Raw genomic sequence first — 144,179 nt, forward strand, 5'->3', positions numbered from 1 at the left:
CGAGCAGAGCCCGGGTTGGTGCCGGCCCGGCGCGCCGCTCCCCCGGCAGGGCGCTCCCGGCCCGAGGCGGTGGGCGGCGGGGGCCGGCCTGCCCGGCAGCCCAGCCCGTGCGCGGCGCCCGGCGAAGGCAGCGCGGCCCCAGCGCCCCGCGCCTGGCGGAGCCGCGGCCGGAGGGAATCCAGTCCGGGTTTTGGCGCCGGGGACCGGCGGCGGCGAGGAAGGGCGAGCGGGAGGGGACCGCGCGCAGCGCCCGACAGCCGGGCCGGGCCGGGCCGGGCCGGGCGGAGAGCCGGCGGAGAAGGAGGGCGCCGGGAGCAGGTGGGCGAGCGGCGGGGCGGCCACGCCGGCTGCGGGCCCGCCTGGCCGCGGTCGCGGGCCCCCATGGCCGCGGCGCGCCCGCCGCACACACCCACCGCCGCCCCCCGGTGAGCGCCGCCGCCGCCCCTTGGGCACCTCGGCGGGGCCGCTGCCCGCGGCCGGGGCTGAGCGCGCCGGGAGGCGGCCGGGCCGGGCCGGCCGGGCGGAGGCACCATGCAGGCGCGGCGCTTGGCCAAGCGCTCCAGCATGGGCAGCCGGCGGCTGAGCGCGGCGGCGCCGCAGGTGGACGCGGTCCGGCCCCCCAAGCCCGAGAGCGCCTGGAGGCCGCCCCGGCGGGAGGGCTCCGCTGCGGCGCTGGAGGAGGAGGACGAAGACGAGGACGTGGTGGTTGAGGTGGAGGAGGAAGAGGAGGAGGAGGAGGGCGGCCTGGGGAGCGCCCCCCCGGCACTGGCCGGCCACGGCAAGGGCCCCCTCCGGGGGAGCCTTAAGGTGCGTCCCGGGAGGGAGCGGGGGCGGGGGCGGTCGAGGGGCCCGGGCCGGGGAGCGGGGCCGGTGAGGCGGGCCGGGCCGTGCCGGGCCGGCGAGCGCCGGGGGCGGCCTGGGGCCGGCGGCGGGGCTGGGAGCGGGCTGGCACCGGGAGGCTGCGGGGGACTCCGGCGCCGGGCGGGCCGGCCGGCCCTCCGCATGTCCCAGGCGAAGCGGGCGGCGGGGGCGGCCGGCTAAAAGCGGGCGGGGGGCGTGGGGAGCCAGCGGGGTCTGAAGGAGTTTGAGCGCTGGGAGTGCAGACTTGGCCGGGTGAGGCGTGCGGCTGCCCGGGGTTGCTGAAGGATGTTCAGCCCGGCCGTGTGCGCAGAGGTGTTCGCAGAACTGTGCCTGCGGGGCGGGCGAGCTGCGGGGCCCGACAGGGATCCTGCGAGCGCGGGTGGCCGTGGCCAGGAGGCCTGGGTGGGAGACCTGTGGAAAGTTTGGGAATGCAGCCCTTCTGTGCAGAGGCCCGATTCAAATCCCATCGAAGCGTGCGCGGGCAGTGCGCTGAAATCGGTGCGGTTTGGAACAACCTGATGAACACACCCACTGGCTGAGATCCCGCAGATTTAGGCTTAATGATTTTATTATGAGGCATTTTCTGTAATTATTTTTTCCTTGGGATAACCAGGGTAGTAGGATTAAGTCTATGTATAGTAGTAGTACAGAGGATTCGTGTGATAGATGTGCGCTGGTTATGGAAAATAATGTATATGAAAGTTTAAAGGGTACCCCTTTTAATTGATTTTTATTTTTTCCAATCTAGGTAATAATTCTTACTTAATAAGAGTTCAGGGTTGGATAGTTAGGAGTGCTGTATTACCACCGGGGTCTTTCCTGTATCCACAGATGAGAAGAAGAAGGAAACAAATCCAAAACAAACAGTACAGAAAGGAAAATAGCAGCAGAAATGCACGTTATTCCCATATTACTTCAGAGCAGTTTTGTTACAGCACTGAGAGAATCAGAGAGACTGTAGCTCTTCACTGAGTCTGTCAAATACCATGAGTTGTGGTTATGGTGTCTGGGTCAGACCATCCATGGTACTGAGGCCTGACAGGCTGAAACAGCTTTTCTGCTACAGAACCAGCCCTTGACACTTGAGTGGCCTTAGGATGAAGAGCACCATGATGGCCTGCTGGTCCCATCATTCTCCCCTTAGTAATGAAGGTCTTAAGTGGTAGAGGAGGCTTAGAGGAGCTTCCTCAGTGTACCTAATAGGAAAAAAGAGTGAAATTCTCAAGTGGAGCACAATGAACTGAAATATAACAGGATTACGTAGGTATGATCTGCATATAACATGGGAGGGTACTGTCCTCTTTGTCAACCCTCAACGTGCTTTCCAGTAGCAGGACTGTTAGAGGTTGCTGGTATTTCTGCCTTACACCTAGGAGTATGTGTACACACCGAAATATTGTGCTTGCATGTATTTACTTCCTTGAATAGTAAACCTACTTCAGAGATTAGTGTAGTAATGCCTGTTGGGCTACACTTACTGTACATAATAAACTGTCAAGTCACCGTTGATAACCAGGTGCACATATTTACCCTCTGGAGGAATGTTTCTAACTGTCATTGCCTCGGTTTCTGCTTTCTCTGTTTGTACTTTTGAGTGTTATAAACTGGGAGGGCTTAAAATTTAACATTGTAAATAAATTACCTTTGATTTTTGTGTATTTCTTTAGAGACTGTGAGTGTGGGAGTTCTCGAAGCTTAATGGGAGGGTTCTTCCAAGTAATTTTAAAGCAACAGATTAAACTTCTCTGCCCTTGGCATTGTATTTGTGAGTGTTTTAAGCCTGAAGTGACTGAATGTAAAAGTGCTTCCCAAAAGTAGCTCTGGCTGTGTGGCCCTGAGTGTGTCAGAAGGTGGGTTTTCCAAGCAGGTTGTGTTTCTGTTAATGAGAGAATCAGGCATAAATTGATTACTGAGGTCCAATTGCAAGGCACTGGGAGGGTAATAGAACTGGTGCAGTCTGGTTGTGGTTTGTCAGCTGGAATTCCTTCCAAATGGAGAGGTGACATGGAGCCAGCAGCATCTGACTCCCAGACACAGACTTCTGTATTGGGGACTGGGAGCAAAGTTACTGAAGGGGTGTCCCCTCCTGAGAGATGGCATAGATTGTTGCATTGACCAATACCTTCATAACAAGAGACATCCTAAAGAGCTTCAGAATTTATTTGGACTTGAAAGCAAAGTGATCTGGGTTTTGCAGTGTGTGCTGTCTGGATAGTGCAGTTAAGAAGCATCACACGGTGTTCTGGTGTGTATTCACATGCACACTTGATGTCTGTGCCCTTGGGTGGAATGGCACTTCAAAGCTACAGATTTCAGGGGCTTGTGACAGTCACTTCTGTGGACTGCCTGTGATACATAGATGAAAGCATCATAGGGTCAGCAGTGGAATTAATATCATTAACAGGTGCCTGAGAATTTGGTCCACTAGTCAAAATCAGCAAAGTACTGGCACTATCAGGTCTTAGAGACATATTCTCTGCTCCAGAAAGGAGTCCACTCTGTGGCTGTGCCTTTGGTAGTCTAGTTTTGACCCTCACTCTTAAGCAAGGGAATAGAGAGGATGAAGTACTTTATAAAGATAAATATTATTTCTCCATTTTCTGAAGTTGTGGGAAGACAGAACATATATGACAAAAAAGAGAAGACTGGTGGCCATGGGTAAGATACAAAAATTGTGTCTGCATGTTGCTGTAGCTGTGTAGCAGTCCAGGAGGAGAACACATTTTTGTTTTCTCTTCTCCCCTGCTGTGCTACCGTGCTGGAAGAGGCACCAGTATGCTGCGTGTTGCTGGTGGGTCATGGCAGAATAGCCAGAGAGTCTTGGAGAGCCTGTAAAGCCTTGTTGGGAAGTGCTGTGTCTTCTTACTTAGTCAGAACTAGTTCATTAATCTCTGTATGGAAACGAATTACACCAAGGTGCTGATTATGCAGACTCATTTTGCACATGAAACCCTTTTTGTGCAGCCCGTATTTGCTTTGGCTGCATTTGGGTTTTCAGCCATTTAAAATGAGATGAAAAAGTATAAATAGTGTAATTGCTAGTACTTTGTCTTGAAGCATGGGTTATTTTGCAGTCCTGTTTAATTCATCTTTAGTATGCAGCCTAGTTCAGATAGCACAGCCACGGTTGTACCAGGCTGGGGTTGATGTAGTCTGTGGAAACTGTTGAGTTTGATGATGGGGAAGGGAGTTTTGAAGTAGGGTCCATCAGCAGTCTCCAATGCTGACTTTATCAATACTTGGAAGAAAACCCCACTGCAAGTAGCAGAATTATGCTAATTTGTCTGTAAACCATCAGGGTGCTATGATTGAGAATGTGGGCTAGTAGTGAACATGGGCTTGTGATAACATGCCAGCATGTTGCAATGTTTTCTCTGCTGTTATGAATAGTACAGGGGTTGGTGCTTTCTTCTGTTCAGCTCAGTGGAGTTGTCAGTTTATTTCCAGCCCAGTTTCTGTTCCCAGGCTGAGAGTATGGACACAGGACATTCCTAACCCTCCTTACCCATGGAACTACCTGTTCCACATAGTGGCTTGTTTGTGAGCACCTCTTTGTTGTTCAGAAGGATGAATTTCCCACAAGTGGATTTGGTCCTGCAAATACATAGGTCCCCAAATGATGGAAAATGGTCTTATGAAGAGTCTGAAAACTAAAGGCCCAGAGAGCTGTGCAGTGATGGTAGGGGAATACAAAAGCCCAAGCAGTGTAAGCAAGACTTTAACTTCATGCTTACACTTTAACAGTGGGTAAAGTTTCACCCACCTTGTGAAGTGAAATTTGTGACAGGTACAAAGTAAGGGACATGTACAAGTCTAATCCAGAGGTTTCAGAGTGGAGATGGCACACATTGGTAGGAGTTAGTGAAAAATTATACTTTTGGACACAGTTTTTTTGGTTTGTTGTGTTTTGGGTTGATTTTTTCACCTTTTTTTTTGTTTGTTTGTTTTTTAAAGATAAAGACATCTGTGTGATATATGGGATGCAGAAGATATATGGGATGCACATCTTTAGAGCTTGTGTGGAAGAAATCAGTTGCCTTTTAGTTATGTGTTGTTCAACTGTGTTGAATTCACCCTCTTCTCTTTTCCTCCTTCTTTCTAAAGCCAGTGTGAATTCATTGCTGTCCTTTAAATCAGACTTTCAGCTTTGCTATTTGAATGGGCTATATACTCATTGTGGACAAAAAAGTGGGGTTTTCTGCTTGATTAGGAGGTGTTATTTAATTTAGCTTTCATGTGTGTGTGTAAATGTATTTTCAGAGGCAATTTGCAAAATACAAGCTTCAAATACCAGATTTGCTTAGTGGAGGATAGACCTTGCAAGATACATTAGGAACTTTAAAAAAAAATAAAATGTTCCCTTTCAGACTAATAATGATAGTGTTATTTTTATAAGTACTGCTAGTTATTAGAACACCAGAACTCATGTCCTGAACTTGGAGCCTGTTAGGCTAGGCTATGTACAAACAAGCATGATCCTGATCTGTCCAATTCTACAAAGAGTAACACAAGATATGAATGGACACTGATGGACTGTGAGGAACAACTAAAGGGTGAGATGAGAGAGGCAGATAAACACCAGCAGCTTAGCTATATTTTTGTAAGTAGAGAAAGTTAATTAATTTTTAAATTTCAAACTTCATTTGGCTGCTTCTTGTTCTTGAGTGAAAACCTGTCTAGTGAAGTTGGTGTGGAAAATTCATGGCTAGACTTGGGATTTTTTTTCTTTTCTTCCTTTTAAAAAAGTTTAAAAAGTTTATACCTAATATGAATTACTGGAGGCAGAGATGGGGGAGGTGAGAAAATAAGATAGTATTTTTTGTCCACTCTCCCCTAATAAAGAATGAATGGGACTAATTTGCTGGGGTTTTTTAATGTAATTTTGTTGTTGTTGTTTGGACACAAACCAAACAAAACCACTTTGCCTTTAAAAGGAGTAGGATTAGAAAACTGTAACTACATAAAAGTGAAGCCACTAACAGTTCTGGTCTTTATCTGCTATATACTTTTTGGTCTAAATGAGGTCAGTTGGGAGTGATCAGTTGACAGCCTTCAGGTATTCAGTATGTACCAGTGGACAGAGATGTGCTGCTCAGTCTCTGTCACAGAATGTTTGAGTTGGGAAGGGACCCTTGGAGATCACCTGGCTGAACCCCCCAGCTCCAGTGGGGTCATGTAGAGCTGATTCCCAGGACCATGTCCAGATGGTTTTGAATATCTTCAAGGAGGGAGACTCCACAGCCTGTTTTGACAACCTGTGCCATTGCTGGGTCACCCTCACAATGAAGAAGTGTTTCCTGATTTCAGAGGGAACCTCCAGTACTTCAGTGTGTGACCATCACCTCTGGTCCTGGCACTGGGCACCACTGAGAAGAGCCTGGCTCTCTGTTCCCTCCATTCAGGTGTTTCTAGACATTTTTAAGATTCCCCTAAGCCCTCTCTTCTCCTGGCTGGAGAGTCCCACCTCTCCTCACAGGAGATAATCCAGTCTGTTAATCACAGACCAGTTTGGAATGGAAAGCACCTTAAAGATCCTTTAGTTCCAAGCCTCTTGCCATGGGCAGGGATGTCACTCACTGACTAGACCAGGCTGCTCAGAGCTCCATCCAACCTGGCCTTGAACACTTCAGGGCTGGGGCATTCCTCACTTCTCTGGGCACCTGTTCCAGTGCTTCACCGCCCCCTGAGTAAAGAATTTCTTCCTAACAGCTACTCTAAACATGCCCTCTTTTCATTTTAAAACCATTGCTTTTTGTCCTGTCACTATCTGCCCATATAAAAAGTCCCTCTCTTTCCTTTGTACCTGGAAGTACTGGAAGGCTGCAATGAGGTTTCTCCAAAGCCTTTTCTTCTCCATGATGAAATCATTCTGGTGGCCTTTTGCTGCACATTCTTTGGTGTGTCCATGTCCTTCCTGTATTTGGGATCCCAGAACTGAACCTGTGATTCCAGGCGTGGCCTCTCTGGTGCCTTAGTGGAGGGGGCAGGATCACCTCCCTCCATCTGCTGTCAGTACTTTGTCTAATGCAGTGCAGGGCATCGTTCAGCTTTGTGCCACAAGGACTCACTGCCGGCTGATGTTCAACTTCGTGCCCACTGGGAGCCCAGGACCTTTTCTACAAAGTTGTTTTCCAACTGGGTGGCCTCCAGCACAAACTAGTGCCTGGGATTGTGCCTCCCCAGGATTGTCCCTCCCCGGGTCCAGGACTTCACAGTTCCCCTGGTTGGGTTCTTGAGGTTCCTGTTGGCTCATTTCTCTAACCTGTCAGGGTTTCTCTGGGTGGCAGCATGACTGTCAGGTGTATCAGCCACTCCTCCCTGTCTTGTGATCCCTTCCCAGGGATCAAGCTGAGGATGACCAGCCAGCCTGTAGTTCCCTGGTTCTTCCTTGGAGATGGAAGTGACATTTTTTTTCATCTTAAAACTAAGTATTGAGAAAGTGCTTTTCGTTGGCTGGTAATTAACATTTGTAATGTGTCTTGTGACAAGTGCAGATGCACAGACCATCTGTGCCTTTGTTGATCCTGTGCTCTTCCAAGCTTTCTTCAGACCCAAGGTTACAGAGAAGTCTAAAAATCCTGTAAATCAGCTTTGAACCCTCAAGTCCTACTCTGTTTTTCCAGCTGCTAGATTAGAAATTCCAGTGTTACAAGAGCACTGGAGAGCTCTTACTAGACTGTGGGATAAATTGGTGCCTCGAAGATGAGGGTTTGGCTGCTTGGCCAGCCAGGAGCATGCTGGTCCTTGCTGATGTCTGTTGTGTAAGTACTGTGTGGATTGAGCAATGATGCTTCTTTTTTTTTTTTTTTTAATTCCCTCAGAATGAGTCCACATTGGCTTTATAATACTTTCAAGTGATTTATTGAATTGCTTATTTCTAAAAATAGTGAGCAGCTTGACTAATACTGCAGCTTAAGGCCTGCCCAAAGACTAAAGAAGGACAATAGGTCAAAAGAGAAACTCAAGTGTTTTTATTTCTTTACAAAAATTGAACAGGAAATAAAAGGTAAATGAAAAGAACGTTCATTAGCTCCTCTGGGAATCAGCTTTAATTTAATGAATTTGTGTTCATGTTTTTCACTGTAGCATGTTGCTGAGCAGAGCCACAGGAATTTAATGTTACCGCTGCTGCTGCTGAACAATCTGTGATAGGATCACTTTCACTGCTCTGGCACCTTGCCAAACTTTCCAATCTCAAATGATTATTGCAGTGACATTTGTCGTATTGTATTAAAAAGTACATGTGTGGGTGGTATTTGTTGTTTGACAACAAAACTAATGAAGACAGGAAACTGAACAACTTCTGTTGCTTGGACTTCGAGTAAAAATACAGATCTTTTTATCTGTGTTTTCCAAAACATACAGAATTTAATTTCCATAAAATCCTGACCCAGCTGAAGTTGATGGAAAAGTCCTGCTAGTTTAAGCAGATTTAGGATTTCAGCCCAATTAATTGAACACGAGTGTAAATCTACTAGTAGACTAAAACCATTTCATAGTGGTCCTAATAATTGTAAAAGACTGTTGTGATCACTACACACAGACTCGGAGGGAAGGTAAAATGCCTCAGTGATCAGACACTGATGTATGAAATTATATAGCTCAGTGTTTTACCATCTTTCATGCATTTTTTTACATGGTGGATAAAAGATTATTTGAACTTTAGATATGTAGTGCTGTTAAAACAAGCAGTCAGGATTGGATGGTTACTTAAATTTTATTTTGTGCTTCAGCAGATAAGGTGACTGATGCCTACATCATACTGACATAGAGTGCAAATTGTACAATCACCTTCTATAAACTGGACTTAGTAAAGCTGGCAAGATAAGCATTTGAGCCAGCCTGATCTATTATGTATGTATGCATATCTCTTTAAAATGGTATAAAAAAACTCTTATTGGATCCAAAATGCTTTTTACCTCATATTTCTCAACAAGTTTTCTTTCTATAATGCAGTGATGAGGCATGTGAGTACCTCCAGAGGAAAATATCAGATTTTTCTACTTTAACATACTTTAAAAAGAACACTGTAATGCAGCCCTTGCTGCCTTTAGGTCCAGGTCAGTGGTGATCCATCAGGCCATGGACAGCCTTTCACATCTGGTTTACAGAGCTGTACAGAAGAAGCAGTGAAATGAATAAGGGTGACTTGGTGGTTGCTAAGGATTTACAGTGATATTTTGCTTCAATTTGTGCGACCAACACTGTTTGAGACAGTTGTCCCTACTTTTTCAGAGCAGGAGAGAAGTGCTTGGTCTTGCAGGTGTTTCTTTCTCCATGCTGGTAGGTCCATCTGCTGGAGCAGCAACATGGGTAACATAGTGCACTTTGTGCCACAAACTGGAGTTTGTGGAGTTTGTTTCATCGGTTCCAAAAAGGGTAAAGTATTCCTTTCCTCCAGCTGCCAGTTACTCAGGCAGCCTTGTGGTTGTGCCAGAATTCATTGTGTGCTTTTGTTGGTTACTGAAACAGTGGAAAACACGTGCAGCAGTGTCTGCAGGCTCTGTGGTGTCCTTCAGTTATAGTGGATCAAGGAAGAGCTTGCCAAGCATCTTGGTAGTGCAGGGGAAAAGATGGGATATCACAGCTAGGACAGGCATAGGGAGGAAAGGGAAGGTTACAAATGGAGCAAGCCTTCATCCTTTAGAAGACAGAAGCCATGTGGCATTTGGACTGTGCTTTACTTTGGGCCTGATGGTCCTTCAGGTTCTTAGTGAAGGCTTTTCTCCCATGAGACATTATTGTATCTCTGTAGTGGTTTGGTGGAGGGCTGCTTTCTGGAGCAGCTGGAGAAGGTGGCCTTTCGCCTCTGCATGTTTTTACTGATGTTATTCTGTTGCTTCCAGGGATAATGAGTTGTAACTCTGTGATACTGTATATTGTGTAGTCAGACACAAATATAAACTCATTTTTTTGGCACCTCTCCTAATCTGAACAGAAAAACTGCTACATGATTTTGTCTTGAGCTGAACCCGGACTTGGGAGAATCTTCTACTGGAGCAGTGCTTCTTGCTTGTTCTACTCTGCTGAGGGATGGTGCTTTCTACTTCCAGGCTCAAGATCTGTTAGAGGAGATCAGGACTTCTGCTTTTGTCTTGTAATATCTCCTCGAGGCTTTCAGCATCGGGATCAGCGTTGGCCCTTTCATTCACAGCACTTACTTCATTCAGAAGTTAAAACAGTTGCATACATCTGTGAACTCCCTTGGTTTTATTTCACTGACATGCTATAATTTAAACAAACAAATAAAAAAGAGCAAAGTTCCAGGATGTAAAGGCAAATGGATTGCACTTCCATACCCTTTTAAGTGATCTAAGATCTGCAGTATCTCATCTCAGCTGGCTGCTTTCAAAGCCAGACAGTAACTTTTGACCTCAGAAATCTCACACCTCTGTATCTTAATTGCAAGAGATCTTGAAAATAAAGCAAACCTAGTTTTCACTAAAAATATCCTACTGTCCAGTCAAGAGGAGGAGGGCTTTCAAAGGCAGATGCACTAATCAAGGGTTTTTTTGCTGAGGAGCAGTGAGGCAGGCAGCATTTCCAAAACCTTCTGCTAAGGGTGGGGAGTTCCCCACTGCCAGTTCAGTTTGATTTTTGTGAGCTCTTACTTAATTGATCATGAATGAGATTATAGAAGTATGTAGTACTTCTTTGAGCTGCTGCCATCCTTATTGATCCCACCAGCAGAGGAAGAGAGAAACAAGTGGAGTGTCTTGTACATCTTCAGCAATGGTCTTGAAATTGTTAAAAGATATTTTATTTGCACATGAAATTCAGCTAGTAAAGGCCATATTGATATATGAGTAGGACAGTCCATACACATGGTTGTATTAAACTACATAGGCTGTTGTGTACAACTTTTTAATCTAGACAGAAAAACCAGGAGCAGGAAAGACAGTAGGTACTTTACCACTGAGTTCTAAGACCCTTTTTGCATCTCTTATAAGTAAAATCACCATTTCATAGATACTCGTTGGCATACTATAAAAAATACCCTGACATGAGGCTTCAGAACTTCAGCTGGTGCAGTGGGAACACCTGCTTTGATGTTGCTCACTACTTGCAGCTTGTAAGTACATCTAGTAATGCAACAGAAATAAGAACAGAAAGGGTTTATCTGAACTTCCCTGCTACCCCACATTAGCATGCTTGGTTTTTTTTCTCCTATTACAGGGTTTTATAAGCTTCCCCAGAGGTGACCAGCAAGACCCAAGTGTATCCTCCTCTTTTTTCCTGTTTTTCTTGACCAGCCCAGGGCACACATTTCCAGGCCCTCATCTGTTCTCTGTGTGGCCACAGGTTGCTCTGGTGGCATTGAGCATTGCTTACTCTGCTTTCACAGCAGGAGAGGTGAGGGAAACCTGGTTCCTGGCAGGAACCCTTCCTTCCCACTTGCAGGGCCAGGCACGTAGGTCCTTGTGAGAAAAAAAAATGTGATAATTGGTTTAGTTAATTTTAAATTCACTTTCTGTGCAACCAGTAATTGGGAAGGCAATTATGACTGCCCATTCGTGGCCTGCAAGTCCTGCTGAAAGTGTGGTAGAGTACCAAGCACTCAGTGGTGAGCCTGCTTGGCAAAGATTGAAGCAACAGAATTCCTAAATAAAAAATTAACTTGTTTTTTGCAACTATGACCCTCCACTTTCCTCCTGCTTAAAGTTTTCCAAGGTACTGTGTATATTTTTAGATGTTTAGAGGTAGTGTGTTTCTCAGGCCCTTGTTTTATTTAGGAAAAGGAAAACAGGGCTGAAATAGCTCTGCTGAGATCCTGCCACTGACGCCAAGCCTGGGGCCAATGTCCAGTTGGAAGCCAGGTACTTGGGTTTGCAGGGTGGTCACTGCAGGTCACACTCCTGTGTGCACAGCACAGCCAGGACACAGAACACAGTTATTTCTTTGAGACTTAAACATTGCAAGCAAATTTTGAAGATGCATACTTTCAGTAATTAGTAGTAAATTTTAGTAACAGTTACTGATTGGTGCCTGATAATGTTGGAAGTTATGTCCTGTACTTTTCTGTGAGGAACTTATTATGCCTGCATATGGGATGGAGAAGAAAGCTTCCACACTTCCACATCTTCAGTCATTTGTTGATGAGGTGGAGAGGAAAAGGCACAAATATCTCTGAATTGTTTTTGTTCAGACCTGAAAATGGTGTATGGGAAGGACCATGAATTCCCTATGTTCCTTGCTGTCTCCCCTTGTAATCTTAGTGAGACCTTTCTGTCCAGTTTTAATAACATTTGTGCTTCCTGTGCCAGTTAGTGCAGTATTTCAGACGTCTGAAATTGTTGGTGGTTTTATTTGGGGTACAACAAGCGCCTGGCTGGGTACTGGATTTCAAGTGTGGGAGTGAAAGTTTCTGTCGTTCATCTGGGTAGATTCTCTATAACTCAGAAACACCTGAAACTGGTGCTGGGATTTGTGGGTTTTGCAGATGAGTTATGTTTAGCCGGGTAAGTGCTGACATACACGTGAGGATACGGGAGGGTAGAAACTTCTTGCTGACTCCAGTTCCTGCTGCATAACTCTCTGTTGTGAATCCATGCAACTTAACATGCTTCAAGAAAATACATTTCTATGGATGATTTTCTGTGTTTGGTCAAATGAAGATAGGGATTTTGTCCTAGCCTGATTGAAGATGAATAGTACATTATTATATATTAATGTGTACTATATATTGTAAAGAACACTAACAGTGACCTTAAGATGCATTAAGTTCTATATTGTTAGAGACCAACAGTTTATAAATGCTTAGAGTGATTAGATCTACATGATTTATATGTAATGAGCAACTGCTGGTGAAGCGAGTAATTAAATGCAAAGTATACTCGAAAATGTAATAATACATTGAAATTCAGGGCAGATTATTTCCAAGCATCATTACGTGAATCTGTCTTATCTCTTTGTGTTCCAGTATGAATAGAGATTTCTGGCAAAATGGAAATTTGATGCATTCTTTCCTGTTTTTGAATGTCAAAAATTAGAGCTTTTTAACGTAAAAACCCCCCTCTGTTACAGGAACCTGAACTGGAAATATTGTATGAAGCAATATGAGTGAACCAAAATCTTTGTCCTTCTAGGGATTTAATTTAAATATTTTTACTTGCATTTAATTTTGGTAGCAAGTTTGGTGTTTCTCATTTTTGCTTGTTTTGTTGTGATCTTTATTCCTGATTTCTTTCTTGTTGAGAAAAGTGGCTTATCCCTGTCCCTAGAGCATTGCCTGGCTGTTCAGGCTGGCCTGAAAAGGGCCTTGCAGTTATTGAGCTCTTGTTTTGGCTGAACGTTTTAAATGTATGTCATGTTACATACACACATCTCATTCTTGTTTCCCATTAACATGCTAGGCTGAAATATATTGATTCCTTCTTTCACTTCCCCATTGAGCTGCCTATTTGTTCTGTAATGGATCAAAAATGTTGCTAAAGCCTTGTTTAATTAAAAAAAAACCTGGAACTTTTGTTTTCTTATCAGCTGGGAGGTTTATGAGCAGTCCTAAATACTTAGGATGATTACATCTATTTCAGAAAATGGAAAGAGGTGGTCACAAAGCCAGAATCAAAAAACTGTTTATGAAAAGCAGCAGAGTTATACAGCAGGTTGGCTGATGCTAAGCCATCTCATAGCTAATCTGTCTAATCTGGTGTTTTTTTAATTGGTGTTTAATCTAAAGAGTTTTTTGATGGAATTAGATCAGCTGATTACATCATAAATCCGATGGAAATCAAAAATCTACATTCAAAACTGTGTCTTCTTTATCAGCTATGTAGTGTCAGTATTGTGCATAGGCCTAGGACTCACTGTTAAAATTATTTATCTGTTGACAATGCAAATAGCCAGAATTGGATCAGTGACTTGGGTGATTGCTGGTGGGGTGGGGTTTTTTGATATGTGTTTATTAATTAGCATGTTACACCCCCACACACATACCACCACCCCTCCACCCTGCCTCCCCCACTCTGGAAAACAGCCCAGTGTGGCTTGTGAGGGATCTTGTTCTTTTTGGAATGAAGTGATACTGGAGTTGAATTCAGTTAGGGTGGTGGTAGGTGAGGCAAAGGAAATAAAGCTTTATGGGTTGAGGGAGAAAAAGAAGTTTGTACAAAAATGGACACATGACAACGGTTCAGGATTATTAAGAAATGGTGAGATTATTCTGAGCTACATCCCCAAAATGTATTTCTGCTAGTGTATTTGTTTATAGGGAGCTTTGGATGCAGTCAGCTTTTCTACAGATACTTGCCTTGTAAAATAGTTTTATTGTATTTTAGAAGTACTTCTTTGCTTTTGTTGTAAAATTAGCTTTGTTATCTGTATGAACAAAACATAGTGGCACAAAATAGGCCACAGTTGGAAGATTATTTACTTTACACAGTCCTCTAGGATTCAAAGTGTGTGTGGAAGGGACATGCTAAGCTTTCTCATGTGTCTTAGTCCTTCCAGATCCCAGCAGACATTATGAGGAGAAACAGAAGTTAGCCAGTGCCCCCCAGAAGGTTAAGGGAGCCTGCTGGGCTCTCACTGCTGTGCTGCCTGGCAGGGAGCTGCAAGCCTCTCTCTGCCAGGTTGTGGTTGCAGGCCTGTTCTTGGCAGGCAGATGCAGTGATAGGATCTTCTTCATCTCATGTAAATTGGTGTAGCTTCATGGAAGGTGCTTCATCGAGTCACAGGGGTGGGAGGCAGTGCTCTCTTGGGCTGGGCAGCTGCCATGTGGAAATCAGCCCTTGAGATGTTTATAAAACTGTCAGCAGAGTAGGCATGGTATGTGGTGTGGCAATTCTTTCAATGGTTTGTTGTATTTCCATCTGTCTGTGTAGTCTGTTACAAAGCCTGTTAAAAATTATGTTTCTGTTCCTGCTGTGCCCACCTGAATCCACAGGTTCTGCACCAAAAAAATAGGAAATTTGAAAGAATATGGGTAGGAGTCAGTTTTCACATTTGAAGATATATTTCCATACAGTTGGGTCACAATGCTAATATTCTTGGGAATTCAGTACCTTCCATTGTATAGGAAACACAGACATCTTAATGCCTGTTAAATGCTAGTGAGCTATTTGTAAATAAATAACCCCAGTTTTGAAGCAGCAGTGTACCATAAGCAAGGGAAGATGATAAAGTCCAGTCAGGTTATACTCAAGGAGTGACATAATAATCTGTCAAGTCTGAGTCTCTGTGTTTTCATATAAATGTGATAGGTCTACTTATTCTAGTGTTTGCTGATCCTTTAAATAGGCAATTCAGTGCCTGAGTTGTCTTTTTGATCAATAATTTTTTGCTGTTCAAGGTAAAATGCAAGCTGAAATTTTACTGAAATTGGAGGAGACTGAGGTTTAACTGCAATGTCAGCGTCTTACAAGGATGTGCTCTTGGGGAGGGCAAAAATTGACTGCACATAAGTTAAGGCCTAAACTACTGAAAAATTGCTGCCTGCTCAACATTTGTAAGGAATAGTGAAATACTTCTCTAAATCCCTCACTTTGTGTCAGTGTTAAGCATGCTCATTTTGGACAGGACTTACATTGCAACACACGGCCTTGATGTGGAGTTCAGGACCAGCAGTTTGGTTATGACAAAATACCACCACATAAAACTTTCTATAGGCAGGTTAAAATAGGTTTTGCAATGAAAAATTATTAATATACTGCTGAAAATAGTAACTGTGCTAATAATTTAGCTGTCACATGGATTATTAAACTTTGTCGTTTAATAATAATGAATCAAGCTTTAAAGTAAAACTCTTAACTTAAAAGTAAAACCCTCAATCTAAATATATATGATTGTCTTGACAACTTGAAACAGAAATTGAAAGGCTTTCTTAATAAAGTTTTTACTTAGAAACCAAAGCACGAAATGGTTTTCAGTTTTTGCAGGATGATTACCGAAGGAGTGATGCCACATCATACCTCAGCTCTGCCCCTGCCCCATGCTTGAACTCCAGTGGGGAAGGCTTGGCTAATATGGTTGTTTCCAAGGATCACAGTAACAAAAGTTTCCCTTGCCCAGCAGTGATGGTGGGGGGCAAATTGACAAAGGCAGGTGGAGGTAACTGCAGAGAGAAACAAAACTAGTTTGTTTAATTTACAGGGGGGTTATAGCTCCTGTTTCTGTGACTGAACTTCCAAGTGATGTGGTTGCCTGAGGCCAGGTTGTAAAGAACTCTGTTGAAAGTAAGCTGAAGGTTGCTAATGGCTTAAGGGTGAAAATACACAGTGAATTGCATAGAAAAACAGCCTATTATCAAGTGGCTTGTATGAGTGATAATTCATCAAGTGCATGAAAAGGACAGAAATTTTACCAGTAGTTGATACTGGAGGCAATAAGATGGCAAATTTGGAGGACAAGAAAAGTTGAACCATTTGGGAATAATGGGATTTGAGACAGCAAAGGATGGAGAAATGTGAAGTATTGGAAGTTAGCCGAAATAAAATGGTGTCAAAGTCTTAGGTTCTCACTTTCTGTGAGACGGGCCTAGATAGGTTTGACTAGATCTTCCACAGAATTTTTGCTGAAACATTCTAGACTTGAGGGATCATCCTCAGATGGGTAAAGAGACTCAAGTGGGTAAAAGAATATTAAGGATCTATGAAAAAAAATAAAGTTATTGATAAAATATGACAGAACAGTTAACTATCTGGAAAGATATATTGGAAATTATCTGTGTTATCTCTGAACTATGAGTGCTGGTGAAGCAGAGCTTGAGGTCAGAGGTGTCCTGTCATTAATCAGTGTTTGCCAGGAAGTGAGGAGTCTCATCATTCGGATGACCGTGGTCCTCAGCACTCCTCACATCAATGGCTGCTTGTGTAGGTGGTTGGATTTCCAGCAAAAGACACCATACACCTCCAGACAGGGCAGGTGTCTCAAGTGGAAATGGCTTTCAGAGACATGGATGAAATAAAATAGAAAAACTGCATGTGGAGTAGGAGAAAGCTACTGGAGAAAGCCCACTCAGGAAAACTCTTGGCTTTCTTTCATGATCACCTACTTCTAAAGCAGAAAAGGTTCTTTACATGCAGTCACTCTCAAGGGAAAGTTTAGAAAGAAGTTAGTATTTCCAAGCATCTGTTGAAAACTGAAGGTGAGGAAGAGAATCAGTCTAAGCATTGGATTTGGTCTTCTGCTTTTCCTGGCCATTGGCTGAAGAACCTGAGCTGCTTCTGTAACCTGAACATTTGCTCTGTGATTTTTGTCTTTCCTCAGTTCCATATGCATGCATGGGACTGACTGTTAATTGTGGCATATTGACGTATGAAATGTGTTTGAACTGGATGTGGATAAATTTGATATATAAGAATAGATTATCTGGTATCACAGTTAAAGTATTCTGCTATTTTTGGTTTTGGCTTTATATTACAGCTGTAGTCTGAGCCTGCAACCTTCTGTTGTCACTACTTAGGTCTGTAAAGAAAACTCAGCAATGTATGGCACATTATATTTGCTGAAACTGAGTAAAATCCTAAAATTTAATAAATAGAAGACAAAAATACTTTTTTTCCTTTGGTACAGTCATGCACTTAGTCCATCAAAAGATTAATTAAAACCATCCTGATGAAAACTGAGTTCAGTCAGGCATTGGAGAGTAGGAAATGAGGGAGGCTGTCCCTCCCCATGCTCTCAGCCCACACTAGGGGTTGTGGAGGGTGAGGAGGCAGCTGCTGGTGCTGCCCAGTACCTGTGGCACCTCTGCCATGCCCAGCAGGGGAGCTGCTCCTGCCCCGCGCAGAACCCTCCTCTGCCGCAGGTGGGGTGGAAATCCTGGCCAGGGAGGAAGGGAGCTGTGGTCAGGCAAGAGAAAACCATGCAGCAGTGGAGGGGATGGAAATCAAATCTTATGTAAACCCTTGTTTGGTGTTACATAATTTCTAGGGGCAGGATATTGGAACTTGGGTGTTTTCAGGCTTTTTTGTTACTTCAGTGCATTACTTATAAGTCAGTTTTATTGAAAATTGAATGCAACTCAGCATTTCAGTGATTCTCAGGCACTCAGAAAAAGGCTAATTGTAAATCTAAGGTTTTTTTTAAAAATCATTAAATCAGAATTCAATTTGTGTTGTTTTTATGTCTTCTCCTAATTCTGTGTGATCACATGCTGACTGTTTTGTCTTCCAGGCAGATTTTCTTGGTAATGTGTCATCTGTTTGTGTATGAAGAAGTGTAAAGTGTCTAATTCTTTCTACTGTTTACATTCATAGAATAATAACTCTTGTTTTGTTCTTGAAGCCTCTCAGTGGAAGCACTAGAAACAATTAAATCATCAGTCCTAAATAGTTATGCATTAATGATGTGATACACTTTACAGAATACAGCAAAATTACTGTGGCAAGTATCTTTCCTGTGAACTTAAAATTGTTTGCACCATTCTTGTAACTGCCAAGGTTTGAAATCTACAGAGATCTCTGGAGAAAGGAATATATTTTACTACATTAATATATACACAAATACATTGATTAATTTTTTGGACGATGAAAAGGAGGAATTAGTTGGAAGAGTTGACATAGAAATTTCAGTTTATTAGTGCTGTTACTATCTGAGGACAATACAGCTTGGATATCTCCAATGTGAAGATCAGCAATAATATACAAATCTTTTAAAATCCAATTTGGCAGCTCTAGAAGGCACCTGGATTTCTCTGAGCAAGTGCATGTGGTGTGGAAGTACCTCTGCTGGAGGCAGGAGAAGCTTCCATTTTGTTGGGCCATATTTTGCTTGGTTGCTTGGGTTGGTTGGAGGGGTCACCTCACAGATAGGTGTGCCTCTGTGAAACTATGGAAGTGTAGCTGTGCAAGGAATGGATTTCACAGGAAAATCTAGGTCCTGTGCTTTGTTTTACTTGCTGGGAGGGTGGAGTGGCTTGGTTCTGATGAGTTTTCAGGGTCTTCCCTGCAACCCTGGAATAGTTTGCTTTATAAACACCAGCATATTGTATTCCAGAGTGGGAGTGTATTTGCTAAGGCACCTGTTTGCTTGGGAAGTCTTTGGTTGTGGAAAGTGGCAGACCAGAAGATCTGGGAAGTGCTGGCAGAGAGACAACCTGGCATTGCTCCTGGGTGTGTGTCCCTGCCCTGTGATGGCTCCTCACAGAGATCCTGCTGCCATCACTTGCTCCCCTTTGCCTTCTGGCAGATGAGTTGGATCACACCAAATTATTTTCTGTTCCTGGAAAAACCTTCATTTACAAATACAGCTTTTAAAAAATCCAGTATGTGGCTGTAGGAAGCGCTTTAATTTTTTGGTTATGTTTAATCTGGAAAAATTGTGATTTCTTTTCCCTGCCATTTTAGGAAGAAGACAGCTAGGATTTCTTTTGCATAGCTATGCTGCACAGATGTATGTGCATTAAAGATATGTTGTTTATAATCTGGTTTCTGACATTCTTATTCAAACACCTTTTTGATTTAACATAAAGAGGTTGATAGCTTTATCAAATGGACAAAAATTGCTTATTTTCCTGGCTATAGTCATTTTGGAGAAATTAATGGCAGTTTCAAATTTTATGAAGGACAAAGAAATGGTATTCACTAATTCAAATAATTAATTAGAAGCAAATGCCTGTGGGTAGTGGGTTGTTTCCCATTTTAGGTGAATTAAAGGAAAATTTAATAATTGCTTTCAATTTTTCAGGCAGCCAACATCAAGCGTGAAATGACCTTCCATGCATTTCAACAGGAGGATGTAAAAAGTGACATCAGTCGAAAACTGCCAGACCAACAGTTTCTCCTGTTCACCACAAAGGAGGAAGATTTAAAAACAGCAGAGACCAAAAAATTTAACAGAGCTCATGAGCATGAAAAGGAAAACACTCGTTCTGTTTGTCTTCTGGAACAGAAGCGCAAGGTTGTTTCTTCAAATATTGATGTGCCTCCAGCAAGGTGAGTTTGATCTTTTGTTGTGTTTTGTTTTAAGCTTTATTCCATTTTCTTCCCTGCCATTTTTTAATGGGACATTAGATACAAGTTTGGTAAACAGCACTATGAGCTGCTAAGGCTAGTGTTTGTGCCCAGGCAGTCCAAAGTCCATCACAACCTTCCTATTTGAGAGATCTGCCAGGAAATGAAAAACACCAGTAGCTAAAAATGAGAGCATCTGTAGAGTAGGACTTGTTATTGCTTTTGCATTGTTTTTGCTTTTAGAATGTGCTGCAGCTGAGGTACTTGGAGAAGAGAATGAGTCTTAAGAAGAGATTGTTGACTCAGCTTCACCCTGAGAAGTAATCTTCTAAATTAGATACAAAATCATCTTACCTGCTAGCAATTTATTTTTCAAATTTTTTACTGTCATACTTGCAGACACTTTATACTCATTGGGTATTCTGTGTTGCAAGATGACAAGTACTTTTTCTTGTTCATGTTAGCATCAGTCTGTCTGTAAAGATTTCTGCTTAATCTACCTGGTAAATTTACTTGCATGTAATTCAGTAAAAAGCCTTTCAAGTTTATGATGCTACTTAAAAAATTTGTAGTCAAAACAGATGTTTAGTTTTTCAGTTTGTTGGCTTTCTGAAAACCAACATAACTAGCAGGTTCTACCACGTAATCCAGAACAGGATCACTTGATGTATTTCTCTGGCTGTCATAGATGTCACTTGCACTGAGTCCATGAGCATTTTTACAGGATTCCCCCCATATATATGTAGTAAAAAGCTATGTATTACAATCTTGAAAATGTTAGGGTACTTATTTGAGATTTTCACTTATAATCAACCTTGTAATGTCTGAGTGCCCTTCTCATTCATCCTGTGTGTCTCAAAGCAAATAGGATCACAAGAACATGTAGGTCAGGAGGGACCTCAGGAAGTCACCTAGGCTAGCCTTCTGCTCAAACCATATGTTAGCATTTCCATTTAACAACTTGGGCTGCTAAGGTACAGGGTTTAAGTGCATTTTTGTGTGACTTCATGGAGATAATCTACTTGAAGTAGTAGTCAAGCCCTCATTTTCTGTAGCTACAAGATCATCCTTCCTTGGAGGGATGGATATTTTTTCCCCAATGAGCTGGTAAAGAGGATGAATAAACATCTTTAATGCCTTCTTAAGGCTAATTGTGACACCAGTCTTGAGCACAGGATACTTAAGATGATAGGAAATAAGTTCACTTTACAAAGGTGTCTTCTAAAGTTGTTCTTTCCATCTGCATGTATTTTGTTAGGGGCATAAAAATTACTGTGTTATGTTGTGTGTTTTCAGACATGCAGGTTGAGCTCCAGCATTAGCAGAATTAAAGACTGAAGTAGGAAAGAAACCTGGAATTTATGTTCAATAGCATAATAAACATTTTGGTCATTCTTAATACATATTTCCAGTCAAGCTCAAGTTTTGCTTTGAGGCTGAGGTGAATTATTGGGCCATTTGTCCACAACTAACAGGAAGAACACTTAAACCCTTGCTTGGAGATCTTCCTAAATATTTGCAGTTGTAATGAAGGGGAGCACCCAGTCTCTCCTCCTTGGCAGCACAGTTTCATCTCTAAGTCACGTTCTCCAAGAAAACTCCATGCATTTTTTGCCTCTTTCTAGGCTCCTTCCAGTCTTCTGTCTAGGACTGTGCTGAGAGAGTTGCATGTTCCTCAGAGGTGAATTCCTTGTTCCTTTGCCTCCTGGCAGGGCTCATTGGGTCAACTGTCCTCTCTTCTGATGAGAAAATCCACCTGCCTTTGCAGATTTGTTATACGCAGTTGTGAAAGGTCATCTTGAATAAATCAGATAATGTTTGCAATTATGTGAGACAAATAAGGGGTTTAATATGGTCTTAATTTCTAATTGCTACATATACCCTCTTTACAAAAAAACCCCCAGTATTTAGTTTGTAAAGAGGGCATATGTAGTAATAACTCAAAGTGAAGCTTGTTATTTATTTTGTTTTAAAACCTTAGTGGAACTGAGTGGAACCCATTTCACTTCAAAGATGCCAAAGTGAGAGGTGACATTACATTTTGCAGTATCCAACTAAATCCATTACAATATTTAAGTGATTTTGAGACAGAAGTTTATAAAAGTTTTGGATTCGTTATTAGCAGGGGCATATGAATATGTCCAAAAGAGCTCTGAATGGCTGTTTGAAAAAGAGCTTTTAGGAGATGGATAAATTTACTTCACTTTTTCCACAAAATGAAACAAAAGCCATCCCTTCTTAGCTGTTTTAAGGATCTCAATGAATAAGAATGGAAATCCTTGTGAGGGGCTGTATCTAAAATAACTAACAGTTCAGCAGAACACCAGCATAATGTTTCTTGGAGGCATTCAGCTTCAGGGCTTTCATTATTGCTTTTGGACTCTGACATTTTAGAAATGTTAAAATATCTTAACTGAGTCCTAGTGTTTTGTGTGGCTGGTAGTCAGGTGCATGGAAATTACAGTAAAATAAATATTTCATTGGATGCAGAATTTTTAAGTTCATTGTTTACATTTTTATTTCATCTTGTGAAGATACTACAGATGTTTCTCTCTATGTTATGTCCTGTACTGGAAGTGTCTTTTGGATTAAGGCAGGAGGAGAGCATGAGGTTTTCATAATGATTTTTACTGTTGGAATGCAATAAATTAAATGGCAGTTAACAGCATTAATTCTTTCCTTTTTCAGATTTCTTCAGTTGGTCATTTTGAATAAAATTTATCTGAGCTAAATTGTGTTCCTTCTTCTGAAATGCAGATAAGCATAAATGAAACTGTTCAGATTGAGCAAATGGATTGATTATTTGATATAATGAGGAAACTTGAATCCTTTCTTTTTCCTTTAAATATTGAGTTTATTGTCAGTTTTTTATGCATAAAGAACTGCAGTCTTGGAAAAAGTGGTCTGGCTTTGAACTGCAGTTATCTCTGACAACTAAGATGTTATCTGTAGAACAGAGAAAATACACTTTTGGTTGATCTCCAGTTCAAACAGCAGCAGTCAAACACAGCCAGATCCATGGATCTGAGTAGTGAAAGGCCATTTTGTGAAAAGAGAGTGGTGTCACTGTGAGACTAATCACCTTCTCTGGTGGGCAGAAGCAGGCCCAGGTTTGCCAATATTTCAGACAGCTGTGTCTGTAGAGGCCAAATGCAATCAGAGAGGATGTTCCCAGTAGGCAGAGGTGCAGAAGTTAACAGGACCTTCTTGCTCATTTGTATTTTCTTCAGTTACTTACCATCATGGACACATAGTTCCAAAGTATGTCTAAGAAAGACAGGAAAGAGCCTGGACTGCTGATACAGTGGGTGTGAGGATGTGAGGAGGGACGCAGTGCAGGCCAGCTCCACAGGGAATGGCTTCTGCCTCTTGGAAGAAGGAGGATAGAAGGGTGGGTGGTGGAGAGCAGGAGATGAAGTTTCCTTTTTTTGAGTAAGATGTTAAGTATGGAGAATGGTGGTAGTGTTAAGGGCCTTTTAAGACTGAAGTGTTTTGGCCAGTGGTAGCGGGAAACCCTTCAGAACATAAGTGCAGTAGTGTTGGAGGAGATCCTTTCAGGTGTTCCAGAAGGCACCAGGCACACATCACTTCTACCCCTCTGATGGGTAAGTGCATTTGAATAAATCATGAGATTTTCTTTTATTAGTCTTCTGCTAGATGACCTCAAAATATTGTGAAATTTGTATTATCTTCTTGATACATCATCCTCATTTTCCCCAGCCCTCCTCTACTCTTGTCTCTGAAGAAAAGAACAGAAGATAAATTTTCTAACTGCCTAACTTTTTCTACATAGTTTGTCCTGCTAAAGGACAAGCCACAGCTAAACATCAGTTGTTTAAACACTTCCTCAGAGTGTTAAAATAGTTATTGTGCAATAAACCCTGTGCTCTTCGGTTTCACTGCTGTTAAGCAGTGACATTTGCCATGACAATAATAGATTGGATTTTGCTATCTTCTGATGATTTTATATTAAAAAAGCTGCTCTATTACTGTGAAATTAATTTTTATTCCTGTACCTATATTTTATCTACTAATTAGTTTATAATTTAATGGAAAAATATATTAAATCATTGAAATAAAGTAAATTACATACCTCTAAGAATTCTCTCCAACATTGTCTCTCTAGGTCTTTGTAGAATAGCTACAGAAAGATGGGGGAAAATGAATTTCAGCCATGTTTCCTGACCATCATTATAAAGAAATAGTACAGATGGTGATATATTTTCATTCCTAAATTATTTTCTTGCCTGGTATCTCCAGGAACATAGCTCTGGGCAGCCTTCTGATTAGAGTGTGTTGTTGATCTGTAAGGCCTGCTGGGCATGATTGATTATGCACCATGCATTCCAATGGAAACATTTGCATATTTTCATAGCCAAAACTCTCCAGGAGCCTGACTTCAAGATCAAAAGCAGTATCTGCTTAACTATGATAACCTCACTGGAAGAACTTCCCAATCTGCTTGTAGAGGGAAGATCAAGTTGTGCTTTTCTGTTTATCCAGAGGTGGTGTTTATTCAGAGATTGTCTTCTGTTATTTTTCTCCGTCTGTTTTAGACTAGTCCTCAGTTTTCTTGGGGGAACTTCTCTCATGTATCTCTCACAATTTTTGCTGAGGGGATTGATGGGGCAGCTTCAGAGGATGTCAACTGTTTGTTGGCTGCTGAGGATTTTCAGCTTAATTGAGTGAAAACAAAAGGCCAAGAAATCAGGCTGTACTTCAGAGTTACTGACTGTAGCTCTGTGAGTTTCTGAGCCCTCTAAATTTCCCTGCTAGCCCAATAGCTTTTCATGGAGGTGTGATATTTTCTCCTATTTTTTCACAATACTGTAGTTTGAGTGATCCTGTTTCTTAAATTTCATTTTCTATACTCATGCTACTTAGAAACTTTGATTGCAGTTGTTTTTATATAACAAAAACTATTCCCAGCGTCATTCCTGAATTTCAGAGCTTCTGTAAAAAATCTGATAGTTGGCAATACCATGCATTTAAAAGTAACTTCTCCAAACATACACACCAGTGAATTACTGAAGTAGTAAATTGTTGCTTTGTTTACTACATTTGTTTAGTTAAATATGTGTGCAGCTTGATTGAATTTTACCCAATCAGTCAGTAAACCTTGATTACATTTAATATTGATGGTAGTAGACTGCTTGTCATGGTCTGCTACAAAATGGTATGGTGCCTTCTAGGATGTTGGAAGGGCATCATCAGGTTATTTGCCTAGGTCTGCATAGTGTTTGTTGCCATGATAGCTGAACCAGCTGCTCATGGTGTTGAGACCAATGACAGCATTCCTGACAGCTTGCAAACTGCTGGAAACTCACCTTCCAAGTGGTGAGATGCATCAAGTCCCAAACATGCTGGGGAGCAGAGCAGGGCTGTCCCATTTGGGGCATGGCTGACCACTGGGAGGGTTCATCTTGCTATAAATAAGCTTGTATTTCCTAGCTGGTGGTACGGACTCAGGCACTACTGTTCAGAAGTCCCCGCTGCCAGAGCACCACAGTAATATGTGGATAGGATTGTCTCTTAAAAGAGGTGTAGCCTTCCCAGATGAAGAAAAATTTGCTCTGAAATTGTGCATAATGTATCTTTATTCTTCAGTGGACCTTTTGTCAGTTCCCCCATTTCTCTCCTTTGTGCTGTGTGCAGATTTGGCACTTGCGAGATGTTTCACACTTGTCTGTGTTACTGATGTCCCCATGACCATCATGTTCAATCAGCTGCAGCTTCTAGAGGAATCAGTTATCTGACCAGTACAATTTATTTTCATCATTTGTCTTGGATATGCTGGATTGCCTACCCAGGAGGATTTTGGCAGTGTAATTTTCTTTTTAAAGCACTAATTTTGGGTTAGTTACATTTCTCTTGAGGTATTTTTTTCCCAGTAATGTTTAAAGCAGAAGGAATATTAATCTCCTGAATAAAGGAACATACTCTTGTAATGTTTCATATTTGATGATGATTTTCACGCAATGGGGCATAATGGCAACTATGTGTGATTGTGGGCCTGGTTTACCATAATTGATTCTGTGAGAGCAGGATGTGATTTAACAGGAATAGACCTAACAAAGATACAACTGAAGCTTACTTTTCATGAAAAAGTGACTCTCTCTTTGGTGAGACCTTTTGTAGGACCTGGTCATCATTTCTGAGTTCACTGTTCCCAGGTTTCCATAGAATTAATGTTAGAAGAGGGAACTTTAACACCAGCTGGTGACTTTGGCCATCTGGATTTTTGGCCAGTGTTAGTTTCCCTTTCTTTTTAAACTGTGGACTTGCTAGCCAGTGAAAAACACAATGTATGAAAATCTGATGGTTCAATTAAGTGTGGTAAAGCTAAGTTGTTCTACAGCCTGACATTGGAGTCCGTATTATTTTAGGCAATTATTATCTTCAGATGGAGGCTTTGCTTGAGCATGTGTATATGTATATATACTTATATAAATAAGTTTCTCATTTCTCTAGGAAATCCTGTATTCAAAGCACTGCTTTGAAGATCTGTCTTCATCTGTTGAAGTACACCTACTTCTCCTAAAAATCTTCTTCCACTGGTAGCCAGTACAAAAGGCTGCATAATTTTATCTGTGTGGTGGAAGTTGCCAACAGACAGTGATCTCATTACGAAGCAAATTTCAATGAATTCCTCAGAAGTGGCACAGAGGAAAAATGTGTCCCTAATCTGGAGCGGCCGTCAGGAGCTGGTTGGTGAAGAGCTGCATTCAGTCAGCCCTGCTGCTCTTGTGTTAGCCATTGATGTGAATGCACGGCTTGTTCTCAGCTCTTCAGTTCCCTTAAAAAATGGAGTGTAATTTCAAAACACTCCTCAACAGCAGGCAATATTCAATAAGAGTAATTTCTTTGTGGGTTGTGTTAGCTGTGGCACAAAAAAATTCCTCTTGAAATGCCATCTGTGCTGAGAAAAAGAAAAAAGTCAATGAGTAAATGGTTTGTAACTTGTGTATCTGTGAAAACCGTGCAAGAATGGGCTACTTTATATATGGTTACACAGATTACACACATCATAGCTATGTTCATAGCTATAATTTTATTTACATGCTGTAAAATTAAAATATTCTAGTTTCTTCAATGGTATTTGATGTTGTAACACTGAGGTCATCAAAAACACAATGCCTCTTTCTGAGAGAAGTCATATCACTGACAGTTGTTTGTAAAATATATTTAGAAGCTTTTGTCTTAACTCAATTAGCATCATATGCATGAAAACGTTCATTTTACACATTTTGAAAAAAGGAGATAGAAAGTGTTGCTTTTCTCCATTTATAGTAATATGCTTGCATTGTGTGTATGAGGAGTTATAAATATTTTGTTTATACCCCTAAGACAACTACACTACAATGAAACTCCTATGACTCATTAACCTGGTGTGTTACTGTATAAGTGGTTTGTGTAGAAGAAAGGATATTTTAAGATGTCTTTTATGAATAACAAATACTCATATTATTATTTATATGCATTTATATGATTATTTATATGCATCAGATACCTGTTTTGCCTATTACTACTTCAGGTTTTGTGACAATAAGTGTGTTGTCAAAGAGAGCACTTAATCACTTAAAAATATCAGTATCTAGATTATGTGTATCAGTATCAGTATCTAGATGTGTGTAAATTAGTTTTTTCTAAAGGGCTGTTTTTATTTGAAGCAGAACCCCATCTTCTTGTGGTTTTACTAATCTGCATAGTTTAATATAGTCTATAACTCTGTCCTCTCAAATCCCTGATCATTTTGAGAACATGGTGAAACAGAAGTGATGCTAGATACACAAGGTCTGCATAAAGCCTCTACAAATTTTTATCAGCTGTTAGTCTTTCAAAAAAGATGCCATCTGATCTTGTAACTGAAGCAGCACTGGGTAACATGGTGTGGTATTGCACCACACCTGTGCTGTGTGTGGAAAGCCTAGGTCCATACCTGGATACACAGCTGCTCTTTGGAAACTTGCAAAAGTTTAACCTGATCACAGTTTTCTCAAGCCAACAATAAAAAATAGTTTCTGTTCTTCAAGTATGATAGTCAAGCTCAATACAGAAACAGCTTGGCAATTTTGCATGGGTCTCTATTTTAAATTCTGCCATAAGAATTCCTACAGGTGATCTGATACTGTGACCTCAGCCCATCTGTGCTTGGTACCCAGTGACCAGAGCAGAGGTAGTAGCATCATCAGAGGACTGAGGGAAACAGGGCTTAGAATATGAATTTCTGCTACTAGTTGTCCCAGCAGAGAAGGTTCATCCCAAAGTACTTTGCTTCTTTGCTCTTTCATAAAATGAGTAAAATGAAATTAGATTAGAAATTTTGCTAAAAATATTTAGCATTCCCAAGCAAATGTATTTTTACACTCTGCATAAAACCAATGTTTAGAAACATTTGTTTGTTCCCATTTTGGTGTAAAACATTCTCTCTTAGTGGCTGCATATGTGATAGCCTCCTTGGGGAACTGAGGGGAAAAGTAAAGAATAAAATTGCCAAAATACAGTAGCAGAATTTCCTTAATTATACATTCTACTAAACTCTGGATATCTGAGTGTTGTCCTTCCTTCTCTCCAGGGGCCTACCAGAAGCCCACAAATGGCTGGACAACTGAGCTGTGTTATCCTATGGAAACAGTTGTCCTCTGCAGCATCAACACCAGCATACTGCACTGAGGCTGCTGCTCTGTTGACATATGTGTTTTTTTATAGTAATGGCAATATTCCAGATGGTAAATGGAGTCAACAGCCAATTGATGCTTTTAGTAAATTATTCTTATATTGTAAGTTGTTGTAACTGCTGCTCCTAATTTGATTTGGTTTGTTACCCAAAACTTAATGTCATGGCTGTTTGTTTGAGGAAGAGCAGAGGGTGATATTTCCACGAGTAGCAGATGTACTGTCATTATCATCAGCTTTATAATGCAGTGGAGAGCATGTGTTTAGGTAATGCTTTCCCCAGGAAAACCTCTGTTAAATACTTTGTAGTCTTAATCTTGTACGTGAGGGACATTTTTCATCCCATCCTGTGTTCCCAAGCTTATGCTCCCTGCTGGGTATGTTAATTTGGATCATGTCTTTTGTTTTCATTGTGTATGTCCAATTGGTTCCTCCCTTGAAGGGAGGCAGTGACATAAGGTGTTAAAAAAGGCACTTAGTGCTTTCCTATACACACACAGTGCCACATACTGTGCTGTCACCTGATGGCTTGGTGTGAGGAGATTTCTCGCTTGGCTGGATGAGGAGGGAGAAGATGATGAAGAGGGTGTGCTGGGCTTGTTTTGAAATTTCTTTGTAATGAAAAGTGTCTGTGAAAGAAAGGTTTGATGTCACTTCCTTATAAGCCTGTGCTGACATTTTAGAAAGAATGCTTTGGCTGCTCTTTCCTTGCTTAACTCCCCACAACTGCATCCTGAAGTCATGGACTGTTCTCAGTGCCCTCTTGGACTAAATGATTTGTTCTTTTCTCTCTAATAGAAAGGCTATAAAGTATGGGGAATGTTTATGTTATCTCTTGCTTCTCAGTGTAGCATAATTTTATATAATGGTGGTTGCTTTTATGGGGTTCACTGGGCCCTTGGCTCCAAGATTACAGATGAGTAGTTCTCACAGTAAGTGAAGAGTAGCTATTAAATAATATGTTTATGGATGTGTATACACATACACACTTTTTTTTTTTTTTAATTTGGGGTAAGCATTTGTTTGGTGACATACTTGTGTGCTTGTCTCTAGTATCTAGAGGATTGTCTTCCTGATAGTTAATTTTTCAAAATTAATGTTTCTGCTTCAAGTACCTGTCTAGAGTACTTTTTGATCACAAGAATAATAACATCTGTAGTAAAGATCTAATCAATGTTGAAAGTCCTTTAAAATATGTCATATAAAAAGGCTTGTGGTTACACTTATTGTATTTTGTGGTATATATTTGATGATGATGTTGACAGAAATCCAGGGTATTATAAAGGAAGATACATTACTCTCTTGCTAATCTCTGAATAAATTATTAGCAGGGGAATGCACAATTTTATTATGTTCTGATCTCAGTAAGAAGCTTGAAGAGAAAATCTGCATTGAATGTATAGGATGGGTCTTACCAAACTAGATACGTATTGCATGTATAATAAATCATTAACATTAAAGCAGTTCAAAACCAAGCTTTTACATCTTGATTTAAGACATAATAAACATGTATTTTATTGGTCCTACAGATAGGAGCTTTGAATTACATTATGCAACAAATGTTCTTAGTTATCTTTGGTTGGGTTTTTTCCCCCTTGGGATTATTTTTTGGCAACCTGTTGTGCAGACATCCAAACTGCTCACAGTGTTAATTGAGTTTTCCTGTCATTATTATGGCAGAGGAATATGAGAGACAGCATTTCTGCAGTGAGGAGTTGGATTTGAGAGACATACAGTTGCTGTGAAAGAAACCATGACAACCCAGTAGATGTCCCACCTACCAGTGCTACCCATCCATCTGTGGCTTCCTTCTGTGGGACAAGGGTGGAGGTCTCAGCAGCTGCTGCCCCTCAGTCATGGTTGCAGCTAAGCCTCCAGAGCAGTTGGAGATGTTGGCCTCATTTCACCCCCCAAGATGGAGGGGTTGCCTGGGTACAGCTGAGGAGATTCTGGCTCCTAGGTAGTTTTTATTCTATATGCCTGGTAAAATACAGCCCTTATAACAGGGCTGCAATTCATCACAGTACTTCAGTGTCATTAGAACCTTTGAAAGTACTGTTGACCCTTGTTACTTGCCTCTCAGTGGGCTTAGAAGGATGGCTTGCTTACTTGCTGCAAATGTATCAGAAACAGGAAATATGGAAGATAAAATCTTCGGTTGGACTTCAAAACTGAGAACAAGCTGTCCTTCAGTTCATTCCTATATTGGGGGCAAATACTTAGCCATTCTCTGTGTTTCTGCCTTTCTTACCTACTTTTTAAAATTAAAGCTTGTCTGAGCTGAATGTATCCCTTGATATCGTGGGAGTTCAGAGAGCGTCTGGCCTAGAGTGCCCTCCTGCTTTGTGAGATCTGTTCACTGTGCTCTGTAGCCTGCTACCTTTCACTGTGTATTCTCCTCCTCCCGTTTGCTCTGCCCAGGTTCCATCCATGGGTATGCTTCTTCTCTAGCAATCCTTTAAGACCACCACTGATTCTCCAAACCTCACCTTCTTTGAAATACTTGACATTTTTCTTGGTCACTCTTCTAAAGCATTCCTTTCAGTTCCAGTGAAGAAAAAATTTTTCTTCCACTACCAAAGATACACCTCAAATCATCTTATGCTTCTGTGATGTATTCTATAAACCATGTATGGAATATGTTGTATTGTGCTTATTAAGGAATTACATAGTTCCCACATTTTGCACTAACTGTATTTGTGTGCCTGGAGAAATATCCAAGCAACCTTTCCCTGCCCCACTACATTGTGAAGGAAGGCTTCTGAGAGCTGTGCAAGCTCATGGAGAGAAGGAAGTAGCTGGGAAAAAGCAAATCTGGTTAACTACATACCTGAACCCAGTTGTAATTTTTTTGCTACTGTTTTCATGAAATAATTAACATTTGGTATATGATTATACCCAGTTTTTATTTGGGAGAGAGCAGTGAACAACAGACAAAAGTTGAAAATCTGCTTTGGTTGGTGGGAAGTATCTTCACGTCTGTGAGCTAGCCAAAACTAACAGATTTTAATAAGCAAGGGCAGATGTGTATACATGCTAGGATATGTTTTTACACAACATTAAATCACCAACATGATAATTAAAATTTGCTGCGTAACGCCTGTGGTGAGGCCACAAACAACATGCACATTACTTTCTTTATGTAAGCAGTGAGGGACAAATTGTTTCCTATTTCTGTAAACAGTACAACCTAAAGAAAACACTTGACTTTGAAGAAGCTTATCTTTCTAACTACAAACAAGCACAGCAAATATAAAAAAAACAACAAACTAAAAAATGCCAAACACAAAATCCCAAACCAAGCCCCACAAGCCAAGTGAAGGATAGGCAGCCAAAAGCCTGGAGAACAACCATTATGAACACATGGCTAATTTCCTCTGTTCCTAAACCAGTTTTGTCAGTATATATTGCTAAGTCTAATGAGTTGGGTTTGTTCACACTATACTTGAGATAAAACACACACAGTTATCTCTAGACAATGACAGGAGCCTGCCAGTCTGCCAGTTCTGCACAAATGTGAGTGGGTATCTGTTACGGAAATTATGTTTCATGGGCTTAAGGGTACCTTGCTTCCTCCCAGCACACAAAACTAGGCCCTTTGTGGACTATTGGGAAGTGTTATTCATTGTAACTCAGGGAGGGCAGCTACCTGTGGAATGTGGGCAGGAGATGGGAGTGAGCAGTGCCACGATGTGCATGAAGTGGGCTGCTCTTGCTCTGCTGAAGCAAAGGGACTCTGCTGCTGTGCAGCCTCCCTAGTTGATTTCAGTGAAAGCAAGGTGTGACCATCATCTGCAGTACCCAGCTTGCAGAGAAAGGTTACAGATAAAAGACTTTACAGAAATCTAGGTGGTAATTGATAAAGATTTCCCTTGAAACATATCCATGTGTATGTGCATAGAGTAAACTCTTTATACTAGAGTTTATCTTGATGGCAAAATGGATATTCTGTCATTGCTGCAGAGCCTTGCCTTGTTGATACAGAGAATTGATGTTGTTTTAATGGAAAATATTTGAACAGATTTTAACAGCCTTAAACTCATACCAAGTTCTGTTTAAAAAATATGCCCAAACTCTATTGCTTAGGATATGCATGGCTGCATATTTTATTTCTGGTATATTGCCATATTTCCTGTATCATCAGCTATGCCAAATAATTGCTCACTTACTACACTGGTAGCTTAAATACTGTTGCCTCAGAGATGTGTTTAGAAGATATGATAGATACTGGCATAATATGATTTATAGCATTGGAATAGAATAACCATAGGTTAAAAATCCTCCATGAGGCATATAGATCATGCAAGATAAGTAGTATTTACCCCTTTTGATAACTGTCTAATCTCTTCTTCAAAGTCTGTACCTGTTGGCAGGTCATCATTTGGAAGGGCAGTCAGTTCCAGGATTTAAGTATTTTTTTCTGCTGTAATTTTTTCCAATTACAGCTAAAACCTTCCTTGCTTTTGCATACATTGCCTCTTCCCCATGCCCCAGTGGGCATGGAAACAAAATAACCTTCTTTATTTATTTATTTTCTCTGCCATTGTTTCACATATTGGAAGTGACACCATATATCCAATTACTGTTTAATATAGATTGCATGAATAAAGGTGAAAATAAGCATCCCATGAGTGATCATCCCATTTCATTGTGTCATAGATGTTCAGGCTCTGGCCTTCTGCCAAGGGCAAGGGATTGAAGCACCCTCTGGGAAGCTGGGGTTCAGATTTGGAATGGGTTGGGATGAGGATGACACTGACACCAATCAGCACAGACACACAGTGGCAGAAACCCTTGAGCACAAGCAGGAACCAAAGATGCCAGTGGTTTCTGTGTTGCTCATGAGGAATTTTGTTGGTCATGCCTTTTAAGCATCTCTACTTTCTGTGGTTTTATTATTTTTGCCCCTCTGCCTCTTTTCTCCAGTTTTAACCGAGTAGGTAAAATAGTGGTGGAGAGGATTAGAGGAGCTCCAGCGCTGTTTCAGTACCTGTGTGAGGTTAGTGAGTAGAATGACCAGGTGAGATTGATGGCATTTTAGTGTGCTGATACAAGTAACATGTTCTGAAAACTGAATGCAGCCCTTGTATTTCCACATTGATGCCTTGTATGGGCACAGCTTGGACCTGACCCAATCTGCTGTAGTTCATGTATGGTTGGAAGCCAAGAAAAGCACTTCTGTCCACCAAAGAATGGCACAAGAACTAGTTTAGAGAAGACATATTTGTTGTTCACTTGCAAAGCAGTAGTCTTATCACCACTGCTAGCTCTGCAATTTAAACTGAGTAGTCTCTTTTTTATAATGCCTAGTATGCTTCAGCTGTGCTTTCTGCCCCCACCTCTTGCTTCTGTGCCCCCCAAAATGTATGTAGGCTCCCAACAGCAGAGTGCTGCTGGAGCAAAGGAGGCTTGCTTTGAGGATTCAGTGCTTTGAGCAGTTTGTTTACAGCAGGTATAAAGCAGAAGCATTATTTTACACTCTGGAGGAACAGGGAAGTTGGCAACCATCCATCTGTGCAGCTTTGAAACGTGATTACTATTTGTGTGAATAGTGATGCACTAGATAGATTTTGACAAACTCCAGATTGCAAACAGCGTTGATGAAGCACACGTTTCTGTAAGTGTGTACATGTGTGTATAGAATAAATCAATATCTATGCATACCCGTAAAGCCTTGTGAATATCAATTTAAAAAGTCCCTATTTTAGATGAGTCTCAAAGGTCACTTCTATTCTCCCTTCCCCCCATCCAAAAATATTTGATTGTCTTCTGTGGGAATTGCGTTGAAGTTAGACCTGGGAATGGTTGAGCAGAAGACCCAGTGTTAAAAGTGAAGGACCATTACCCAGCTATTTTCAAGTGCATCATGCAGTTGAAACTCATGTCCTCCAGGAACTGACTGCTCTGAGAATGGCTGCTTTACTAACTCCATTTGCTGCAAATCGCTGCCCATTTATTTTCCCTTGTCCATGTCTGCACACAGTTATGTACTGCAGCACAGCTAATTAATGTGTGTGTAATTGAGGAGAGATGGTTTTTTGCTTTTTAAGTGAACTTCAGGCATGTACACAGAAATTACTGTTTTAGGGGAGAAGGTCTGCTTCAGTGTGTATAGGGTAGCAACTGTGCTGACAGTAAAAGTAATAGCTCTTTGTATAGCATTTTTATGATTCAGTGCTGTACTGACACTAACAAGCTCTAAACTGGGAACACTAAGCAAAACCACTTTAAAGATATCCAAGAAGCAATACAGCAGGAGAAGGTGGCTGCCCAGCAAGGCAGGGGCTGTACTAGGATTAGAAGTGGAGACTTCCTGATGGCCAGCCCTGCTCTCCTCCTTCTTTTAATTTCCAACAGCCAGCTTCTCTTTCCGACTTTTATGCCCCATTCACACTTCCCATCTAAAGTCCATTGTTCAAAATTCTGCCTCAAATTTGACTTGAAAAATAGGGAAAAACCTCTGACCCAAACACAAAGCAAAATACCTTCTACTCCCTATGAGGACTTACATACTTAAAATCTGTGCCATTCCTGCCTTTATGCCAAATGACCTTGGAAAAGTGCTTGATTTCTCTTATGTGTGAAATTTCTTATTTCTCTTATGTGTGAAATTACCTTTTCTTTTCTTGTATTTGGATTCAAATGGTCAAAAGCATATATTCTGAAAATGTTTATTTATTTAAAACCTTTTATCTTTGAGTGTTTACAGAAATTATGTGAAGTGTGGTTTTAAAGCAACCGAGCATCCAGACTTGCAGTTATCCCAGGCATTTTGTGGTGAGACTTGTAAATGAGTTTATCAAACTGAATCTCCACTTTCTGAAAATGATGGGCTAAGTGAACTGTCTAGGTGACACAAGGGAGTTGCTAGCCTTGGTAGTACATTCTGACTCTCTGTCCTGCTGCACCATTGCAATTTTAGGTTATTGCCAGTCTTTCTGATCAGTCCAGACAAGGTGTTAAGCAGCAAATTTTAACAGTGGTCTGGCAATGAAGAACTGAGATGTTTATGTTTTTATCTGGTTTAAAGCCCATTTTGCAGTCGTATTGGTCTTCAAACAGAAGAGTCTGATTCATAGCAGTTGAGATTTAAAAGCAGAATAAAAGCATCATTCACTCTTTCATTGTAGCTTACTTTATGAAGAGCTTAGCATGTGTGACACCAACCCTTGCACCTCACCCAAATATAAAAGTAAATAGAGTGTACATTTTTGGGAAGGAAATGCATGTTCATGTGTTGGATATTCTCCACAGCTCAAGCCACAGGAATGAGCTGGATGATTCCTCTGCCTCTATGAGATGGAGGGGTTCCAAGCCTGTGTACTGTTCTCAGCAATTATGCACTTATCAACCTAAGCTACATGAAGAATTAGTAGAAGTGGGAAAGTTAAAAAGGAGTGCAGAGCATGTGTGCATATTTTAAAAGTATATATTTATATATACTTCCTATATAAGTAGACATGCAGAAGAATACATGTCAGTCACAGTGGTAGAAGTGGCTCTGTTACAGCATCAGTGCTTGCTACACTGTATGTTGCTGGTCTCTTGCAGTGCTTTGCTTTTGTTCAGCAAGACTCTCCAAATTAAGCATGCCATCATAAGGATTGACTAGCATGAAAATGCTTAAAAGCCTCAAATCTCATTAGATAAACTCATCATTTTTAGTCCACATAATGGAAGCTTCTGAGACAAAGAAAACAAAATTGTGTTTGAAATATAACTGTCTGCTGTTAAACAAAAAAAACCACCAGGGATAAATCAGCTGAAGAGAATGTGGTAAATGACTGATGTGATGCTCTGAAGTAGTGTATTAGTGCCCTGCAGTTGTTTATCTAGCAGCAGATATTATATTAAGTTTGGAGTAATGGTGATCCCCCAAACAGAGTATTGCCTTATCTTATTGAAACTGGAAAAGCTGCATGTAACCAATATGAACGTTCTCTTACAGCTGTTTGGGACATGCAGGGCTTAGAAGAGCAGAGAAAGCTTTCTCCTGATGATGGTGGTGCTATTTAACTGGAGAGTAAGCATATTTAGAACCAACAGTAACTTGATTGTGTTTTACATTGAGTAGAGCTGTGCTTTGGTCAACTGGTGATTTTCCTGTTTAACCAGGCCAGCACAAGAATTGAGCTGATTTTCTCTTTGCTCTTTTATTAGTAATATTTAATAGTGCTTCACTAGCACATCGAAGAGAAACTGTATAGGCAGAAAAATGAAATGTCTAGTGAGAAGGTGCAATTTTGTCTTTTCTGATGTTCTCTGAAATCCTGCACTAGCCAGGGAGCCCTTCTGAACTGCCCATTGGCATTTCAGCACCTCTGCTGGAGCTTCCATGTCTCTTAGAGCTTTGTCCTACAGATTGCATGTTTTGTTTCCTGGGGATCTGTTCATTCCCATTTTCACATCCCTAATTCACTGGAACCTACACTGGGGTGAAAATTCTGTTCTCAGCCATGATTTTACTTCCACTTACACATAGCCCTTTCTCTGCTCATTATCCTTCTTTGTTGTCCACTTCTGTTTACATCTAACCATCATAGCTCTTGAAGTCTTTCTGGTTATTTCATCCAAAAATGCTTTTCTTGCATATTCTGTATATATTTCCCTTGTACCCAGCTTTGTGTTTTCCATGGCTTGCACAACCAGATCTTTCCAGAGATCTTTAGATATCCCTTGAAGTGCCACTTCTGCCTGACGTTACACCACAGCTTTCCCTCTTCTGGTTTTGGGCATGCCTCTTTTTTGCAGCTGGCATTGATGCTCCTGCCCATCTTGCATCTTATGGATTAGATTCCTGCCTGTGAGAAACTGGCAGCAGTCTGAGCTTGTGTTATGCAGATCAAAGAAATGTAAATTAACACATCCCATTATTAAAAAAGCCACATAAGCAAGTTTTGCATGCAATTATGGTACTTCTGTAAGGTTTTTTTAAACCATCCTTTAAACCACTGCAAGTTGCATTTGCCTGTACACAGTCCTCAGAAAAGATGTCTTATATTCCACAGATTTTCAGAATAACTTTTACAGAATTAGATTATTTTTAAAAGATTAATAACGAGTAATGAAAGTGCATCTATCATTTTGACTGTCCAAGTCAGTGTCATTCTGTATCTCCTTTGAAAACCACAGAAATAAAAAGTCTTCTATGTCAACAGAATTTTTCCATATTGTAGTTCTTCATGTATATATTTTCTGCTTGAAGAGACTTATCAAGCACTAAGGGCTAAAACTTTTTGCCATTAGTCACTAGATTGCATTAAACACTTGCTTTGTGCAGATGGAAACAAAATGTGGAAGAGCTTAGGTTAAATGTTTTTTTCTGAATTACAAATCTAAAATTTCTTTTTTTAAGAAGAGGCATTACTAGCACATTTTGTTACCATCTTCTGGGGCAGAGTGATAGCACAGAGAGATCAAACAATCTGTTGTTTCATCTAAACTTTCTAAAGTTTCTCGTTAGGCTTTGTCCGGGTTCCAAATATCCACATGGGAGCTGGAGGCAGGGGGGAAGCTTGGAGAAGGGAGAGGTACAGGCTGTTTGCCATTATGAGTAAATATGGAAGGATAAGTATGTTTCCTCAAACTGAGGTAGAATGAAGCTACAGAATTTGCATCTGGGGGCTAATTGCCAAAGACTTTGATGCTAACGTGGGAGATTTCCAATTCTTCATAATACAGAGTCTGTTTACAAGATTCAAAATCTGCACTTGAATCAGACGAGATGTTTTGGCTTTTTTTCCTCTGCTGAAATCTCATTTTCTGAAATCTTGAGCATATCAATGTGCAGCTGTTTACATAGAAATGCTAGGCAGGATTCTCTGGAATAGAGATGGCAGGAGGATCCTAAGCATTTGTGCAGGCACTGGTTTATGGCATCCTGTGTTTGTACATGTCCCAAAGTCTATAGCTAAAGTATGGGTTCATTAATGCATTTATTATTTTCTGGGTGTATGCATTTTGGGTTTCTTAATCTCATATCTGAAAATATAATTGGGATTTGTATTTGTTTGGAATTAGAAGGTATCCTGCTTGTTAATGGAAGAATTAGTTCACAGTTTATTGAACCTCTTTGGTTTTGTTTTTCTGTTGGTATCTGAAAAAGGTTCTAGTCCAGAATGACACCATTGTATTCAACACTGAAAATGCTATGCAAAGTTGTAGTGCTGAAGTTCTCTATGCTAAAAAAGTCCTCTAACCTTAGAGTTGGACCATTTTACTCCTCTGCTTTGACACCAGGCAGGTTGTGTCAAGCTGTAATGGTCCTTTGCTCCTCTGCAACTCCTCTCCAACCCTCCTCTAACCAATTCCCTCTGTTTTTTCAAGTGCTTCTCAAGCATTTCTATCACTTTGGAAATATCCCAGTTGTGTTCCCCAGGGAGCAGCCATGATTCCTGCATGGCTGGGAGACCTCTTATGTTGTGGCCCATCTTTTATCTTGGCTTAGGCCATGTGGTAATGACTTCTGGGTGCATCCTGCTGCCTTGCATCCTTTATCACTGTCAAGTGTGCTGCTTCTGCAGTTTGTCTGTGGTTGATTTCTTCTCATTTTCTGTTTTTCCTGTGTATTTAAGAAACTATACTCTTTTCCTTCTGAGACCTGTTTCAATTCACCTCTGTATTGCTGTCTGCAAAGCTGTTCAGACATCACTAAGAATCACTGTGTGCCTGGTTTCTTTCCTCACACTATGGATATTAGGGAACATAGTTCAACAGACAACATGAGGCACAGAAAATCCAGGAGTTTGGAAGTATAATTAGCAAACCTGTAAATCTCCTGCAGCCACATTCTGTCATTCTCACAGGAAGCAGGAACTTGGTTTTGGTCTGGACTAAAAGGTGATACTGCTTGTTAAAACTAAATTACATAGCTTAGGGTATGTTGACTTCAGTTGTTGCAAGGATTTTTATAAAGGGAAAAAAAAAGTGAGATTTCAAAATTGCAGAAAGCATACTTTTTATGTGTTTTCTGAGGAATACGTGGTGATAGGGTTTAAAAATTTCCCTAGATTATATTTCTCCCCCATTATATTCTCATATGGGTGTTTATATAGTATCTCCTTAGTGAGAAGAAAGAAACCTGATCTTGGCATGGGCTGTTTACCAGACCACTGGATGCTATGAGACTGAGAGGTGTTCCCAATATAGTTTCATTGAGTGGTATGCTGGCTTCATCAGACAGCTGAGCTGGGCTTTCTACTGCAATCAGTAATTTTATAAACTTCTCCAGTAAATAATAACTTTAATTATTGAAGAGTATGAAATAGACCTAAATGAGCTTGTTAATATTAATGCTTACTAAACTTTCTGAAGTTACTAAGCTTGTTATGGAGCTTGGCTAACATATTCATAAAAGTAAACAAATGGAGCTGGCCCTTCTGTTCATGGACAAATAGGAAAACACCTTGGATTTCTGCAGGTTTGTATCGGAATTGTTCCTGGACCGTTTTTTTCCCATGCATTATTTTTATGTTCAGTTTATCTGTTACCCACTATTAATAGTGGGTTATTCATCTGTGTTGCATATTTGTATATCTGTGCCTTAAGTGTTAGAGAAATGAGAGATTCCAGCAGCATGGCTGTATGAACATTTTCTTGTACAAATACATCTCTTTGAGACCTAGTTTTGAGAGTGCTTTTGTGATCCAAAGGTCATCTAATTGCATGCTCTGTAAGAAAGCAAGTAGAAGTGGTACTCTGTGAAGTACTTGTAGATCTTATTCAAAGGTATGTCTCTAACGTTTTTAAAGTGTTTTTTCAGCTGGACTGATAAATATGCAGTTTCATTCCTTTCTAAATAGAAAGATGTATCTTTCTTGTCTCTGCTGGACCTGTGACAGATATAAGAGAACAAACCCCAGGATTTTAATGCAGGTCCTCCAGCTTCTGTTCCTTCTCCCTACTTGTATCACTTTAATGATCTTTCGGGGGAAAAAAGCCACGTGAAAAAGCGGGAGAAATGCTGTGCGGGAGGAGGGGACAGGGAGCAGTGCGAGTACACCCGCGGCTTGCCAGCATGATGTCATTCTCATTTGCACTGCTCGGGGATGAGCTCATCGGGGAGGGGCCTTGCCGATTTACAGCTGTGCCAATTCATCTCTGCTTTGATTAACATTCTCCAGGCTCCCTCCTTGAACTGAACAGCAGGCACTGCATTATGAATTATTTAAAGACCTAGGCGAGCTTCTACTAAATAAAAACAAGCATCAGTGCAAAACAAAAGAGTGAACTCTCTATTTGCTTCCACGATGTTGTTAGAGAATGGCATGTCTGCCATTCCCAAAAGGATAAGCAGGTTGTTTTTTTCTCCCCCAATTCCTGCTGCTTAACATTTTTGCGCTACTAGTTTTCAGCAGTAATCTGAGTTACCTTTTTGTGGAAGGTGGGTGGGTATGTAGACCTAATGTGTGTGTGTAGATACGTTTTTTGTTCAGATGCGGTGTAGCTCTGGCAAAGCTGTATTACTCCCCTCAATAACTGGGTTTTAATTTCTAATAGGAGCTTAAATCTAAAACTTGGGCTGTTAGAAAAGAACAAGCATGTTCTATTTCTAGAGTCCATGTTAAGACTAATTATTTGTTTATTTTTTTTTCTTAATAACCCACAAGAAAGTACATGAGAACTAAATAGATTTGCCTTTCACTACTTTAAGGAACTTGGTGGTGTTTAATATAAGATAGAGTAAGCTATCTTATCTTTTCTGTACAGAAATTAAAAAAAATAAATATTCTAAATCCTGAAATGTCTTACAGTCCAGTCTGGGTGTTCATCAGAAACCATGTCATTTTGCAGATGGGTCAGAGCAGCTATTTGAAAATCAGTTAAAGTACCTGGGAACTGCATCAGCTGTACTCTGCCTCCTGCCTGGCTGCAGGCTAGAGGTGTTATTGCATTTGCATACTTAGAGTCAGTGAAGTTCTCCTCAGAAATGCATTTCAACAGATATTTCTAAAGATTAAGATGTTAGATTTAGATGTCATTTTCAAAGGGTGAATTGTGCCTAGCATCTGAAAATACTTCAGGACACCTCTAAGAAGTAAGGTAAATCTTACTTTGGTTTCTTTGTGGTACCTTGTACCTTCTCTCTTCATGGTACCTTGTACCTTCTCCCTTAATGCAACACCTGCCTTCTGAGTTGAGGATGGGGTGAACTGCTGTACTTCTAAATTCTAATTATTGCTGCTGTCTGTAACAGCTTTACAGGGTTATTCATTCCTGATGTAAGGTGCTTTAGCCACTACTTGTAGATGCATCTGTCTTGGTAGCTGTAGAACAGTAAGCAATACAAATACACAGAAATATGAAATAAATAGAGGTAAGCAGTGGTGTTTGCTCTAAAAGCACCGTCCCCCTTTCCAATTTGCATTCAGATTCTGAGGAGAGACTGAATATCCTGGAAGTGAAGAAAAAGGTGAATTATTTGCTGGGCAATAATACACAATCTTGGAGAAAATAACTCAGTCCAAAGACCAAGCTTGTTTGTCAGTCCGTTCACCAAAAAGTGGCCCAGTAAGAAAATAATTGTTTTCTAAAAATTACTGCAGCCTGTTAGAGCATGACAGTTCTTCACTGGCTGTCCTCTGAAGGGAAAAGAATATTTTTTTGTATGCAAAACAGGTATTTTTACCTTCAGGTAGGTTTTTAAAAGAATTCTGCTACTGAAGTTGTGGAAGGACTTGGTGTAATTCTTGTAGACTCTATAACTTGAACAGATGAAGATGCAGGATACAGTTCAACTTCAGGAAAATGTTCTAGAAGCATGGGCAGCAGGTAACAGCTCTTCAGCACCTATAACGTGGTTCAGCTGAGAGCCTGCTAATGCTCTCTTTTTCTTCTCCCTAATGCTCTTCGAGAGCATTAGGAAAGTCTGGAGGAAAGCAAACAGACTTGCAGTTTAAGTGCTGGCTTCCTTGTAGTCAGTTTTATCTGTGACAGACAAATTGTATATATGCCAGCTTGTACATTTTCAAAATAGTAATCTTTTAATTTCACACCATGAGTGGGAGCAGTGCCAAAATAGACTTATTCATAAGTGAACTCAAAATGACTTCAGGACTAACAACCCAGCATGTCCCTCTGTAAAAAAACCATAATCTTCAATAAACACTTTTTAGTTTCCAGTATTTTACAGCATGTTTTGTACAGCTGTGCTCAAGGATGAACTTAATCTTCACATTTAGAGACAAAAGCAAAAATAAGCCTGCTGCACAGCGTAGAAGTTTTGAGACAAGCCCACACCTTGATTTTGTGGAAGTAAAGTTTAATAGTTTTTCTCTGAAATGCCGTTGGCGATGCTGTTGCTTCCAGGAGTAACGAAGGAGGGGGATCTGCTCTGGGTTTCACAACTGGATTAGTAACACCAGCTGATTGTGGTGGTGTAGCTGATGCTGAGCAACCTCCTTTGTTCTTTTGCCTTTCCATAAGTAAAGTTAGGACTATTTTGCTATACTGAAAAAAATAATTAAGAATGGAATCCTCCTTTCAGAGGATTGAATATAAGTCTTGTGTAAGCTGTTGTGATCAGATATGTTTCTCATCAGTACAGAGGCCAGTTGACTTTGAGTTCAGTTCATCTTACCTGAAGGGAACAGGAAGTGGGAGATGGAGTTGGCCAGCACAAACATCCAGTGCCCTGTTAGAGGCTATCAGGTGTTGGAGATGCCAGTGTGGAGCTCTGTGTGTGGCTCACACAGCAGCTAGTGACTATGGTGGACAGGGAAGTATATGCTAGAGCATCTCAAAGATGCTGGGTACCTAAATTTAGGCAAGCTCAAGGTTAACCCTGCTGGTGGCATCCATCCTTGTGTTTTGCTAATTACTGTGACCAGGTTTCTGTTGATGGTAACAGGAGTGCAGGCATACAACACCTGAATCCCACCCTCTGTCAGACAGCTTTGCAGGTATTTCTAACCCATCCTTTTAACTGAATCTCCATGTCATATATCCCATGTATTTTGGTTTTAAAAATCCTCAAAAGGACTATTTTAAACACATACTTTGCTTATGGCAGTAGATTCTAAAACATACTGATACATTAAAGACATTTTGTTTCCAAATGTGTAAAGGTTTCTGTGAAAGAGGAATTTCTTGAGAGAAACCAAGACTTCCAGTGCAGATTCTACAGCTGGAGCAGCCTTGGGTGCTGCACCAACAAGCAGAGTTCTAAGCACTAAGAATAGAATGTGGATCTTTCAGCAGGGAGATGCAGAGGGAGAGGTAGTGCTGCTTTCCTGCTAGCCTTGATAAAGATACAAATTGGTTTCAGAACTGTGACTAAAAAGCATCCTTCAATTACAGTAGTTAAGCATATGGAAACTACAAATCAAGTGTCATTGCATGTGGCTTGCGGGAGAGTGAGACTACTCAGTGCTCTCAACCATACCCTTTTTGTATCCAGGAAGCTAAATAATCAAGCTGGAGGCAATATTTTACTACATTTAAAAGCTTAAACACAGTCATGGATGTCCTAGATTTGTTACCAAAGCCATCTGAATTTTTTCTGGGTTTTGTTGTATTTTTAAAGATACTGCTGCATATAGGTGTAATGGGAGAAAATTGGTTTGAGGGTGGAAGGAGGGAACCCACCACTTGGTTTCATCTATTAACAAACTCAACAGGGTGCAATTTTAAAATTTGGGGCTGGGTTTTGATTTCCTGAGATGCAGCTGAGATTTCCAGATTCCTGCAGTTGTAAGATCCTTGTGTGGAGACAGGGAGTGCGAGTTTGAACTTTATGTGGTGGCATTGTGCCCAGTGGTCCCTTGCCTGGGCCTAATCCTGAGTTGTCATGTTAATGGAAAGCAGCGGTGTTGTGCTGCCTTCTCCCCAGCACCAAACATCTTACTTAGGGGGACTTCAGCTTGTGAACTTGAAGCTGACTTATGTGTCTGTGTGTGTGTAAATAAATAAATAATTAAATACTGTTGTGCAGCAGTATTTCAATTTTAATTTGTGTTCCTGTTTAGTTATTCTTTGAGGAGCTCACATTTTGAAAACGACCATTTCAGAGTGACCTGACATGTGCATGTGGCCATTTCTAGTACTCGGTTTGCAGAATGGTGTTTTAAATTAATTGGAGCATTTTCTCCTGGTTTAGAAATGCATGGCAAGTTATCCACTCAGCTGTTGCTTAATTCCGCATTTCATTTACCTAAATAGATAAATAAATAAATAAATAAATTTGAAGTAGTTCAATAAACTCCCTTTTATAGGGCTTAAGTCATAATACCAATACATTTTAATCCTATAATAAATGCCAAACAGGCATTTTCTGAGTTGATGGAGCTTCTGTTTTAGAAGGGAAAAAAGAAGATTAATTTTAGTAGAATTGCTGGTGTGAACTAAATTGTACAGGATTAGATCCTTGATATTTATGACAACTTGAAGAAAATACATTGTTTTCATTAGCTGACTATTTGATTTTTTAATTTGGGAACTTCTTGAAGCATTTTATGCAGTGCACTGCTGGTGCCCTGTGTTTTGGTTGTTTCCACTAGGCTTGGAATAGCCAGTCATGTGCAAAAACATTGATTTTAGCACATTTAACTTAAAAACAGCACAGGAAAAATGATTGCTTGGGTAAAGGAGCCAAATATTTGTAGAAACTTCTTGTTGAATCTTTTGTGTTCCCTGCTGGGTGTTTCTCCAGTGGAAAATTAATGGAAATTAAATCAAGTAGGAGGTCACCAGGGTTGTCAGCTGATTTCTGAGTGGAGCAGGTATTTATTTGCACTTTCCACCAATAACTTGTTCCCACTATAAATGGATTCTAAAAAGCATTATGCAATCAATTGCCATTCCACATTAGCAAGCTGAGGTTCACCTTGTTAAACTTCCCCTGTCAAATTATATTCTAAGAGGAGAAAAAGGCAACATATAACTTAGTGAAATTTCTTGAGTGCAAGTATAGGGGCCAGAAAGAGTGCCCTTTTCATCATGTGTGATTTTTCTTCAATATGGAGGACTGTAGGCTACTGAAACAGAATTTCAGCTACTAATTTCTCCCAGCAGTCTAATGTGGAAGAATACAATCAGTAAATGTGCTGAAATCCTCTGGACTCTGTAACTATTCAGTGTCATCTTCTAAGATGCATGATTTTCTGACAAGAACTTCCATGGGAAAAAAAGTTGGAAAAATGGATACTCCAGAGCTGGATTTTAAAGTACAGTAAAAATTCTGGCTGCAAAAAAGCTGCCCTAAATGTTTATTTTTTACAAATTTCTGTTCATACAAGTTGAAGCTGAAGTGAGGCTCAAGTTAACAAAAATAAATATTGACCCCACAGATTTTGTCCCTGTGATTTAGCTTTGGGAACAGACGTTATGCAGATCCTTGCCAGAAATAATTAGATAAAGTCTCTCTCTTTAATAGCAGTTTCTCTTCTACCACTTTTTGAAGCAAATGCCATTTTTTGACTGATATTGTAATAACCCCCAACCCACTCATAAGGACTCAGAAATACTGGATATTACTTTTGCAGACATTTTGCAGTGTTAGAGAACGTATTGCACACTTAAAGTATGGTTCCATGTTAAATATGGAAGTATGTTCCATATCAGTGAGAATACAGCCTTTACTTGCTGTATTTTACTCTAAACTTAAGTTACTCGTGAATGTTTATGTGAAGGCAACTTTTAAAGTCACATATTCTTTGATTCTAGTGAATCTTCTTTGATTCTTTCAATAATGGTATTTTTTAAAAAAATCAACTGAGTAAGAAACTGCTTATTCTTGAGGACTAAAAAATTAGGAGATTAGTCAAAAAACAAAGGCTGTGATTACTTTTTTGATTATTGCATTCAGTTGATCTGAAATCATGGCTATTCACCATGACAATAATGCCACAGCAGAATTATGCAAGACTTTTGGGCTTCGCTGAATAACTCAGGCTGAACTGTGAAGCCAGCTTTACTTCTGCACTTCTCTGATTTAAGAGTGATGCCTGAAGCTGTGTTGATCACATTGATTGCAACAACTGATTGCAATGGCATTTTGGTTTTGCTTTTAACTTTTTTGGAAAAGTTTTCACCTAAAGACTTTTCTGAAAAACTGGTCCTTACAATGTTGTGTTGGGTTGTGTGTCCCAAATTACTGGTTATTCCAGAGTGTGGGGACACATGCAACAGCACAGTTCTATTTTGCTTTAGATTTTCATTAGGTATTTTGAAGAGATAGTATTTTGATAGAACATCCACCATCAAGTGATTAAGGTGGTTCAGACATGGTCCTCTTGAGTGGATACCAAAATAACATTTGTCTGCTGATGTTGACAGCACATGAATATATTTAAACAGCCCAATACATGTACCTTTATGGTGCACTTGTCTCTTCTCACTTTTTAGATGTTTCAATTTGTCTCAGGTATGTTGTTTGGGAATGAGGTGAGCTGAAGAAAGGTGTGAATTACAGAAGTTGGCCAAAGCTTTTTTCTTTCTTTTTTTTTATTTGACTGTGTGTTTGCACCCAGCACTATCCAATTGAAAGTCTTCAGTTTTTAATTATTCACCTTTGGCTACAGTGTAGGTGTTACTTAGGAATGTATTTATCTGAACACCACTAAATTGGGGACAAATCTTTGCAGTTACCAGCAGTTCTGTTGTCTGAGCAGAAATACAGAAACCAGACCAGTTCAAATGAGTGGGAGTCTTACCCATTCCCATGCTGGCATGCTTGGGCCAGACAGACCAGTGGGAGGAGGAGGGAGCAGCTTTCTCTTTCTCGTCCTGGTCTGGATCTGTGCTCAGCCAGAAACATGCTTGGTCATCAGATTTCTGGCTGGATGAAGAGTCAGGTAGAATAAAATGCTCAGGGATGAAGCTGTTGCATTTTCACCTCCTGTTCTGTTGAGTGTTGTGGGTTTTTGCTTTGGAAAGGCAGGATTTTCCCAGTTCCCAGTACTGCAGCCCCAGGGGCAATGCAGTTGGTGTTGTACTGCCAGGACTCCACGCACTGCTCTTCGTGAGCCAGGTATGGCAGCGAGGAGTCACACAAACGTCATCCTTGGAGTTATTTAAAGAACAAGGAGAGTCTTTCCAAAGCAAGGCTGCTGACACTCTTGGCTTTCCTGAGGCGAGCAGTCAATGCCAGCAGAGGAACCACAGATGGAGGCGTTGCATAACAGCCTTGCTGGTCGGCTGGTTGATGTATCCCTTGTGACAGAGCATCCCTTCAGCACAGCAGTGGGCAGGGAGGGCAGGAGGGAGGGCAGGCGGATGGAAACTGTCACAAGCTCAATCTGCCCTTGAGTTTATCTTCACATCTTCAAACAACTCCCTGCTTGCAAACTGAGACCCAGAGAAATCAGTCTGAAAGCATGTGTTACTGTTTTAATACTGCTTTTGCTTGTGAAATGTTCTTTGGAGGCTGTGTTATTACAGATGCTTGCTTCTAAGTGATTTATCATGCTCTGCATATTGCTGTTTATAGCTGAATGTCTTTTGTTAGGAAATCCATTTCTGGATTGTGTACAGATACAAACACGTGACTATGAGTTTTCTTCCAGCATTATTAAGTTAGTGCTTGTCTTTAAGATATTCCTTTAAAGTGAAGGACAAATATACATTGGGTGCATGATTCCTTATCTTATTTTATATGTAATCAGTGAACAAAATAAAATTCAACTATAAGGTCTTAGACAAGAGGATGGAATATGAAATGTAAACAACAAAAAAATTGAGTCATAAAATTGTACTTTTTTTAGTTTTATGTGCACATGCACATGTGCTCTTTTTTTTTTGTTCCCATTTTGCCGCAGTTTGGTCGTGTACATCGTCTTGTACATTATCACAACATGAGTAAAAATGTCCAGCTGTTGTAGTCAGTGGTTCTGCCATGTATTTCTTCATGGTTAGCTGTCATCCCTGAAGCACAGAAATGCCTTTTTTTTTTGCCAGATTTGTTTGTCACAAATATGGTTTTAATCTGATTTAGTTGGCCACGTTGCGAGACCCATGGTTCTCAAAGTTCCAAGTCAAGCAGTTTTAATAGTTTTGTCTGCATGAAGTAGTGCCTGAAGCATACTGATATTCTGGGAAGGGATGTGTGTGGGCTGTCTGAGATTAATACCTCTGTGACAATGCAGACCAAGGGATGAGTTGAACATACTGCTGAAGCTGCAGACACAATGATCAGGGCTGTAAGAGTATCATCATCATCTTCATTTGCAAACAGGAAACATCCTACTAAGATGCACTTGGTATCACTTGGGCTTCCTTACTCCCAGCATGTCTAAAGAAAGATGCTGGCCTAAATTTCCTCATCTGCTTAGATCTGCAGTGCAAACAGCAAAATCCTGTCACATAAAGGATAGAGAGCAATTCCCTCTGCCCAGGGGAGGAGCTCTTTGCAGTGCAAGTTGTCAGACACTTCTCCATAGTGACTCATGTCAGGTAGATCATACTGGGGATCCAGGAATACTTTCCTACCTACATATTTTCCTTAATGGCAGGTTAAATGAGGACTTTGTGCTAGAGATGAAATAAGGCAAAAATTACCTTAAGCTAGCCAGGGGAATTAGTGACCTGCCAAGCTGTGCTTGGGTAGAAGAGTCAAGGTTGTGTGTGGACAAGAAAAGATTGTTGAAGGGAAGTAAGAGAGAAATAATATGGTTTATCTATTTTTAAAAGCCAGAGGGTGATGGTAGAGATAAGACTGCTATCAGCTCCACTGGAGAGTTGCGGCTGCATTGCAGTTTTTACATCTGTATTGAGATATGTAATGGAGAAAGCATAAATTCAGTCACCTTCATTTTTCTGTGGAGAAAAACAATTAGAAATTATGGACATTCTCCAGGTAGCTTATTCTTTAAATAAAACTGGTAGATTTTCAAAATGCTGTAGTGTTCAGCAAAGATAGTGTATAGCTGCAATGCTCCAGCTTGTACAAAATACAGTGTGTCTGCAGGATAGTAATGTAACCCCCCTGTGGAAGTGCTCATGTTTGTATTGTATCAAAACCTGCTGTCAGGTGAGTGCTGCTTTCAGTGACTCATGAAGAAGTAACTCATTCTCCATGAAGGGTGTGTCTCTTTTGTCCAGAGTAGCTAACACACTAACTGGGGGCTCCCCAGAGAGCAGCGAGGAGGAGCTGTGGCTGTCCAGGACTGCAGAGAGGACTTAATAAAAGCAGATGTTAAGCAAGCACCTGCCAGCTGCTCACAGGCTAAAGCTTCTCCTTTTCATCTGTTTTATGAAAATATTTATTTATTTGTTAATGTCTTTATTTGCCTTAGCCTTAGAATTTTCATTAAATTGTAGGGGTTTTTTTCTCCCTGAAATTCTTTGATGGTTGTTGGAAAAGACAGGGATACTAGGGGAAGTCTCCTGTCAGGAAGAAAATAGAGTGTAGAAAGACTGGAGCAGAGCATCACAGAGGGACTAAGATGAGGGGCAAGGATGTTTGATTTGGGGAAAACTGTGGACAGTCTGCCTGGGAGCGTGCAGAGTGGGATGTGACTGCATTTATTGTTCTCCCAGCTTTCCAAGCCTGTGTTTCTAGTGGGTATGATTTTAAGAGTAAACTAATAGCAGTGCTCCTCTTAGACTCTGTTCTGAAGAAAGAGGTGCTGTTGTTGCACATGGAGAGAATTCCTTAAATAATTTTTGCTAAATGTTTAAATGTCAGTGCCTTTCTGCCTATAAATACTCTTAATTCCTTAGTGTGGAACATTCCACATGCTTAGCCACTTCTACATTTGTGATCTGAAGACAAACTAGACCATTAGGCCATTGCAAATTGTATGAAAATAGAAAGTAAAAGATGGAAAATGTTGTACTTTATTGACTAATAGTGGAAGAGAGTCCAGTTCTTTTCTGAGAGGAAGAAGAGAATTCAATTCTGTAATGGAAAACGATGCCTTCTTGTCATTAAAGTCTGTGTTGTCTTTGGTAGATGGAAACAGAAATAAGGTTTGAAGTATCCAGTGTAACATGGACATTTCAGGAAGACTGGTAGGTTTTTACAACATGCATCTGTAGTTTAATACAGAACACTGCTTGCATAGGACAGTATGGAAAGTGGCAAAGATGGTGATGAAAATCATGTTTTGTGTGTTTTCTTTTGGTGACTGTTAGGATGGCTGTACCTCCCTCAGCAGCAGAAGTAACTTTATGGAAGTCTGAGAATGGATAACATGAGCATAATGTCAGACCCACAATAAGTGGCTGTTTTATGTCATGGGAATTATTGCTTGTAATACTTGTGAGAGCAGTGTTTTCCTAGACAAAATAGTAATGAAAAATAAGGGTGGTGAGCAGGTTTGCTACCTGATTTGAAAACTACAAGAACATATTCAGCAACTGAGTCTGTCCAGCATTATTGTATTTTGGCTTTCTAAATAGCTTCTAACATAAATACATACATTACCAAGGAAGTGTTTCTGTCTAGCAGACCAAACTAGGGAACAAGATGGACCTAGTACTAACCAGAGGCTAGTACTCTCAATTTCCCTTTGATACCTGCAGGCCACAGTTTTAGTAGGTTCTTGTAACAAAAAAAAGGTTGAATTCAGAGCAAGAACACTACAGATGACAGCAGAGTTAAGCCAGACGCATTCTTCAGCTACCACATATTATGTCAGTGGTTTAATTCTTTTCAATACAAAGTATTCAAGTAATTAAAAAGCAAACAGAAACACAACAAAAAGCCCTGGGCTCATAGAGCAAATATATTTTATAGCACAATGAATGTTTAATGTTAAAAGCATCTTAGAAAAGCATTCAGATCAAGAGTGCTTATAAATATTCCTAAAACCTCCCATCAGTTTTATTCCGTCTAAATTGACCATCTTGTATGTTTACAATGCTTTATTAAAAATAAGTTTCATAGGACTTCTTAATCCATCTTCGTGTTTCCAGATCGTTTATGAAGCTCTGCCTTTATTTCACTCTAAATGTAAATATGTATTTTCTGTAATGTTATTACAGGTCATAGGTAAATTGCTTGGAAACAAATGACAGGGAAGGCAATAATTTGCAGACAAATTTTGTCCAAATCTGCTACTATCCCCATATAAACCATATGTGGTAATTGTTGTCTCCAGCTTTTTCTGCATCCTCTACCACTTTGGAAGGTGTTTTGTGTATTGCACATTATTGAATATCAGCCTTCCTCTGGTCTCACATTGTGTGTTGTCCATCCTCTGCCTGACTATGCAACCTTTAATTATTGATGATTTAGTACTGTTGCAGTTGTCTCAGTTACTGGGTCAGATTCTAACATCGGGTCCATTTTGTGCCACCAGGATTGTGGCATGTGTTTTGAAAACATAACCATCATAGCTCTGAGCAACCTGGTATGGTTAAAGATGTCCCTGTCCTTGGCAAGGGCCCTGGAACTAGATGATCTTTAGGGTCCCTTCCAACGCAGGCCATTCTGTGATAAACTTTTTGTTTGGTTGGTTTTGGTTTTGGTTTTGGTTTTCATTGACATCTGTCTCTAAAAGGGCAATGTTTTCACTTCCCTCAAAGAAGGGAATCAAAGGTGAGAAACCAGAGTTCAGAAATTTCCTGAGGGACTAACTGACTTCCCTGTAGCTTCAAAGAGAAACTACTGTGTATCCATAATTGTCACAAATCATTGCTCATACTACTGGTTTTTGGGTGCTACAACTATTTATAAGTGAATAAGTCTACTTTAAATGGTGGTGGTGGGATAAAAGGTGAAATGCTAATTTCATTTAAGGTAGATCTGAAGGTCTGATATAGATGCTATAATGTCACATAGTTTAAGTGAACTATGGCATCTTGCTTAATGGCCATAGTGCAGTGTAATGCAAAGTAGAGGTGCATGGTCCTGTTTTCCTTTCATGACAAACGTTTTCAGCTCATGCTATTACAGCAAGAATGATCATTCCCAGCTGCATTGTCACCAGATCTGTGTGTGAAACATCCCTTTTCACACTGGGACTTGTACCCATGGTATGGTTTAAATCAAAGCTCTAGGTCTAGTGTTGGGGTTTTTAACCCTCATTATTTGCGATGCTGGACATTTAACAATACTACATGAATGAAAAAAAAATATGACTGATCTGCAACCACTTCTTGCAAACATCTATCACTTAGAAAATTGTACCCTAGAAGAACATCCTGAGCTGGTAAAAACAGAACAATTTTAATTTTTTACAGACTCAGGAGGGGCCTTGTACCTCAGATCATTTTAAAGTCATCTTCAGTGGGGTTATTAAGGAGGAGCATCTTCAATGAAGTAATTAGTGTTGAGTGGTGAAGAAATATATATGGTCATGGAGTCTAATACCTGCTATCAATGAACACTGGCTGCTGTCTAGAATAGACAGTCTAGATGGTCCATACTTTCTCATTTTCTTGTTGATATTATTCTGTTGTACATAAATACATAAATCTTGGTGCTGTTATTCCTCTTGGGATTTCTTTGACATTCACATGCACATGCTGTACAGTGTATATGCAGGGGACAGTGATACTGGAAAGCCCAAACTTCTCCATACACCAACTGTGCAGATGGTTTACACAACCAAAAAGAAAAAAGAAAGCTGGCAACTATAGTGATGCTTTAACATGTGTGTGTAGGTAGTGTCAAGCACCTTTGGCTCATGCCTGATAGGTCTTACTCTGCCCAGAAGCTTCAGTGGCATTTCCTTACTGTCCATTCATCTACTTGAATCTTGTTTTTCTAGTGTCTGTTTTCATATCCATCATTTTTTAACATATCTTTAGTTCTTACCTGTTCAGCAAAGTTTAACTCATGAGATGAGGAGATGGCTGTCTAAGAGGTTGTATTCAAGTCTTTTGGAAGAAACTAAGTTGTTTTGGGCCTTTGAAAAGTTTGAAGATTTGTTTAAAAAACAAGAAGAAAGATGGATGTTTGATTTAATGTATTTCTTCTTTATAAGAGATGGGTCAGTGAAGAGATGGCTTTGTGACCTAATTGTTTCAAAGTCAGTTTCCCTTGTTAAAGACACTTTTTTTGTTTAGTCTTGGAGATTATCTGGCGGTGATACTTCACAGTTCAAAATGTCCAGTTGAAATTTCAAGTGCTAAGGAAACAACAGAAACCTCTCATCTGTAATTGTGAGATTTTTTTTTAAAAAAGCAACCTATCTGAAAAATCTGAAAGACCTAGTGGTAAACTGTGTGTCACCCAAAATAAGTTTATATGGTGTAGAGAGTGTACAAGGTGGTGATGCTTACTGCACAATGTATTTTTAATGTGGTGGGATTTATTTCAGTTTGTAAACTAGCATTCTCTTTCCTAAAACAGAAGGACTCGGGTCTCCTTTAGCTCTTCAACACATTGCAGTGTGTTGTCAGAACATCACTTTGTCTCTTGAGTCATCATGGCATAAAATTGGCGAAGGCAGTTTCTTGACACTGGAATAGCCTCGGGGGCTTCACTTTGTATCTCTGGTGTGTAATTCAGTAAAACACTGGGTTGTTACAAAGTACATCATTCACATGTCTGGCTGACTGAGACATTTTCATTCCGAAGCTCCTTCTCGTCTCAGCAGTAGTTCAGGGTGTATCCTGAACTGTGGTTTGATAAACGTGGAAGAAGCTTGATGTAAAGAAATGCTGAAGTTATTGGATATACTCACACCAAAAGGCAATTGATAGGAGGTGATGTCATAACAAATAAAGTAATGATGAGCTTGGAGCTTCTGCTCTCCAGGTCTGGTAGCTTGAAAACAGAACAGTTGCAGAAGTAACTAAATCAAACCTGCTACAAGGCACTGTTTGTCTCTTGAATAATGTAACTAGATTTCTCTGCTCCCTGCCCTGGAATGTGACTGAAGCCCAGACATGAGGATAGTCCATGGAGGAGGGAGAAAATGAGGAATAGCTGATAAAAGAAGAGCCATAGCTGATAGAAGATGTATTGAAATATCTAGAATATATTCTTTTTGTGATTTTCTAATCTGGTCACAGAGTGTAAGGAAATTTGTCGATCATGGGGATAGGATGATACATCACTTGTGGGAATGTTCCTATTGCATCTTCCTTTGACACAGTCTGTTCTGGCTGCAGGTACTGCAAGTGGTCTGTAGAGTCCCACATATAAGGTATGAGAGTTTATGTGTTATTAGTATTTGTACTATGCACCCTATTGCTCTACCTGAAAAGTATCTGGAAGTGCTGCTATCTCAATAATGATCTTTCTGAGAAAATGAAAACCAAGAAAGGAAAAGTATGAAAATCTGGCCTGTAATTAGGCTGGGTGTAAAACTAAATGTCAGTTGTGTATGTTACTGTATTTAGAAGGAAACATTTTTATCACCTGTTCAAAACAAAAAGTTCATTAGCACCAAATAATTCCAACTTCATTAGTTGTAATCAAGTGATGAAGAGAGCAGCACTGGGGTTCTACTGTTCCTTACAGGTGACTGAGCTATCTATCCTTGTGAGTCAAGTCATAGATTTCAGCAGGAAAAGGAAAATAACAGTGTTCTTGTAGATGATTCTGACATGACCATGTTAACAACACATGGAGCACCTTTCATGATGGATGTACTCTGCTTAACAAGAGATGAGCACAGACTTGTAGGATGGCCAGGGAAATGGAAGGAGAACCCATCTGAGAGGTGTACCTGGATGCTCTCCATGAATGTGTGCATAGACAAAACAGCTTTGAATTAGCTACCACGGGTACTGTAGTCTGTGTAACCCTGCAGAACTGCCCCAAGGACAGGAGATGAAGGGAAGTTGGGACTGGAGAGAGCAAGATGAGCTAACTGTGTGCCTTCCCTGTTCTGAAGCAAGTTTCTAATGGATGGAGAAGGACAGAAATAGAGCCAGTTGTGAGATGAACTGCAGTGTGTGTCTCCTGAATGCCTGCAGTAGCAAAGAAACCCTTGAAGATGGTTTATGGAGCTGTGACTGCTTGGCTTGTGCATGCCATAGAAACAATGGCTTAGTGGTCCCACTCTTTGGGAGGTGCAATCTCACTTTGGCAGGAAGCAGGGGATCCTCTCAGAGTTGTTTCTTGCCTGGAGTCTCCAGATCTCTTTCAGCAGTGCTGGCAGCTCTGGCCAGCATTGTCCAGAGTCAGTGGCTTTTTATTTACAATTCTCTTTGCTTCTTGCTTAAAAAAAAGAATTATTTCCAAATAATTGGAAAGCGCAGAATGAATGACATGTAAATATTAACAATAAACAGAAACTGACCCTTGGGTCATTTTTCAGACTGCTTGATTTCAGGAAAGTGTTCACATTAGTAACAGAACAACATGCCCGTGGCTCTCTGATTTGGTGAGATGAGGACTTGCAGGTTTTTTCAAGGGTTTCATCAATGTATATTTTATTAGAAAAATTTTACTTTAATGTGTGTCAGAAAAAAGTTAAATATCATTTTAAACTTGACTTACAGCAACTGTTTAGAGACAAATTGTGCTAGGCAAATCACCCATGTATGTGCATTAGGACTGTATATGTGCAGTAATATTATAAAACATATTTTGGGAATATTCATACAGTGTAGGAATCACTGTTTGCAATAGATAAGGGGGAAGAAGGAAAAGCGAAACATTTTTTATTGTGCATTTTCTCTTACTTTGGGAAAGACAAAGTTCCTGTAGCATCTGCTGTAAGGATATCTTTAGCTAATCATTCTTCTGAAAAATTAAGCAAGATTTATGGACTTTTTGTTTTGTTTCTTTTCTATCTTTTTTCATGTTCAGCATGTAATTTGTATTGCATTGAGCAAATGGTCCAGCCCTTTTCCCTGAGGAAAGCATCAGAAGTGTGAAGTTTTCTTTCTGTAAACAGTACCCTGTCAAAGTGATCTCATTTTTGAGTGGGGATGTACCTGTGAACAAACTGGAACAGTAGCATAAGGCACAGGCAGGAAAGGCATGGAACATGAATATTTTGGATAAATTTGGAATAACTGGTCTGTTGCTTCAGGGCACTATTGAGGCTTGGTTTGCTGACAAGAGTTATTTGTTGCATCAGCAAGTGGCCTTTAAAGTAGAAAAAAATGGAACAGAAAATCTTCCCCAAAAATCCTCAAGATTTGTGGAGGACCATAAGGGATAACCGTGCTCTGCAGGGTTCTGTTCTTCCTTTCCTGATTTAATTTTTGCTTTGCACTCATAATCTATCAAGAGATTACCCTTTATTTGGTTGTTCTGTTTTGAAGCAGACAATTTCTGTGTCATACTTCTACTTAATCTTCAGTCATTGCCCCAAGGGCTCTTCACCAGATAAGTTTTCCTGATAGGTTGCAGCTGTTTGAAAAGTAAAAATTATTCATTGGATCAATCTTTTCAATATATAGAATAAATTGTTCCTGTAAACTGCAGCTTATCTCCCAGTGTGGAATTTGGCTTGCCTCACTGTTCCTGTTTATGCAGGGCATTTTAAACTGGAGATCTTATCACTAGCCAATAATGAGAGCAGTGTTTTACTACCCATCCTCTCCCTCCCTACTCCCAGGACACTGTATCCCATATTTTGTAAATCAGATAGTAAGATCTGGAGTTCAATCCTGTTTCCATATGGATAGGTTTGAAATTTCAGTTATCTTTAAGGAAGTCAGACAAGTTGCTCAGAAAGCAGTAATAAAAAGGTTTCTATGAAAAGGGCATTTTCCATCTGTTTTGCAAAACTTAAGCAAACTTTTCTGGACAGCCTTAGGATGCAAAGCAGCTCTTCCTGCCACTGGACTGCAGAGGGGGCAGCAGGAGCATGTCCATGGGATGTGTTTACATCAGAAATCACAGTAAATTTGACATGCTGTTTATTTCTGATGCAGCTCTGCCAGCACTCACAGAGAGGCCTGGTGTGGTGGTAGGCTCCATGGCAGCCTGGGTGTCATCACTGCATTGTACCTCCTCAGAGGGGGAGGGCACTGGGAAAGGGTGCTCCAGGTGCTCCTGGGGACACACCTGGCCGGGGAGCTTGAGGAGGTGGCTGGAGCTGCAGAGGGAGAGCCCTGTGTGGGGGACAGTCCATCAGCCAACCTTTGGAACAAAATACTGCAATTTCTTGGGTATCTACATCTACAAATTGGTAGTAAAAATGAATGGATTGTCTTCTGTCTAATTTTAGTTTTAGTGAAAGTGGAGACAGTGGAGAAATAGGTGTTTTTAAAAACAGGCCCATTCTTTGTGGAGCAGTGCTAGATGCAAGTTCTAATAAAACACTTAGAGAAGCCTGCCTGTTACACACCACTTTCTCTTCGGTTCTGTTAAACTGTATTTTCTACTCCAGGATGCTGAGAACCACTCTGTGAATGTTTCCCATCTCTTAGGACTGATGTGCAGAGACTTTTTAATGTCTTTAAGCCTTACAGTCCAAATGGAAAGTCAATGTCTGAGTTACTGAGGACTCTGTCAAGTGCTCTCAGGCTCTAACACACCAGCCAGACTTCCAAAGGCCCTTTGGATAACTGAACCACAAAATCCATTAGCTTGGCCAGGAGGAGGTGGGGAACTTTGAGGTGCTCTTTGATGCATTTTTCTTTTTTTCCTTCAGAAGTTCAGGTATATATGTTTTTTAGGACAAAAGTTCTTATATTTGTATTTTCGTCTGAATTAATTCTGTTCACTGTCAGTATTAAAAAAAATTGCTTGTGTATAACAAGGACAGCAGAAACAAAGAAGGGCCTCCGTTCTGCATATGAATTAGTCTGCAAATATGAAGCTAGCATGGAAAATGTTAATTTTATGTTTGACCACAATGAGCAAAGGCAGAAATCCCTAACTTCTAATCAGTGCATTATTGGTGTATCTCTCTTTTAAATATCAAACATCAGTTCCCTTTTTAAATATGTGAACAATAACACTCTAATGTTCTGAGATATATCATTCTAGTACTATGCTGATTTTATATAATATTTGGAAATATTTTCCTTTGCTTTTTGCTTTATTGTGAAAGTTATGGCTTTTACTAAAGAATGCTGAAGACCTTGGACTATTTGTATGGATTATTCTTTCTGTAATTTGTGGGTTTGTGTTTGACAAGTGAGTAATTTTTAATCTCCATAATCAGCAACCATACACAAGAGCAAAAAGTAAGATAATTTATCTGTACTGTCAGTATTTTGAGTTATTACATGGTAACCAAGTATTATGGTAAATGCGAAGTCCTGTATGGACTAAGAATATTTTGTAGCATAATGTAGTTCTTTATAGAAGAGTGGTTGTAGTTACTTGAGATACATGGAGTCACAGTCATGTACATGGATTTTCTTGCTGGTTCTTTGTTGGGATGTTGGGTTTTGCCTTTAATGATGAAGTGAACAAAATGAAAATATTTTTATTTTACCTATATAATGTAATTCAGGATTTTTACTTCAGAAGTGCTTCTGTTATTACTCGTGTACTGATTACAATGATTCATTATATGATGTATCATATTTTTGATGTCAAAAGCTTCTAACAATGTGTTTATCAGTATTGGTGCAGTGCTCAGTATGACATTATCAGTGTGGTGTGGCTGTAGTCAAGTGACCAGACTTGGGTTTCAGAGGTTTCTTTATGAGAATTTAGCACATGTAAGTATGGGAGGGAGAGAGCAATTTAAATATAGTTTTATTTTTTCCCAGTTATACCTTATTAATGCACACATATTTATATGGTACTTCTTACAAAAGGTCTTCGGGTGTTTTGTGAACCACTGTCATAAGCTGAATTTTGGGTGGAGGACAGTAGACAGTTAACGTGGAATAATAGCATTTTTGTGCTTGACTGCTTCTCTTCTTATCAATCCTAGTTAACGATTTTTTTTTTCTTTTCTTCAAGTAAACTTGGTTGTGCTCTTCAATAGGGTCAATTTTATCAAAAGCACCTGCTACCACTTTCTCTGCTCTGAGAATATTCTCCAGTACCCTTAAAATATGCTTAGGTAAAAGCATTAGACTTAAAATGCAGTCTTTCCAAGGGGAAATCTTCAGGCTTTTTGATCTAAGCCGGGCAAGTAATAAAGAGTAGTGTAAAGACTGAAAAACTAGAATAAAATTTGTATTTCTAAAGATTTCTTTGATAGCAAGCCTGAAGAATAGAAAAAAAATAGAACTGTCATATAGGTGTGTCCAGATGGGAATAGTACATAGGAGGGAGTCTGAAGATAACAGTGGCCAGGAGCTGGCAGAAGAAATGGGACAGCAGGAGATTGGACACTGCATTGGTTTGGAACATTTGCATAGCCTCGGGCTTGTCTGGGACCCTCTTTTTTCATCCCTTGGAGCTGAAACCCAGCCTTTCCTTGTAGATAGCTTTGACTGGGAAAACCGTGATGGGTGGTTTGATTGATAAACTATTATCAAAAAAGCAATCAATTCATCATCAAAATCAAAGAAAGAAGTGGTCAAGAGTAAGTGTAGTAACCAAGTCTGATTGGCCTTGGCTGTTAAAGAAAAGGACCCTTAATTGCCAGGCTGGCTAGATCAGTGTATTGCAGGGATCCGGTGAAACCACTCCCCCTGCTGAGGAAGCAGGGAGACATGAAACAGACACCTGGGGTGGTGGTAAAAGGCCTGCCTTCAAGGACCTGTAACTTCTACTGCTAATATCTCAGCTGATTCGTTGTAATTCGGCTATTTCATGTGTTTGGATTTACAAACACTTGGAAGGAAAGGATCCAAAACTGCTTGGTTCTCAAACGCAGACTGGGCTGACACAAATGCATCCATCCAAAAGTTGGGAGATGGAATTTGGAGACTGGGATGTGAGGTTAGAGAAAAGAAGAAGTCTTCATAATTGACATAGTACATGATCTTAAAACTGATTTAAATTTTATTGCACCTAATAACAGTAACATCAGGGCTTATGATTTCAGTGCGCAGAAAATTGCCTTAGCAATGGTGAGATAAATGTTTTGGGAACAATTGATGCGTAACAAGTTATTCTCCCCTCTGAGTCCAAATAGTGTTGAACAGCTGTGTGCAGGTTCAACTTTCCACTAGAGAAAGCTGGAAAATATTGGGGAAATCTTAAGGCGTGAACTCACATGTGATGCTGACTAAATGCAGATGGCTTTAGTGGTTGCTGTCTTCAGTTTTATGCCTTGCCTGTATCTCAAAGGCTGCTGCTGCAGTACTGGCTGAATGATATATGAAATATGTGTGTTTACATTTATGAGCCGAACTGTAAAAATGGAACAGAGTCACATAAGCCAACACTTGTAGCTGCTAAAATTCTTGTGGCTGGGAAGTATGAGCAGAGTGTTCTTGCTTGCTGGATGCAGTTGAGGAGTAATAAATAGTAAAAATGACTGTCATTCAGAATGGGCAAAGAGAAAGCCCAAAGTTCATTTTATTTGGGCTGATATCCTGGTAAATTGGATCAGGAAGAAAAAAGCATTCCAGTAATTGCAAGAGTGTAGTTTAGCATGGCTGGAAATGGCATGGATTCTTATGATTATTCCTATTCTTTGCCTGCTTGTGAAAACTTCCACTTTAAGTACAGATGCCAGTGCTGACAATTTTGGGACATTGTAAAATTATTTGGAGCTAGGGCTAGATTTTCAGAACAGCAGTGCTTATCATTGTAGAGGGGACAAAAAAAATCAAAATAACTAGAAGGTAGTTATAAACTGCTTGGGGAAACTTTGTGATTAGCTCTGAGTCTAGACTCTGACATCTTAACACCAACTTGGCAGACACTTGCAACAACTGCTGTAGTGAGATGTTGCAATCCTGGAGAGGCCTGGATGGGAACATGTTAGTCCTGTTGCCACACAGACACAAGAGCTTTTTACAGAAGAGCTGATTACAAACAGGGATCAGCTTCTCCATCTTATCAGGAACTTTTGCTCATTTTGTCCTCATATGTTGCAGAAATGCAGATAGTAATGATTCATTCACAGCTGGATAGTCACAGGGACAGTTGGTGTAGTCTGGCAGGAATGGGCTACAGAGCAGGTGAAGCCTTCTCAGAAACTAGATTTTCATACTGGAATATTAGGTAACTGGAAAATCATCTGGCAGTGTTGGTCTTGAGAAAGTGTAGCATCTCCATGTCAGCCCTGAGGAAGGGTCTTCTGAGCCCAGAGGAATTTGGCATTCTGAGTGAAACACTCCTCTGCAGGCACGAGGAGCTAATGGGTGACAGATTAAGAATTCAGCTGATTATAGCAGACATTCCAAGACCTTTCCAATACTTGATGATGACCATATGGCTGCTGTGCTCTTTGCAGAAGCCTTGGCTGGAGGAAAGAGGGGTTTCTACAGATATAATCAGAATGCAGCAGGAACCATCATCAGTGTTTCAGCTCCAGGCACTGATGTGTTGCAAAAGACAGTTGTGAAAGTTAAGCTGTTGTGTGGCGTGGGAGAGTGTTCATCAGCATCTGTGTGGGTCCTTGCATCAGCCAGAAAGCAGCTGTGAACCTTTTCATGGGCAAGGTCAAGGTTTGCTCACTAAAATACCAAGAGCCTTTCACTGTAGTGTAGTTTCCAGTTAATGAACCTTCCACCTGATGGGTGAGATAGGATTCCAGAAAAGGGAGTGCACCCAGCACATCCTGTTCCTCTTGGTGACTTACTGACCAACAGTTGATGGGAAACAGCAGGTACTGACCACTTATTATCTCGGGCTTTAAATCAGACTCAGCCTGATCTGCTCAGTAGAGCTCCTGACAAGGCACAGAAAGCAGAGACCCAGAAAGCAGAATATGGGGTGGGGGGAAGTGTCCTTTTGTTAGAAAAAAATTAACTTGATCTCTAGGAATTGAGAAGATGATTTTGGATGATCAGTCATATGTTTGAAAGCAAACATTTTCAAAAAATTGTCTGTTTTGATCCCACCCACAAGGTGGAAATCCCACAAGGATTTCCAGCCCACAAGGGTGGAAAGCAAAAGTCTGCTAATATAGTGGGTTTGGTAGTTTTATTTTGGTGCATTGACTTCTAAGAAATTTTACATTGTGAGAGAGTTACTCTGGGGTAAAAAAGACAGAACATAATTTTTACAGACAAAGAAAAATTTCCTTCCTTGCCTAAAAAATCCCCCATGACTCCTTGAGCAATGGATCACTGTATCCTGGTTCCTGGTGGCATTTACCATTGTCCAAATCTTCTCTTCCTTTCCCTGAAAAGCTGGCTGCTCTCCTTTCCCTTATTACTCCTTCTCCATGTCCTCTCCTCTAACTTACACAGGTTCCCATTGAGACCAGGCTGAGGCAGCAGTGGGCCCCTGTGCCATCATGCTGGTTCAGGCGCCCATCACACCTGCAAAACAACCTCCTCTCCCTTTCTCTCCCCTACCCCCCTACCCTTCCTGCACCATTTTTATGCCAGTTTCCTAATTACTTAAAATATTTGGGTTTTAATCTGACCAGGAAAAATTTAGGATCAATCTTTTGCAGAGAGTATGGGAATGTTAATAGTTAAGCAGAAGCAATGAACTCACATCCCTTAGTTCCAGTTCACAGTTCTTCTTTACACTACAGAGACTAATGTATGTTGATATTGTTGCTAGTAATCTCACCCAATTTTGCATTTCTGTCTTCATCCAAGAAAACCACCTTAAGAACACACTTTGCTCTAAGAATATGAATAGCTGAAATTCTGAAATATAAAAAAGGAACAAAGTCAAAGTCATAGAGAGTCACAGTAATCCTGAAAATTTTATACAAAGATGTATTCTCTTTTCCTACTTCTTTTCCTGCTAACACTGAGTTAGTTTGCTTATAGAAGCCTCTTGATATGCTCAGGTTGCCAGAAAACCAAGGTTTGGAGAACTCTGTGCAGTGGCTTGTTTTTGTTACTGTGCTGTGCTGGCTTAGGATTTGGGCTAAGTGAAAAGATACTAAAAAAGAGCTAAATTTTTGTTGATGTGTTTCCTGCCTCCCACTCACTGTGTTTCAGGAAATCTTTGGAAGAACTGGACATGGATAAAGTAACAGCAGCTATGGTACTCACCAGTTTATCCACCAGCCCTTTGGTCCGCAGCCCTCCTGTCCGACCCAACGGTAAGCCTTTGGAGCCCGGGGCTGTGGGAAGGGGGCGCTTGTTCCCAGGAGCTGTGCCCATGGGGGAGAACAAATGGTGAGTGGCTGTCTTCTGCTATGTTGGGGATCATACTGAGCTTTGCTCCAACCTAGTCAAAGTCTGGTGCAGCACTGGCAGAAATGAAAAGAAGCATTTTCTTTAACTGTAGAGCAGCTCTGGTTTATGAAATGGGAGATGCCCATTCCATAAATGGGATATGAGCACTTCAAAAAGTCTCTTGATGTCTCTGAAACACTTAATTTTTCAAAGAGTTTGTTTGCATTTGCACACATACAGTCCTCGAGTTGTAGAATGGTTAGAATTGGGAAAGACCTCTAAGATCACTAAGTCTAACCATCAACCTGGCACCACCACCATGTTCCCTTCTAAACCATGTCCTGAGTGCCATATCCAGGAAACATGAGAGCAGTTCTTCTTGTCATCTACTCAATGGAAATGAGATCAGATTTTAGCCAAAGCCACAATAAGGCAAAGAACTTCCAGATCACAGCTCTTGGCTGAGAGGCTGTGCAGTAGCAATCTGCACAGCAAGCAGTCTGCTTCTCTGCACCTCCAGTTCCTGTGCTGTGTGTAACTCTCTGATGGTCTTCCATCAAATCTATAATCCCTGTAAAGACTATTTCATTCATTCTATAGCAGAAGACACCCAATTTTAAAAAAATGTAAAAAGTTTCAGGTAATGAGGAGATCGATTATGAAATATAATTGATCTATGCAAGATTGACTGGAGTTACAATAAATTTTTAGGAGTGTTTTATTTTAAGGAATTATTTGAATTAGGATAACCTTGTTGAGGTACCTCAGCATTGTTTGTATGACTGACTTTTCTTACTCCCTTGTAACTGCTAAAAAACCCTAGATGCTCTCCTACTGTCAGTCATTGGAAGATTGAGAAGTACTTGCTTTTCTTCATGGAAACAGGCATGATCCACAGTATGATGTTCTTAAAGGAATTCATAGCCAATGTCAGTGCTGTGTTTTTTCCATTTGTTTTCAGAAAATGTAAGTTTTATCCATTTAGTTGGAATTCTGGCTGTGAACACCCATGGCCTTTGTTCATGTGCTTTCCAGTGTTGAAAGCCAGAAGTGCTTATTGGAGTGCCACTGCTCTGAGGAGCCCTGGGAAATCTCAGGCAGTGACATCCCTATGACAGTCACACCTGAGGACAGGATGTTGCCAGCCCCTGGGAAAGGCCAGCAGAAGGGTGAAAGCACACCTGCTCTCCAGCTGCTCAGCTCACAGACAAAACCACAGCTGGAGATGGATCTGTGCTTGATGTGGCAAGCAGGGATTTGGTGTGGCCAAGGCATACACATGTGCCCTGCTGCATCCCTGTCCTGGGGAGCTGCTCTGCTGTGGGTGAAGCAGTATCTGCCACCTTAGGCTGAGCAGGTGACACTTGTCAGGAGCAGCAGTGCAGCTGTCGATTGGCAAGATCTTCCAAACAAGCCCTTTTGAATTACTAATAGCAAATGGTGGCTGTTTAACTGCCTTTGATATTTCTCAGCATAGTCTGAGTGCTCTTTGATATTTCTTCATTTAGCTTGTCTGCTTGTTTCCCAAAATCTGGGAAGACTAGCCTGAAAATGTAGTTCACATGTTTTCAATAGTTATAGACAAGATTTTGAAGCTGGTTTTGGGCACCTTCTCCCTGAATATCTTAGTTTTGCCTTAGTCAAGGCTTACTAAAGACTTGAGTAGAAGTATAAAGACTGGATAATTTAAAGCTTATTTGGTGTTGCAAGGCTGGGCTCTGATCCTAGTAATACAAGCAACAAATGTATTAGTGATTAGTTTTTTCTACACGCTTTTCCAAAAAAGGGCAATAAGTAGCAGGATAATTAAAGGACCATTTGTTAAAACAAATGGAATTTTGCCTAGAAGTAAAAAATAAAATTACATTAGCATTAATATTAAAGTCAGATCCATGCTGGAATTCATGGGAATGATCACCCATGTAAACTGGATCAGAGTTTGGCCCTTGTTTCTCTGCAGTTGAATAATATTTGGTCTGGTTCTCTTTCACGCAACTCCAGCAGTGTGAAAAGAGCCCCAAAATAAGAGTAAGTTGCATTTATTTATATATTAAACTTCTTTACATTAACAGATTTGTTAGTATGAATGAGAACCAGTGTTTGGTTTCTTCCTGTTGTTAACCTCATTCAGTATTTTCCATGCTACTTAAAAAATGCTCTTGATTTACATCTCTTTCTCAGCAAGGTTAGGAGAAACTGTACACACTGAGAATACAAATAGCAGCATAACTGTTTCAGAAAATAGTAGTTGAAAGAGTGTTCCTTTGTTTTTCTGAAGACATGAAAATTGTAAGCTATGCTAAGGTCACAAGTTGATACCAGATGCAATTTTTGGATTTGGCACAAGACTGAAGTACCAAATATATAAAAGGAACAAAACCTACCTTCATTACAGTCACATGAAGGTTGTAATCATGAGACAAAACATGACATTTTCATGTTAGCTTCAGAGCTGCCAGAACATGTATGTTTGTCCTTTTCCAAAGAGGAATTGGGCAGGCTGGAGGGAGAGGATCAATTCCATTTATGCTGTGTGGTCCTGATCAGTAAATCAGTACTACTGTAGCAGCTGCCTACTCAAGGGGGCACTGTGTTCTGTTTTTTTGAGCAGCTGATGTTAGTCATTAAGGATTTTGTCCAAAACCAAGTCAGTTAGGAGAAAGAAAAAACAAAAATTCACTGGTTGGGGGGTAAGCTTTTGATAGCTCACTTTCTTGCCAATATTATTAGTTAAATTTATCTGTAAGAAATTGAGAAGGAATGAAGGAGTGACTTCTGCAGATCTTTAAAAGACAGGCACTGGCTTGAAAGGACTTGTCTCACACTTAAATACTGCTTCATGAACAGATAAGATGTTATTTGCTTGCCAGTTCCAAAGTCAGGTGTTGCACAATGCTCAGGCACCCACAGTGTCATTGGGAAAAGCTTCCAATGCCTGAGTTAGGGAGAAGCTGCTCCTAAACAGTCCCTGCTCATTTGCCCAAGTCCTGTGAGAACCTGAGGGCTCTGGCAGAGCTGCCTGTGGCTGCACCCTGGGTGTGCTTGGGCCATGCCTGCACTGAGCTGATGGCCTGCATGCTTCTCTGCTGCCAGCAGCCCTTTAGGGACAGCGAGGGTGACATGCCAGCATCTAAAGCCTGAGGATCTGTGCATGTGAATGAAGCATGGCTCGAGCTGTGCCTCAGGCTGCACAGGCAGTGCTGCTGCTCCCCCCATGGTGCTGCAGAGGGTTAGCTGTTAGTTCCAGTGCTGGTGCTCCCACCATGGGGCTGCAGTGTTAGCTGTTAGTTCCAGTGCTGCTGCTCCCCCCATGGTGCTGCAGTGTTAGCTGTTAGTTCCAGTGTCTTCTTAGCCTGTAATGGATGGGGAGCTGCAGCACTGATTAGGCAGTTCCTGCAGTGGGTGTGGAGGTGATCCAGTGTCTGTGTGTTCACTTCTGCACACCCGTGTATCCCAAGGGATACACACCCCACCTCATGTGGAAGTTCAAATTAGGCAGAGGCAGATGTATTGAGAGATTGTAAGAACAGAGTGTAACTATGGTTTTCTTTGGTGTTTTAGTACTGGGAAGATGGTCATGTTTTTGTGGATCTGCTTAGTGTTTTGGGGCTCAGAGTGTGTGTCCCCTTCTCAGGGGATCTCCTGTTGGCAGTGTGGTGGCTTGGAGCTTGCTTTGGACACCAGAGTTGTGTGTTCCTGTTGAAAGTTGAGGATGTATTTAGAATCACAGAAGTCAATTTAAAGGTCAATTTAAATGTTTTCCTTAAATCATGCATGCAATATATGATGGTTTATCACTGTTTATGCTTCAGAACAGGTTATTTTTTCAAATGCAACATTTCTTTTTAGAAAAATACTTTGCTGCTTTTGTTTTTTTGTTTTAAATAAAATAAAAATCAAATGTGGAATATGTAATTTATGTGCAGTGGGTTAGATATGGTTGTCCTCTCTACATCCAGTGCTTTCACATTCCTTTACTGATTTTGCATTTAATTACCAACATGGCATCTAAACCTTAGAAAAAAGAGCTCCTTAGCCCTCTCACAATGATACTGTTGTAATAATATCTTTTGTTGTTCTTGACAGAATCCCTGAATGGATCTTGGAAAGAAGGAGGATTTGTGCCTTCTAGCACCAGCAGCAGTGGATACTGGAGCTGGAATGCTCCCAGTGACCAGTCCAACCCATCCACCCCATCTCCACCTCTGTCAGCTGACAGCTTCAAAGCTTTTCGGACGCCTTCCCAGGCAGATGATGGTATCGATGAAGGGGAAACAAGCAACCTTCTCTTTGATGAACCCATTCCTAGGAAGAGAAAGGTTAGCCTTATGTTAAATTGCACATCCATGCTTAGATAGGATGTTGGTAGGCTTATTTTGTTGTGAGAGAGGAGCAGGTCATCCAAATAGCTCTGCTTGTGTATCCTCCCTTGGCATGCATTTAACATGGGGACTTCATGTAGTCACTGCGTCTCATTCAGCGTGGTCACCTCCTGCACATACATGCTGCCATCAGCACCACATATTTCCTGCCAGATGGTAAGGTGCTACAGAGCCTCCTGCTCAGAAAACACTAGAGGGATTTCCAGAAGGTGTTGCCTCTGGCCATTCAAGGGTTTTCTGTCCTACTTTGACAAATTCTCTGTGTTCAGGATGCAACAGGCAGCCTTTACATGTCATCACAAAAACTGACTATGACCTTAATACTCCTTGTTCCCTGAAAGTGCTGTTTGTCTGACAGCATGTCAGATACCTTAATATTGTGAAGGTTTCTCTGCACAAACATATGGAGTGAAAATGGAGAGAGAGAGCTCAAACCCGATGGCTTTTGATATAGTATTAGCATTAGCCAAATTTATCCTCAGTTGGAGTGCAAAAGCAAGCTAAATAAAACATGACATTAAAAAACAGGTCCAAAACTTACCCCAAAAAAGCACCATTGCTAGCCAGCAAGCTTCTCTGGAAGAAAAAGAAAACAAAGAGATGGCACTAGTCCAAGTTTCCTTCCCTCCCAACACAACAGGATAGATTTTACATAGCAAGATCTAATAGGGCTTTTTTTAAGGAGAAAAAACAGAGAATTTTTTGCCTTAGTGAATTTGTTTCTGCCTCAGTCTGAGACAGTTAATTGCTTCATCACCAGCAGGAAGAAGTTTTAATGATTGTTTAAACCTGTTCAGATTATCCTCTTGCTCCAGAAGCTGCTTATTTGCTGACCCATGCAATTGTTCCCTTGTTCATGGGAAAGGGGTGAAAATGTTTGTGCATCTTACTAAGAAGAAAAAAATATATTTTGGAGGACACCTTTGTTATAATAAATTAGAAGTTGGAGCTGAGTGTTGCACTAAACAGAGAGACAGTTTGAGGGGGTGTGGGGCAGGAGGAGTAGGAGTGCAAAAATGTCCTGGTTTGCCTTTTACTTCTCAGTTAACCTTCATCTTATTAACCCCACTCTTACTGCTCAGCTGTGATGAGACAGATGGGTTTGCAGCTGCCATCTTTATTGTTTGCTAAGTTGCTTTCAAATACTTCTATTTATGTACTCACCATAGGTCTAGTACACTATCTATTCTGTTCACAAGGATCTGGCTTTATTTGGCAAATGTTTTATTTAGATAAACAGTAACATTCCATGCCAAACTTGGTTTTATAAATGAACTTGCCTTCCTGCAGGTTTTTTCTTTATTCTGGTTCCAGCGTGGTACTTGATCTGAGTACAGGTTACCACCTTTAGAAGCTGAAACAAAAATGTTCAGGTTATTTCTTCTTCAGGCTGCAAAAGTCAGAAGGAGTAAACCTGGAAATAGAGTGATTGGTAACTTTATTATTTGCTTAAAAGTTTCCTCTAAGGTAGTTATTCCTCACCAAACCATTTATGTTCCATTATTTTCTTAAATAAAACATTAAACCTGAATAGGTAATTTTTGGAAAGGAAATGGAAGAAATGTAAGCATATTCTTTATTTCCACCAAGTGAGCTTTCACTTGATTATGTTACAAGCATGTGGGTTTTTGCAAACTCCTACCAGTGACAATAAATCAAAAAAACACAGATTTTACCATCAAACTGGGGGTGGATGTTAAACCATTCTGTGCTCATAAAGATGTGTGTGGTGTTTATGATGTCATATTGGAATTCCTAGGATATCAGTTATAAACATGGCCTTCATCTTTTTGACATATTTGGTTGTGTGGTTTTGAGCTGATAATAGTATTTAGTATTGTATTATGGAAATAAGAAAAGTATGAATCAGAATTGCTAGATAGATTATATTTAATTTGAGAAAAGAAAGAGTTTTCTCTCTGTTTGACTGATAGTTGTATTATCAAATAAAAAATGGGCAATTTATGTGCAATTTATTCCAAACAGAAGTTTTTATTACAACCAGTATGATCAGGTACCCCAAATCTCAAAGCCTTAAGCATTCATACTTTAAAACAGGAGATGTTAGACTGCAGGGAACTGTGAGAACATGCTGCTACAATCAACTTGTATTTTGAAAAGCCTGTCCACTGAGATTATTTTTTAAGTTATATTCTAATCATCATCTTTCTAACAAATGCTGAAACCATCTACTGGCATGCAGTTCCAAAGGGTCCAAATTGAAGGAAGCACCAAGTCAGCTTTTGTTCAAGGCACAGTGAAATGTGCCTAAGGATGTGCTTGTTCTCCCCCTTTTTTTAAATTGAGTTTTATATTAATATATTAATTTAATCTTATATGTAACAGAAATTATAGAATTGTAATTTTGATTTTTGAGGTAAAAATAGCTTTTAAATATCTCTAGGGTTTGTAACAGCTGTGTTGTTTTAAGTCTGCTTTTCTCCTGAGTCTTCAAAATGTTGAAGATTGGCCTAGTGATAGCCTTGTTGGGTGTGCTCTAAATCAGTGATAACTCAGTGGAGATCAATTAAGTTATATTAAAGAATATAAAAAGAATATTTAAATGAGATTATACCTGTATTTTTAAAATATTGAACACGGACTGATAACTTCTCATTCTCTTGTCTGAGTAAAGTCCACAGCAGCTTCTGAGTGAAACAAAAACAGGTTGTGCCAGCTCATGGCGAATATGGGCGTAACAGAAGCTATATTTTTCTGGCACAGTATTTTTGTGTGCTGCAAATATCATGAGCAGAAACATTTACAAGAGCTTGCTTTGGAAAGACCTTAATTTAAGAAGGTGTCTTGGATTAATTGAGAAATCCTCATCAGGGTGTTTTTGAAAGAAGTATAGGAAGTTTTTACATCATTTACCTCCCTTAGTGGAGGAACTGAAACTTAAAAATGGAAAAGTGTTGCCAATAAACAGAGAGAAGTAAAATTTTGTCACAAGCTGCTACTGCAGCTTTTCACTGGTTTCTCTTGAATTCAGTAGGGTGACACATTTGATAAGAGACTATTAGGTCATTATGAATTTGGAGTCAAAGGCTCTGAGTCTTTACAGGGTTTTGTAACTGTTTATCTGGTTTGGGTAGTTTGGGGTTTTTTCTACCTTCCCAGAATTACAGAGTCACAGAAATTTTCAGCCCTGAACCCAGCACTGCCAAGTCCAGCACTAAACCATGTCCCCAGGCAGCACATCTACAGGTCCTTTAAATACCTCCAGGGCTGGTGACTCAGCCATTTCTCTGGGCAGCCTGTTGCAGTGCTTGACAACCCTTTCAGGGAAGAAATTTTTCCTAATATCCCTACAACTTCCATACAACTAATGCTGCTTTACCCATAATTTTCAGAACTCCATGAAGGTGATGTTCAAATGCCTATGGAAGAACTGTGGGAAGGTACTGAGCACAGCTGCAGGGATTCAGAAACACATAAGGACCATTCACCTTGGGTAAGAGAAGAGTCTTTTTGGGTCTAAAGGATTTGGTATAAAAGTGGAGCAATTGCCCTTGGCTGGACAGATGAACTAGGGGACTAGATTGCCCTTGGCTTCTCTGTCTCATATCCCTGTGTTTCTGAGGAAATTGTGGAATAGTGCATCAAGGTGAATGAGCACTTATTCCAACAGCAAGGCACTTTCTTTTCTGAAATTCTGTCAGCTTTCCTAGAAGGTCAAATGGAGCTCGAGGTTGCACTGCCCTTCCCTGTCAGCTGCACAGCTCAGTACCATTACATCATATGTGCTGTGTTGCACATCATGTCTGGGATGACACTCTGCAGTAGACACGTTCAGGGTATTGCATGAATACTTTTCAGCTGTGTTTCACATCAGGTCAGGTGCTTGTGCCAGTTCTGAATTGAATTAATGCCAAAAGCCACACCAAAACCACAAACCACATAAGAAACCTGAAAATAAAAGGAAATTGAGCTGCATGTTGTCATGGTTTAAAGTACCACAAAGCTGTTCACTCACTATCCCCTTCCTTCCCTGGAAGAATCAAAGGAATAAAGAGTAAATCTCATGGGTTGAGACAAGAACAGTTTAATGGCTTAAACAAAATAAAACACTGATGATAATAGTAACAGTTATACTATTGACTCTAATACTTCTAAGGAAAGGGGAGAGACAGAGAAACAAAACTGAAGATAAATGAGTGATGCACAGTTTACAGTGATTACAGTTTCTCACCATCTGCTGACCCATGCCCAGCCTGTCCCCAAGCAGTGATCAGCACCTCCCAGCTAGCTCCCTCCAGTGTATTTACTGGACATGACATCCTATGGTATGGAATATCCCTTTGTCCTGGCCATGCTTCCTCCTAGCCTCTGATGCCCCTGCTCACTGCTAGAGCATGGGAAACAGAAAAGTTCTTGATTTAGAGTAAGCACTGCTCAGCATCAACTAAAACATCAGTGTGGTATCAACAATCTTCTCATCTTAGATCCAAAAGACATCTCTGGGCCAGCTACTTGGAAGAAAGTAAACTCCAGGCTAGACAAAACCAGGACACACATGTATGTTACTTGGACTAGAAGCAAAAGCAAATTGATCTTTTAGGAGACAAGTTTATTTCAGAGCTGTAATTTGCAGCTGAACTCTCCCAAGTAATTCACTGAGTGATGTACCTGCCTCATTTATAATTACAGTTGGGACTCATGGTCTTCACCTGTTAGATGAAAATACATCTCTGTTCTGTAGATCTGTGTTACCCACAGCTTAAAAATTAAAGCCACCACAAGAAAGATCTGGAGCTCAGGATGGTCTTGAAGAGGTCAACAATTACCATTGGGCTTAAGAGTAAGGCTGTGGGAAACAGAAAATCTCTCTCAAAATGCAGTGAGGAATGCTAATTTGTGCTTTATATTATGGGGACATCCTCTTTGTGGTGTGGGAGAGGCAGAAACAAACAGCAAAACCTTTCTGGAATTTACTGGAGCTAGAAACTTTTCTGGAAAGAGTAGTTTTGGTGAGTGATTGGCTGCATTCTGATGGATGATGCCTCTGATAGAGCCTTTCAGACCTGCTGGACGTGTGTTCTCTCAGCACATTCTGGTCTGGACTTCAAGATAATGTGTAGTCTGCTGGGAGCTACTGCTTTGACTGGGTTGTTCACTGCTAGCACTCGTGCTCAAATGCACATCAGATGAAACTTTAGGCGATTAAATGTCTTACATGCTGTCCTTCAATAAGTCTGCCTCTGGAGAGGAGGACCAGAAAGTCGTGGCTGTGGCTAGCAGCCCATATGAGTGCTTTCTCTGTGAGTTGCATGGTGAGACTGTTTTCTAGCAAATTCTTCTCTTATGTTACAGGAAGTTACAGTGAATGGCAGCTGTAAGTATATTTGATATAATTAAGTAACTTCTGATAAGATTACATATTGTTTGCTGGAACATGAGTGAAGTGTATCTTGCCTGTGTCTGTTATCTTTGCTGTGACTTTCAAAGACAGAGTGCATTGAGATTCTTGTTAACTTTACAATAGTTACAAATGAGAAGCTGATACTTGATCTCAGGGAGTCAAACATCTACTCCAAGGTGAAAGAATTGGTCAAGAATAACACAAAGAGGGGAAAAGAGTAATTCCTACTTCATTTCCCTTTGGACTAGATGATTTTCCTCTTCCCCTTATCTTCAGTCAGAATGCAGATAAAGTAGGAAGGGTTGAAACTGCAAATGTTAATTTATTGACAATATGAATATATTCATTCACACATCTAGAACTTAAAATTTACCTTGGGGTTCTTGCTTTCAATCAATTCTTACTTCTTTCTCTCGATACAGACGTGTAGGAGAGTCTGACTACAGTGATGGAGAGGAGGATTTTTACTATACAGAAATCAGGCTCAACACGGACTCAGTAGCTGATGGCTTAAGCAGTCTTTCCCCAGTGTCTCCATCTCTAGCATCTCCTCCTTCCTTTCCCACCCAAGACGCAATCCGTCCTGAAACTTCCTGTGCCAAAACCGAGACTAAAGTGATGACACCTCTGAGCCGCTCAGCTCCTACCAACCTCTACCTCGTACACACGGACCATGCTTACCAGGTAACACCAGTGCTGGGAGCCCCAGGGATTACACTCATCTCACTAATGTGTAAAGAATGTCACAGCACAGTGTGTGGCTTTTAATGGGCTGAAAGGTTTTCGGTGCAGTCAAAGGCATTTTCTTTATTTAAACTGAGATGCATTCTTCTGAGCTCATTGTTTGTTTGTTTATGTGCCCGCCACAGCTGGTGGATTTTGGCCACACATAGGTGCATACTTCAGGTTGAGAAGAGTTGATCTGTGTATCCTACTGCCCTACATCAGGACCATAAGGAGAACCCTAGGTGATGTACTCAGATGGGGTTTCCTGCATTGTAAAAATTCCCATCCAGTCAGCTGAATCCCTCCCAGTCTTCATTTCAGCTTTGTTTTTATTGAATAAGTACAAGCTCTGCTTGAAGAGTCAACAAGTGTAAGACTGATTTCAAGGATGCCAGGAACAATTAATTTCCTGTTTTTGTACAGTGTGAGATGTCAGTTTGCAGTTGTAAAGTAGAGCAGGAAGAATGAAAAAACAAATATGGTACCTTCCTATTTTTGGAGGTAATGCTTTCCAAATGGCAAAAACTGCTGTCCTAGAACATTCCAGCTAAGTTTTGACAGAAAGCATTAATTACAAAACTGCACTAAAACTTGACATGTTTTGGTCTGGATACCATAAGATAAAAGAAGAATAGAGGCTTTGAAGCAGTGTGGTCCATGACCTGTGTATGCACTGTAGAACTCTGTTAAATTTATCAGATTCAATAACTATCATATATAGCGTTGTGCAGATAAAACTTCTGTGGTGTGTTTGGAGCACACCTACTAAAAGGTCAGCTGTAGGGAATTTACAGGCTTGTTTTAGACTTTTGTGCTTGTTGAAAAGCATGGGTGGAAGCTTGGCATTTCAGGTGGAAGCTGCATCAGGTAGCATGCCAGCCTGGGGACTGATGAAACCAGCTAGGAGAAAGACTTGCTTCTCAGTGTAGCTTAAGCCCTGCCTCAGAGAGTGAGGCAACAAGTCTAGGCTGATAAGTTTTGCTTCATTTGGGATTTGCAGTCATGACAGTCTGCCCTGCTGTTCAGAGACCCACTCAACCCTTTTTTACAAGCAACCTCTGAGTAAAGCACTTGGCCAAGGAAATCCCAATTCAAGTGTTTAAAATCCTTGAATTAGATCTGAATTGATGTATTCCATGACACAAGACTACAAGTGCCTGAGCCCCGTGGGCTTTTCAGGTTGCTCTGGTTTCAATGCTTAATTTCATCAGTGAGGAGTGACACAGTCCCCACTGTTGACAGCTTGCTAATTGGAAGCAGGAGGCAGGGTCCCTGCTCAAGCATTCCAGCTGTCCTGGCAAAGGAAGCAGCTTCCGTGGAGGTCAGTGGCATCCTCTGCCAAGATCCCTTCTGCCCTGAAAGAAGGGCCAGGAGGCGGGGTGGAGATTCAGATCTCACCAGCCAGAGGAGAAAGTGGAGATTACTTCATTGGGAGCAGCTCGAGGAACTTGCATAAGGGAGGCTGAATATTGTTCTTCACAGGGTTCCTGTTAAAAAAAAAAGGGGGGGAAAAATACAGAACCCAAAGTTTGGTCGCAAGAATCCTAAAGAGATCTGTTAATTGCCATTTCCTCTATGACTGGAAAACAGCAGATAGACTACTTGTAGTGAGAAAGATATGAGGAAACTGAGGAAAGTCCTGATGCTCTTCCCTGACCCCATCCTATGGGTTAGAAATTATTCAGAAAAATAATTGAAGAAATTCTGGAAAGTTCAGCAGTTGAGGCAAACTGCACTGGGGGAGCCCTGGAGAAAGGTGATGCTAGAACAATACAGGAGGCAAAAGAAAAATTCTTCTGGGTTCAAGGAGAGCATTCGATCTTAAAACATATAGGCAGTATTTGTTAAGAGATTAAATTTAGGGTAGGAGAAGGAGCTGGAAAGTGACAGAGAACAACAGTGAGTTATTTTGAAAGGGCCTTTGAATGTCATTAGTGAAGGTAAATGAAAAGCTGTTCTTGGCCCTGATCTCACTTTCATTGAATCATTTTGGTAATACACAAATACTATAATAAACTTCACTGATAACAAACCTGGGAGACATCAGCAGGAAGGGAGTTACAGATCAGGCTTATGTGACTGGGTGATCTTAACAATAATAGGTTTTGGATGCAGTTAAATGTCAGAACGTGCAAAGTCCTGCATTTAAGGAACTAATGAGATTTTTCTGCTATAAACTAGAGTAGTTAGAAAATTATGTAAGAAGGAAGCCTATGTTCATTAATCAAGCACGGAATGACTGTGAGCCAACAACAACAGAGCTGTGAAGGGGGGAAAAAATAGTTGTCAGCTCTCTTGGATAAGAAATACCTGGGAGAGAGAGGGATTGTTAATGCCATTATACAAGACCCCCATATAACTTCATCTGAAATCCTGAATTAGAATTCTGGTCAGCCAAATTTGATGTGATGGGCTCCAACCAGAAGAAGTAGAAAGAGGACATAGAGGACATGGGCAGCCTCTCCAGTCCTGGGACTGATACCTCAGGCAAAGCAAGGGACAAGAAGAAAATGGAATTGGTGCCTGGGAAGAAAGTGAAAGGAGAGACATGAGCTAAAGAGGATGAGCATGGGCTATTTCAGATATAAGAGTAATGTTGGCACAAGTAAATGCAAATTATTCATTAATATATCTTGATTGGCAATTAGATGGAGGTCTCTAAGCAAATTAAAGTTGGGATATAGGAATTTTTCAGTTGGTTGTAATGTTTTAGTTGCTTATCTTATGGAAGAGATTGACTAAAATGTTAGCCTGAAAAAGTGGACTGTGCTTGATGAGCAAAGATGCACATCTGGAAACAAGTGAACAAGGTGATAGATATCTGTCTGATCATGTCTGAGGCAGATATTTAGGCACTGAGAAAAAGGAATTGAGCACTATGGTATTTTGAGCAACTGCCAGTTGCGTCAGTTTTAAACTTCATCTTTCTTTACAAAACTATTGTCTGTACCTGTTAAATTTAACTACAGAGGAGCTACAGACAGGTTCTTTCAGCACCTAGGATTCCCCTTCCAGGTCTTACTCAAATACCTGAGGAAGTTGCAGAGCAGACCCTGGGTTTGAGCTGCCATCCTTGTGATGCTGAGCAGAGGCAGTGCTGCCTCACTGCTCATCCAGCTCTCTCCAGTTCTTTCTGTCTGGAGCTCTATGGTCATTCATTCCTTTGCATTTGAACAACCACTGGTACCACCTGAAGTTGCCAAATTGTTTTTGACACCTTTCAGAGAGGTTTTTATATTTTATGGAGCTCAGTGGATGTTTGCTCTGCATGTCTGTGTGGATTTTCTTGGAGCTGTCAGCAGCTTGGCAGCCCACAGAGCATCGCTGTCACACACAGAGGCATGCGGTGGCCTCACCTTCCTTTTCCTGGAAAGGCTGTAGGGGATTGCTTCAGCCCTTGTCTACTTGTAAGATTATCTTTAATGGGAACTATCAGGTTGTAGTTTTTCATCACTCCTCTCTGCCTGGTGGCTCAAGGAAACATTCTCTTCCTGAACCAGTGAGACAATTTCAGCAGCCCCAGACACAAACACTGCTTAAATGAGTGTATTGTGTTATTGTCACGTACCAACAACTGAAAGGCAGAAGTGAAAACTCATTTTAGCAAATTCTTTGTAAGTTTAAACCAAGGAGGGTTCTTTTTTGTTTTGACAGCTTGAAATTCAAGGGTCAAAGTGAGCTTTTGTTCATGCTGGCTGCTCATGCTCCCGCTAGGCAGGGTAGCTACACAACTATGAATTTCATGATTCTGAAAATTAAATGGGATTAAAAAAGAGACAGGGAAGAATTCATGGAAATTCATAACCCAGTGAAAAAACCAAAGGAAAGACATAAAATGAAAAATGCTCAACAGTCTAAGCTCATGTTATCACGCTTGTACCCCAGGGCAGCTCTAGGTATTACAGCCCAGATGGGAAAAACATAGGAGTTCAATGAGCCCAAATACTTGATTCAGTTTAGTATTTCAAGAGCTGTTTTTTGAATCCAAAGGATGATTTACAGCTCCTTGTTCTTAATAGGAAAAACTGTTTTAATTGGGATGACTCTAAACATTTTTCTGATAAATAAGAAATGGCCAACACTTACTGTTAATTGCTTCCATCCAAGAAGCCTTGCTGTCCACACTAAAATTGTGTAAAACAACTGCCATGAGTTTAAGTATGGCCTTGTTTATCACTGTGGAACAAGTGGTCATCTGTGCAGTAGTTTTTGCTTATTGCTGGCATTATTTTAAAAGTTACTTGTATGTGACATGTGATTTTGTCTGTTTTTTTAGCAGATCTAGCTCTTGAAAGTTTTCCATGGATTCTTTTGAGAGCAATCATCTTTCTCTAAACATGGTTCAGGAACAGTGGTGTATATATATAGCTCTGTCCCTTCCTTACTAGCTTATCCATGATTATCCCTCTCACAAGGGTAAAATGCTCGTCACCATGGAGTTTTTTTATGCCTTGGAAAATCTCTCACATATTTACCATTTCAAGGAATGAAAGATCCTTTGGAAGAGGAATGGTTCTTCTTGCTGGAATAATACTTTCTTTTCACACAGGCCACTCCTCCGGTGAACATTCCAGGCTCAGCCAAATTCACTCCCAATGGCAGTAGCTTTAGCATCTCTTGGCAGTCGCCTCCCGTTACCTTCACCGGCATTCCAGTAAGTGCACACCAAAAAGGAAAGAAGGGGAGAAAAAAGGGGTTTTGGATCTTTTTGCTTTGTTTCACACTGTGTAATTATGGAATTAAATGTGACACAGCAGATACCAAAAGGAAACAAATTAAACATATGCCTGAATTTGCCAGCATGGCTGTTTTTAACGCCTTTGTAACTCTCTTTATCAGTGCAGTTAGCTTATTTTTGCATCAGTATCTACAAGCAGGCAATTGAATCTATAGTACATATATTTTTTTAACTATATGCTTACAAAAGAACATTCTGGTAGGTGCAGAGCTTGGCACTATGTCCTTCATTTTTGTGCCATTAAGAGATTTCTTAAAAAACTATACAGAAAATCAGCCTGGTGATGGTTCTGCTGACAGGCCAGTTGGATTCAGGCAGTGGGGCTGTTACCTAAATGGACTTTGAAGGTGAAGCATTTTTGAAAGGCAGCTGAAAGAAACAATAAAATGAAATGCAAAGTCCTGTTTTAGGAGGCTGCAAGTATGTAGCCCCTAATAATAGCAGGAAAATGTTGTTTTATACAGAAAACATGTATCTATTGCATTTTGTTATTAATACTTATTGCAGTTTGATAGCTTTTTAATGAGGATGTATTAGATGGAAATTCAACAGTGACCCTTTCTTCAAAACAACTGGCATACAAGGCCTAATTCTGTGAACAGTCATGCTAAAATCCCAAGGCATCAACAGGACTGCAGAAATGTGATATTTGCTTAAACACAGAGTTGCAATGATTCTAAACATGTAGTACACCACAGTGTGTAGGTGTGGTACTGGGGGGAGAGTGAAAAACCTTCATGAAGAGTTGCAAGGGATTCAGCTTGTAGTGTCTGGTGTGGGGACTGCTGAAAGTAATTGCAAATCACTCTTTATGAGTAATGGGAAATCTTCTCTATGATTAATAGAAATAAATATTAATGTAAAATATCTTCATTTATTGGAAAGCACTGTTTTCGTGATAAATTGATATTCTCTAATCATAAACCTTTATTGATATCATAACATCTCATTTGATATCACACTTTATGAATTTATGAATTTTTAAAGTGTGTTATATAAGGCACATTGCTCATCCAAAGAATCATATAGCTTTTTTTCTCCTGACAGTGAGTATTAGACAAGGCGATAAGAGATACTGTTTCCCTCCCTTCTCTTCACCAAGTGAATCTCCAAAGCTTCTTACTGTCAACCTTTGGCAAATCTTGGAGATTTTCTGCAGAAGCTGTGGCATCCTGCAGAGCTGATAAAAATGAAAGTGACTGAATCAATTACACTGCACTCTGCCAATGAATATTTATTAAATTCCATCAAGGAACAACTAACAGTGAAAGACATCATGCTGGCAGCAATTTCAACAAGAGTGCCTTGACAGAGTGTGCTATCCGCAGAGTTCCCTGAGAATTTGATTTCCCAACAATGGGGTTGATACGGAGTAATTATGAAACTGGCTCCTTTTGTGAAGTAGCAGAAACTGGTGCCAGGAGTGTTGGGAATCTAAAAATGCAATTAGTCACATTGTAAATCAGACACTTAATAGGGCAGGATTAGACACATACACGTTGAGTTTACTTGTTCAGGCAACAGCGCTGATCTGTGGCTGTAGAGTGGAGAGTTCTCAATAGAATTTAAGAAATGCTAAATCACTTTCTGAGAATTTGGTGGAGATGGCAATGATTTAAGTACAATTTGAAAGTAATCCCAATACAAAAGCCTGGGGAAGCAGTGATGCAGAATTATGAACTGCTCAGGGAACTGTTAGAACTGCCATTATAGCTCTAACAACATTTATAAGGCTGTTTAACAAAGAAAAAACCATAATAATAAGAAAAAAATCTTCCAGGTTTGCACACATTTGATTCCTTTGTCATCAGTGTGATCATTTATGAATTACAAAGGCTTACCTGCAGTGAAAAATTATGTGCAGTAAGTGATGGTACAAGTGCAAATTTATGTTAAATACTTGTATTTAAATTAAAGTTTTATTTCTGTTTCAAAGTCAATTGGATATTGCTTTACAAAATCAGGGGTCTGACAGTTCCCACCTTTACACTGAGTGTAGGTACTTCACCTACATTCAGACTTTCTCTGATGGGGTTTATTTAAGGCCAGACTATATGACAGAGCCAGCATAACAAACTCACACAATTGTGACATACACAGTCCCTGAGATGAGACACAAATTTGTAGTACCCAAGGGAACCTCAGAGAGTGAGTCCAAACCATTACTTTTTGTCTGACCCTTAATATTTAAGGAAGCAGTTTTCTAAAATGGCTTTGGAATACTCTTCTAGCCTGGACAAACTACTGAATAGGAAAAGGTTAGGTACAGATTTGAAAAAGTGCATAGATCTACATATTTTCAATATAGTCTCCTTTCACATTTATTTTTTGACGCATATTGTTTCCCTCTTTCATTCTTGTGGACAGTGAATTTCAATGACATTGAGCACTTCCTGCTTTCTGTCCTGGGAAGTAGGGTGTTCAAACACCAGGAGTTGCATTAAGTCCTTATTTTCAGAAAGTCTTTAGCAGAGCAGCACTGAAAGGCCTTTGTGAATATGGGCGTACTTATCAGCAAGTAACTGAGCACTTCAAAGCAACCCATACCTGCTGCTGGATCAGTTGGGCTCAGTATGTGGCTGCTCTAGGCTCAGGAGTGTTCACAACATCTAAACACAGGCATTTATTTAGACATCTTGTAGTAATAAGGGAGGAGAAATGGCCAAGGTCACTTGGTCTGTTCATCCTGGAGAAGAGGAGACTGAGGGGAGACCTCATTGCAATCTGCAACTTCCTTGTGAGGGGAAGAGGAGGGCCAGGTACTGATCTCTACTCTGTGGGGACCAGGGGCAGCACCTGAGGGAATGGCCTGAGGTTGTGTCAGAGGAGGTTTAGGTTGGGTATTAGCAGAAGATTCTTCCCCCGGTTTGGGCACTGAACAGGCTCCCCAGGGAAGTGGTCACAGCAGCAGCTGGCAGAATTCAAGAAGTGTTTGGACGGTGCTGTCAGGTACTGGTCACGGTGTCATGTGTGACTCTTGGGGATGTTCTGTGCAGGGCCAGGAGTTGGACTCAGTGATCCTTGTGGGTCCTTTCCAACTCAGGTCATTCTGTGGTTCTGTAATTAGGGGAACCTCCAAAGCTGTTTGTGCTCTGAATCATGCACAGGTTAGATTCCAAGGCAGATGGGAAATACACTTTTTCATAGCATTTTTCTAAGAAAACTTTGCAGATGAAAGGTTGAATGTTGGAACAGTTATGAGTTACTGTGAGGTACTGTTCTTTGCATGAAGCAGAAAGGACAGACTGATTTTTCTACCAATGGAGGCTGAATTAGGAGACTTAATCAGCCACACCCTAGGGATGTGTGAGGAGAGAGAATTAAATGATGCAAATGGGATGTGCCATGGTGAAGTCCATATGTCTTGGTACTGGAGGACTTAAAATAATGACCATGTACTTCCACTTCTAGGTAGTGTGTGGTAAAAGTCTTCCTGAATGTCAGTATGATCTCCACCATCTGATACTTAGTTACATCTGCCTGCTGTAAGACCCAAAAAGGTTGAACAGGCAAGATCTTTGATCATCTGATGTTTACAGGTCACAAATCTTCTCTCAAACCACAATTTCCCCCCCAGGAGTTGTAACTGGAAACTCCAGGTCCTTGCTTCAAACAAACAGCGTTATTTCACTCTGCATTCGACAGTGCTTCAGACATGAAAAGCCTCCAAGGGCAAGGATTGCCTTCTCAGGGCTTGTTCTTAATCTGCTCTCAGTGTTCATGTAGAGAGCATATGACTGGTATTGGTTAGACCTGTTGCAAAGCCTATCAGAATACACTGCAGCTCAGCTTCAGTGCTGTGTAGCTGCCTTGGTGTGCCAGTCTGTGGAACCATTGTGCAGAGACCCTCTCAGGAGAATGCAAGGGAGGAGTCTGCATGCTGTAATTACTGCTCCAGCCTGATCTCTGTTTGGAAGTAGCAAGATAATTGCTTATAACATAGGAGGACATCCAAGTACTCTTCTTTTCAATGACAAGCAGCTAATACATTCTTAGATGAAACAAGGAAAGTGGTTGATAAAAATTTGGAAAAAAGTAGCAGGGAACAAGCTGCCCTTAGTATTCTGGAGGGATAGAACAAAAGGAGCTAATGTGGGATTTGGATGTACAAAACATGGTGAGCTGGCAGAGAGAGAAGAGATTTCTTTCAAGTTTTGCAGGTATATTTTGTATATCAGTAATGGTCTGAGTTTGTTCAGAGTGTGAGCCACATACGCACTTAAATCAAAAATTTCTCCTGCTACTTGCCAAGAGTAAAAGTTGAAACGAGTGTCTGCACTCAATGACAAGCATTAGTTTTTTGCTACCATAAATCAGTAGTAGCTTTAAAATAGACTTTGTATCAAAAATCAAAGCACATACAGTAATTCTCTTCAAGTGAGGTCAGTCAGTTCCCTCTCTTCCAGATATTGTAAAACTTGAAAAGGGCAGGAGGGAAAAGTCATAGCAGTGCAGAGAACTATGATCACATCTGCAGTTCCTGGCAGCAGGAGGCTGACTGTGCACTAGATGCTACATTCAATATACAACAAAAAAACGAGTGTTCAGAATTTTCTTCTGGTATTTTAGATGTAAAGTGGTTGTGGCCTTCACACAGGAGCAAAATAAGACCATAGTAAAATAATGTAGGTATCATTTAAGGCCAAGCTTTATGCCGTGTGATCACTTGAGTGATGTTGTCAAGCCCCATGCTCATGTAGGAGACTTCTTTGGAAAGTCTCAGAAGACCAAACTCCACCCTTCCCTTGGAAACATTCACATGCTGAGAAGGTTTTACTGTGTGGGGTAAGGAGATACATATTGTTAGCAACTTTGATCAGAAGGGCTGCATTGTGCTCCCTGCCTGTTAAACCTCGAGGGGCCCCGCTGGAAGTGCTCTTCAACAAGCTCTCTTCTCCAAGGGTGTCTCTCCACAAAGAGTGCCAAGTGACAGGCAGGTGCAACAAGTGAAATCCCTTTATTTCATAGGAGATTTTTGGTATTGATCTCAGCACTGGACAGAGTTTATTTTTCCAATTATTTTCTTTGCTTATTGGAGAAAGTTTTCGTAAGAGCTATTCAGAGTTTTTAAATAAGAATGGATGTATTTCTTGTCTTTTTCAAAACCTTCAGTAATGCTGATCTGTATTTTGGATTGCTCTAGAAGGATGACTAGAAATACAGAGAAACAAGGAGAATGCTTGTTTCTAAGCATGTACCTAATGCTAAATTAATTTTTCACTTAATTATGTTTGTATGTTATATAGTCACCTTTCCTGGGTATCCTTGCCACCATGCAGCATAATTTGCATTTTCTTAGAAAAAGTATTTATACTGCATTCATATGTGTGTGTTGTTTGTAAGCAGCTTTTTTGTCTGTATTGACAGGTCTCACCAACCCATAATCGTGCTGCAGGGAGTGGAGAGCAGAAACAGACCCACACGGTTCTTTCATCACCGCCTCGAGTAGCATTTGGCTTGAGGTATGGGACCATTAGCTCCTGCTGACACTACAGCCTCACAACCTGCAGGGTGTTCTGTAAATAAGTTGTCAGTGGCCAGAGGATCAGAAAAAGCCCACCACCAACCCTGGTTGCACTTGTCAGGCAGGTTCTTGCTAGAGCTCTTCAAAGAAAGTGTTCAGAACCTATTTTTCTTTTCACTACCATCAAAGGTAAAGTTCAGCTGCACTGTCTGGTTTTGCACTTTTCCCTGAAAGGTTGGACTATCTCACATGTTTATCTGCATTCAGTCAGAATGGCATTTGGCTTCAATTGAACTATAAGAAGCCCTGTCTTACAATAAATTAGATTAGGGCAAAGCATTTTATGCCTTGTCTTCCTAGACATAAGCTGCATTCATTACTACTAAATTTAACTGATATTGGACCAGAATCTACTTTTAAAGTCTTCAAAAAGGTTAAAAAATCAGACTGTAATGCTAAATTTCTTACAGTAAAGAAACTCCTTATTTCTCACAGTCCTAAAGGTGACTGTACCCTAAAATGAGGCAAAAAGAAGATTTCATGCTTTTCATTTTCTTCATGACTCTCAGATCATTGCATATGCTACAAACCAAACTTGGGATCTTCCCAAATCATGGATTGTGCCCATTAATTCATGTTCAGTAATCAGAAAATATGTGGCATGCAAGAAAGGAATCCCATGTGTGCCATGCAACATAAAATCAGGTATTAAACAGTTCTGTTGGTACAGTTACTTTATTTAAAGATTCTGGGACAGGTGGCATTGCAGTAGTGAACATTGGATTGCTTGGTGAAGCATTGCTCCTCAGGTTTGCTGCCTTGCTGTGTGTTGAATTAAAAAATCCATTTTAACAGTTACTTGGGTCATTTTCTAAACTTGTGATCTTTTGAGTGTGGTTGTAAGATGGAAAACAGGACAAGTGTTACAACTTTAAAAGCAGGTGCTGCCCAGCTTGCTGGCTTTGGGGACCACAGAGGAGGTGCACACAAGAATGTGCTGCAAGTGAGAGCAAGGGTTAAAACTTCCCACTCACTCTGTTGTTTTTCAGTCAATGAGCTCAGAGCAAACTGCAGGAAGGACCAGCAAGGTTAGGAGCTGGTAGCTTTTCTCTGCTTTGGCATAGCTGATACTTCTTGGTGGTCAAGGTCTGCTGCTCTGAGCTATTCCAAATATTTTACCACAGCTCTGCAGCACTTCAGCCTGACATGGCCTGGCCTGTATTGTGGAACAGCTATGGCTGCCCATTACAGCTTGGCACTTCATGTGGCTAAAGTATAATTCATTAAGTCCAGGTGTAGTTGCTGGCTAAAGTCAGGGCAGTATGTTCCTGGGATCATCCCAGGAGCAGAGGAGTGGGCTCAGCAGCTGCTACAGAAGCTGTGGAAGCCAGGCAAGGAGAAGGCCTGGTCCCTGAGAGTGATGAAGTCCCAGCCATGCATGTGTCTGTCACTTCCTCAGCTCCCAGCTGGAATGAAACCAGCCCAAACCCCATGAAAAGCCATGGGTTCTCTACCTCCTGCAGTCCACTGAGTTTGTTGTCCTGGTCTTAGGGTGAAAAGCAAAACTATAAAAGCATCTGGTTAACAAGCTTCCCTTTCTCTCTGACAGGAAGCCTAGAGGGGAGGGGAAAAAGTGTCGGAAGGTCTATGGGATGGAGAACAGAGATATGTGGTGCACTGCCTGCCGATGGAAGAAGGCCTGCCAAAGGTTCATCGACTAACCATTGAAATTATGCAGAGGATTTGGGGAGGGGGAAAACAACAGCAGAAGCAGATTGCTGCAGCTGCGCTGTATCGCTTCCCATTTTCCCCTCCAGTGATGTTGGGGGTTTTGGTTTTTTGGGGTGGTTTTTTTGTTTGTTTGTTTTGGGGGTTTTTTTTGGTTTTTTTTAAGAGCTTTGTATTTCAAAATGAAGCACTTGTAGCCAAGGAGAAGCACTAATTAAAACCTGTGTGGAGCAATAGAGCAAAAAAAAAAAAAAGCAAAACCAAGACCACACAACAAAATCTGTCTCAGCAAGTGTGGAAACCAGAGCAGCTATTAGTGTTCTTCTGTAAAAGAAAGGAAAATGTTAATTATTTTGCTAACTCTGTGAGCTGCTTGCTCCCTAGGATCATTTTTAACCATTTCAGTCTTTCTGCTGTGAACATCTGTATTTGCTAAACTGAACAATTTTTCTTTTCCTGAAACGAAGATCTCTTTGAAAGCTTTCTAATAAACACTTCAGAGTCATATAAGCTACAGTTTTCTCAACAAAAGCTGTACTAAGACTGGAGACTGCTAAATAATTCCCCTGATACAAATGATCATGATTATATTTTTGAAAAGGGCATGTGGGGAAGAGTTGGGATTTTCATTTGATTGTTTATAGGAGAAAAGCAAAGCTGATTTTGCAAGAAGGACAAGCAGCACTCCTGGAAGTTTTTTAAAAGAGGTACAGACCAGTGGAGTGGAACAAAGTAATTTAAGTACCAAATTGGATTTTGATCCTCTAGAGGAAGAAAAGCAGCAATGGCAAGTCACCAGCAGATACTGTCACAAGAAGTCTGAGGGAAGAAATGCGGTGATGCTTGATTGAAACCCACAAGGATATAAGGGGGCTCCAGTAGCTTTTCTTATTACTCTCCCCTTTCTGAGGGGGGGTGAACAGTTGGACCAGCACAGCTGTTGCTGCAGGAGGCCTGTGAAGAACTGGTAAATGCAGCCACTAGGATTATATGTAATACCTTATTCAGGGAAACAATCCAGCCCAGCAGTTCTGCTTTTGCTTCCTTTTCTCTTATTTCAAAGATTGTTGTTAAGATAATGGTTTGTTCAGCTTTTTCTTTTAAAGTTACTAAGATTTATTTGATGCAAAAAATTGGTAGAGAAAAGAAAATACCCTCTTTCTGCCACATCATCTCAGAAAAAGAAGTACAACAGCAAAGGAGCAGCATATTTGTGGTAAAAGACCATTTCTTAACTCATTTTGATAGATGAATTAATGAGTTTCTGTGTTTGCAATACTTGGATTGATTTGGGTATTTCAGTTTCTCTGTCCATTAGGAAGTATACACTGGAGTGCAGCAGCCTGGTGTTCTGTGTCCACTTGTATCAAATTACTGTTAATTAATGATTATTTCAAAATGCAAAATAAAGGAAGGATTTACTAGGAAGTGAATGTATATGGCGAAATAATACTTATACACCTTAAAAAAATTAAAGACACAGAAGCAAAACTTTGCCTGTTAATAGAGACTGAAGGGCCACAAATGACTGGGTGTTTTTTTTTTCATAACATTTGAACCAATTGAAATTAGACCAAAAAAATTTTTTTAATTGTCTAAGCTGGCTCATTCTCATAAGAAGGCTTTTAAGTATCTAAACAACTTTCTAAAATCTGGTCCAAAGTTCACTTGATAGCTTTATTAAGTGTGCAGGGCTGCTTGTGTCTTTGTAAAAGCACAAAATAACAATGCAGTTGTTTGGAATATACACTGTGGATTCCATAGGGTAGCAGTGAAAAGAAGAATCTATAATAGGAGCTACTGAAGGTTATCATCTGATTTTCTGGGAACAAGTTAATTGGGCAATCAGGTGCCTAATTTGAGCATGCTATTTCTGCAGTTATTTACAAATTGTGTAATTTACATGCACAAGTGGCAAGATACGCTTGCATGCATGCAATTACTTGATTTTTTACCCAATTGTGTTCTCTAAGTCACAAAAAAAAAAAGAAAAACAGACTCTGAAATCCAGTAAGACCCTGAGATATATACACATGTGAGTGTGTATGAGTATTTTTGTATGTGTGTGTGTATATACATGTAAAACTATATATATTTTATAGTTTTATATGTGTATATAAAATCTGGAATTAACAGGGAAGAGAAAGATTGTTTTCTTTACAAATAGAAAAAAAAGACACTAAGGGTCAATGGATATACATAGACACTGTATTATCTTCTTTCCTCTTAGTAAAACATGGATTTTCTTTACATGTTGTCTTTTTTCAATTTCCATGGTTAAATACCTCATGGTAATTCACAGACATTTCATCTTCAAACACTGGGTTTGCTGATGGTGTACTTACTTTGATAAAACATAAAAAATTTGTGACTTTCCCAAGATATTCCTGCCAATTTGTTCCCTGCCTCCCATTTTAAAGGCACTCCAAGACTATAAAGTGTTCCATAATTCGACTGTTGTTGGACTAACAGTATTTGCCTATATACTTGTTGTTCACCTCCTTTTTGCTTTGGAGGATTTTTTTGAAAATAATGTATCAGATTGTATGTTGTTTCTATAATGTCATGGCATTGTGAGCAGCTTTCCCGAGGGCACTTTAGGAATTATTGTAATAAGATTATTCTTTATAAATTTCTGCACAGAAGAATGGTTTTGTTGCCAGACCAGATTGCCCTCTGGTACAAACTGAATATGGATTACATAAAGGACTAAAGCCACAAACCATCAAAGTTGGCGAGAAAGTTGATGTTAACGAGTCAGAAATATAGATAAATCCTGCAGGACAAAGCTAAATTACCAGTATTTTTACTCAACCTTTAATCAGTGGTTTATATTAAATCAATTTTGGATGTTCTGACTGTGGCATTTTGATTCCTAAGCAGGCACCTGTCGAGGTTCTGTGTGTGAGGCCAGGCCGGTGACAGCCTGTCCGTGCAGAGAATGTTCTGCAGTCACTTTGTGCTCTGAGCTCCAGTTAACTCGAGTTGCACGAGCAGCTCAGTGCCTGCTCAGATCCCCTTTGTGATCCTCACACAGCCAGCAGGAACAGAAATGTCAGCTAAGCCTCCCTTCTGCTGGCAGTACTGATCAGAATCTGGAGTAATCGCTTCCGTTTTTCAGTCTCTTGCTTCTGTGTTGCTTTGGGCTGTGTCACTGTCCTCCTAACACCTGATTTATCTCACACTTCTGCACTGACCAGTCCAAACCAGTCAGATTTCTTTGTTCTCCTGAGGAGGAGCTAGCCTGAGTGCTGTGGTCATTTATTGTCATCACTACATGTGATGACAGTTGCAGTTTTTGGTTTCTCTGTGGGAGGTAGGGCATTGTCTCTGACCCTCCAGAGAAGTCAGAAGGAATGTCTTGAACACATCATGCAGTGTCTGTGTGCTACAGGGAGTTGGATGGGGGTTCATCTGTGTCAAGAACCAGAACTTGATATAAAAATTTAAGGATCTGTTTTATTGTTAATATTACTGACGTTGGTAACAGAAATTGCCAGCATCAGTATCAGAATGGAGATCAACCATACTCATCCCAAATATTTTTCTTTAGGAAAAGAAAAATATTTTGTTGTTAAAACAAAGCTATTTCCCAATTCCCCATTCACCCCATTCCCCAAAAGATCTGGAAAATGAGATAATTTTAGAAGTGGGAAATTTTAATGGCAATTTTTAATACTGACTGTGCTCCAACTGCTCCTCTATGAAGCTATTGAACATTAAAACTAAGATCATCTTAGTCATAAAAGGGTTTCCACACAAAACAATGTGCCTGATTCTCTAGTGCCTTGCACAAACACAACAGGAAATACAAGATGCAAAGTGAGTCAAACTTCTGTTCCAATTTGCAAGTTTACACTTTTAATCAACACCAGTCATCACCTAGCATGTACCTGTTGGCAGGCCAGCCCTGCTTGTGTGAGTAAGCTGAGCAGAATGCCTGTCTGCCATTTACTTTTCCTACAACCTTAGCCTGGTATGAATGTTAGCTGTCTAATTATCTACAAGTTCCTTGCAGTCCTTGCAGTTCCTGGCTGTCTTTATTCCTTGTCCCTTCTGTTTTTCACAATAATGACTAGATAGGCAGCAGAACAGGAGGTAAAGCTTTAGCCAAAAGCTCTTGTAGAACCTGCACAACAGATTCCAGCACCATGCAGTGTCCCAGATGTTCTTGGCACTAATTTCATTCTGTCACTCGTTCTGCTCCAGTACATTGGGATGGTTCTCTATTGCTTGCTGTGGCCTGGAACCAGCTAAAATGGCCCTGTTGAGAATCCAGGACAATCGCTGTAAGTGTTGCACTGCAAAGTGATTTCTTTCTTCTGCCGCCTGTAAATGTCTTGGAACATGATCTTGGGAGCAGGACATGGAATTAGAGGCTTGGTAGCCATTTGCAGAGATGTTGGAGATTGCCAGTGAGTCTTCCTTCTGTTTGTTCAAAATTAGAGGCATCTGCTGGTGACAGTTGTGCTGCGCCTTTTCTTAGAAACATTTTGATACGGAAACATTTGTAAAGCTCATCTTGATCTTATATTTTATTCAATCTTCTTGTGAGGTGGTAGCACTGGAACTGAGAGCAGTGTGGAGTTAGGACTTTAATCTGCATTTGTCAGGTTTTTCTAGTACATAACCAGCAGGTATAAGTTATCATAGTGTAGATTTTATTCTAGTACAAGCTCAGCAGAGTTTTATGGCACCTTTGGAAAATACCTAGAAGGAAGTCATGGGCAGAAATTAAGCTGAGCATTTAGATACACTGTCTGTCTGCTAGATGGGAGCAGCCTTTCTTTGCATCCATATGGAGCTGGAAAATCTTAACAGCCAATGTACATCTCCACTTGAGTGTCCACTTGAACTGCTCTTTCCATCTTGGACTACAGTGCTTTCACACTGACTGTGCTCTCAGTTCTGTCCAAATGGGGGGTTTAAGGAGCTGTATGTCTCCACTTGCAACTTTTTGAGCTTATTCCTCAATACAGAAAGCACTCATCCTGTTCCTTGTGCTTCACACAGACCATTTGTAACAGCAGTGCAGAAGGACTCTGGGAACAGGGAAATCAGCCTGTTTCTGATGGCAGCAGCCAGAAGAAAGTACAGGTTGCTCTGGTGTTTCCTCACATTCACAGCAAGAATTTTTTCAGCTGATGAAACAGAAGAGAATAGATAAATTTAGTAACAAGCTGGTGTTCTGTGTCTGTTTTGACACATCTTGACACCTAGAATTTTCTCCTTATGTATTTGAATCTGAATGTGAGATCTCTCATACACCCTTGGGGGAAATAAATTCAGCAATATAAATGCTCTTTCAGCATTAAATCTGAATTCTTTATGTAATTAAAACTAAAGATGGACTTGAACATTCTAAAATGTTTGAGTGTTGGTATTTACTGCTTGCCAATCCTCTTAAAGATTCAGGTTTGATTCTAGAGTCCTTAACATAGTCTGTGATACCCAGCATCAATTAATATATGATGTTTAATGGCAATGGCCAGATAAACAAAAGTTACTAAAATGTTTATAAAAAGCTGTCTCTGGAAGACAGGAAAAAAGAAAACAGTTGAAACAGATTTCCTCAGGGAACGTGAGAGGGCTGTAAAGGCAGGATGTGAATTTGTTTGAATGGAAGATATCTAAGAGAATGATTTTTTTTTCTATTTTAGGCAAAATGGAAAAAGCAATATGTCACTACTTGAATTATTAAAATTAGAATTAAGCACTAATTGATGAACATGATCTTACTTAATGCTGTAGCTTAGGAAGTTCCAAATACAAAAAAAAATTACATAAAAATACAGAAAATTAGCTTAAAACATAACCTATTTTAATGTAAATCTATAAATTTGTGTAAATCTTTTCAAGATCTAGTGTAAATATAAGGGCTTCTTGTCTACAAAGTTGCTTGGTCAAAACATGCTTTGTCTGTAATTGAATTATTTCTTACCAAATGACTTCAGCAAGCAAAAAAGCAGTATGTCAGCATGATATCCTGGAGAGTGGTGTACTGCACTTTGCAAAGGGCTACTTCTACATGAAATTAAAAGAAAACATGTCATCACATATTTTTGCCATATCTGCAAAGGTATCAGCTTCAGTAAACCAAGGTTTAGAATTGGGCTGTCTAGGGTTTTGAAATTCCACAAGTTTTATTTGCAAATTCTCAATTTTGCTTTATTTTTACACAGAAAAATCCTGTTTGATCTGTAATAATCTTTTCCTATCAATTCTTTTTCCTGTGTCCAGGCACTCTGTTTTGCAACTGCCCAAATGTGTGTAATGAAGTGAACAAAAATCAGCATCCTCTGTATTAGGAACTACAAATGTAAATAGCATTTACATGGTATCAGAATTATCAGTATTTAACTGTAGTAATTAATTCTTAAAGTGATGCCAACAAATCTTTCAGGGAAGGGGAGCACATAGTGTGTGAATTACAAAGTACAATTGCACAGACACAGAACTGCTGATATTACAGAACAAAACGTAGGCTCAGGTTCACCAGAGCACTCGAGATGTGTTTGCCTCCACCTGGGGAGTTTGCTGAGGAGACTCCTCGTGCTCCTAAAGTTTGGCACACATTTTTGAGCTCTTCTGAAATCAGGCCTTGGCCAGAGCAGATACTCCTATAGCTTTGTGTGAAAAATGCACTTTGTGGGACAATCTACCTTTTCCTGGATTTATGCAATGTATCTCGTATTTAGAAGACCAGACAAATTTACAGAATTTTTTTTATTATGGTTTTTTGCATTGCAGAAGGGAAGGTGAGAAAGAGACAAGTTCAGCTGTACATTTCACCATGTGAAAGCATTGTTTAAGTTTGTAAAAGGTGTGTATTTGATATCAAGCTCAAAGAAATCTACTTGAGCTCACTGAAGAAAAAAATACATGATAAGCAGGTCACATTAAATAAATTTCTCTTGTTCCATCTGTATTTCCTGTACACTCAACACTCCTCCAGGCAACTGGAGGCATAGGAGCTCTGAGTATGCAAGGAAATAAATGAGTTTACCTAAAAACTTTAGGAATACTATGTTTTTAAGCCACATATGATGTTGCCTATGTGTAATTTTTAGTGTTAGAAGAAAATAGACAGTAGCCTTATTAACCAGGTGCAATACTTACAAAGGGCTAAATTAGGGAAACAAGTGATGTGTGTTTGTACATCACTGCAAGCATGCACTCTTTGAAAATGAACTTTTATAGCACCGGGATCTTAATACCTCTCTGAAATTATAATGTTGGTATAATTTTATAACTGCTTATTATACATTATAATGTATAGGATTTGGGAATTCCTAAGAACCAAAAGGAGGAGGGAGAAATTGTAAATCACATAGTGATTTAGTAAATCACATAGTGGTATGTTATTTTCCATGACAAAAGTAAACTAAAACACCTTTACAAAGCCACACAAATTCTGGATAATTGAAAGAAAAAAAATCTACTTCCCTTGGTTACAGAGATAGTTTAGTCTGAAATTTCCCTTGATTTGTCTCTTGTATTTCCTCAAAGTTTCGGGGGGTTTTTGTATTCTGATGGTGAAAACATTCCTAAATTTACCAGTATTTGGCTTGAATGGTATCATTTTGAAAAAAACTTTTAAAATTGAGTTCTTCATGATACTGTACAGTCCAAATGAGATCATGCAACATGATCTGCTCCAGCTTAAGTAGAGAGTTCATACAAGCAGAAGATTACAGGAAAAGATTGCATTGAGCATTCATTGTTCAGTCATGAGAAAGATCTGAACAATCAAACTAAAAGCTCCACTCATATATTTCTTCTCTCCATCTTCACTGCAGGGTTGATGGAATACAGGCTGCCATGTACAGTGTATCTGGCTATCTCACCCCTGTTTGGGGATTTTTTTGCTGATAAATAATGAAATATAGATCATCTTCCCATCTCTCTTACTGTTTTTGTCTTGTGCTTTGAGTCCAGAATTAACTGAAAGACAGAAATAATCAGGTATGTTGAACAGAGACTGTTTGGTTCTTTCCCTGTTTGACAGACTTGTAACAAAGGGCCAAAGTACAAATGCAGAGACAGTAGGCAAAGGGCCTTGAGCCAGTCAGATAGGACCTGAAAAAAATTGCTCAGAATTGGATCCCAGTAGGAGGAAACTAGTCTTAAGCAGTCAATTGCACAAGTTCTGTGGTTGATTTTTGGTGGTTTGGGGTCTTTTTTCTGCATTACAAGTCTGGTAAAAAGTCTTATTAACCAATTAAGAGCAGAATGCAGATCCCATTGTAACAAGCTGAGCCCTCACAGCAGTACAGGTTTTCTCAGGAGAGTTCAGCTATCCCCATGAATAACTTCTTTGACCAGGGCTGTTCACACAGGTAATGCTTGTAGAACAAAGGCACGTGGGTTTTCCTCTGTGTACTTTCCACTGGGATTGGGAGTGTGAAATTGTGAATCTCCCTTTCTGAGGGCATGAGAATTGTGTATTCAGCTTTGTGAGAGGGATGGATACAGTGGATACCTCTGCACATGTGCAGGGCTCTTGGAAGAGTTTCTAGCAATACCAAAGTGGCAGCACTCTGGATGTGTTGCCTGGTGCCAGATTGCAGAGCTGTTAGGCTGCTGATATTCAGCCTGTAATCTGTCCTGCTGTCACCAGCCCCAGGGAGAAGGGGTTTCTCAGTATGGGATCCAGGATAGCCAGCCCCTTGGGAAATGAGTCACCAGCCCCACATCCCTGTGCTGTTGGCTCCAGTGCTGCCTTTGCTGTGTCCAGCCTGGGGGAGGTTGGTTATCCACGTGCATTCATGACGCGTTCATAGTACAGAACACTCTTTTGAAGAGAAAGAATCTCTTTTTCAGCTATTAAAATCAAACTGTGGAATAGCTTTTATGTTACAGAAAGTTGCTGAATGAGGGCCAGCATTGTCAGACTTTGAATCAGGTATGGTTGTGTCCCTTGTGTCCCTCTTTCCAGAGCCATGCTGCTGCAGCTTCCGTGGGGGCTCTCACAGAGCCCTGGAACCTTAACCAAGTTTTTCCCAAACATTTGCTGGAACCCAGCACTGAGCCCTAAACCAAGTTGGACCCCCAGTAAAGGAGGCTCTTTCCAGCTCTTTCCCAACTCTTTCCCAACTCTTAGACTACCTAAGTTAGTATTTCATTAGTAGACCTTTGTAAAGGGAACATTGCCCCATCGCTTGCCTTTGGCATTTCTAACACAGCACCATCCACTGCTGCATTTGCAAAGAGCCAGACATCATCTTGGTCAGTCATGGAGTTTGGGGATATTGTTTTAGATTGAGACCTCTGCATCCTGCGTCAGGCTGTAGTTCCACAGCAGGTTAAGGTGACATAAGCTTGTGCTGCTGTTGAAAAAGCTCTTCCTACCCTCAGCAGAGACATTTCTAGAGAGAAATTTCCTGAGTTAGGCTGGCTTGAGCCAGTCCTGTGAGTGTAGGTCTGTGTAAAATGCTAGATAGCTCATGGCCTGCTGGGTCTGTGCCCTGCTCTGTCATGGGGCAGGCATGGTAGTGCTTGCTGCCTTTATCCCACTCTGTCTTGTCTGGACTCTCATTAAGGACCTGAACTTGCACATACCCCTACAGCATTAAACTCAGGAGAGCTCCACCTATGGCTGGTGGCATTGATTTTGTTATGAAATTAAATATATGGGGGAAAAGAGAGGAATTAGATCAATAACTGTACGTCCAGTGCATCTTAAGTCTGCATCTTAACTGCACCATGATTTTGCTAAGCAGATATTGGAGGAGTTAAGGGATGTGAAAAACAACATTACTGGATCCTGTTGCTCTCTGGAACCAGTCTGGAATTATTCACAGTAATCTCAGGCAAGGGGCTGGGAAGTCATGACCTCTGTGAATCTCTGGGCTACAGAGAACCAGGGTGTGCTTCTTACCCAGACATGGTAACAACTAGGAATGATCCTCAGCTGCTTTGCTAGTGCAGAGTTTCAGCCTCTTTTTATTACAGCTTCAGTTTAACAGTGATGGGAGTGCTGGGCAAGAGGTAAAGGGCATCAGGGAACTGGAGAAAGGACCATCAGCCCCCGTTGCACTGTGGGGTTTTTAACTCTGAAACAGCAAGCATGTTTTCTTGTCACTTGCTATTTGTGTTGTCTCATGTAAGAAAAGTGTTTCCATCATAGAAGGGGGGAAATTTAGCACAGGGTAAGTAGCTGTAGGAAACTAAAACCCCAACTGCCTAGTTTTTATGAGTAAGGGATTTCTAAAACATTCTGCTTGCAGAAGTCTGCAGTATTTATATCCACATATCCTTTTTTCTTGCTTCAGTGACAAAAGTGAAATACCTGCCTGCATACATTGTTCTTCCTTTGTTTCCTATCAAATCTTGTTTCAGAGAGTATAAAGTAAGTTCCAGATCTTTTTTAAAACCATTTTTTCTGAATTATTATTTTTAGAAGCTGAGCATTTCCTCTTTCACTTCAGTGTAAAATTACGGAGCTTTAATTTGCTCTGCATTGCACTTTATATAATTTTTTCACTTTTTGGGCCATGTATTTTTGATACACAGAACAGTAAACGTTTTATTAATCTAGTTTTAACTTGAAATTAATCATGAAACGAAGATGTTTTTATAAAAATGCAAACTCCCTAAAATACAGTAAATAATTTGTTTGGGTCAGAGACATTTTTTAATGATACATTGAGAAATATGATAGCTTCTGAAATTATTTATCATTTGGTAAACTCAATACATTCATGGATATTATGGTTTAAAGTGGAATGTGAATGAGAAGAACACAAAGTTCTAGATGGTAGATTTCCTTATATGCAAAACCTGCATTAGTTTAATTGATAAGGGTTTAAACAAATAGCCTAATCTAGTTTAAAGAAGTGTGCAGCTGTTTAATAGGCAAGTGTAAAATGCCAGGAGCTCATAGAAATTTGGAAATGAGTTTAAGTTGAGCAGCCAGGAGCTGTTTCTCCCCGTGCTGTGCAGTGGGCAGCCTGTGAAGCCCCTGGGCTCTGCAGGCAGTGAACTCCTCCTGGTACAAGGCAGCAGCAGAAGCCATAGGAGAGTTTGGATTTTCCTCTTTAAACAGCCACTCTCCCAACTTGCAGGGCCTCTGCCAGGTTGGCAGTAGTATTTCCATTTGGTTTTTCCTGACTTCATCCCCAGTAGTTTTGGGAACTAGTGTCCTAAAGACAATCCTTTTGTTCCTAAGTGAATTAATGAACTCATCTTCCCTCTGGTTTTGGTGTTAAGGTTGCAGCACTCACACTATTGCACATAGTTTGTCTTAATTTGTAGATGCCAGTTTCAGCATTTTAAACAAAGAACAGCTACTCTGCCCCAGCACAGAATCCTTTTAAATCTTATGGAGCATGCTGAAAAATAAAGACCTTTTTGACTTTTACTTTGTCCAAACTCTTTATTCCAAATCACACGAAGAAAAGTGGGGAAAAAAAGGCACATGGCAGTGAAGAGGGGAGAGAGAGACAGCAATGCTCATTTCCTTCCCAGGGTGAATAATTCCTGGGCTCCCCTCTCCCAGGCTGAGTGTGTGTGTGCATGGACCATGCACAGCTTGGAAGTCATGTAAAATCCATCCTTGAAAAAGCCCTTAGTTGGCCACCTCCCAGAGACCCCAGCTCCTTTTTAGAGGCTTCCAGACATTCTGCTCATTTCTACATCCATAGGTAAAAGCAAAAGCTGCCTGCTGCTCCAATAGCCTGGGTATAGCTTCCCCTTGGACTGCAAATGCATCACCTTGCCATTTTTAATCAAGCTGCAGTTCTTCCTGCAAAAGATGGGCATGATCCAGGTGTCTGTGTGTGCTGCAAAGCTGTTGTGTCCTTCCAGGGAGCTCTGGGAGTCCCTGGAGCGAGGCGAGCACGCGGCCAGCGCTGTGCAAGCCTTGTGCTTAACACCAGTGGTACCTGTGCTGAAGAGAAGTGTGGGCTGATGCCACCTGCCCATCCCACCCCAGAAATGAGGGCTGCACAGTGTGGCTCAGCTCTTGGAACTATGGGGCAAAGCAAGCTTAAAGCCTTTATAGTGAGCACGGGGTGTCTGAAAACGCAGTCCGTGCTTGGCTGAGGAACAAGAGCAGTGACAGGCCCTGTCCAAGGTGGTTCTGTCAGGCAGCACAGGTAACAGCTCTGTGGCCCAGCTGGGTGCTGTATTTCCATGTATGTTTGAAAGAAGCTTTTGAAAAGAAGACTTGCAGATGCTATTCCTTCACAGTCTGGTTGGATTCTGTGCTCTGGGGCAGCCTATGGGCTGGCACAGCACGTTTAGATAATGGGCTTCCACTAACAGTGACTTAGACATTGCAAAAAACTGTTTCTTGTAAGAAACAGGTGCTTTTCTCATTCTTACAACATTAAAAACACACAACAAGATGCCACCATACAGACCTTTGTCAAATTCTCCCAGTCTCCTGTAGCAACAGCAGCTGGGGAGAGCTCAAGAATTCTGAGGACCTTGGCTATAACTCATCAAAAGGTCTCTGCAGTCCATTGCCACTGAAAATGATTTAGTGCTGGATCAAAGCTACCCAGACTTGGGCCCTGCAAAACTCCTCTGAGAATTCTGCTGTTATTTCATAAGAAAAAAAGTGTTAAAATCTTTGTGTCAGCAAATGAGTCAAAAATCTGCCTGCTGAACCAAAAGTACTTCCAGTGGACTTCAGATATCTTGGGAATCATTCTCAGTACAAGTCAGGACTCTCCAAACATTTCAGTTTTTTTTCTTAAATTAGAACCATTTGCAAAATTAGCAATATGCATATTAATGCCTAAAAGTTGATTAAAATAATTGAGTCAAGGTACTGAGAACTATTTGCTTGCACCTGAAACTTTAAAGAATGAATTTGTGATGTGCTAAGCACAAGCTCCTGAGTTTCACCAACACAGTAAACCACCTTTGTACAGAGTAATTCTGTAAAAATTTAGAAGGTTTGGTTTTTTCTCAAGTTACTCAAGTAGTTGAAGTAATGAATAATTTGTTTCTGATCAATGCATTTTAGAATGAGCAAATCTTATCCTCTTGCACTTCTAATCATTGTTTGTATGGAAAAAAAACCTTTACTACTTTTCCATTTCCCAGTGAATGATCAGTTCACTAAGCAACAGGCAATGTTTCTTGACTTTAGATGGCAAAATATGCCATCTAATATGCCATAGATAATTTTACTCTCCTCCATGTGAATCTGGTTATATGAGATCCTTACCTTTTTCTAGCTTCAAAAATGCTTTTGTGCAAGTTCCATAGATACGGTTCAATAAAAATTGCAAGGAAGAATCTAAGTCAAATGCTAAGTAAAAATCAAGGTCATGAAACAAACATGAAGATAAAGTCTCATGAGAAAAGTCAATCCATTGCTGAATTAAATATTGATAGAACACATTGATTAGCAGAGAGTAGTGATCTTTGTTAAAATTATATTTAGAAGCAGACCACTGTGTTTTAGTGTCACAAGTGACAAAGGGGTTTTTCTTCAGAAAAAGTGCAAATGGAAAAAAAAAACTCATTCAAATAGATCATTTAGACCAAGATTTTTTCAATTTAAGCCCATCCTGCCTGTTACATTACTGTTCTATGTTCAGGAATGCTCAGGACAACAGACATTCCTCACAGGAAGCAGCTAGGTTCCAAAGTGTCAACTAAACAAAAAGAAAGTGAGCAAACTCATAGGATTTTCTTAGTACTAGCTCAGCTATTGCAAAAAAAGGACCAAAAACAAAGCAACAAAAAAGCACTACTCACTACTGAACTAGAATTTAAGCAGCTTAAAAGAGCCATGTTTTGATCTAGTTCACACACCATAGCTAAACCCAGGTTTCTGTTGGTTTGTTTGTTTGTCTTTTGGGGTTTTTACTTCTTAACAGCCTTCAGAGCAGGGTCTGTCATTGCTGAGATGACCACGATTGAATAGGAATCTCTTGAAATCCTAAAACACGTGATTAGAGAAACAACAGACTTCAAATGAAAAACGACTGAAAAATTATCTCAAAAAAGCAAAAAGAAAAGTTAATTCTCTGTTTGGGAAATGCCGTTCAGCTACCATTAACTCCCAGGTTGTGTGTCTAACTGACATCCTGTAGCTTTGTCAGCTCACATTTTTGTTAAAAGCAGATGTGATTAAACTACATAGCAAAGGACCTTCCTTTGGTCTTTGTAAATGAATGTATACATACAAACTATGCATTTTCACACAGCTGCTTACTGTATCTTGAATCACTTCAACCTTTCCCCTAGCTTAGAAACCCCCAAACTTAAGGAGCAGAAGGTGTGTCCCACCTCCTTTGGCAGATATTTGTCCCCTGTCTTGTTTCTGCTCTCCAGAATCCTTAGATGCAGGACAGAGCAATGCTGAGCTGGAGAGCCCAAGGAGCAGAGGGGCCTGTGGCCAAGTCAAGGCCCAGTTTGGGCTGCCAGGCGCAGTGTGGCCAGGCAGAGGTGTGGTGTGAGGGCTCCCCTGGCAGAGCTGCTCCAGCCCCAGCACCTCTGGCACCCTGGCTCAGCATCCCGGGCGCTGGGGCGGCCGAGCGGGGCCGGCACCGCTCTCGGCCGGGCTCAGGAGGAGCTTGCAGCCACTCAGAGAGCTGTGCCAAGGAGAGGCCGCTGCCCCTGGGCTTGCAGTGCCATCCTGCCCTTGGGACAGCCTTTCCAGCCATCCCTGCAGCCCAGGCTCCTTCTGACCATCCCTTCCCCACCGTGCGAGGCAGGGATGGCTCCACAGGGGTTGTGGTCTCACTGCTGGCACCCGCCCCAAGTGATGCAGTGCCCAAAGTGCTCAGCCCTTCATCCTCATCACTGGGGACTTCAGGGCTGGGGTGTGCAAGGGACAAAGGATCAGAGCTTGGGTTTAGTGCACCTTCTGTTGGAAGGGAGCAGGGAAGATGGAAAATGGATGTCTTGTTCCTGTCGCCGATGTAATTAAATGTGGGGAAAAGATACTGCATGCAACATTTTTTACTTCAGTTTTGGGTTGTCGCTGTAATGTACATCAGCCCAGTCTACTCAATGAAGCGTGTTTCATATGCTTTATCCTACAGGAAGAAAGACCAAAAAAGTAGAAGTAATAAAGCAAGCATGGACTCAACAACAAAGAAAGATTTTGTTTATATGCAAACTGTTTAAATATTTGATGCCAGTATGAAGGTAGTCATATTCTTATGTATCCAGAGATTTGCACTCATCTAGGTTATGTTAATTAAAAATATTTTTGTGGTATGTATTTGTATTTGAGGGGCCAAGCCTTTAATTTTATATTCTTTACAAGAATTAGTGTGGCGATTACGTTTTTCCATTTCTTGAGCTACCTGCCCACCCATGCTAGTTGTTCATTTGCAGAAAGAATATTTTCACTACTTCAGAGGTTTTTGGGTGATTGTTTTCAAAGGGAACCTGTCCCAGAGAGTTCCACAGGATTGTCCAGTGTGAGTGGAGGCTCTCTGGAGCAGCAGGTCACCCTTCCCAGGACGTGGCCTGTCACTGCAACAGACACACATGGATTCATTTCCCTGCACTCTGCAACTGCCCTGTGGGCCTGGGGTAGCTCCAGCTGCAGTCCCTCAAATCAAAGCTCTGACTGACCCTGTCAGTCCTTTGCTGTCACTTACTATCACAAAGTTAACTTTTTACAACGAGGAAGAGCTTCCAACTCTGGCACTGATGGAAATACTGAATACTTTTAATATATATATATATATATATATATATATATATATATTTGGAAAGTATTTGAACAGTGTTTTGTCTTTTTTTATACAACTTTTAGCCAAATAGAAAAATTCTGATTATTACTTCTGTGGATACCTGTCCACCTGTAAATAAACTCATATATTCAGGTACATGAACCTGAAGAAAAAAATAATAAAGACTGTTAGGGGCTATGCGCTTTGCTAGCTCCTGGTTCCTTTGTACATAAGAGGTAACTGTTTAAATGTTGGGTGGGGTTTTTTTTAATTTACCTGTTGTTCCTCTAAAGAAAGAAGAAGAAAAAAAACTTTTGACTTAGTTTTCTCTTTTCTGAGTTAATACAAAGATTTTCTAACTTTTTACTGCAGAAATGGATAAATACCTGGTGCTAAGTGAATGTGAGTCAAACTGGCCATAGCAGACACACCAGTTAGAATGCACTTTTCCTGTGGCACACAATGTATTTTCTCAGAAGGGACCTTCAAAGGACTGTCAGATGTTTACATTTCTTCTTGTTGCCCCAAATAGTTTTGAATATTCAAATAACTTCCAAAAATAAAGTCATGGTCCATTACTGATGCGACAAATCCTTACATTTAAGTATCTACAACAGCTTTGTACAAATACCATTTTAGAGATAGTTGAAATATTGGGCTTTCATACTTTGTAATGCTTTGATGTGACAATAAATATGCTGTTGCTATCTAGTCTAACCTCATTGTAGACCTGTAACTCCGTTTCTGGTTATGTCATGAATTGCACTGGCTTGAATTCAGCCAAATACTGACTGTTCAGCTGAAATATTCCGACTGTTATGATGTCCACAAAACATTAATTAAATGCACTTGTATCTGACTACCATTGAGTATGTCAAATTATTCATGTAATAAATCCCTTGTGTATAACTTCTGTTAGTTGTTTATGTGAACCTCAGTTCCTTCCCAGCCATGAATGCCTGTGCCTCAGCCAAGGACCATCTGGAGTCAGCCAGTGATAACCTGTGCATTGACGTAGTTAGGAGCAGGGCTGATTCCCTTCCCTTTCATCAGAGGGCTGATGTTTACACATTGTGAGCAAAGACACACAGGACAGGGATGTTGAATTCTGAGTTTTGCCCCTGTCAATTTGAAGTTCAGCCTTTAGCTGGTGACTGTGGTTTCCCACTTCCAGGCTCACCCTGCTCCTCCTGATGCATTCTGCAAGCAACACTTCCCCTGTCCTGCTCCTGCCTGGCAGCCTCCCTGTGCACAGCAAGGAGCAATCCTGGCAGCAAAGGAGGTACAGAAATTAAAAGCAGGTCTCCTCCTACCCACATATGCCTTTTCTTTGCAGGTTTTCCTGGAAGTTTTGTGTGGGGAGGGAAGGGAAGGGAAGAGGTAAAATATGACTTGGCTGAGGCTGTCGGATGCTGAATCAGCCGTGATTGCCTCACATTTTCCTTTCTTTTAAAATAAGGGGTACTGTTTTTAAAAATGCCCATCTGACTTCTCTATAGGCCCTACCCAGCCCATCACTTCTCAGTAAGTCAGTTTTAAAAAATGGTGCATGTGCCTCTAAATCACATGGGATTCTGGATAACATCTCTTACAATGCCTTTCTCCTAGGCCTGGAAATATGATGCTCTGGAATTACAAGGACCTGATGCAGCTGCTGCAGCTTACCACAGTGCTCGTTATCAGCCACACATAGTTTTACCCTCCCAGAAGTGTTCTTTGCAAAATACAGATCAGGCAGCAAAGGATCGTTTGGCCAGGATGTGCCTTTGCCATAGGAAAGCTGATGAAGCTACTGCTTGAAGCTTGCGAGCTGGAGAGGCATCCCTGAAAAAAGGAGTAGTTTCTTGCGAAAAAAAAAAAAAGTATAAACTAATACCATTTCTGTCCAAATTCTCGACTCCCAGCTTTGTTAGGTCATATTTAGGTTTTCCTTTGGCTAATGCGTTCCTACCTCCTGCTGCAATGCCAAGCTCAATGTAAATAGCAAGGCTGTTAATGAGTGCTTTAATCACTCTCCTTGTGCTGGCATTTTCCTCCCTTCGAGCAGCATCTCCCCACCGCACCCGTGCGCGCTCGGTCACCTCTCCAGCAGAGGAAATCCGTGAACAAACCTGTTCTCCGGGCCAGAGGCGGAGCAGCTCTGGCCAGAAGGCTCCGCCCGGCTCCCAACAAGAGGTCCCGGTGCCGATCCCTGTCCCGGCAGCCGGGCGTGTCCGTCCGTCCGTCCGTGCGCAGCCAGGGATGTGCAGCCCCAGGCACGGCCGGAGCGCTCCCTGCAGCTGCTGCTGCTGGAACAGCCGCCTGTCTCCACAGCCCCTCCTGCCCCGCAGGTACTCAGAGCTGCCTCGCTTGGACCATCAGAGTGGGAATCCTATGGCTCACTCCTGTAGATATAACAAAGAAGGGGTTTGAAGTCGTATAATTACCAAAGAAGCATTTAAGTGATGTTTCAGAGTAAATTCCACTAATTAAATGCCACTTTAAGAGATAATAATCTCTGCTGTAATTGATGTTTCTGAAGACAGATGGGCTGTCTTCAGAATTAGAGTTCTTATCATGTTTCTACATTAAAGGGATTCCATTTTAGACCAAAATTCAATACTTGTGCTTCCCTCCCTCCACTCCTGCACAGGCTTTGTCTCTTTTTGATCCAGTTCTGCACTGAGACATGACTAGCTTAGGTGCATTTGGTTCAGAAATACTTCACAACCTTATGAACTTCCCAGAGAAAATTTTGAGACTGAATGATTCGGTCTCTACCTGACCCTGCATCAGTAACTTTCTGTAACCTAATTCCTTGCAGTAAAATAATTCACTAGATTCAAATTTAGACTGCAAATAATCTTAGCTGCAAGAAAACAATTTCTGTTTCAATGAGCTGTGTGTTTTGTACTGTGCATGCTGCCATCGTCCCGCTTTATTCTACTGCATTTGAGACCTGTTCTCCAAATGTGGCCTCACAGAGTCATTGTGTTATAACATTACTTCTGATGTGAGGTCCTCATGGAAATCTGCTGCACCAGAAGCAACTTTTTAGCAATGCAAATGTCATTTAGAGAACAATAATATTATTTTGGTGCCCTTAAGCGAACATATTATTTTCCAGTTTATTTGACTAAACTGCCAACTTTTTTCTCCCTCTCCCACACACTCATCTCTATGATGCCAAGAAAAATATTTATGTTATAAAAATTGTTTGAAGACTAAGCTACACTTCTCTCTCTGGCTTACAAAATAAAAAGCAAAAATTATGTTAAGATTCATGTTCTAAAATTAACTTTGGAGAGGAAAAAGAATTTGCACCTTCCTGAATTATATTTTGCCTGTTTATCCCCAGGAGATACCACTGTGAATAGACATAGCTCTTCTCTTTTTTTTTTTTTTTTTTTTCATAATTTTTAGGGAAGGAGAAGCATTTTCAAACACATTTATTTCAATGCAAGGCAAATGTCAAGCAAATTTCTCATTACTCTATCTCAGCTTTGCCTTGTGATACCTATTGTAAAGTCTTGCTCTGAGACAAGACTTGATTGGTTTTTTTCCAAGTTGTAAAAAGCCAAAAGTTACAGGTGGTGAGAAAGGGAGGAGCCACTACCAAGGACTGGATTAAAACACCAAGGTTGTTTTTAACCAAGCAAGGGCCACAGCTCCAGGTGTCTTGTCTAACTCTGACAATCACTAGACATTCATTTCAGTATTTTTCAGTAATATGTGAACATTCCCCTTGGCTATTGGCTAAAAGCAAACTTACCCATCCTTCCCAGGCTTTCAAACTGTTAGCTTTGCAGGCTTTAGCTTTCCTTCTAAATACCATAAGCAGTATAGTATATATATATCTATAAAAGTATACATAGATACATAGTTTATATATCTATAAAAGTATATCTATCTATATCTTAGTATATACATCTATAAAAGATACATGTGATAATATGTGTGTGTGTATATATATTTCTGAGATGCTTTTCACAAAATTAGTTTTCATAGTGACAACACCCAGAAAAAGGGGAAAAAACTATTAACTAGCCCTTTTTAGAAAAGATGAGAATAAAAATATGAGCAGCCTAAAGCTATATTACATACAACTGATAACAAAAGCGACACCACGTTTGTTGAAGCAGGTGGGAACTGCACAGTCTCGACATCGAGGCACATTTTTTCCACGCATTCAGTGGAAGTAAAAACTTGTCCCGTGCTGACCTCCTGTGGTACGTAAGGAATCTGCAGTCGCCAAAAATAGTAGCCAGAAGTCAAGAGCACGGCGAGGTCGGAGAAATAGCGATAGGCTGGTCCTCCATTGCCAGGCTGGGAAGGCAGGGAACACCAGGAGCACGTCCCAGAGGACACACATCCCACACCCCGTTAAACTTTGGTGTTTAACTCTCATGCACACAAAATCCTACATTTTACCCAATACTTAAACATGGTGAATGAATCAGGAAAAAACAGAGAAGGGTTGAGAAGGGTTGTTCTAAATTCCTTGCAAAGAAATACGAGCAGCTTTAGCTTGGAATCTTGTCCTTCATCCTTGCAGGTCTGAGGTGTGTTTGTGTCATCACCAACACTGAGTTATCTCACAGTGTACAAGGCATGGAGCATCCCTCTCTCACTACTTGTGGTTAAGACCATTTGACTAATTAATCTGTGGAAGGCCAAGTCTTTTGTCTCACTTCTGACACCTTTGCTGCTGTTCCATTCCCCACCAGTACGATGCACACCACAGCTGTGTCCAGGGAAGGTGACACACGTGCTCTCAGCTCAATATTCACTCCTCTATGGGCTTGCTCACATCATTCAAATCACTCATTCCATTTAGGCTGCAGAGGATCAGAAAATGAGTCAGTAAGGGGGAACCCAAATATATTTAACACCATCCCTCAGTGGTGAGCCCATTTAAGGTCACAGGAAGCAGACACTGCTCGCTCTGCCAGGAGTGAACTGTCAGAGCCTGAGGGCTGGGACAAGACCAGGATTATCATATAGACCAGGATTATCATATTCTTACCCCACCCTGCAGTCCAGTTGCACTAGGTACCCTTTCATTTTGGTACACCTGTACCTGTGCCACTAGGCCTGCTTCCCTGTCCCTGGGTACACCTCACCTACTCTCCAGAGGATGCAGGGCATTCCCTACCCTCACACACACAAGGCTCTGACCAACAGTGCCCACACCAGTGTTCAGTGAAAAGGGAGCTCTGAGTCCTGCCTCAGAAGAGAGAACAAATTTATTCCTTGCTCTTTAGTCACTGGCAGAAGCAGCACTGTGTGTAAAGCAGCCTTCCCAGGGCACCCTCTGAAACCAGAGCACACCGAGGATGCCTTCATCCTACCCCACAGCTGGAACTGCTGCTCAAACACAAACACAAAATCCTCCTAGCTGCAGATCCTGTGCTTTCAAGTCCCACCCCCACACACTGAGCAAGCCACCCCCAGAAATCACTGCCAGAAATGCTTTTAAGTCTTTTTCAGGCCATCCGCACACCTTCTAGCCATGGAAGAGGATAAACTGGCACTATTTTTGTTTCTCATTACTTCTCCCCTCTTCTCTGCCCTGGTGTCTATCAGCATCACCGCCTTGCTCCGTCGTGCCTGCAGTGTGAAGTCAGTGAAGTGGTGACTCACAGAACCAAGTTTAGCCTCAGATTTTAGCCAGGGCTGACCAGGCTTTCTGCAGTGCTGTAGGGCAGAGATTTCTGTTCGGAGACTTAAATGACATCCTCTTCAGAAAAGAGCTGGTTCCTTCCTTCTGGTCACAGACCTCTTGACCTATGAAACTAAACAGGATACAGAAAAAGGGAAGGAAGGAGGAAGGAAAATGTTTTTTACTTCCGTAGCTTTGGTAAAAAACAAAAATTCTCAAAATTATTTGTGAAATCCCACTCTCAGGCTGCTTCTTTCTCGAGTTCTCTTTTCTTTAAATATTTGTGTTTTCCCTCAGAATGGTGGTGAGGGGTTTTGGCATTTCAGGTTGAACTTTGACCATTTGGCTCGCTACATGTGCTCATTTTCTGCGCTCCTCCCCCTGCCAGCTTTGTTGCTTCCCAAAGGCAGCAGCAAAATGAGAAGTACAATCCCTCACTGAAGATGTTTCATATTTAGAACCGGCACTTTATGATGAGGACACATCCTGCACTGCACTGCTACCAGACATGTGGAGAGAGGCAGAGGGGGTATGGTGTCAGGGCAGGGGAACTAGAGAGCTATCAGAGGAAAGCAAGATGAAAGTGGAAGGGAAATGAAGTAAGTGGGTGATAAAATAATTCTGTTATATAGGAGCAAGCCAGAAGGATCAAAGGATCTCTTATATTTGCATTTTATCCTCATTTCTGTTTCTTGCCATTTCCTTCCTCTGCTGTATATTATTATCACCTCTATTATAAAACTTTCTGGTTGCTTGCAATTATCCCCCCTTTAATCTCATGCTAGGCTCTTCCTCTTTGATCCATGCCTTCTTGCCATATGAGTGATTGTGTGACTGCTGCATATATATGTAAAAACCTACATTCATTTCAACTTCATTTCCCCATTGTGTCTCCATTTAAGCTGTGTGTCCTTCCACAATCCTTTCTGCTTACCTCAGTTAGGCTTGATTCAGCTCCTGATGCCCAAAGAGGCTGCCTAGAACAGAGCCTGGACAGAGTTCGAGGAATAAAGCAGGTATTTATTAAAGGAATAAAGTAGGTATTTATCAAAAAGGCTTTCAAAGGATACACCTTGGGCAGTACAAGAACCTGGCCAAGATGGACTCTGAGACATGAGTTTTCACACTTTTATAAGTTTTGGTCCATTTAGATATTGGGGTTCATTGTCTAATTGCAGCTTCAGGTTATGAAGTCCTATCTTCCTAGATTGCTTTCCTCAATTCACTGCTGTTTATACTTTTATACCTCCAGTGCAATGGTGTCCTTGGTTCTCAGGCTGGAAAAGAATTGCTTTGTCTGACTGACCTGTGAAGAGAGCTTGCTAACCAATGAAAAAAACCAATGAACTTTATATGAAGTTCAGAGTTACATACTAATGCAGTACAGAATCTGAAAATCATGAAAGCTAAAACTTAAGACATCACTCCCAGTAAAAATGTTGCAAATGGAAAGCTCCTTCTAATGTCTCATTTTATTTTTGCACAAGTTACAGTTAGAATTTTATACAATAAAACAACTCAATCTACAGAAAGGAACACCTAAGTATGCTCTTCATGGCAAGGCTAAGCAGAGGAAATAAAGAAACAAACCTGTGACTGGCAGCCTCTTGATTCTTTCTCTTTATTTTTAACTTCTGAAAAATCCACCTTTGTTTTCTGTTCATCCCCTTCCCTCCCTTCTACCAGCCTGTCCTGGGACCCCTCCATCCCCTGTCCCTGCAGATTGGGCCTCCTGGCAGGGCTGAAGCATTCCCTGAGCGGAGGGAGTTGAGCAGAATGTTGGAAATGTCAGGATGGAGCAGAATCAGCTGGAATGTCAACAGGGAAGATGTTCCTTCTGCCAAGGACCAGCCAGGGCTGCCTCCTCTGGCAGAAGCAGGAGGCAAAGCAGAGCTGCCCAGCCTGACCCCATCTCTCTGCAGCTCCCACACACTGGAGCAGCCGCTCTCTCACAGGGCTGACACCAGGCAGGAGCACCTGAAGCCCTGTGCACATTTTCTCTCCTTCTCCCTGGTTTTAAGCAACATTATTTTAGCTGTGGTAAATCCTTTTGAGTGTATGAAACACACTGGCCCTGGATGGCAAGGAAATCTTGTCTTCATTCTTCTTCTCTAAAGGAAACATGAAAGGAATGGCCTGGATAGTCTGAAGTAGTCAACTACATGTATGTATTCCATACTTACAAATATGATAAGGAGTGTCAAAAAATACCAAACTCCATAAAATCTTTAAGAAGCTTGTAGCATGAATATTGTTAATTAAACCTTTTGATTTTAAAAGAAACATAGTACATGATGGAAAAATTGTTCTTTCCATTGATCACTGAATTCCTGACAAGCACCTAAAAATAAGCACCCCAAGAGCTCAGGGGAAAAAAAAGAGCCACTGGAAAGGAGCCACAGAAAGGAACAAGGACAGCACTAAAACTGTAATTTTCATCCTGACCTACATTAATCTTCTATGAAGCAACACATCTTCTAGAAAAATCCAGCTTATATTCTCTGTGGCTTCATGTCCTCCAGAGTACCAGCCCCATAGTATCCCCTCCTTGGGAAGAAGAGAGTTATTTGAGATTCTAGAAAGCAACAAGTGATTTAATTTTGTTTTCCTTCATGTGAGTTTTGTGCTAATAAGCACTCAACAAAGCATCTGCAGAGATGAGAGAGACAAAATGCATTTAAGTTTTTTAGCTTTAAGCTCTCGCACATGCAGCACTGCCTCTCTGGAATTAAATCGTACTATGGTTTTTTCTTATACTGCTCTGTATTCAAATAAATCCATTAGTAAGATGGGTTTATTTGAATACAGAGCAGTACATGATGCAGCACCTCACTGTTTTGTATTCTTAGATCACAACACGACCTTGAACATGTTTCCACTGCCACCCTTACAAGCTACGCTGCAGACACACAAATGATTTGCATGTTACTGCATTAGAAAAGAGACCTCAGGATGTTGCTACCTCACATTCTTCACCTGCACTAATCTCCTCAACACACCATCACATCTCATGTGATGCAGCTCAGCATCCTCTCTCTTTTAAAATCTTTAACAGCAAGTTAATTGATGCCCCCTGCATTCCCTGCTGATCAATTACAATTAATCACAAAAGCCCCACTCTCTAGCCCCAGTGATTAATTATACTTCCTTCTCAGAAATATACTTCATATATTGCTGAAGATTCTAAGATTGAGAGCAAGAAACTGGATCTTGCTCTGAAGAACTGAAAAGCCCTGCACTAAAACACCTTTTGCAGCTGTGAGCATCAACACCCACCCACCACGTTGCATTTTCAACCTTCTCTTCAGTAAGGTGCATTAGTGAGACTCCTGAAATAAACACTTTCAGGGCTTATTTTCTGTTCTTGTGGTTCTTCTTTGAACTCAAGCCAGCCAGTGCCTTCCCAAAACATTAACAACTGTGGTAATAAATACGTCTGATAAGAGTTCACAGAGCATTAGCATCAGCAAGCCAACAAATGGCTACCAAGTGTTGGAGAGCGTTATGTGCTGGGGATATATCACAGACCAGGGAGGGCAGCTGCCCTCCTGGGGGGTGTGGATGGGCACAGCTGACATGAATTGACTCACAGAGCTGCATGTCCCAGCCTCAAAGACTTCAAAAGCTTCTCGTTTGGGAAAGGAATATATTGTTTGTCCTTGTGATTCTAGTTTCATATGATTCACCAGAGAGAAAGAGATAGAAAGCCTGACTGACTGTGATTTGGTTGGGTTTGTTATTTTGTTTTTGGTTGGTTTGGAGGTTTTTTTGCTGGGTAGTGGTGTTCTGAATTCCTAGGCTTTAAGAGAGAAATGATGGTTTATGTGTATGGCTACTGAAATAACAGTGGTAACAGTTATCTCAGTGGGCTGGTGAGATGTGCTGAGCAGTCTGCTGGTTCACAGCATGAGCAAGAAGATGTGGACAGATGGTGGAGCTGGACCCAGAATTGGCAGAGTACTGATGAAATGGGTGGGCAAATGTGCTCTTTGTCTGATGTGGTGATGTGCTTGACACCCACAGAGGAGAGGCACATAGGTTAGGGGCACTTTCTGCTTTTGTTCCCATGAGATGTGGGCTCTGGGCTTCTCTGCTTAGCCTGCACTGTGTTACCAGCCCAAAACAGAAGGGCGCTCTCTCTCTCAGGCCATTCTTGAATTTCCTGGGGTGTCAGAACTCCCTGGGCAGCCTCCTGCCACCAGGAGCCCCAAGTTGTGAGCCATCAGCTGCAGAGGTCTGACTGGGGTTTTGATGTTTCTCTCCTCTGATCTTAAGGTGCGATCCGGAGTGTGTGGTGCATATTTCATCAGGGATCAGGTTTCAGGAGCAGATGTAAGGGCTTTTCTTTTTTCATAGACTAAAGACTCAAGGCTGTGCTCAGTCTGTTCAGGTGCTGTTTATTTTTCTTCAGATACACAAAGGCTATCCACTATCTTCTTACTGAACTGTATCTCAGTCACCCAAGAAACTACACAGCAAGCTCTAGTGGGAAGTGAATTGTGCGCTGTGTCTAGTTAAATCTGCAGAGGGGATACAGACAAATCTAGTGTAATTAGATTAGATTCCAAAGTGGAAGCTGGACAGAGCTTGAATTTGTGACTCCTCCTTGTTACTCCAGGTTTCATCAGGGGGAAGGGGAGAGTGTGCAGGCAACAGCAATGCCTCAGTCCAGAAAGGAGGCTCTGCAGTGTGTACTGCTCACTTGCTGACTTCAAACACGGTGTCAGAGCACAGGTACAAAGGCTGTGGGGGAGATGGATGCACGTGGACTTCAGAGGAAACACTTGGCTACCACAGCTCTTCAGACAGACAGATGGGAAGAGTTTCTGAATTCTCATTGCAGGGATCTTAACTGCAGGTGTCACTGGAAATTTAGTGCAGCTGTCTTAAGGCACAGGCAAAGACAAACCAAACTAGAAAAGCAATACCTCCAACTGAGGTACAGTCAGCAGTGAGGTTCTCTGAACAGGAATTGACATTTCTAACGACTTATGACAGAAAATGAAAATGCAAGTTTTATGTAGTGAAAGCCACAGTATTGAGGACTTCTGCTTCAATTTCACCCAACATTTCCCTGCTATTTGGTCTATTTTTGAGTAATTTGGCTTCTTGCATCTTCTGAATGGTGTCCTTCAACCTCAGCCCTTCTTCTGGGACTATATTTTTATTCTGAGCTGACAATTTGTGGCCAAGCTGATTTTGTTCTTTCACTACAGAGCTCTTTTGCTTGTACTGCAGGCAGTACTCACTGACTAGAGGGGAGAATCAAGTTGGAAGTGACATTTCCATCTAGGAAAAATATGGTAGACATTAATCCAATTTATAGTAGTACTTTTCAGAAAACATCTGTATGCATTCTTTCCTAACCAAAACTTTGAAGAGTTGAATCTGGATTTCTTCAGTCAACATTAAAGTCCATAAATAAGAGGATAATTGTCAAATATATCACATTTTACAGCTGCTTTAAAACTTGCACCAAAACAAATTTTTATAGGAAAATGCAACTGTGAGGAAATTGACTTTTTTTCCCTAGAAGAATGAACTATTTGATCAATGACTCTATCATCTTAATTCAAACATCTCTTGTTGGAACATATAAGAAACAAGTTTGGGATGGTGGTTCTTGTCAAGGTGGGTTTCTTCCCCCTCACTGCATTCTCTTTTCTGGCTGGAGTGGAGCATGAGGAGAACTGTGACAGTGTTGAGTGGATATAGATCCCAGGGACTGAAAAGCAGCAAAACCACCTGTAAGGATACATCTCCATGTGAAACAAAGCCAAAATGAACTAGTTTGAATTGGAAGACTTCAAAATGAAACTTTCCACATGAGAACATTTCTACATATTTCACTGGGGGGTGAGGGTAATTCTTTTTTTTCAGTTTTCATCCTGAACATGAGACAGAAACACTGTGTTGACACACTAGAACTGAAAGCGTTCCCATTACTTGTTTAGCACAGTAAAGGCCAGTGTGTATGTAAACCATTTCTGAGGATATCAGAATCCTGGCCTGGCAGGTTACAGCAAGCAGAGAATTTCGTGTTTTAAACTAAGCAAACTACTATCCCTGAGGACAAGCCACCAGACCTTTTAAGTTCCTGTTTTTAAATAAAAAACTAGGTCTTTCTAAAATCTGTCAAGATGTCTGGTGGCAACTTCTTTGATCTGTCCCTGATCAAACACAATTTGAGGTGTTGAATTAAGTCTGGATGGGAGGCAATGTATGGTGTTAGGGAGAAAGTGGTGGTGCAGATAAAGAGGACTAGGGTTACATGTCCTACAAGGTCCCTATCTTGTTTGTTCAGGTAATCACAATTATTACTCTGAGAACACTTCTCTTCATTACTCATGCCATTCATATGAATGTAATTCACATCTTAGTACAATTTAAAATTCTCAGTTTGCTTAGGAGGAGAAGGAGGCACCCTTTTGTTGGCTCTGCTTTTTGAAAGGCTGGTGCTTGTTGGCCTGCTGTAAAGATAAACTTCTGAGTCCTTCTAATGCACTTCATTATACCTTAATAGCTGGATCCTGATTTTGGCACAAGATGAGAAAGAAAACTGAAAAGTGGGCTTGTGGTGACAGCAGCCACAGGGAAGGAACAGAAAAATGATAGGACAGACTGTGCTCATCAGGAGCTGCGCTTCGATGCAGCGGAGATGTTTTAAACTGGCAACAATTTCTCCTTTGATCTGCCAATGTACAGTTGAGGGAAATGTAAGAAGAGAGAGAGGTTTCAGAACTGGAGGCATTCTAATGTAGTAATTTCTAAACTATTTTAAAAGTATCTGAGAGATATGGTCAGACTCAGAAGGGTAAAGGGCTGGAAGGTAGTGGACAGCTAACAAGCACCATGCGAGAAGTAAAGGAAGAGAGAGGAGGAACTTTGCTAGGGGGTGCAGGTGAAGGAGGGAAAGACAGTGAAATCTTTGACTTAGCTGGTAATGTCAGTGAGCAGGGTGGAAGCCAAGATTTTTTAAGGGTCTGGCTGACAAACTCTGTAAAGCACTGCCACAAAACCCAGCATCACAGAGTAGGCACATGAGTGCTTTGCTGAAAGGGTCTTAAAACAGTTTTCTGTTGGTTTGGTTTTTTTCTTTCTTCAGCCTTTCTGTACCATCTTTAGCCATCTTCTACATATGTTGGCTATGTAGTGCACTGTAGTTTTTCCCTTTACCATGTTCAGGCCTTCTTTCTTTGCCACTCCCTTTCACATGTCATGAGACTCCACAAAAAGAGTTTAACAAGTTCAGCTCACTGGCCTTTTAAAAGAGGGATGGAAGAGGTTGCTACTGCCTAAAATGTGGGCTGTTCCAAGGGGCTGGTGGCTCAGCCCCACGATGTAAAGGAGTGTTATTTCTGTAAAGGACAGAAGGAATTGACCAAGGTCTGAAAGAAGTCAGCAAATAAACAAAATAAACAAAGCACAAGTATCGTTTAGTTTCTTTCCATTCAGTGCCTAATACACTAATTTCACCACACAAAATACAAGCTGTTGCAATTACCCCAGGAATTAAGAAAAAGGAGAAACAGGAGTGTTTTCTTTTAGAAGTGGTTCTCATGTGAAGTTACAAAGATGAAGTGCATTTCTAGCTACTGATTAGCTTTAAAACTATGCTATTCAAAAATCCACTCGAATTTTCTGTAAGATATTCTTTAACTTCATAGACAGATTTTTCTACAGTTTACCTATTTGATTACTAGAACTGTGTGGGGAAATTGAACCATATTTCTGTACTCTGAGGTTCTGAGAAAAGACTGAAATAAAAAGGGGAACAGAGAGTTATGTGGCTGTAGACTTTAGGCTGGAGGTTTTTGACACTTACAAGGCCAGGCACAGAAAGCATTCCACTTAAGAGCAATGCAAAAGCAGTGACAACTCATTTCTGAAGCACTGAAAGTTTCTTTGGGTCAAGCCAAGGATGGCTCTGCTTGTAAGATAAAGAGTAGTATCAACAAATATTTCAGGGTGCTTTTCCTCCTCCATGCTGATGAGGAAAGCCTAGTACCTTTAAATCCAATTTACAACACAGTGGTTGGAATTGTTCAAGAATCATAGAATGGTTTGGGTTGGAAGGGACCTTAAAGACTATTTAATTCCAACTCCACTGCTGTGCAGGGTCACCTTCCACTAGACCAGGCTGCTCGACACCCCACCCAAACTGGCCTTGAACACTCCCAAGGAGGTGGCACTACACCATTCTTGCTGAAATGCTGCACAGCTATGGGAGCTGGGAACACACACTGCCATTGCTTTGAGTCATAGAATTATTACTCAGAATCTTTGAGCTTTTCTCTTTATGTCTTAACAGCAAACCTGTACTTCTAATTATTGCTTTTGAGCACCCTGGTACCACTGCAAATTGAATACCTAAATCCAAGAGGCACCTTTGGCCATTTGAAACTCCCAAGAAAAAGTGTATGTGAATTCAGCATGTTATCTGTGCAAATCTGGACCGCTACATCCTGATTCTACACACATCCAACTCTGTGCTGGAAATAGCTCTCCTTCACTATTGTATGCATAGAGTCATAGAGTATCCTCAGCTGGAAGGGACTCACAGGGATCATCAAGCCCAGTTCCTGGCCCTGCACAGAACTATCCTCAAGGGTCACACCATGTCCCTGAGAGCACTGTCCAAACACTTCTTGAACTCTGCCAGGCTGGTGCTGTGAGCACTTCCCTGGGGAGCCTGTTCCAGTGCCCAAACACCCTCTGGGTGAAGAATCTTTTCCTAATATCCAACCTAAACCTCCCCTGACACAGCTTCAGGCCATTCCCTCAGGTGCTGTCACTGGTCACCACAGAGATCAGTGCCTGTCCCTCCTCTTCCTCTCACAATGAAGCTCTAAACTGAACTGAGGTCTCCCCTCAGTCTCCTCTTCTCCAGGCTGAACAGACCAAGTGTCCTCAGCTGCTCATGGCCCTCAAGGCCCTTCACCATCACCACAGCTCACTTCTGGATGCTCTGGAACAGCCTCTTTATAATGTTGTGCCCCAAACTGCACACAATACTTCATGCATATTACCTTTTCTTTAACATTTGTATTTTCCCTGCCTTAAAAAGACCTACCTTAAGTATGTAGCAGGTGAGCTTGTTACTTGGTTTTAAAGGCTTGTCAAGTGCACAACCCACCTGGTCTTGTACAGACACCTGCTGCAGGCTATAAGGATACTGCTCTGATGAACTTTCAGGTCATCAACACACTTATCCAGGGAAACTCTGTGATTTGAAGTCCCCAGGTATTTATACAGCCTAACAGGAGGAGAGAGGAGCAAAACCTCAGGGATTTAAGGCACAATTATTTTACAAGTGAGAGCTTGCATTCACCATTTTGTTTTTATGGAAGGCAGTTTTAAAGGTGCACACAGGTCCTCATGTTCTGCTTCCCAGTTCAACTGGACTTTACTGTTTTCAGATGTGACAACCCATAAATCAGAACAACTAAATGTCTTGAATGCAACTGCATAGGCAGACTTTATGCCTGAACAAACATATTCAGCCCTAGATGTGGTCTTAGCCCCGTGAAAATGTCAGCAATTGCTTTCAGTCTGAAGTGAAGTGATAGCTCAGGATGAAGGACTGCCTGGCTTTTCCCTAGCACTCTGCTCAGGCTACTTATAAAAGGGCAGCTCTAGGTTAGGTGAGGCCTCTGCTCTCCTCTGCTCTTTTTTCCATTCCCTATTTCTGTTCTTATTATCACAAGCACTGAAGGAACACAGTCATTCCTACAAAATTACTGTGGTAAGTGGAAACTTTGCAAATAACCTAAATGGGTGACCACAGACATTATTTAGGGAGAACCCATGGGGCTTGAGGAGGGAGAGGAAGGGAAGCTGGCATTTATTTTGTTGTTTTACAGCTAAATCCCTAAGTTTAGTGGCTGAACAGCTGAAGTGACATGCTGAAGGAGACAGGTTCCTGACATCTCCTTTCTTCATCTCCTTCCAATTGGTCTCTCACAGAGAAATGCTGGAAGGCTTAGCAGTAATGTCTGAGGCATGAAAGTGCCCAGCTGACATCACACTCACTGCCAGAGGTTACAGATTTGTAGCAGGAGAAGAAAACACAAATTACATCCATCTTATTTCTCCCTTTACCTTGTAGTTTGTATTTCACAGCCTAGAAGGAACCCACATTTTTTGATAAAGACTCCTCAGATATATCTGGTGCTGCTGAAATCTGTATTTTTTTAACTTAAATCACTATATACTCTATAAAGAATCCAGGCAAGCAGCTCCATGCACCCTACATGTTCTGCCAGCTTGAGACCCTCCTAGCAGATTCTGCAGAGGACCAGGATCATCACACAGGACAGCTAAGTACTTAATGAAGCTGAAATTTGTGTTGGTTTTTCTTCTAGTTAGCTGATCACAGTTACATCTGCATTACACTGAACAGGTTTAGTGCCTGTCCTCTGACTCTAAAGGCCAGTGGCACTGCCCAGCCTGTGTCCATGTGGCAGTATTTTCCTTGTCTCCTAAAACAAGTCTCCATGGTGTCTCCTGGGAACAGTTTCTGGCTTGTGTCTGGGCACGGACTGAGAAGTATGGGCTGCATGGACCAAAGCCATCCCAAGAAGCATGCTGTCAGCATGAACTCATCAGTCACCCCTTGTGCCCTGTTTAGCTCATTATTTTTATATTGTAGTTATTTAAAAAAGGGAAGTGCTCTTCAGAAGAGAACAAAGTAGTTATAAAAACAATTCATTGGAATACAGACTTACAGGCAACTGTGCAACAGGGAAGCAGAGTATGGGGTGCTATGGGGACACAATGACCCAGTCCTTCCAAAACCATGCAGCAGTTCAATCTGCATTTTAGGAGGTTTTAGACCATGATTTTAGAAGAAATTAAAAAAAAAATAAAAAGAAAGAAAGAAAAAACCCCAAAACAAAGTAACCACGCCTGGCAGCCTAACTCTTACTTACTGTGAACTGTAAAATAAACTCTGGAGGCAATGTTATGCTCTTAAGGAGCCACTGTCAAATTAAAAACAATAGAAAACACACTTGCATTTCAAATCTATTTGTCTCCTGGTATTGTATGTCACACAAACCTCAAAACAGATGCTATTAGCAGTATTTTATTCTTTCGCCTGGTGTGTTGGCAATCTTTAGAGCTATTTTGGTGGATCTTCCAACCAGCAACAGGAATGAGAAAACATTTTTGAAAGTGTGATTGTAAAACCACAAAATACTGACTTGGGAACTTGGTCACTTGTCCCTGAAGCTGCCCTTATTTCAAACCAAAAGGAACCCAACAGACATGCACTAAACTCTCTAGATTCCCCACCCTAACTAGTCACCATTTCCTCAGCTATACACAAACTTAAAACAGTCTGGTTTAAAACTGTCACTGCTGGATGGGTTGTGCTCCTCTGTAAATAAGGAGGTTTTCCCCTTCTCTATATCCAGAACCCTTAAGCTTATTTGCTTGTCTATTTTTTCCACAAGACAAACAGAACAAAGGAAACTTCTGGCTTTGCCAGAGCCTGCTCCCTGATTTGCTGAAGCATATTGATCTCTGGCTGGGCAAGCCATCCTCTCACAGGGCCCAGCTGCCCTGTTCTCTCACTGCCCTCCAGCCAGAGCCTCCCCCAGCAATCAATAACTATCCCAGAGCCTGCCATTCCCGGGGAATGCAGTCCCTCTCTCCACCGGGCAGCTCAGGGAGGGAAATGAAGGCAGCAGCCGGGGCTGGCTGAAGCGATGGGCTGGGCTGGGTTGCCCCAGCAACAAGTGGCACTCGGAAAGCCAAATCAGCTCACCGTCACTCCTCGGGCTCCAGGGTGCTTCTCACAGCCTGCAGCACCCTCCCAGGGGCCTCACTCCGACAGGCTGAAATGGAAAAACAGCCATCCTGACCAGGTCTAAATGGGAAGAGAGGTATTTTTGGATAAACAGAATATCTCAAAGGATATTACTATTTTGGTCAAATGCTGGTTTAGAACTGTGCCTCTTGCACAACTATGTGAAGATGCAGCCTGTAATTACATGAGATGTTCTAAGGTGTTTTTTTTCCTGTGGGATTCTAGCATCATTGGTGAGCAGAACAGCCAGTGACCACTTGGTGAGTACTTGCTCAGTAATTTGATTTCTTTCTGTTCTGCCTGTGTTTGTGCATCTTCCTAAGCCAAATGTTGCACCAGCTGTGTTCTGCACAGAGGATTATTCATTGGTGTTCCTCAGGGGCTCAGAGAGCACAGTTTCTCACCACTGCTAATGCAGATGATGTTAGACACCTTCAGGAGCAGAGGAGCAAGTTTTCACACCAGTGTTACTACTTGAGTGATGATGGCATCACGATGTTGTTACAGGAAAATTTCCTCCCATAGCAAAAGCAGACATCCTCTCTTTCTTGGTTCCTGTCTCCAGCTTCCCACTCCCACTCTGGCAGCACAGTTGGTTGCCTCCATAGTAGCACTGACACCATCATTTACAAGGCTGGCCTGTAAATCATCTGCACTGCAAGCCCACAGACAGTGTCACTGGGGCATCTGTGGAGCTGCCACACAGAGCAGGGAACAGCATAAGGGCAGATGTGAAGGGAAGGAACTGAATTTTGATAGAAAATCTTCATTTAACTAAACCTTATGGCTGACAGAGAACAAGAACAAGCGACAAGGTACTTTGGATTCTGAATCTGAGACAACTTTTTTTCTTTTATTACTTTTTCAAAGTATTTAGCTTTTTTTTGAGGGGGGACTAGAAGTCTGGTGACCTCAGCTGTAGCCATGACAATGCAGGTTGTATATCTGAGAATGGGGCACATACCTGCAGTGGCCACCAAGCCAGACTTTAAGCTGCTGCCCAGAGTTGTGTAAGCAGCTCGGTCATGCATGCTAAGTGGCATTTAACTATCTTGCTCCTGAGACCATCCCATCTCCATCATGCCTCCCCCACATCACTCACATGGTCCAGTTTTTGCAAAACAAGAACCGCAGCCACCCAGACAACATCCCTCTAAGTGTCCAACTACCATTCATCCCCAGAACGCCTTCCACTGCAAGCACTGCGGAACAGAGGTACCCTGTGGAAAACAACACACAGTCTACCATTACAACCTGCAACATGCTGAATATATGCAGGAGGAGGATAAATTAAGAGCAAGCCCTGCAGCATAATCTTTCAGATCATATTTAAAGCAAAGAGAGGACACCCATCATCAGAATTCATGTATGTCACCACAAGATCATTAGCAGGCTTGATGAATGCTGTAACTCCACAACATGGCCTTCTGCCATTTGAGCTGGAGGATTAACCTCTGTCAGTGGCAAATTGCCATCTTTTACACTGATGAGCATTGCAAGAGCCTGATGGTTTCTCACTGTTATTTACTGACAGCAGAGGAATAGCAAGTTGTGGGCGCAGCCCCACATTTCCAGCCCAGCTGTTCCATGGGCAGAGGACATCCCACTGCCCTCAGCTTTGCAGCTGGGAGGGATGAACCCCTCCACGGCTCTGCCTCCTTGCCCTGGCTGTGGATGAGCAGAGGGCAGTGCAGGGGATGAAGAGGGATGGAGGCAGAGGTGAGCGCTGCGGTGTCCCTGGGGCCACATCGGCTGTGGGCAGTCGGCCCCAAGGGGTAATGGGCGCTCCCCCAAGCTCGGGAGGAACTGATGAAGAGTGCTCCTGCTGCCTTTGTACTTCCCAGACACACTTAAAATCCCTCCCCTTCAACCCGCTGGGTATCTCTGCCTTGCTCAGAAACCCTGGTTTTACATTCCTGCCACCCCCCGCACACCAGGTCCCTCCAGGCAGCTGCAGCCACCACACTCGGCTCTTGCCAGACACCGGAGGAGGAGACTTGCAGCACCATCTGCCTCCAGCGGCTCCCGCCTGCCCCTCCAGCCGCCCCTGTCCCGCCTCAGGGTCTCTTACCTCCCGCCCTTCCATCCGCCCCGTCCCGCCTCATCCTCTCTACCTCCCGCCCTTCCATCCGCCCTGTCCCGCCTCATGCTCTCTCCAGCCGCGTCACCTCCCGCTCTTCCAGCCGCCCCTGTCCCGCCTCATGCTCTCTCCAGCCGCGTCACCTCCCGCCCTTCCAGCCCCCCTGTCCCGCCTCATGCTCTCTCCAGCCCCGGCACCTCCCGCCCTTCCAGCCCCCCTGTCCCGCCTCATGCTCTCTCCAGCCCCGGCACCTCCCGCCCGCCGGCCCCAGCGCTGCCGCCCCGCGCTCAATTCCTCCTCTTTCACCCAGGGGGAGAAACGCGCCAGCTCGGCCCGCTGCCGCTTTCCTATGTTAATTAAATTCAATAAATATAACAAATGGTTACTAAATGCTGACTACATTTGCACGATTCCTCCCCACCCCGAAAAAAAACACCCTCCCCCAAACCAAACAAAAATACCCCAGACAAAACAACAGAAAAACCCCACCACGCAAAAAAACCCCGCAGACGCGCCAGCACTGCGTGGCGCTGCTTTCTTCCAGTTTGTCTCTCTCAGCGGAGCTCTGTCGGTTCTCCCAGCCCCGGGCGGGCTCGCTGTGCCCCGGGCCCCGGGCAGCCCCCGGGCCGGATCGCGTCTCCATGGCGGCCGCGGCCGTTGAGCCCGCCCGGCGCCTCCCTCCCGCTGCTGACCGGGAGAGGCGGGAGCGGCCCGGCCCGGCCCTGACAGCCCCCCCGGAGGCCTCTCCGGCGAGCCGGGGGGGAAAACTTAACCGGAGAGATTATAGGGGTAAATCTTTGTTTTCCACCCCAGAGGATGACGCAAGTTCAGGGAATGGCCTGTGAGAGGGGCTGAGCGCCTCAGGGTAGCCCTTTCCAGCCAGCAGTTTTCCCGGTCTCTGGTGGACTAGCAACAAGAGCTTGTTTTTTCCGGGGGTGGGGGGGGCTGGTGTTCCCCAGGATAATTCCGTGTCCCTGTGGACAGCACACCGGTGGCTTCCCAGGGCCAGAAGTGGAAAGTTGTGGCCAGCACACAAGGGTGCTATGCCAGGGAAAGAATCAGTGGCCTGCTCCTGAGCCACTGGGAACGTGCCTTTCCAGACAGCTCTTTTCCAAGTGCAGTCAATACTCCACTCTCAACCGTTCAAGGTTTTACTAAAGTAACATATTCAATGGAAAACCCAGCCATAAATGTCTCCTCAAAGGTACCACTGCTGATCAGTGGGGGGATGGCATCATAGTCAAATTGGTCTGAAACAAAAATTCATTCAAGGGTATCTCCATTTTTCTACACATAAGCAACATTTCATTGCTTATGAAAGACGAGAAACCACAGCAGCACAGTTAATTCTTTTCATTTTGTTCGTAGTTTTGATACTGAAATCTTCCATGAAAATGGAGAACAAAATGTTTTTACAAACACCGGGGTTATTGAAATAATTTAACTTAAAAAAATAAGAGCATTAAATATAAGCATCTACAGTGCGTTGCTAGTGCTATGTAACTGCATGCATTATGTCATGTCTTATTCTAGGAAACTCAAGGAAATCCATTGCTTCCAAATGATTCACTCCTCCAACCTGGCACCCAGTTTCAAGTGAGCAGTACAGAAGAGTAACACATCCTACACATTCCCTGCAAACTTTGTTTAAAAGTCAACTTCAGGAATCCGGGATGGGCAATGCTCTGCCACAGCCAAGCTCTATACAGATTTTGCCTTGTGCAGAAGCCTACTTGGCTATGTAACTGTATAAACTTGTTTGATATTTTGATTATTATATTGCTGCTAAGAACTCTCACCCAAATTAAATAGCTTCAGAGAGTTGCTTTCCAAGCACATGTGAAGATTAGAAGCCCCTTAAGGTTCCATTTATGGGCTATTAATTATTATTATTATTTATGTAATTCTCTTCTGTGCTAAGTACTTGTGACTCCATGTGCTTAAGGAGCTTATTGGAGGGATTCCAAAGCAAGGATGTTGCGAAGGAGGAGAGGAAAGAAAAAGCTGCTGCTGCTTCTTAGAAGAAAGCAGCGTGTTGTGTAGGCCTCATGAAAGAAGTTGTATTAAAGTGTGTAAAAGGAGGAAAGCATAGGAAGGGACAGTAGAAGAGTTTCAGGTGTGTGCAAAGACAGTAGAAATGAGGAGGTAAATTCACACTGGGGATTTAAAAGATGCCAGCACCCCTTTGAATCTCAGCTTTTAACATATAGCAACCATAGATTTGAAATGAGCCCTCTTCCCTCTTGAAATCCCAAATGTCAGCAAATTGAACAGGGATCTCTCCAAAATAGCTGTAGGAAATGCTAAGGAGAGAGCCACAAGTTAACCCCAAGGGGCTAAGGGGCTTAGGCTCAGATTCTTAAAGGTAATTAGGTACCTTTAAATACAAGTTAGACATCTAAATCTTTGAGGCTCAGGATCTTACTTAACTAACTCTGGACTGGAGGAAGTCTCCTTAATGGATTCACAGTCATGAACCCTTTCCTGGATTTGGATCTTGTTTTGTGTTGCAGAAACTGAGCAGGGCACAGTTTTATGGTGATAGTTAGCCCAGCGTGGTGGGGACAAATACTCTCCAGGAAACAAGAGATAGAACTGTAGAGTGGTTAGGAAATGTATAATCACTGGTCTCTTGTGGGGAAAAAAACCTACATGACTTTTGGTCAGCAATGAGATTTTCTTAGTATAAGAAAGCCAGTAAAACTAAGGAGTAAAAGCCCTAATTTATTGTGCCATGGAGCAGAATCTCAGAATTCTTACAGGCCCTTTATTTTGATGGACATTGCTCATTTCACAGCTCTATTCCTATATGCTGGGAACACAGCAAACTTGCTTTTATTCATCTCAGGCATAAAGAGCCTCGAAATTGCAGTAAAATAATTTACACTACACACAGGAATCTTATAGTATTTATAATTAATTCCTTGAAGTATTTGTATGCGTTCTTTGGTTTGGGCCTCTGGCATATATTGCATTCCACACACAAGTCTTAAGGGATTCAAAAGGATTCTGAGAGCTACATTATTAGAAACATAGTCATATATTTGCTTCTGTATAATGTTCATCTTTTAATGAATTACCTTCTTTCTTTGTCTCTCTCTTCTGTCCCTGTTGCCTACTGTCATAAACCTACAGTTTTTGTCTTTAGGAATTTCAACATTCATTGTTTTGACATTATTTGTGGTGTAATACTCAGTATTTATGAACCCTTTCATGCTGTTATGAGGTAAATAAAGAAGAGCTAAATTTAAAAGCATCAGAGCTCATTTTTGTACCATGTGAGAAATTCATAGCAATAGAAAGGTTTCTGTGATTTTAAATCCAATGGAAATAATTTTCTTTCAAGTTCCTTGAAGCATTTACAGCCGAAACATCACAGTGTTGCAACATTAAATTACACACCTGCTAGAAATAGAATGTGAAAATATTTGTTTCCTTTCAGCCACTGATGGAGTGAGTCTGGAAAATTGACTTAATTTTTCGTATTTCCATTTTTAATAACTTGGAATACAGCAAACAGAACAAGTCACCTCCTGAATAACAATGCATTGAACCAATTCATTCATTTTTCCACAACAAAAGATGTCAAGGAGTCTGAAGAGCACTCCTCTTTCTTGCAGAGCTTCCTGTGCTGCGTCTCCTCCCAAAGGACTGCAGCCTTTTGCAGCTCTTTCCTGATCTCCACACAGCCAGACAGCTCACCTCTTCCTGCCCCTTCTCCCAGCTTCTCTCTGCCTTACAAGCCTTTGCAACCTCCACACCTGGCTGGAGTAGAGCTGTGTATTTGTCCTCAAGGGAACAGCACAGGAGCCCTGTCAGTGACTAAGGAGCCCATCAAGGCCAGGCCACAGCAGCTGAGGAATTGTGAGGGATCACAGTGGGAGCAGAGAACTGTCACACCTTGAGTGCTGTATAGCACAGCCATAAACACTGCCCCACCTGTAGCTGCTGTGCAGGGAGTGCTCACTGTGGTGACTCTCATGTACTATTGGGGCTGCTGGAATGAATCAAAGGAATTCAAGGGCTGCTGAAACAGATTCAGTTCTCAGTGTGTGCTGATCCCCTAGAACCCAAGCAGAAAAAGAGCTGCCTTGGTACATGAAGCCACTTTGCATCCCATCCCCCATCTGTGCCTCTGAGAGATGATACAGCTCAGCATTTGGTGCCTCGTTATCCAAGCAAGCAGATGTGGTGTAAATCTAAAAGGTTTTCACAGCAGGAAGTGGTAGGTGGAGATATCCTAAGGGCTGGAGCAAGGCTAAGACACAGCTGCCAGGGAAACTCGGGTGGGTGAGTGGGTGGGAGGAGGCAGGAACATCCTGGCAGTGGAGCGCCTTCCCAGGGATGAACACAGCTGAGAGAGGGTTATTGAGAGAGCTGAACTGTGCAGCAGGGATGGTCTTTGCCCAGTGCTCACTTTAGGGACAGATGTGGACACAACTCCCTCCATTGTGTTGTAGAGAAGTGAAACAGGAGAAGTGTCAATCTCCTGTCTCACCTCTCCACCTTTCTGCTCTCTCCAAGTAGAAAAGGAAATCTTATGGAACAAGGGCATTATTTCCTTAGAGCAAAAAACAACCTTTTCATTCTTGCCAGTATTCTTTTGGCATTGTTAATCAGTTGTGCTCTTGTTACCAGCAAAAAAAAAGTCTGAGGAACTCCAGTCTCTGCTGGAGCTGAAAAATGTTCTGAACTGAGACCTAGCTCTCAAGTTAAGAAATGGAAAGTGAGTGTCAGATGACATTCATGGAAATTCCAGCTGTGTTGCCTTCTTTATAGGGCCTAACTCTATTTGTTCTTGAAGGCAGCTCTGAGGTAGCACGACTAGGAGGCTGCAGGCACCTTCCAAGGAGTGAGTGGGCTGGATCACCTAGAAGCCGCTGCTGTCTTCAAGGGTGTCAGGAGGATGTTTAAGATGTAGACTGGTCAGAGGCCATGCTCCCACTAAATCTGATTTCTTACCAACTTCTCCAAGGGAAAAAATAATCCCTAATATTTTGGTCCTGATTTTATTGAGAGATCTTGCAGCAGTAATTGAGAGGTCTGCCTGTGGGCTAAAACAGCTCTTAGAAAGTTGCAAGTAAGAACTTGATAGAAAGCACTTCTATAGGAGAGAAATCCTAACTCCAGGTGGGAACTATAGGCTTGCACATTGTCAGCTGTGTCCAGGTGCTCGCAAGCTGGCATTACAAGTAACATAGAGGTAGGGGTGTCTTTGCTGGAACTGGAATGCAAGAGCATATCAGCTATGGGCTCTAAGGCAGTTTTTCACATTCATGTGTGTAACAGTCTTTGACCTTGGAGTAGGTTCATAAAACCTGTTACTCAGCAAAAGGCTAATATAGCAAAAGCAGATTAGACAGTGGTTAAGACTTTTTTCCCCCATTTCCTAAACTAGTTGCACACATCTGGATTTGGTCCCTTTGTTCTGCGAGCAGTAGCAAATATTTGTCATGTGAACATACTCTCTACAAACTTCAGGCAGTTTGTATTTTTTAAAAAGTGTTTTTCAACTTGTTGCTGCAGACAAAGGGGTTCTCCCAAATCAGTTGGGGCAGACAATACAAAGAAGCTAGAGAAACAAGTCTGCCTACTGGGACTTGAGACTTTGTTTCCATATCCTTTTGCAAAAACAAAACTGAAAGCGCACATCCTTCAAAATGCTGAAGTGAATGTGTTCATCTAGGACAATATAGTTGAGTCTCTTCTAGTAAAAATGATTCATTTGACTTACAGTAGGAAAAGCAGATGATTTCCTTTGTTTGAGACTCGGTGGAGAATTCCTTATTTGGGAACTGTGCAGTTCCCCATATTTGGGAGAATCTGATTGCTGTTTCCTAAGGGTGTTTCTAACTGTGAGAACAGCCTAGATTTAAAAAGCAGAGGACTTTCTTCCTGCTAGGAATGCAGGCTACCAAGCTGCTTCAGCTGCTTCTCTGTCCAGTTGAACAGTTGTCTTTCATCTGAATATTGAATTTAATTATCTGTTTGGAGAATACAGATTGAATGATCGTCTTGTTACTGTGTCCTCTTTGGACTGTAAACTTTAAACAGATAGTAGTTTTAGCCATTTATCTGAAACAACAGGTGGTTTCATTAGGAAAGTACAGGACATAGCAATAGACAAGAGATTATGCAGCTGGAATAAATTACAAGTCTCGATATAAAAGTCTGTATTTACCATGGCTCCAGGAGTGTTTTACATTCATTCACTAAAGCAACAGCATGGGATTTTGCAGAATGGTGTTTTTATGCATGGCAGAAAACTAGTAAATGTCAGTGTGACTGGGAAAATTCCTTAGGATTTATGTTTTGACTTAGTGCTTAATCAGACTGCAAAAGTCAACCAGTCTGATAGAGTGGTGAGATGGGAGTCAAGGCAGACACAAAATCCCTATTATAACATCAGTAATAACATTATAGCACCATAACTAGTAGCTTTGTTTTCCAAGTATGCTGTAAAATGTGCTCTGAGTTGAAATATAGTGTATGTAATTAGATTTTCCTGCAAAACTTGTTTCTGGAGGGCTAATATTCCCAACTGCTCTGGGTCAAAAAAAAAAAAAAAAAAAAAAAAAGAAAGAAATTCAGACAAATTCAGAGAAAAGCTATAGAGAACACATCAGAAATCCATGCAGAAGGCAAAAAAACTAAGTTTGTAATCTTCATGGTCTAATTAACATGCAGGTACTTCTGATTTTTCCATTTCTGCTGTGTCAGAGTATGGCTGCATCTCACTGCTCATCAAAAAATTGCTGGGATCAAATATAAAACAACTGTTTGACTTTGTCAGAATTGCAGTGAATATTTGTCTGTTACTCCTTTGATCACTATATTTTCTCCTTTTGTGGCTGTGGCATTCCTTGGAGGGGATCTAGAAGACCGAGAGCTGGGTGATGGGACCTGGGCAAATGCTACGGGTTGCAAGATTAGAGGGAACTCATTCAGGTAGGCAGATAAATGCAGGGCTTCTCTTTCTTGTACAACAGTCATGGTCAGATGTCTTCTCCAAATGTAAAGAGCTTGTGGGACAGAGGAAGAGAAGTTACTGGTCTTCATTCTATTCTGGAACCCTTTTGCCTGGTAAAAGGCAGCCATAGGCCTTATTTTCATGTTCTGGGTGTAGCTGCATTTAGGAAAGACACAGTATGGAGACTGCACATGGGCTGCACATTCTGTATCCAGAAAAGTTTCTCCTTGCAAAATGAAGAGCTATTCCTGAAGCAGCTGGGGGTCATGCTGTACTGCCAGTCCCCCCTGAGGACCGAAGGGGAAATTAGTCATCTACCGTAGAGCAATAGGAACAAAAAGATGATAAACAAAAGCAAAGTCACATGGATTTTATTTTGTTTTTATTTCTAAACCTGTACTTTCTTCTGGTAAGAGAGTTAGAAGCCAGGGATTTTGAAGGGAGGAGAGATACAAAATCATTCTGTTTAATATCTTTACTGATGACCTAGAGGAGAGGATTGGGTGCAGCCTTAGTAAGTTGGCAGAGAACTACAAGTTGGTTGGGAGTGTTGATCTGCTGGAGGGCAGGAAAGCTCTGCGCCGGGATCTGGACAGGCTGGATCTCTGGGCTGAGCCCACCTGTACAAGGTTCAACAAGGCCAAGTGCTGGGTCCTGCACTTGGATCATGACAAGCTCAGACAGTGCTACAGGCTTGGGAAAGAGTGGCTGGAAAGCAGTGCAATGGAAAAGGACATGGGGGTGCCTATTGAGAGCCCAACAGAACATCAATCACTGTGTGCCCAATGGCCAAGAAGGCCAATGGCATCCTGGCTTGTGTCAGCAAAGGTGTGGCCAGCAGGATCAGGGCAGCGATCATCCCCCTGTACTCAGCACTGGTACAGAGGCTGCACTGAACTGTGTCCAGCTTTGGGCCCCTCACTACAAGAAGGACATTGAGGTGCTTCCAGAAGGACATTGAACGTGTTTCCAGAGAAGGGTAAGGGAGCTGGGGAAGGGTCTGGAACACAAGCTGTATGGGGATCAGCTGAGGAAATGGGGATTGTTTAGCCTGAAGAAAAGGAGGCTCAGGGGAGACCTTATTACCCTCTACAACTGCGTGAAAGGATGGTGTAGCCAAGTGGGAGTTGGTCTATTCTCCGAGGCAACCAGCAACAGGACAAGAGAGAATAACTTCAACCATAACCAGAGAGGTTCAGATTTGCCATCAGGAGGCATTTGTTCACTGATAGAGTGGTTTAAGCACTGGATCAGGCAGTCCAGGGAAGTGGTAGAGTCACCATCCCTGGGAATGTTAAAAAAATTACTATCACTTAGTGCTATGGTTTAGTTGGCATGGTGGTGTTTGGTGAAAGTTTGGACGTAATTAACTTGGAGGACTTTTCCAAACTAAATGATTCGGTGATTCTGTGATAATTGTAGATGACTTTCGCTCTTTCTGCTCTCCTCTCCAGTGGAGTATTGCAATTTCTTTTTGCCTTTCTGCACATCAGATCAAGTGAACCAAGGAGTGTCTGTACTGCTGCAGAGAAATGTGAAAACTATGCTACAGCCTCACATTACCTGGCGCCCACAGGCTTCTCTCATCACTTGGCAGCCAGGCAGAGTAGGGCTGTACCCACCCATGCTAGGGGCACAGTTTTGCCTTTAGAACTCTGTAGTTAAAGCATAAATATGTTTCCTAGATTCCTCCTTGTGATAGCATGAAGATACCTGAAACTTTGCAGTATCTAACTGATAGTGAAGTATTCTGCTGCTTACACTTGGCAAGTCCCTTCATTACTAGTGCTTCCAATATTTCATGCTTTCACAGAGGTTTGGCCCTCTAATCACTTTTGTGTTCCTGCTAGGTTTTCATTACAGCTATTATTTTCCTTTCGAAGAAATTGCATAAACTACTTCAGTGCAAAGATCTCTCAACGTAAATCAGTCTCCTTGTTTTTATGAGTTTGCAGTTTTGGCAGTATTGGTGATTTTCTAAGAGATCAGAGACTTTCAAGTCTTTAATATACAACTGTTAATTAGATTCTGCTGCCATTAAATCTAAATAAAGATTTTCTAAGATATTTAGCTCTGTTAAGACTGTTCAGGCATCAAATAAATGAGCTTTGTTCTCATACCCAAACAGCACAGGTCACGAAGATTCAAAAGAGCCTCTAGGACTGTTGTTTCAGCTTCATACCTAAGAAAGAAATGTAAAGTTGCACTATTCATCGAGTTCTGATCAAATCCATGTGGGTCTGAGCAGTCAGTACATCTCACAAAATAAAGGCTGTATTCAGCTTTTGTGGCAAGTTTTTAGTTGCAGGGAGGCTACAGGGGTGGCTTCTATGAGAAGACCCCAGAAGCTTCCCCTTGTACAACTGAGCCGGTGCCAGCTGGCTCCAAGATGGACCCACCACAGGCCCAGGGCTGAGCCCATCAACAATGGTGGCAGTACCTCTGGGTTAATGTATTTTAGAAAGTGAAAAAAACCAAACCATCAAGTTTGGTTGGGAGAGGGGAGTGAGACTATGTGAGATAAGCATCTTTGCAGACACCAAGGTCAGCACAGAGGGAGGGGCAGGAGGTGCTCCAAGCACTGGAGCTGGGATTCCTTTGCAGCCCATGGTGAAACAGCTGTGCCCCTGCAGCTGGTGGAGGACCAGGGGGTGCAGAGATCCACCCACAGCCCATGGAGGACCCCAAGCCAGAGCAGGGGGATGGCCAGGGGAGGCTGTGACCCCATGGGCTGTGACACTATGACCTGCACTGGAGTGGGATTCTGGCAGGACCTGTGGTCCCATGGAGAGAGGAGCCCGTGCTAGAGGGCTTGTGGCCCTGGGGCAGAGCAGCTCATGAAAAACTGCAGTCCATGGGAAGGACCCATAATGAAGAAGTTGGTGGAGGACTGTCTCCCATGGGAGGGCAGGGGAAGAATGAGAGTCTGGAGGTCTTGAGGTCAGTGCTGGGAGAGAGGAGGGAGAGGAAACTGGGAGTAAAGTTAAGCCCAGGAGGGGGGTGTGAGTGTGTGGGGCCAATTTAAGGTGTGTTAAGATTTAGTTTTTATTTCCCATTATCCTACTCTGGTGTGATTGACAATAAATTAAACAAATGTCCCCAAGGTGAGTCTGCTCTGCCCATGATGGTAACTGGTGAGTGATCTCTCCCTGTCCTTCTCCCAACCCACAAGCTTTTGTTAAGCTTTTTTCTTCCCTGCCCAGCTGAGGACTGGAATATTGGAACAGCCTTGGTGGGCAACTGGCATCCAACCAGGGTCAACCCACCACATTGTTTTCCAAGTTTATCAGCACTTTAGACAGAAGTAATTTTTTTAGACAGTTGTAATCTGAAGTGAGAAATGGGAGGTGATGATTAGGGCTGGCTGAACTGTAAGAACAAACTTACTGTCACAGTGTTCCTCAAGCCCTCCGGAAACAGCCCCCGCGCAGTTATTTTCACAGCACATATTTGTGTCTCTATTAGGTCGACCCATTTGGTCTAAGTTAGGAGTGTTAATCTTTTGTTGGTTTGAGCCAGTCATTCTGACAGCTACTTAACAATTTTCTCAGTGTTCATATGATCACCTTCTTTAGCCTAAAGTACTGTCTTGATACTGAAATGCTACAAGACAGCACTAACCCATGGAACAAATATAAAGAAATAATATGACATCTCCTGACAAATTTTGGCAAAGTTGCTCAAACAGTTGCCGTGAGTATGAAAGCATTTAGAAGATGAGCCCATTTACTTGTTACCAGCTGTCATTGTTTTATCCTTGGTTTTGCACCATGAGTAGGTTTTTTCCCCATAAAACCACAAACTTCATCATTGGAGCTAAGATTATGCAGGAATTTAGCCTTTTATTTTCTTTGCCATTGATAATTCCAATGGTTGCAAAGAAAAAGAATTGTATTCCTTAAAATGTTGGAATTTAGAAAGAAAAAAAGCAATGCCTAAAGTTTTCATGGCTTCTGATTTAGGGAGGCCTGACTTACTGTGACTGGGTTCTGCACATGGCTGCACAGGTGCTATGATGGCAGGGAAGCTGTGGAAGGAAGTTTACTAATTATTTTACAACAGTTTGAAGTGCTTATATTTCTCTATATGCATTTTTCATAGTAGCTGTAACTGATTCTCAGATTAAAATGAAGTGGTTGGATAAACAGATTCCCAGGATTTCAGTAGAAGGTTTGTTTGGCATTTCAAGTCATTTCTTTGAGGAGTGCTCACCTGTGACAGATTACCATGACTACTAATTTATGTCTCAGCCTGTTTTACATTAGTTGTCCCTTCCTGACTCCAACAACAATTTGTTTGTTTAGTTTGTGGCAGATGTGCCAAGCTTGAGGACTAAAAAAAATGAATGACTTCTCCTCCACACGTCCCCCAGTTAGGTGCCTCCACACTGTGGTTATTTATTTTGGGCAACATTGTTAGGTTCTTTTATTTGCTTTCTGGTTTCTGAGCTTGAGAGTGGACCTGACTCACATTTTCCAAGCTCTGTGCAAGTGCTAGGAGGGATTGTTTGGTTTTTTTTTCTTTAGCAAAGTTCTCTTCTACTGCAGTTTCCCTATTCCTGCCATCCGAATTTTGAGAAAGAAAACCTATTATGAAATGAGGTGCAGCAAACCCACAGAAGCTGCCTCTTACTGTGGAGCATTGCTTAAACAAGAGAGAGCTCAGAAACCTTGCATGGTGGTCTGTTTGTTGCAAGATGAGATACAGATACAGTAGGTATCCATATTATTTGCTGTGTCAAAATATTATGTTCTAGGCAGAAGTAAGAAAATTACAGATGGTACGTGATTCCAGTTACCACATGATCTTTGGAAAAAACAAACCCATACTGCTTTATGGACAAGCCAACAATTCCTAAACAGTAATTTATAATGAAAGCAGGCCAGAAAGGCTACCAGCCTCCAGCCAAGACCCACCACTCATGCAGAACAAGACTTGCAGAAGATGAAGGTAATTTTTTAATTCTAAGCACTTACAACTCCCTGTTGTATTAAATCTCTGAAGTGTGACTCCACAGCTCGCTGGTAGGGGCCTCTTTCCCCTCGAGATGTTGGTTCTCTGGTGGCTGCCCCTGCTGCACTGCACCCTCCTCTCCAACCAAGGAGCTGTGCAGTCACCTCCAGTCCCTCCAGCCTGACTGGCCTCATTTATTCGAGGAGCTGTTACAGTTCTGGCTACAAAGCTATTATTCTGCAAAGAATCTGAGAGTAAAAACTTTAATCCAAGTGTACACAGTGAATTTCCACTCCCTCAGAGGAAACAGCCTAGTAGAATTCATTCCTTCCCTTTTCCTGAGATGCAAGTAGGAAAAATATATTGCAATCTATCACATTAAGAAAAATTGCTGGAGGATGTGGAGATTTTCCCTCAGTCTGGTCCCAATTACATTTATTTTCTACTTTAAATGTGACCTAGTGTGTTTATAGCAGTTTCAATGCTAGAGTGCTCTCCTGTGGTCCCAAACAGAGCTTTGTGTGTCCCAACTCCATTTTGTGATTCTGTCAGTCACAAATATTGGCCCAAGTTTTTCTTCATGTTGGACACTGAGAGCCTAAAAGCCTGAAACCAAAGCATGGAACCATTACAAACCCATTAGAAGGGAAAGTTTGGAGATGTAATTGTCATTGCTAAATCAGTTCTTGCTTACAATTTGCTACATAGCTCACAATTTGCTACATTGGTCTAATTCCAGGTAATTTCAGATATCATTTGTCCTCCTCCAGCATAAAGCCACCTTAAAGGAAGAAAAAAAACCTAAATGGACTGGTCTGTCTGTAATATACTATAGAGCTGTGGCATTAGGCATATGAGCCCATATGTTTCTTTGAATTTAAAGTTGGATTGTCATTCCCTATGCTCGAGGAATGTAAATATGTCTGTGTCTGAATGCAGAAACACAAAACTCAGAAATAAAATACTGAGAATCTGACTGCAAAAAAAAACCTAGCTTTGATTTTGCCAACCTTCTGGAGCCTCCCAGCCACAATACTAAATTCTTATTGCAAATCAGCAGTCACAAGCAACATACTGTATTTACTTTGCAATCAGGACAGAGAATGTGCTAGAAATGGCTCATGGGGAGGAAATGAGAGTGCTCAGGAGTCCCATAAATTCGATGTAGGAGGCGCCAGGCTGGTGCTGCATTTGGGTCTCAGTGCCATTCTACAGAGTTAACTAAAACCAGCCTGGCTGATTCCCTCCTTCCTGTGGGCTGTCAATAGGCCCCTACACAGAAAATCACAGAATCTCTGAATTGTTTGGATTGCAAGAGACCTTAAAGATCATCTCATTCCAAGCCCCCTGCCATGGGCAGGGACACCTTCCACAAGACCAGGTTGCTGTTTCAACTACCTCTGGTGAGAGGATTAAAACAGATAAAAGTGTTACCAAAGACACATGTAGGGGCTTGGATCTTCAAATGCATTTTTAGATCCTTGCTGAGAGTTTGGTATTTGTTCTGCAGAGCATGCCAGTACCAGTGTCAAAGTATACAGCAAATCTATTCCATCACTGGGAGATGGAAGCTGGTAGGCAAACAATTCCAATTCTGGCTACCTAAAAGCTGAAGTATCAAGACATGAACATTAAGGCAATTTATGACTTCTTCTGCCTATAATGGCACTGTTTTCCAAATCCCTTCACATCTCCTTTTGACAAAAGGCAATCTAAACCTTCTTAAAACCAAAATTTTTAGCTCCTCAGCAGAACACATACTGTCCTTTGGGATGGGGACAACATGGTTGACAGACAATAGAGGTGCATACAAAGGGCAGAGTATTTTAAACTCACTGTTCTGATGTCTAATTTAGAAAATGAGTTATAAACTCATTTTCTGATGAAGCTCTGATGGAGTTTGCAGTGGAACTACTATGACCAGTCCTTTTTGAACAATTATACTTTGGAAGCTCCAATAACTGTGCATATATTTATGCAATTGGTTAACATGTGCACTGGGAAAACTGTGACCATCATCCAGATTTGGTGATGACCACAGCCCCTTGTCGCTGTTGGTATATCTTTATAACAACACAGTCAGGAAGAGAAAAACATTTCAAATAGCAGTATCTCAGTTTATTTTACTAGTTTAATGGTACTCTACCTAAAATTTAAAGAGAAAAGCATGCTAGTAAGGTTCAAGCTTTGCTCCAATAATTAAAAAGCCTTGTGAAATGCTGAGAGAGCGAGCCCTGGCTTTTCTTTTACAAGCACTTGGCAGGTCATAAATAAAGCGTGAGAGAAACAAAGGAAGTAAAATTGTGCCAGCCCCCAGAGCACCTTAAGGTTCATTTAATTGCCAGCAGTATTTTCCCAGTGAAGGGAAACTGCTTGTGTAAAGCAAGATGCAAAGCAATCGATATTGGCAGCAGTCAGTTTGCCTATGTCTTACTAGTTTCATTTATCTGTATTTTTTCGGATATTACCAGCTGCAAACAGGGTAAGTTCAGGTTAGATTAGTAATGAACATGCCCTTAGAAATTTTACTGCTGTGCAGTCAAATGCATTAAGATTAAACATGCATTGGATAGTTAAGCACTTTTAATGGACCAAGCATGTGGCTGCAGCAACCTACATCTTTGTGAAAAGGTCTGACTGTTGCAGTATGGACTGTTCAGCAACAGTCTTCACCCCCCAAAAAAGCCCACAACTCAAAACTGAGGAAATTTTCATATCAGTCAGTTCAGCCCTTTTTGCATCCATGATTTGCCAGTTTGTTTTAATGCAGTTTAGTTTTACATTAATTCCTCTATTTAGTTTATCCAATGTTGGAAGGAAATACCCAGCACAAAAGATGTCCACGATAGATTTCTGTCTGTTCTGTATAGCTTGTGGTGCCTGATTCTGTGAAAAATGTCAGTCTATTGAAACTAGAAGTGGTGTGCAAAACCCCCTCACCATTAGTCCCTGAAAAAATGCAGAAAACTTTTTGCAAGTTAGTCTGCATATTTTTAAAAGAACCTGAGTCCGCTGAACAAATAATTGAGAATTCAGATATACAGGACCAAAATTAGTCTTCAAGCTACAGATACAAAATTTCATTGACTTCCAAGTGCAGCTGAGAGTTAAACTGATATCCCAGGTTTAAGCCTGTTCTATAGGCTTTTATTCTGATTATTTTTTATTATGAATCTGCTGTTGTGCCTTCATTCATCCTCAGCTCTTCCGTGTCCATGATGAGCTATCTGTATATTGTGTACAATACTTGGACCTACAAGACTCAGAAAAAAGACCCTGTGCTGGCTCAAATAACATCTCTTTTCACTGTGAAGTCTAAGGATTTATTTTCTGGCAATGGAACAGTAACCAGCAGTTTTAGTTCTCAGTCTAGAGAACCTGCTTGAAAAGCTTGACATTTTTGCACAATCTCGGCCAAGTCAGTGGGACTGGCTTCTGGTGGGACTTAAGTGCTCTCCTGCCTTTAAAAGATTAAAGCTGTAATAACATCTTCAATTTGAAAAGAATGAAAAGCAAAGAGTTATATATATATTTACTATTGTACTTTGATGTTCTAGGGCTGCACTGTTACATACCTCAGTTTCTAGAAGAAATGCATGAGACTGTGCATGTTTAAGCTTCTTTATTAGACATTTTATGAGAAAGCATGACAGACTTGACAAGAAATTAATGGCTAAATATAACTTTACATGTATCTTTACAGCTTCCTGAAAGCTAAAGTTTGTACAGACTTGCTTTAATTACCTAATTATAAAACAATATATAATGCCAAAAAGCTATCAGTTGACATTATCTGTGTATGTCAGCAGCAGTTTGTTTCACTGAGCTTTTGCTTAACTCCTGACTCCCTTTAATTTTCATTCTCTATGGATCTATCAAAGGTAAATAATATAGCTTTGCCCACAATAAGATACTATGATATTTTCTGCACATCAGTGCTAAGAATCTTATCAGAAGCACCAGCCACTTCCAAAGAAGCTCTGATCTAAAGAATTGGATTCCTGTCTGAGGATTTCCTTGGCAGATGCAGCATTGGCTGGTTTTTGGTGGCACTCTTTGCCATGTCTAACTCATACACACACGACAGTTGTTATACCACAGTGTTTTGTGAAATGAAGAATAAGGATAAAGGGCAAGTCTTACTCTTTGGCCCAAGTAGCTGAAAACCCCTGGAGTTCTCTGGATTTGCAAAGGCAACAGTAGAATGGCTTTTCCATGCATGCATACTAACAAACCCTGTTTGCCTCAGCAGAGAGCAGGAGGGAACACCACTGTACATAACAGCCCTCAGCTGGCAAAAACCTTTTCCAGGCTTTCTCAGGGTCCTGTTGCTGTGAGTTCCTGGCCATCAAGGCAAGCTCCATCCTATGGAATCAATTCAGTATTTCAGTTCTTCAGATGGGACTGGGTGGACCATGCAGGAGCTGTAAGTCACCCACCCACCTGACCAGCAGATGAAGACCAGATGAAGAAGGGAGGTGCCCTCAAACATCTGAAATCAAGCATCTGGATTGAGCCCTAGCTCCCTTCTTATGAAAGGGGTTCCTTTTATAAGGATTAAGAAGGCACAATCAGCTCCTGGGTTAAGTTTATCATGTTTTAAAGCAGACACATGGCTGAGGTGCAATCCAGTACTGACATAAATCTCGCTCGTGTCTTTGATTGCATGGAAAAGCATGCCTGGGTTAAGGGGAGAGATTGTGAATGCTTCATATATACATCATCATAAATTAGGAGTGGCAGCCACATTCTCCAAAGCTAATTAAATGTAACTCTTTCAGTCTTCCCAGCACATGCAAACAGATTCTTTTTCCTTTAGCTAAAAAATGTTGCCTGCATGCTTTCTCTTTCTTCTTTTTACTTATGTTTATTGTTTGTTAGAACATCTGGCCTCTTTCCAGAAGGAAGCAGCTTTGATGACTCTCCTGCTGGCACAGCTCAGAGAAACACATGGAATTTTTATTCTTCATTTCCATCTTAGCAGCAGCAGTCAGAAATAACTGTCCAGCTCACACTTAGAAAGAATGACAGCCACACAAAGGTTTTAGGAAAATCAAACTGTGTGAAAATGTCTGTCAAGGATTTAAACACCATTCTAGAGACAGACCTGGGGACACCAGATATGTGTTTTGTTTATCAGAGGATCACTTTTATTTAAGAATAAGACTGTGTATATGAAGTAAGATAATTAAATACGGGGAAGAGACACTACTTGAACTAGCTGTGTTTTCAAAGGAGCTGAAGGGTCTGGAGCACAAGTGCTGAGAGGAGCAGCTGAAGGAGTGTCACACTCTTCAGCAGCAGCCCAAGGCAGTTGTGTGGATACAAGTGTGGGAGCAGCACTGGATGTGCCACGTTTCCCTGGAAGCAGCACTAGCTGGAGAGGAGGGACTGGAGAGCATGAGACAGCACTGCACAGAGAATCACAGCAGTGATTCCACAACGTGGGGAGCTTTAAAATCAGTACTGGCATTTGGTAAAAAGTGAAGATAAATGGACTTTTTTGTAATTTCACCATGGTAATTCATAAAAGAAAGGTGAGGGACAAAGGACTGGCTCTTGCTTCTTCATTTAGACACTTATATCTGGGTCTATGCAGATTCCTGCAAATCAAAGCTACTGTTCCTACTGTACTTCTTGATGAGGATCTAAAACAAATCAGCTCTGAGCAGATGCTTATAAGGGAATAGAGTGGGATTTCAGGAAGATATTTATCTCTAAAAAAATAACCAATTGTTCAATTAAAATTAAAAGTGACTTAAAAATAAGGCTATCATTCCTAACACATTCTAGTTTAATTGCAAACACTGTTTTTCCCCCTTCTTCTCATTTTCCAAAAGGCTATCCAATACAGCAATTTAATGAAGATTTAATTTGACAATTCTTTATGCTAATCTAAACAACACAGATTAGAATCTATGCAAAAGCTATCTGAATGACTGAATATTTTGCACAAATGCAAACAGGCAAACTCTTTCTAATGAAAGGTGCTACATGGCTGAAGATGGTTGGAATTACCATTCAAGACATTTCACAAATAAAGAAAATACCAGCACAAAACCATCAACTATCAAAGAAAAGCAATAGAATATGGCATCCATGTTTTCAAAAATAAAGTTAGATAATTTCATGACCACAATTCCTAAATTAATTTTCATGTATTGTTTCAAGCTGGAAATAGGATGCTAAATCTGAGATCTACCAGCCAGCCTAGTTGGAAAGCATTTGGAGAGCGTAGGTCTTCCCTGCATCCTTTGACTGATTCCTGTAACTATCTTTTAGACTATATTTTTTTTTCTCTGTACTGTATTCAAGTGTTTGCAAACTCTTAGGACCATCAAGCAATTCCCCGAGACTCTGTGTGACTTGAGGTAGTAAATATTTCAATGGGAATAAATTTTTTTCAGACTGGCCAGTATCTTGGCATCCTCAGTGATCAGTATCACTCATCAGCCCCTCAGATACTTACATAAATTAAGACTTGGATGTTTGAAGACACTTAAGGTAAAACTCAAGTGCTTTGAAAAATCAGGGCCTATAAAATTAGATTTAATAAAACATTTGCTAAGCCTCTTCAAATTAAAGAACTTGCATTTTAAGAAGTTCAAATTAATGATCCAGAATTAATATTTTGCTTTGGATTTGCCAATTATCAAGAGTAACTGATCAGAACAGTAAATCTGTGTAGGACTGTGCATGACCAGACAAACTGGCCAATCCCATTACAAAGTGAAGCCTCTCAGAATTGGGGTGATGGTTTCCAGAATGTCTCTTTGTACCTGCTGCCCTGGCTGTTGCTTTACAGTGACAGCCACCCTTCACTGGCTTTTGTGGGAATCACAGAACAACTTATATAGGTTCAAAAAGAAGGTGATAACTGAAATGATTTTTCATGCAGGCATAAAGATTCACCACTGTCACATCCAGAGCTGTGTCACTGAACTGAGCCACTGAGGCTTAACTGGGTGTGCCTCTTTTGCTGGAGTAGGCTGGAGGGCAGGGGCTGTGACATAGGAACTCAGAACCTAAAAAAACCCCAGATCTGAAAATAAAGCCAACTCACCAACTGCCACAATCAAATATGGGATTGGAATTCATCCCCTGGACCTGTATTTGCATCAGGTCCATTTGAGAGAAGCAAAAATACTGTTTGTCCTGCTTCATCCAAGTTTCACCCTAGCCCAGCATCTTTGGAGGGCAAACACTTTTAATCCTGGTGGGTAACAGACACTTCCACAATTAATTCAACATCTGCTCACCACTTTGAGTCACACCTAACAGATGGGCCACATCAGCTGGGAAAAAAAATTAAATGGAAAGGGCACCTCATCAGTTCCCTGACTGAAACACTTTGTGACATATTGCAAATGGCTATTAAAAAGGAAGGAAGACAGCTGTAGGGGAGGAAGTTATCTTTAAATTGTATCCATTAATACTGTGCAGGTAGGAACAAACCCAGAGTCTGTTCTGAATCCTGCACCCCAAAGCCATCATCCCTTTCCCCTCACTGCCTTTGCCTGGCAAAAGGTGGCAGCTGGCTCCCTAGAGCTGTAGGCATTCCAGGGAGGTGGGATTCTGCCTGCTTGCATTATCACAGGACAATCAATCTGATCTCTGGAAGGTGCCCAACTTGTTTAAAATGTGTCTATGAAACCTGCTTGATGAAGTTACCCAATTTGCATGATCAATGAGAGTTTGATTAGTGAGGTTTGTGACATCAGAATAATTCGAGGGCTGGTTTCCAAGCTAACACAATTGTACTTTGAGCAATGGGCACAAGAACAATCAAGTGCAGCTTAGCTTCTCACATTACCAGTCATCTTTTTCATTCTCAACGTGCTTCATAAACATTAGTGACTGCCTGTCAAAATGTAGCTTCTACAAGTGTGATGAAGATTTAATCAGACTGAGGAAAGATTCCAATCAGCATTATTGTGAGCACTTAACGTGACAGAGAGACAGTAGAAGGTTTCTGAACAAGTTCTGCACTATATAAATGCATTCCCTTGTGTTAAGTGACAATTTGTCAAAATACCTTAAGTAATTTTTTGTCCTTCCTAGGACCCAACCTTGCAACTCGCAGAATGAGAAGGAAATGACTTAGTTTTAGAAATGGTACTTTTGCCAAGGGACAGGACATAAAAGCCAATGATTACTCTGTTTTCTTTGAGAGATTTATTTTAAAAAAAGTATTCTAGGCAGGTCCAATCAGGAGCCTAAAGAGCTGCTGAGTCTCATCAGCTTTAGTTCCATGCCTGCAAATAATTTTGCAATTGTTTCTGTCCACCTTCCCCAAACTGGCCTGTTATAGACAGAACACAGAACAGGCACTCAGGCCACCCCAGACAGCTCCTTGTGCCCGTGTGACTCACCTGGACATTGCTTGTGCTGCTCTCTCTCAACCAAAATGATGATGCAGGGCACAAGGAAGCATCACTACTGGATCCCATGTTCAGTCAGGGCAATTCCATGAAGTATTCATCATACAGCCACAGAACAGGGCTAATTGAGGTTTCCATTGTGGCAATAGCCATTGCCCCGACAGCCTTCTCCAGCAACGTGCTCAGCAAACAAAGCATTAGCAAACAATTTATCCCTAGTGTTCTTCAGAGGGATGTTGGAAGTCCCTATGAGAGGAGAGGAATTACAACACCCCATGAATTGTTTCCTGAAAAGCTCTAGGACAGAGTAGTTGTGAGTTCTTCCCCTGCACTATGTTAGAAGTGGCCACAAGAAACCACATCCACAACTGAGAACTAATCCTGCTCTCACCACTGTGACTTCCCTCACCTCAGTCACTACTTCCAGTAAAGACACTGTGCTGCACCAGAACATCTCTACAATGAAATGTAAAGACTGTAACATTTAAAGACATTTTGTTGGTTTCAGCTTCATTTAAAAAACCCTAAGCCACAGCAGGATACTGAAGCAAAACAAAATAAGTGAGGACGTGCAAGATTGCAGGTACTGCTTCCTCAGCAGGAAGAGAAATACTCCTCTCACTCCCAGCCTGTGCAGCATCACACTGCTAAAGAACTTGGGTAGGAAAATCCACCAGTAGTTATCATGGTTTGTAAATTGCTTTTTCCCAGTAATTATTTTGGAAGTTAAGAAATTCTATGCCCCCATTTTGGTCTTTGGTAGAGCCGATGTAAGCAAAAGCAGTACAGCTCTAGGGTAGCACCATTTGCCTATGCCTGTTAGTGCTGTGATCCCATGAAAGCAGACACGTAAAACAGTTGTCCAGTCTATGCACATTTCAAGGAAATTTCCTTTAATTAGCTTTAATTTTGTCCTACACACAGGGAAGCATTTGTGGTTGGAGCATACCTGAAGTAAGTTTTCATTTAGTTTTGTCCAAAAGGAATTCAATGAAGTGTTCAGGGAGCTCTGCAATAAAAACTACAGTTGTGTAAGTGGGGGTGATGGAGAACTTCAGGAGTGAGCTCCTGATCCAAACTAACTCAAGACCTGGATGCAGTTACTTTGGCTTTGACTGGAAAGCAGCACCTTTTCTTTGTTCAAACATAGACTGAAAAAGTTGAAATGTCTGCACCTTGATCCTGCAAGAGCTACAGGACAGCTCGAGTCCTCTGGTCTCTCTTGTCATCCCAGAAAAAGCCCAGGGAAATGATGATGAGCACTGGGGCTGTGTCAAGTTCTAATTGGATCTGGATGAAAGATCTTCATTGTTTCTCCCAGCACCAGTTTTAGACAGTCAAGTTTACTTCAGTTGCAAAAATGATCTTTTTTGCCTCCTCATCCCTTTGGATAGGAATTATTAACAGGCAGATAGTGCCCAAAATATTCAAGAACATGAGCTGAAATTCCCAAACCCAGGGTGTGGTTGTTGTATTGTGGGGTTTTTTGTTGGTGGTTGTTGGGTTTTTATTTTTAACTGAGCAATTATTTGCAGTTCCCTTTTCCAAGGTGAAAAAATTAGATCCAAATGTCAGTCTTCAAGTTCAGTGAGAATGTGGTTCAAGTTGTATTTCAGAACAATACATCATTTGAATTTATACACTTAGTAAGGAAGCCAAAAAAGTTCTGAAAACAGGTCAAAGAAAATAAGGAGGTGAGAAAAGAAGACTAGAAAAAGTGGTTGTAATTGTTTTGCACTTGGCTGGAAACAAAAAAAAAAAAAAAGGAATGGTTACAACTACACAAGAAACTTGGCATAGATAAATTTTCAGTACACAACTTTTGTTAATCTGAAAAAAGAGGTCTGAGTACAGTAACTTCTAAACAAGCTAGGCCGAAGTAACAGCAGAGCTGCCCTTTTTACAGTGTCTGTGCCAACTCCAGTATTTGTTTTACATCGTAATGATGTGACAGGGCTGATTTGTACTTTCCTTGGCTTTTACAACAATAGTAGCAAACTGATAAAGCTTGAGGGTAAAGTAGCTTATTAGCACTGGCACCTTAGCCAGCAAACATCATAAAAAGGACTTAAATCAGAAATTGCATCTGTGCCCCTTGCTTTTGGCTGATAACAGCAAAACACAGGATACCAACAAATCAACCACATCAATCACCAACACTCCTAAAACTGTCAAGGAGCAAGATTAGTGCAGACCTGACAAAATGTGTCAATGCTGAGCCTGTTGTCCCTATCACCCACATAAGGTGTCAACTCTGTTAAAAGGCAAGGGAGAGCTTGGTGTCAAATTTGAAAGGATGAACATAAACCACTTCTCATGACAGAGTTTACTAAATATTTAACCTCAACGCTGTCATACCCTACCCTGCAACAATCAAAGAAGGATGCAAACCAAATAGCAGCAAGCTCAAAATAATAACCCTTTTCCCTGGGGAGAACACTGGATGCCTGGTGCACTTGCCTTTTGTCCCTCAGGATGATGCTCAGGAGAAAACCACACACTACAGAGGGTGAGTGTTGCTTCTGGGCAGAGAGGAAACTCAGACCTGACCAAGCTTCCAGAAAAGATTTCTGTGTCACAAGGCTGGTGGCATTTGAGTCCCAGCAGCCCAAGCTTCAGCAACACCTCGCTTTCTCCCACTTCACTTGCCCAAAAAATCTTCTGCACTTTTTTAATACAACTGCATTCTGTGCCATGTTTTATTCATAATTACAGCTGTGCCTGAGGGCACACAGCTCAGCATGGAACCACAAGACATTACTTCAAGGCAAAGTTGGCATTAAATTAATATGACATGCATTAATAAGATATTCCTTTGGCCATCCTGAACACAGAGAGGTCAAATGTTCAGGAACAATCTCTATTTTAGCACCTGAAAAACAACACACAGCTTGCTTTCT

The 144,179-nt window shown here is 41.2% G+C and overlaps 1 protein-coding gene across 1 annotated transcript; it reads left to right on the plus strand.

Moving 5' to 3' along the window:
• The first annotated feature begins 631 nt into the window (after nucleotides 1-631).
• Nucleotides 632-86,538, plus strand: ZNF704 (zinc finger protein 704). The gene is made up of 9 exons (XM_054275443.1): nucleotides 632-807; nucleotides 19,489-19,736; nucleotides 63,213-63,316; nucleotides 67,479-67,711; nucleotides 71,128-71,228; nucleotides 73,559-73,820; nucleotides 78,412-78,516; nucleotides 83,968-84,062; nucleotides 85,674-86,538. The coding sequence occupies exons 2-9, from the start codon at nucleotides 19,510-19,512 to the stop codon at nucleotides 85,783-85,785; spliced, it is 1,239 nt and encodes a 412-aa protein (XP_054131418.1). The 5' UTR covers nucleotides 632-807; nucleotides 19,489-19,509; the 3' UTR covers nucleotides 85,786-86,538.
• Nucleotides 86,539-144,179: the final 57,641 nt, after the last annotated feature.

Source organism: Melozone crissalis, unplaced genomic scaffold (genome assembly GCF_028551555.1).
Source record: "Melozone crissalis strain CALT ecotype California unplaced genomic scaffold, PUWL_Pcris_2 ptg000002l_1, whole genome shotgun sequence".
NCBI lineage: Eukaryota > Metazoa > Chordata > Aves > Passeriformes > Passerellidae > Melozone > Melozone crissalis.

Coding starts and splice junctions, on each gene's coding strand:
- ZNF704 (XM_054275443.1), top strand. CDS start 19,510: ATGACCTTCCATGCATTTCAACAGGAGGATGTAAAAAGTGACATCAGT. Junction 71,229..73,558: donor ATAAGGACCATTCACCTTGG/GTAAGAGAAGAG, acceptor CTCTCGATACAG/ACGTGTAGGAGAGTCTGACT. Junction 84,063..85,673: donor CGAGTAGCATTTGGCTTGAG/GTATGGGACCAT, acceptor TCTCTCTGACAG/GAAGCCTAGAGGGGAGGGGA.